The 101,274-nt window shown below is 49.9% G+C and overlaps 4 protein-coding genes across 6 annotated transcripts in view; 3 read left to right on the top strand and 1 right to left on the bottom strand.

Moving 5' to 3' along the window:
* Window positions 1-15,019: 15,019 nt before the first annotated feature.
* CDC42EP1 (CDC42 effector protein 1) lies at window positions 15,020-27,031 on the top strand. The gene is made up of 3 exons (XM_027871707.1): window positions 15,020-15,327; window positions 19,650-20,506; window positions 25,496-27,031. The coding sequence occupies exons 2-3, from the start codon at window positions 20,044-20,046 to the stop codon at window positions 26,149-26,151; spliced, it is 1,119 nt and encodes a 372-aa protein (XP_027727508.1). The 5' UTR covers window positions 15,020-15,327; window positions 19,650-20,043; the 3' UTR covers window positions 26,152-27,031.
* A 925-nt stretch (window positions 27,032-27,956) lies between these two features.
* LGALS2 (galectin 2) lies at window positions 27,957-64,327 on the bottom strand. Of its 2 annotated transcripts, none has more exons than XM_027871720.1 (4): window positions 64,087-64,327; window positions 33,894-33,976; window positions 29,296-29,455; window positions 27,957-28,183 (listed from the first exon to the last, which is right to left on the bottom strand). In XM_027871720.1, the coding sequence occupies exons 1-4, from the start codon at window positions 64,117-64,119 to the stop codon at window positions 28,037-28,039; spliced, it is 423 nt and encodes a 140-aa protein (XP_027727521.1). In that variant the 5' UTR covers window positions 64,120-64,327; the 3' UTR covers window positions 27,957-28,036. The 2 variants fall into 2 exon arrangements, with proteins under 2 accessions (XP_027727521.1, XP_027727531.1); XM_027871730.1 differs by lacking the exon at window positions 64,087-64,327 and adding an exon at window positions 37,910-38,127.
* A 144-nt stretch (window positions 64,328-64,471) lies between these two features.
* Window positions 64,472-77,439, top strand: GGA1 (golgi associated, gamma adaptin ear containing, ARF binding protein 1). Of its 2 annotated transcripts, none has more exons than XM_027873086.1 (17): window positions 64,472-64,558; window positions 67,604-67,688; window positions 67,901-67,976; window positions 68,455-68,553; window positions 69,002-69,125; window positions 69,293-69,393; window positions 69,759-69,839; window positions 70,747-70,884; window positions 70,967-71,048; window positions 71,601-71,708; window positions 71,933-72,082; window positions 74,272-74,336; window positions 74,538-74,698; window positions 74,906-75,087; window positions 75,371-75,540; window positions 75,877-75,987; window positions 76,191-77,439. In XM_027873086.1, exons 1-17 carry the CDS (start codon window positions 64,528-64,530, stop codon window positions 76,299-76,301), a joined length of 1,875 nt encoding a protein of 624 aa, XP_027728887.1. In that variant the 5' UTR covers window positions 64,472-64,527; the 3' UTR covers window positions 76,302-77,439. The 2 variants fall into 2 exon arrangements, with proteins under 2 accessions (XP_027728887.1, XP_027728878.1); XM_027873077.1 differs by having other exon boundaries at window positions 74,535-74,698.
* A 12,922-nt stretch (window positions 77,440-90,361) lies between these two features.
* Window positions 90,362-101,274, top strand: part of SH3BP1 (SH3 domain binding protein 1) — a 23,842-nt gene continuing 12,929 nt past the window's right edge. The window contains exons 1-6 of the mRNA XM_027871741.1: window positions 90,362-90,571; window positions 93,273-93,315; window positions 93,792-93,896; window positions 96,321-96,397; window positions 96,643-96,754; window positions 99,817-99,893. Coding sequence (XP_027727542.1) covers window positions 90,510-90,571; window positions 93,273-93,315; window positions 93,792-93,896; window positions 96,321-96,397; window positions 96,643-96,754; window positions 99,817-99,893 — 476 coding nt within the window. The 5' untranslated portion in view covers window positions 90,362-90,509. The remainder of the gene's footprint in view (window positions 90,572-93,272; window positions 93,316-93,791; window positions 93,897-96,320; window positions 96,398-96,642; window positions 96,755-99,816; window positions 99,894-101,274) is intronic.

The raw sequence follows: 101,274 nt of genomic DNA, 5'->3' as shown, positions 1-101,274 counted from the left end.
GATAGATAGATAGATAGATAGATAGATAGATAGATAGATAGATAGATGGATGGATGGATAAATGGATGGATAGATGGACGGATGGATAGCTGGATGGATGGATAGATGGATGGATGGATAGCTGGATGGATGGATAGACAGATAAATAAGGACAAGCAATTACCAACCACAATAATATTTATAATAGCTTACACAGGATTTTAAGTTTTACAACACATTTTCCCCTAAAAATTCTATGCTAGGTCAACAGTCAAGCTTTTATTAAATGCCTACTATGTGCCAGTCAATATGCTAAGTACAGGGAATATTGGGGGGGGGGGAGGCAGCCCAAATAGTCTCATTCCCATTTTACAGCTGAGTTGACTGTGGTCCAGAGAGAGGTTAAAGGTGCCCAAGGTCATAAAGGGAATGTCAGACTCAGAATAATCTTTCATATGCACAGCTTTGGACATGTTACTCTGCTCTGAAATCTTCAGAGATTTCCTACTGCCTCCCCAGTAAAGCTCTATTCCCTTTGCCCGGCATTCAAAGCCCACCACAGTCACTCATCTCCTATGTCTAGGGGGCAGCTAGAGGGCGCCACAGTACCTTTGGAGCTGAACTCAGCATCAGAAAAACCTGAGTTCAAATGCAGCCCCGGACTCCTCCTGACTGGTGACCCTTGGCAGGTCACTTAAGCTCTGCTGGCCTTAGCTACCTCATCTGTAAAAGGGAGACAATAGTAGCACCTACCTCCCACGGTTGTTGTGAGGACAAAACGTGACCATGTTTGTCAAGTTCCTGCCAACCTTAAAATACTATATAAATATTAGCTGCTATTATTCTGTGCTCCTGGAAGACAGGACTACCTTTGACTTTGAACAGATCTTGTTCCCTGGAATGTCTTCTTTGCCCCTCTTGGCCTATGGCACCCTTTCCCGACCCCCCCTTTCTTTTTTTAAAGACCAGACTTGTGATTTCATTTGGTGTGGGGAACTTCCCATTAGGAAACTCCCTCTCTTAATGCAGATGGAAACCTGAGCTATAGCTGTTTGAGTTTTGGAGAGCTATCTGAGGCACTAAGAGGTTGAGGTGAATTGCCCAGGTTCACATGGGTCAGAGGTGGGCCTCGAACCTTCCTGACCCCAAGGCCAGCTCACACTGTCCACTCTGCCCTCTCCCAAGTGCATGGAAGCCAGCCTGGCCTCTGGGAAGGTCTCCCTGCCTTCACTCTCCAATCCCACCCCTGCTTCACACAGTTATCATGACAACGGTTCTCAGGCATAGATCTGGACTTGTCACTCCTCTTCTCAAAACTCTTCAATGGCTCCCCATTGATTCCATGGCCATAAAGGCCATTTGGTGCCAATCTATTTTTCCAGCTTTATCTCTTCCAGGCATCCTAGTTTATCCAAATATTGTAATATTTGGGGAGATGTCATTATTAGAATTCCTTGAATGAGCCATAGGTCCTCCTGTCTCTATGGCTTTGTTCATAAGCTCACTCTATGTGGAATGCCCTCCTTTCCCCTCTTTGCCTGTTGGAATTCCTTCCTATCCTTTAACACCCAAATGAAATGCAGCCTCCTCAAGGAAGCCTGTTTAGATCCCAAATCAGTAAAGCCCTCCTCCCTCAGAGCTAACATACACTTTGTCTGCACCTTTCTAATGTACTTTGTGGAAAGAGCTAGGTGGCTAGAGCCACCTAAAGCCAGTTGATAAAGAGACAAGCCTAGAGTCAGGAAGACCCGAGTTCAAATCTAGCCTTAGATGCTCACTGGCTGTGTGACCCTAGGCAAGTCACTTAACCTCAGTTTGCCTTAATCCACTGGGTAAGGAACTGGCAAACAACTCCAGGGTCTATGCCAAGAAAACCCCAGCTGGGGTCATGAAGAGTCGGACAGGACTGAACAACAACTATGTACTCTAGACATTGGAGTGTGTAGAGAATCAGCCTTGGAATTAGGAAGACCTGGGCATTCAAGTCCCTTTACTGGCTGACACATTGACCCTGGGTAAATGGCTTCACCTCTCGGTGCCCCAGAGAACTCCTAAGACTTCCCTTTTGGAGGAAGCGCTGCCTTGCAGCCAGCAGTGAAAGGACTTTCCTCGTTCAAAGCTCCCTCCACCAATGAAACCAGAGGGCTGGTCTTCCCAGCCCCACCTCCCAACCCCCGAAATGGAATGGGTGTCAGAGTTGTGGGTGTTTGGACCTTATCTCCTTTCAGAGTGCTTACAAAAGCAGCATCTTATCTCACTAGCCTAGCTCCCAGTACCTAATCACATTCTCCGTCCAGTGTTTGGTGACTGAATAAATGAGACAGAGAGGCAATATTCAAACTCAGAGTTTCTCCTTCCAGCACCAATGTTCATTTCCCAGGGAATAGCTCAAAGAAATGGACTCTAACCCAGTCTCTGGACACTAAATTCATCACCCTTTCCATTAGGGAAAAGACTTTGTCTTATCTAAACTATGCATTCCCCCCTCCCCCCCAGGCTCCCAGCCAGCCGATAGGAATCAATGTTTGTTGGGCTAAAGACCTTCCAAGAACCACCCTAGCCCAGAGCTATTGGGGCCCTTTTCTCTAAGAAGAAATGCTCTTAACAGTCACCCTGTCCAAAGGTGGTCCAGCCTGCTCTCCAAGAGAGGGGAGCTCAATCTGGATTGTGCCAGGGTTCCAGTAGTCTGCACTTCTCCCCACCCACTGACTCCCCCAAAAAAGAAGGTGACTGAAAACTGTATGTGGAAACGCAGGGCCGGCAGGGACCTTGGACATGTCAGCTGCCAGCTAAGTAAACAAAATGACTCTGGCAAGCTCTCTAGCTTCAGTGTCAGGGACCTTGAGAGGAGCCCGCCCCCCTTAATGCCCTGTCCCAGCCTGTCCCAGCCCAGAACACACACTCACCACCGAAACTGCCCTTCCTCTAGGGAACGTCAAGCCTGCTTAACCCTTTTAGGCCAGGACTGGGAAGAATATCTAACAGTTATCAGATCCTTAGAGCTGGAAAAGACCTTAGAGGTTATAGGGTCTAACCTTCTCATTTGACAGATGAAGAAACCAGGGGCCAAAGAGGTAAACATTTCACACCAGAATAAAGTAGACAAGCCAGAATTTCAACCCAGTTTCTCTGATTCCAAAATCCAGCCTTCTTTTCAATGAGGTATTTGTCACCTTCTAATAATCCCCAAGGACCTGTAGATTACAAACTCCCTGAGGGCAGGGATTTTGTCTTACTTGATCTTTTTGTATCCTCCAACTGTTTGAAGGAGAAATGTAGCAAAGGATTCACAAAGCGAAATGTGGAATGTAAAATGTGGGGGGCGGGGCGGCTAGTCATATGCCTCCATTTACCTATTATAGTTGAGCAGTTTTCGAGTTGTCTTGATATGTCCTCTGTATCAAGGGAAGAGGAGGACAGCTTCCAGCACCTTAGGTGGAACTCCCCAAAGGTGAACTTAATGGAAGGATGTGAACAGCCTTCACAAAGGATGGGTAGATGTGGATGAGTTGAAATATCTATCCTTGGAGGGAACAATCAGCTCATTAGAGTATCTCCCTCAGCAGTGAGCACAGGGTTCTATACGTAGAATTTTGAAATTGATTACATGGGGAGACACCAGCAAAGGACCGCCCAGCATGGCGTGCCACCTCAAGAAGGTGCTGTGCTCTGCGAGTGAAGCAGAATTACAGTAGCTCAAAAAAAGTGTGAGATGTGCAAATTTATTCTTTTTTTTTGGCAAGGCAATTGGGGTTGTGACTGAGATGGGCAAATGCAGAAACATCTCCACTCCACCTGTTCACGTGGACTGTCTGTGCCCCACCTGCGGTAGAGCCTTCCGAGCTCGTACTGGTCTGGTCAGCCACGGTCGGACACACTGTGTCTTGACCCCAGCGTCATGATGTCATTGGTCCTCTTTGAAAACAAAGGACAACAACCATAACCATAGGAGCCCTAAAACGTCTCTGTTGAATCAATGAAGGAATAAGTGAGTGAATAAGAGCGTCTCTCTGGTTCTTACCAGCGTCAACATTCTATGTCTGATTTATGGGGATTAGGATGATCTGATGTCTGGGACAGTATCTGTGTCTTCTCCAGGCTACTAATATCTTATCTAGATGTTAGTAGCCTGGAGAAGACAAAGGGGAGAGATATGTCTTCAAATACCTGAAATACCGCATGGAAAGAGGGATTAAATTCATTCTGCTTGATCCTAAAGGGTACAACAGTAGGACAGAGGCAGTTACAGGAGGCAAATATCAGTTTGACGGGAGGGCATTCCACAATGGAAGTGACCAGCTTCATCAAGCAGTGAGCTCCCTGTCTTTAGAAATATGCCAGGGGCAGCCAGGTGGCGCAGTGGATAGAGCACCTGCCCTGGAGTCAGGAGGACCTGAGTTCAAATCCTGCCTCAGACACTTAACACTTACCAGCAGTGTGACTCTGGGCACAACACTTAACCCCATTGCCTAGACAATCAATCAATCAATCAATAAGAAATATGCCAGTAAAAGATGGCCTGTTTGTTGCTGGTTCAAGAAAATGAGCAGAAGTGCTCAAGGCTTGATGGCCACCTATCTAGGATGCACAAGGGTATGGGTACCAGGGACCTCTAAGTCATTCATAAATTGCTTAAGGCAGAGCCTAGCACATAGTAGGATCTTAATAAATGCATGTTACCTTTCCCTTCCTCTCTAAGGGAGTTCCACCTCAGAAATGCTATGAGTCTGATATTAAATCACCCACCCTGATAGGGCTAGCTTGGTGTCCAATTAATCAAATGCCTATTGTGTGCCTGGGGCAGCAAGGTGGCACCATAGTTCACAGAGCACCAGGCCTAGAGTTAGGAAGACCTAACTTTAAATTTGACCTCAGATACTTACTAACTGTGTGACCCTGGGCAAGTCACTTCACCCTGTTGGCCTCAATTTCCTCATCTGTAAAATGAGCTGGAGAAAAACCACTCTACTATTTCTGCCAAGAAAATTCCAAACAGGGTCAGGAAGAGTCAGACCTAACTGAAATAACACAAACACCTAGTTATTTCCTAGGACTCCCTGAGGGCAGGGACTTTTTTTCCCTCCCTTCCTCTGTATCTCCTGTGATTAGCATATAGTAAATGCTTAAAAGTTTGTTGATTGAGTGACTGAACACTCACTCATTGAAATTCAGGCCTGTCGTGTGACAAGGTCCTGGGAGCTTAATGGCAAGCTTTGCAATGGCTGTGCTTCTTGAACACATTGAAAGAGGATAAAGATATTCTCTAATCCCTTCCACTCTCACCCTGTTAAAAGTGAGAGTTAAGATCTAATTGGGAAAGCAAGTGGGTGGGCAGGAGGGTGATGCAGAGAATGCCAGAGCTGGGAGGGGGCCTTAGAACAGGAGGCAGACACCCTGAGCTGGGAGGTTGGGGTTGGCCATGACTCTGGAGTCTCTGGAGAGAAAAGATCGTAAAAGACCAGAGATAGAAAAGGAGAGAGATCACCTGGTCCAATGTCTCATTTGACAGAAGACAACATTCAGAGGTCATCTAAGCATGGATTCCCCAGACAAGAAGCCCCGCCTGGACCTCAGACTGCTTTTCCAGTGTTTTTATTGCACATCGCTCCCCTTCATATGCCACACTGTCCCACCAAAATGTCCTCACTGCCCACATTTTTCCGTCATGTGCTTTCTGTCACATTGGGGTGGGAAGTATCCACATGCCAGGGTCCACGCCGAGTAGTGGGTGCAGGCCCAAGGCAAGGTCAGAGAGGGAGTGTCTCTGTCTTCTCGTCCCAGTCCCTGGGACCCCTTAGGTCCTGGAGGTGCTCAGGGCTCTGCTGGCCCCCTGGCTCCACGCCCACCTCCCTATCACCGCCTGACAGGCCCAGACTGGACAGAGTGACCCATTGTTCCTTAGCCTCAACACTCTTCCTGTCCCCTCCGGGGACTAGCCAAGAACAAAGAGCAAGAGAGTCCAGCCCAGAGTCAAGGACCCCTCCTCACACAAAACCCTCCCCCCCACCAAGCCCCAGAATAGCTCCCTAAAAGCCAACTCAGCAAGAACTACAGCCATGGGCAGCCTCAGAGCCGCTTTGACTGAATCCTCCTGGGGTTGCTTGCCAACGGGCCAAACCAGAGCTGCTGACCCTACCTGGTGCCCTACGGTCCTGCCTGTGGGGTGCCTGACAGGCAATAAGGGGGAGAAGGAGAGCAACCAATTCGATGTCTTTCCGTATTCCCAAATCAGTCGAGAATCACAGAGCCACAGAGGGTCAGAGCTGGGAGGGCCTTAGAACAGAGAATGTCAGAGCTGGGAGGGAGCTTAGAACAGGGAACGCCAGGACTGAGAGGGGCTTAGAACAAGGAAGGTCAGGACTGGGAGGTCCCTTAGAACAGGGAAGGTCAGAGCTGGGAGGGGCCTGGGAACAGGGAATGCCAAAGCTGTGTGGAGTCTGAGGACATGGAACATCAGAATTAGGAGGACCATAGAACAGGGCACGTCAAAGCTGGAAGGAGCCTTAGACCAGAGAATGGTGAGACTGGGAGGGGCCTTAGAACATGGAATGTCAGAACAGGGAATGCCCGAGCTGTGCGGAGCCTTAGGACATGGAATGTCAGAACAGGGAATGCCCGAGCTGTGCGGAGCCTTAGGACATGGAATGTCAGAACAGGGAATGCCAGAGCTGTGCAGAGCCTTAGAACATGGAATGTCAGAACAGGGAATGCCAGAGCTGTGCGGAGCCTTAGGACATGGAATGTCAGAACTAGGAGGACCACAGAACATGGAACGTCGAAACTGAGTGGTCTTTAGAACATGGAATGTCAGGGCTGGGAGCAATCTTAGAGAGGAACTTTAGAACAGGGAATGTCAGAGCTGGGAGAGACCTTAGAACGAATCAGAGCTAGGAAAGATGTCACCTATCATCCATTCCAACCCCTCCTTTCAGGGGTGGAATGAACCTAGAAAGGAAGACTTTGCCCAGCTCACCTGTGACAGGGCCAGGACTAAACTTCAACTGGCTGGCTGGGTTAGAGATCCAGGAATTCCCTGCATCCCACCACATGACTTTCTTAGCCTTCAAGCTCGGCAGGGAGACGATAGCTAAAAGAAAGAATCCCTGCCTCCCCTACGATCACCACTTCCCTGGATCCACAAAGAGAAGTCTGAGACTGATGAAGTCAGACTTTGGAGTTGGGGTCTGAGCGCTAGCTTCCCAGCCGCCTCTTACTAAGGCCTGGAAGGCCAGGGACATTTCCGGCCTCTGACAGCTGTTCCTGCTCCAATGGGTGTCTCCTGCAGAAGCCTAGACAGGACAAGTCCCCCTCACCACCAATGTTTACTGTTGGCCGCCCACTCTGACCCTCCCTCCCCCAGCCACACACTCACACTCCATCTCACACACTCACGCACGAGCTTTTCTCCATCCTCACACACCCTCTTAAAGTCCTGGTCGTCTTTCTTCTCCTTCCCTGTGCCTCTCACTTGGTCCCAGTTGTGTATCATTCACTGTCTCTCCTTCAGGTAAGACCCTCAACTGGGACTCAGTTTCCTAGTCTGTAAGCTGTGAGTATTTATAAGAATAAAAGCCATTTCCTAGCAGATCAGTGGTAAGAGAAAATGAATAGGCAGTTTTTAAAGGAAGAAACCCAAGCTATCAACAGGCAGATGGGGGACAGAGAGGAATGCTCCAAGTCACTAATAATTAAAGAAATATAAATTAAAACAGTTCGAAGGCTGTTTTTACCTCATACCCCGTCAGACTGGCAAAGATAGCAAAAAAGAAGAATGAAGATCGTTGGTGGGACTGCAGGAAAACAGGCACATTTGATGCACTATTGGTGGAACTGTGAATCAGTCTAGACATTCTGGAACACAAATTTGCAACTACAGGCATACCTCATTTTACTGAACTTCACAGATACTGTGGGGTTGTTTTTGGTTTTGCTTTTTTTCTTTTTTTTCCAACAAACTAAAGGTTTGTGGCAACCTTCCATCCAGCAAGTCTATTGGGGCCATTTTCCCAACAGCATCTGCTCACGTTGTGTCTCAGATTTTGGTAATTCTCATTATTATTACATCTATTACAGTGATGTGTGATCTGTGATCTTTGATATTACTATTGTAATTGTTTTGGGGTTCCATGAACCAGGCCCATGTAAGATGATACACTTAATCAATAAATGAATGTGTTCTGACTGCTCCACCAGGGCCATTCTCGGTCTCTTTCCCTTTCCTTGGGTCTCCCCATTCCCAGAGACACAACAATAGTGAAATTCGGCCAGTTAATAACCCAACAATGGCCTCTAAGTATTCAAATGATATCAAGTCAATTGACGGGGCAAACTTCATTGTTGTCTTGTTTTAAGAAATTGTCATGGCCACCCAACCTTCAGCAACCACCATCCTGATCGGTCAATAGCCATCACCATCAAGGCAAGACCCTCCACCAGCAAAAAGATTACAGCTTGCTGAAGGTTCAGATGATGGTTAACATTTTTTAGCAACAAAGTATTTTTCAATTAAGGTATGTACATTGTTTTTTAAGACATAATACTATTGCACACTTCATAAACTACAGCATAATGTAAATATCATTTTTATATGCACCGGGAAACCAAAAAATTCATGTGCTTTATTGCAGTGATCTGGAACCAAACCCTCATTATTTCCAAGGTTTGCTGATATGTCCAAAAAGTCACTAACTATACATATTCTTTGACTGAATAATATCACTACTTGGCTTATACCCCCAAAGAGCTCAAATAAAGAAGAAAAAAGCCAACTCAAAATAACACTTGTGGCAGCCTATTTTAATGTACTAGAAATGAAGGGGGGGGGGCACACCAATTGGAAGATGACTGGACATATTATAGCATAAGAATATACTAAAATGTTAATGTTCTGTAAGAAATGATGAACCAGTTGGTTTCAGAGAATTCAGGGAAGACACAGGCAGGTAGGTGGTACAGTAGAGTCAGGCTTGGAGTCAGGAAGGCCTGAGTTCAAATCCAACCTCAGACACTTCCCAGTTGAATGAACCAGTTAAGTCACTTTCCCTCTGAGTGGCTCAGTTTCCTCATCTGGAAAATAGGGATTATAGTAGCTACTTCCCAAGGTTGTTGAGAGAATCTTATGAGATACTCTATCATGTAAAGCACATTACAAAACTTAGAGGATGTATAAGTGCTAGTTATTATTATTATTAGGAAAAGCTCTGCTCTTATATTTTGCTTATGTATATTATTGATTATATTAAATATATTTGATTATAATATGTGTTGCCTTCCTGCTCTCATGAGCCCACACCTGGCCTCCAGGGAGCTCTAGTCCCTAATTCATTAAAAAAGCATCTGATAAAAAGGGTGTGTTTGGCAAAATGTCTTCACTGGCTTTCAGTGGGGATTGAAAACAAATGTACCAATTACAGGCTTGTGGAGTAACTGGGGATGAGGACAGGGGGTGCAGTCTTTGTTCTCTAGAACAGGACCTTGCACATAGTATGTGATTAGTGAGACATTATTCGTAATAATGCCTGACTTTTACGCAGCATTTCAAAGTTTTCAAAGTATTTTACATACAGTATTTTACTTGAGTCTCACAATAAAACTAAAATGGAAGCCATCTAGTTGTTATAACCATTTTACAGATTTAAAAAAAATAAAAAACCTAAGGTACAGAGAATTGTAAGTGGCAGAGCTAAGATTCAAACCCAGTCAATCAAAACTCAGTCAACAAATATTTATTTAGCACCTACTATGTGCCTAGCAGGCAACGGGGTGGTACAGTGGATAGAGCACAGGGCCTGTAGACAGGAAGACTTATCTTGTTGAGTTCAAATCTGGCCCCAGACATTTCCGAGCTGTGTAACCCTGGACAAGGTATTTCACCCTGTTTGCCTCAGTTTCCTCATCTGTAAAAAGCTGGGAAAGGAAAGGGCAAACCACTCCAGTATCTCTGCCAAGAAAACCCCAAATGGGGTCACAAAGAGTTGGACACAGCTGAAATGACTGAACAACAATGTACCAGGCACTGTGCTAAGACCTTATGAGGCAACGACTAAGTATAAAGTCCTGTGCTAGGCACTAGAGATACAAAGACACAAAAGAAACTGTCTTTGCCCTCAAGGATCTTACTTGGGGGAAAACAATATGAACATAAATGGGGGGGGGCACAAAATTAGGAACAAGAAAGGAGAGAGTAAGAAAGGCTAAGAAAATAGGGATTCTAAGAGGTGAGGGTGAGAAGGGAGTGCATTCCAGGCATGGGGTACAGCCTAGGCAAAGGCAGGGAGATGGGATATATATATATAGATATAGATATATATAGATAGATATAGATATAGATAATCATATACACACACACACATACATATATATATATATATAATCATATATAACAAATAGCTAGAAGTCCAGTGTGGCTGAATCATGGAATACATGTAATAAGCCTGGAAAACTAGTCTGGACCCCAGGACTTCTGAGAACCCATCCAATCCTTTTCACCCCTTCACCACAGGAAGGGAAGGGAGTTAGGCAGGACCTTGAAGGACAGAAGGGATTTGGTTGGATACACAGAGAAACGCAGGAAGGGCATTCCAGGTTCACCCCTCCTCCACAAGGAGATATTCACTAAGCCCTTCAAAAATTTGTAGTAACTCAAGTTCAGTCAAAAGTGAGTGAGAATTACACATAGGTGGTTAGAGTGCTGGCTCTGCATTCAGAGGCCCTGGATTAAAGCATTGTTTCTGATGTTACGTCTGTGACCTTGGACAAGTCATTTCTCTGGATTTATTTCCTAGGCTGCAAAGCTTCTAATGACACTTCCTTCCCCAGCTTTTCTCAAGGGAGGCTAGAAGTCCTAGCTCCTGAACAGAGAATGTCCCAGTGTCCTCTCCTCCCAACCACACCTCCCCCTAGCCCCCCCCAAAAGGACAAATGCTCCATTGTTTCTGGGCTCTGCATCTTACCAACCAGGGCTGAGGAGCTCAGGTAAAAACTAAATCAACATAGCAAACTCCCCCAGGGGACAGCTACTCCTTCTGCCCCCACCCCACAAAATAATGATAAGAATAACAAATCTATCAGCCATTTACTGAGCCTCCCCTGGGTGTCCCACCCTGGGTTCCCAGGGGCTGTGGGCGCTATAGTAGAAGATTCCATCCTGCCCAGGAGAATAGAACAATGTGATGGCAGAGACAGGAAACAATTCCAAATTGTAGGACAATAGCAGCCCGGATAGAAAACAAAAGCGCTGAGTACAATCATCAAATGTTAGAGCTATAACTGGCCAGAGAATGGACTGTCACGCCTGGGAGGGGCCACTTTAGAACAAAGGATGTCAGTCCTGAGAAGGACCTCAGGAAACACAATGGAATAGCCAGAGGAGCAGAGAATGTCTGAGCTTTGAATGTCAGGGTTTGAAATAAATAATAAAAGAGCAAGGAGGGACTTTAGGCAATGTCAAAGATGAAAGAGTTCTTAACGCAAGTCATAACAGAGCTAGAAAAGACCTTAGAATATAGAGTATTGGAGCTAGGAAAAGCCTTAGAACAGGGAATGTCAGAAATGGAAGGGAGCTTGGAACAGGGAATGCCAGAGCCGGGAGGGGCCTTAGAATTTGGGGTGTCAGAGCTGGGAGAGGCCCTAAACCCTGGGCAATCCAACCTGTTCAGTGATGTAACTACTGAGTCTAAGGGCTGTGGCCATTGCAAAGAAATGAGACTGAGGACACAAGGCGGCATGTGGTGGTGGTGGTGGGGGGTGTTCTGTTTATCCCAGTGTCCTTCTGTGATTTTCTCAGCACCAAAGCCTTCACTGCTCTTCTCTTCCCTCTCCCTCTCCTACTTCCCTTTCCCACTGTTTCCTCTCTGCCCTTTCCAGGGTGGGGCTGGGAAGGGTCTGAGCCAGCCTAGCAGCTGACTTCACGTGGGTATGATAGGGCAAGGGCAAGGCCTCCTGCCAATGGCCTCTGGTGGCTAACACCGGCTGGAGACAAGATGCTTTTAGAGGCATACGTAGGGGGTGGACAGCTGAGCAGGGAGGCCAATGGCTGGACCAACAGGCAGACTGCTGGGAAAACCAGCTGAATGCCTAGTGCACCTGTGAGTGTGGATGGACAGAGGGACAGGCTGATGGATGGATAGACAGGTTGGTGAACAGAAAGACAGATACCCAGTTCCACAGCCCGAGCAGTATAGACGGGCGGAGAGACAGAGGCACATGCCATCAGGGGAGCTGACAGATGGATGAAAAGACCAGGACACAACACAATAGAGGGAGGGGATAGGAGTGGAAGAGATGACCACCGGTCTAGCTTTAATTGGAGGCCAGATCTGAGCTTCCTCATGGGCAGCCATCAGGGTGATGGGTGGAACGCTACCTTTGTGGGAAGGGGGATGCTGCCAGTATTGTCTCCTCTCCATCCCCTGTGTCTCTTCCCCAAGTCCCAAGTCCCTCTGCATTCCCTACTTCAACCTATCTGGTCTGAGACATGGAAGCCAGCTAGCCAGGGGAGTCTATGGCCATAGCCTGAAGGGAGGCCCTCCCCCTTCCCTGAAGAGGGAAAGAGATGGCGGAGGGGGGACAGCAAGCAGTCATTTTCCCAAAGTAGTCTCCCCCTGCCCCCATCTGGAAGGGATTCGTTCTGCATTCTGCAGCCCAGGGATGATGACTGTGCAGCCCACGTTTAACCCTTGAGTTGCACCCAGGCTGCTGGCAAGGATGTGCTGACAATCTCGCTGGTCTGTCCTCATTCTAACCCTGTTCAATTATATTGGTTGGGAGAGGATCATTAGTAAGACAGGTTGGACCTGACATGCTTCCTTCCACCTCCTCCAGAAGGACAAATTAAGACAGAAAAACCTAGAGTAAAGGGCAGCCATAAATGCCATCCCACAAGCATTTTTACATGCCTACCACGTTCTGTGCCAGGTACTGGGGATACAAAAAAAAAAGGGAAAAAAAAAGAAAGAATCCTTTCCTTGAAAGTGCTTATATTCTAATAAAGGAAGCCCGTATGTATAGGGGACCAGTGCCCAGGGAGGGTCATTTCACAGAAATGTTGAATGGGGCCATTTGGGAAGATTGACAACCCCCCCCCCCAACAAAGAAAGAGTCTATTTGATCAGAGTTTCAGAACCAGAGGTGGGGAGGTGGAGAGGGTAGAAAGGGTAGGAGAAAGAAGGGTAGACAGTTGGGGGAAAAACCAAAACATTGAAGAGTGGGGTTGGAGGAAATGGAGAATAGAGATGCTGGAAACACACACGGCCTGGGCCCACCTGAAATGGTGAGGGTGGGGTAGTCTGACCCCTGGCAGAAGTTTGAAGATAAAAGAGTTAGAACCTGAGGGCATGGTCTCTGAGCCCGATAACAAGGCAATTGGCAAGAAGACATCTGGAGTGAGGAGGGAAGCATCTGATGGATGGAAGAAGCAGTGAGTAGAGAGCCATCAATTTCATCCTGTGCCCCTTCCCCAACCGTGGCCATCCCTTATAATAAAAGGAAAAAACAAAAACCCAAACTAGCTGAAAGTCACCGGAGTCACGAGCTGTAACTCAGCGCTCCTCACCCAGAGCTGCCACAGCTCTGTGATGCATTCAGTGCTCTGCACCTACCCCACCTCTGCTAAGAAGGCTGAGAGAAGGATGTCCTCCTGTGTTTCCTCCCTCCCTCCCTCCCACTGCTCCACCTTCCCATACTTCTGTTCATAATCTTGCTTACTTCTGGCTCAGTAATATTCCACAACACCCATGCCCCCCAATTTGCTTAACCATTCCCAGTAGATAGACATCTGCTTGGCCTCCAGCTCTTGGCTTACTACAACAAGCACTTTAAAATTGACCACTGGAGCTCCTCCTAAGTGCTGGATGGAAATCATTGGGTCATTGATCGAAAACAGGAATTGTCCTTAGATAGCATTTTAAAAAGCAGGAAACTGAGACCCAGAGAGGGCACACCACTTACCTAAGGGGGCACACATCTTAGAAGCTGGCCCGGGAGTCCAGCTCAGGTCCAGATCCAGGCCCTGAGAAAGGAGGCTATTCTCATGGTAAGGGGGTGAGTGCAGAAGGGTCACTCTGAATTCTCAGGGGTCTCATAGGTAATTCCCCAGGGCGAGCCCCAGTTTTGCTTCACATGCTTTCGGCTTCACCCATGGTCCTCTTCTTGTCCACCATGTCACTGCCAGGACCAGAGACCAGGCCCTTGGGTTTTAACCCTAGAGCCATTGGGAGGGCTGGATCCCCTCCTCTAGGCCTGTCCCAGACTCTGGAGTACCTCTGCTGATTGTACATGCACGCACACACACACACACACACACACACACACACACACACACACACACATTCTGATTTCATCCCACTCTCCAATTCTCCAGGTGACAATTCACTGACCGTGGACCATGGACTTAGAGCTGGAAGATATCTTAGAGGCTATGAAGAAGTCCAGCCCCCTAATTCTACAGAGAAGACAATTGAGGCTCAGAAAAGGTCTTTCACAGGTAGAAAGTTGATGAGATGGGATTCTAACTCAGGCTCTCTGATTCCACAATCCACCCATATCACACACTGCCTTCTGTGTGACCTAGGAGGAAGGAGAATGAGGAAGAAACTTCTCCCCATGAGATCTGTCAGGGGAGTAGGGACTCCACTCCAGGGTCCTGGCACGTGGCAAAGGGGAGGTTGCCATTCCAGGCCTGCTGCTGCCGCCGGGCCACTAACCTCGGTCCCACAGGATCAGAGGACTACATTTCTCGAGTAGGAATCGACGTTACAGGCCGTCGTCCCCAACCCCCTGACCAAATGATCAGATAAGGAAACTGAGGCCCTGAAAGGGACGATCTTTGGCAGAAAAAGAAGCGTGTTTGTATGTGTGTTTGGAGAAAGGAGGGGACGGACTGAGAGTAAAGGCCTGAATTCCCCTCCCCCGGACGGACCAAGCAAATTCTTGCTGTCTTCGTTCCTCGGAGGGCATTGGCCACTAGCGGCTGAGATCCCGCCCCGCCCTCCACGCCCCCCTCCCCCTTTCCCTTGGGCTCCCTCCTTCCCTCCCTCCTCTCTGGCTTGAAAGCCAGAGCTCCGGGTGGCCGTGAGACTGACCGAGACAGACGGACAGACGGACCCGGGAGGACAGGGCACCGCCGCTGGATCCGGGTGGCCCAACCAGCCAGGGAGGAAGGAACTTTTAGTATCCCCCGCCCCACCCGTCCCACCCCACCCCCAATCCTGCCTGCATCTGCCTGGAGTGCCCGGGGGCAGGGCGGCCGAGACTCGCTGGGGAGGGAGAGAAACTGCCGCCGCTCCAAACTTTCTTTTCCTTCTCTGCCGGGGAAAACAAACCAAGAGAAAGCCAGAGAGAGGGAGAGAGGTAAAAGGGGACATTGCTGCAGGGGCAAGGAAGAGGGGCAGCCGTCTAAGTGTGGGTCAAGATGCCCACCTCGGGCAGCCTCCGCAGGGGGTGCACGGTGAGGCGGGCCAGCACTGAGATAGGCGCTCTGGGGGGAGGCACTCTGCACAGAGCAGGGTTTGTGGGAGGTGCCTGGATGAGGCAGAAAGCTTTGGGGGAGTTGCTTTGAATTGGGGGATTTGGGGGTGGAGGATTTGGGGGGGAAAGGCGAGTGAGTTAGCTAGGAGGGAGAACAGACGTAAGGGAGAAGAGAAAGGGGGAGCCACAGAGGGCTGGGCAGAGGGACGAGGCTGGAGCCTGGTCTCCACCACCCCCAGCTCCTCATTCCAGCGTCTCAGACAGGAAAGGGAGTCGCTGCGGGGGGGTTGGGGGTGGGAAGGCGGGGGAGAGGAAAGTGCTGTTCGAAGATTTTCTGCCTGGGACCAGGAGTCGGCGGCGGGCTGCACCCCCGCCCCCCCCATTAGACGCCGGCCCTGAAAGCGGGAAGGAAGGCTTGGGGGGAGGGGGGGAGCAGACCTGGAGGCTTGCCCTGACCTCCTAGTCCTCCCCTCTCCCCGCCGACGCCCGGTCCGGGCCAGCCGCCCGCGTTTTCCAAGCCCGAGAATTTGGGGAAAGCCGATGAGGTCATCTTCCATTCAGCCCCCCCCCCCCAACTTGGGGAATCTCCCTACTTCTCCAGCCTCCTGAGCCTACCCCACCCCGCAACACAAAGAGGGTCTACCCTCTTGGGGGTCCCCTGACCACTCCCCAGCCCAAAACAGCTGGATCGATGGACCCTTTTCCGAGACGGGCGACGGGGAAACGACGTGCTGGAAGAGGGGAGGAAGGGAAGGGAAGGGAGGGGGGAAGGCTTCTTTACTCAAGGTGACAGGAAAAGAGAGAGGGTGGGACAGGACGGGACGGGAAAGGAAAGTCCTTGTAGGCTGCGGAGCCTGAAGGGAAGGTAGATTGTAGATTTAATTCCAGATGTTGGTGAGACCCTCGTAACTCCACTTGTAAGGTTACATAGGTCTGTGTGCCCTGCGCTTAGGGCACAATCGATACCTGCTTCCATTCTACAGAGTGGGGGTGGGGGGAGCGGGGGTCCTGCGGCAGGACTGAAAAGAAGTCTTAAGCCTCCCAAAGGGTCATGGTGTGTGGTGGCTAGAGATCAGGACGTGGTATCAGAAGACCTGGGTTCGAGTTCTGGCTCTGACACATACTTGCTTTGTGACCCTTGGGAAAAGCACAGAATCTCTGAGCCTCAGTTTCCCCATGTTAAAATGGTGGGGGTTGAAGAATGGAGCGGAAGGAGGAATTATTTTGCACTACCTGCCTGGCTGGGTTTCAGCCGCTGGTTTACATCCAGAAATACGAAAGGGGCGGAGAAGGAAGCCTGGGTCACCCATTACCCTCTTTCACCTCCTAGACTCCCGGACTCTGGGAGAGACTCTCCAGGATCTCCCCAGACCTCCCTAAGGCTTGCCCATTAGGCCGGTGTACACGGGAGTGGGGGGGGAGTTGAGGGGGAGTGTAGGCGGGAGGGCTATGAATGAGGCCTGCCCTGTCCTAGCTGCCCTCTCCTCGCCCCTCCTCCCAGCCCGCCTTCGGAGCCCTAGCGCTCCCTGGCACCCTGGCACCGCGCTCTCGGCCTGTGCCTGGCCAGCGCTGGGGGCTGGAACTGTCTCCAGGCTATGACCTCTCTGCCCGCGGCCCAAAGGACACGTGGCGCCCGGGCGGCGGCTTGACCCACACACAGCAGAGGCAGCGCCCAGGAAAAGAAGGTGTAGATACATTGGCCCGGAGCTCTGCTGCTGTGTGACCTTGGACAAATCACTCTCCCTCTCTGAACCTCAGTTTTTTCCTCTGTAAAATGCTGGGGTTGCACCAGTGGACCCTTCTAGCTCTCAATCCGAGGAGCCCAAGAGTATTTTGGCCTAAGGCAGTCATGGAGACTAACTGGCATCCCTATGACTCTCCCCCTATAGTGGGTCCGCTACCCAAGTCTGACTAGCTTGGAGCCCCCAGCTCTGCGTAGCTGACCTCAGCACTGCACAGGCGCCCCCTGCCGGAGGTCTTGGGGGCGCCCCTGAGATGAGGGGACTCTTTCTTCTCCTCACCCCCTTCCCGTGCTTGGCCTTCTAGGAACCTAGGAACCAGGGATTTAGCTGGGTTCTCGTACTTGGTCAATCCCTGTTCTGAGGCCCCTAGCTAAATCCCCTAGCTAGGGATTTAGATCTCAATCTTGGGATTCAAATTTGGAAGGCACTTTATGCATTCCCTAGTTTAGGGTTCTAAATTAACCTAGGTCCAGTGAACTTCTTTTAAAGATATTTTCGTCTTCTTCATATCTGGTTTCCTTTGTACCCACCATCACTTTTTTTTTTTAAACAAAGGAGAAAACCAATTCAATACAATTCAACAAACATTTACTAAGGGCCTGCTGTGTACCAGGCACTGTGTTAACTAAGGTTCCAGGAGGTTGTGACTTACCCAAGGTCACACTGCTGCCACTCCTGAATTGAAGCATTTCTCCGAATAATAACCCTGTGCAAGGATTATCATGTCCATTTTGCAGATGAGGAAACTGAGGCTCAGAGATTGCCCAGAGTCACATGGCTAGTCACTGACAAATGCAGGATTTGAATCCAAGTTCAGTCCCTTTTCCCTTATACAGGGAGACAACCCTGTAGGCAAATGAGGGAGAATAATAATCCCTCTCAGGTGTATATTTAAAGTTATTTTCCAATCATATCATTTGGTCTTCCAGCAGGGCAGGGCTGATTATCCCCATTCTACAGATGAAGAAATTGGCCCCAAGATTTGAGGTGATTTTACTAGAGGTCAGTCTGCCAGGAAGTGGCAGAGAGGATTGTGGGAATTCAGAGGAGGCTGGACTGCAGCAGTTGTGAAGTGAAGAATTTTGGGGGGCTTCGTCTGAGTACGGAACCCCCGGAGACAAGACCCCTCCAATGCAGACCATTGCCTGCTTGGCAATATAAGTCTGAGAGTCGCCTGGGTCATTATGGTCTCACATTCCAACCTTGTCATTTGACAGATGAGAAACCTGAGGGTCAGAGAGAAGTGACTCAGCCTAGGCTTGAACCTGCCTCAGAAGCCCTGGGTAGGCTCCCCACTGCTGATCCTACATGTCAGAGACAGATTCTGAGACAGGCTCTCTAACCATTGGACTACAAGAACTCCTGAAGAATAGCTAGAGAGGAGGGGAGCTGACCTTTCCCTGTGGGAAACCCATACAGCTGGAGAAGGGCCTTTAGGAAGAGTCTTAGAAGGTTGCTTGGGACATTGAGAAATGACTTGCCCAAGGTCACACAGCCAATATGTGTCAGAGGCAGGTATTAATAGCTAACATTTATAAAGCACTTACTATGTGCTGTGCACAGCACTTTATCATGAGCCTAGGAGGTATAATTATCTCCATTTTACACATGGGAAAACTTGAGGTAAACAGATTGAGCGCCCAGGGTCACGCAGCTAGTCAGTATCCAAGGGCAGACTTGAACTCAGGACTTCTTGATCCCCAGGCCTATCACTCTATCCACTTCACCACCTAGCTGCCCCAGGTGTTCCAACTCCAGAGGCTGAGGGAGAGGGAATGATCAACAAACGTCTGGTTGACTTCAGGGAGATCTTCTATGAAATGGGGGATCAGAAGCAGTGCGGTAACAGTAGAAACAGCTAGCTTTGGAGTCAGGACCTGGGATCGAATCCTGCCCAGACCTCCTCTCTCCTGCCTTGGGCAGATCACTGGAGTTCTCTGGGGCTCAGTTGCCTCATCTGTAAATGAAGGAGTTAGATGATTTCCAGGCTCCCTTCCAACTCTAAATCATATCGTCCACCTGCCCTCTGCCTCGGTTGCCCCATCTATAAAATTAGAGGGGGATGGGGATTGGAGATCCGAGATCCCTTCTAACCCTAAATCTATAATCTTGGGATCTTTAAGAAGAACGTTTTCTGGTGTTCTGATTAGAAGAGCTCACCGCATCCTTAAAACAAGGTGAGGTAGGTGCTGTCAAAAATAGAAACTGAAGCTCTAAGAGATGAGTGACTTACCCAGGGCCCCTAGAGCTCTAGGCCTGGAAGGAACCTAGGAACCAGGGATTTAGCTGGGTTCTCGTACTTGGTCAGTCCCTGTTCTCACTGGCTGGGTGACCAGAGGCAAATGGCTTCCTTTTCTGAACCTGTTTCAAGGGAGGGGGCCAGCCTTCATGAGTCCTCAGCCCCCCCTTTCGAGCTCGGTGATTCTAAGCCTTGACTTTATTTTCTACTCTGTCCTCCTTCAGGTCTCCTCCACCCGCTGGAATTCGCCAGTTTGTCCCCAGCCAACCCTCACCCCGGAAGAAGGCAGCTGGCCTAATCCCTTGTCCTCCCAGACAGCGGGGCCTAGACCAGCCAGTCAGACCTGCTCTAGCGACATCCGGGAGAGCTCCATCCCAAGTCCTTCCAAGGCCATGGCTCCCCCATGAGCCACACCCTCCAGGACAGCGCTTGGCCCCTAAGAGAAGGCCAAGCACGGGAAGGGGGTGAGGAGAAGAAAGAGTCCCCTCATCTCAGAGACTGACCGACCACTGCCTTCCCACTACACTCCAGGACAGCCCCTGGCGGGGGAAAAGCTGAAGTCGGGGCAGGGCCTTCTAGGCCCTTGACCATCCATCGCCCTCCAAGAAACAGGTTAGCATGGACACAAGGAGGATCGAGCAGCCCAAGGTGACCGGGCCAGCGCTGGGCTGGATGTCTGGCTCCCATAGGAAGAGGAGACCGATGAAGGCCGAGCTCACAGCAGACATGATCAGCCCACCCCTGGGCGACTTCCGCCACACCATGCACGTAGGCCGAGGCGGGGACGTCTTTGGGGACACCTCGTTCCTCAGCAACCATGGCGGGGTGGGCCGAGGTGGTGGGCGCTCTCCCAGAAGCTTCCTGCTCCGGACCCTGCAGCAGGTTCGGCGGGGAGGGCCTCCTCCCCGGGGCTTCACCTCCTCGGCAGCCTCCTCTCCCGACCCACCTGCCATCTCCCCCATCATCAAGAATGCCGTGTCCTTGCCCCAGCTCCACCAGGCAGGCTACGACGGCCTGGTGGCAAGCAAGCTGAGCTTCTGCGACAGCCCCCGGGGGTCCCCCGATGGGCACCATGGCTACGGTGAGTGAGTTCTTCCCACCCACCCCACCCCACCCCCTCTCGCCCCCTGCTGGCTCCCTCCAATTCCCCCTGTCTCTCATTTCACATCATTTCACCTCTGTGAGGCTCAGCAGCGCCTGGCTTACCAGGTAGTCGTTCAATCTGGGGAGGGTGGATGGTGGTGCTAAAGAGCCCTGGGTTTGGAGCCCAAAGACCTGGGTTCAAATGCAGGCTTTGCTCTTTCCTGGCTGGGGACCTTGGGTGAGGCACTTCACTTTCCGGACCTGGTTTTTCCTCTCGCCAAAATGAGGTTGGACGGGGACTCAGTCTCCTCATCTGTAAAGTCAGGTTGGACTCGATGAGGAGGAGGAGGACTGGCATTTTTTATCTCATTTTAAAGTGTGCAAAGTGTGTGAGTCCCCCCACTCGCCCCCCATTCCTGGGGAGGTAGATCCTGCAGGTATTGTCATCCCCATTTTACAGAGCAGTAAGCAGAGGCTCAGGTAAACGGACTTCTGCCCAAGGTCACCCCACTGGCGCTGGAGGCGAGATCTGAACCCAGCTCTTCCTGACTGCCAGCAGCAGGACATCTCACCGGGGGACCCCCTTGGGCACCCCTTCAGACCCAGTCCTGTGCTTCTGAGACATCCCCAGACCCTTCTAGCTTTAATAATCCAAAGCTTAAGGGAACTGGTTTCCATCCTTGGGAGAGGGGGCAGGGGAATCAGGGGCTTGCCTGGCCTGGAGACAGCCATGGAGCAATGCTGCCACCTTGTGGCAAAAAAAAAATCACAAGCCCACAGAAATTAGGCCCATCCCTGCAGAACTGGAAAGTATTTTTAATCCAATCCCCTCATTTTACAGATGAGGAAACTGAGGCCTAGTGGGGTGAAGCACTTGTCCAAAGTCTCACAGGCACACAGGCAGTAAGCATGAGGGGTGGGATTTACACCCAGATTCCCTTCCTCTAGAGCCGGTGGTTTTTGCAAAGCACCAGGCAGAGAGACCTTGGGATCTAGGCCTGTTGGCCTGACCTAACCAAGGACATCGCTCCCTGCTTTCTCCACTGGTTGAGAGTCACTCACAAAGGCTCAGGTGGATTCAATTCAATTCAACAGGGGGTAGGGCATGGCTCTGGTGACCTTGAGTGACCTTCGGCCCTTTTTGTCTGCTTTCTAAATAGTCAGATGGCATAATGTGCGCTCTTTGAGGGCAGGGCCTACTTTGTCTTTCTGTATCCCTAGCTGCTCTCACACAGTAGGTGCTTAATGAGTGAATGTTGAATGCTTAGATCATCAGTCTGGTCTGTAAGCTGACAGGACCACCACACTGGCAGCCAGGTGGTCCAGTGGATAGAGCACTGGACCAGGAGTCAGTTAAGTCCTGAGTTCAAATCCAGCCTCCATTTGAAATCCATTTGAACTCAGGAAGACTTATCTTCCTGACTCCAGGCCAGCACTCTATCTATCCACTTCACCACCTAGCTGCTCCTGGAGTCAGGAAGATGTGAGTTCAAATGCAGACTTGGGCACTTAGTAGCTGTGTGACTCTGGGCAAGTCATTTCATTCATTTGCCTCAGTTTCCTCCTCTGTAAAATGAGCTGGAGAAGGAAATGGCAAACGACTCCAGTATCTTAGAAGAGATCGAGAAAACGCCAAATGAAAACAACTGAATAACAACAAAAAAAAAAATGGAGCTCATAAGAGCACCTCCCTCTCAGGGTTGTTGTAAAGATCAAATGAGTGAGTGTGTGTGTGTGTGTGTGTGTGTGTGTACAGTGCTTTACAAACCTTAAGGGGCTACATAAATGCCAGTTCATCATCATCATCACCTCTGACCTGTTCCCCACACATGTGGGAGGTGGAGGCAGCATGATGCTGGGGGTGGAGAATCAGCCTCTTGAATCAAGCAGTTTGGGGTTCAAGTCTTGATTTTGACTCTTCCTGGCTGTATGACCCTGGCCAAGTCACTTCCCTTAGTGCCCAGGACCCATCTCCAAGACTCTTAACTTGCAGAGCAGAGACACCTGACTCTTCCCTAGCACAGAAGGGATTTCCATCAGGAATCTGATGAAATCGTTGGTATGGTTTAAAAGGGGAGGTGGGTGGGAGGCAATGGGCCAGGAGTCATGGGGATCTGGGTTCAAGTCCTGACGTCTCTACTTACTAGCCATGTGGTCTCAGGCGAATTACTTAACGTTCTGAGTCTTGGTCCCTTTATTTATAAAAGGTGGCTCTAAGCGGATGTTCCATCTGCCTCACTGAGGAGGTCAGGTGAGATTAAGTGCTTCATCTCCGGACCCTGTGCCTTTTCTCTGGCTGGGCCCCACATTTGGAACGCTCTCCTTCCTCATCTTCCTCTCCTGGCTTCCTCGGCTTTCTTCCAAGCCTCAGCTAAAGGCCCACTTTTTTCTGGGGGGGAGGGTTGGGCAATGGGGGTTAAGTGACTTGCCCAGGGTCACACAGCTGGTAAGTGTTATATGTCTGAGGCTGGATTTGAACCCAGGTCCTTCTGAATCCAGGGCCAGTGCTCTATCCACTGTGCCACCTAGCTGCCCCCCAAAGGGCCCACTTTCTGCAAGAGACCAGTCCATTCCCTCTGTGATTATCTTCAGGAAATCTGATCTAGGACTAGGAGCTCCTTGAGGGCAGGAATTGTCTTTGTCTACACTGCCTGGCACACTTCTTGTTGTTCAGTCATTTTTAGTCATGTCCAACTCTTCATGACCTCACTGGAGTGGTTTGCCATTTCCTTCTCCAGATCATTTTACAGATGAGGAAACTGAGGCAAACAGGGTGACGTGACTTGGCCAGGTTCACACAGCTAGGAAGTGTCTGGGGCTGGATTTGAACTCAGGTCCTCCTGACTCCAGACCCAGAGTGCTGTGCACTATGGCGCCATCCAGCTGGCACATAGTAGGCCCTTGACATTAGTGGACTAACTTCTATAGAACTCTGAATTCATTGTTATGGGTGACCCAAATCTCTGAGCTTTTGAGGTTCACAAAAGGCTTTCTTTCCAGCTATCTTGTGAGGTAGGCAGTATCCCCATTTTAACGGATGGACAGACTGAGGCTTGGAAAGGTCCCAAGTCAAACAGCTAGAAAATAGAAGCTTGGGTTCCTGCCCACACAATGAGTCCATCCTAAATGCTTTTTTATTCATTCAGATCTGGGCCTTCATGTGACTCCTGGCTCAGCCCTGTTCCCACCCTAAGTGGGTATTTCTGCCACCCAACGCAGGTAAGGCACAAAGCCCAGACAGCCGAAAGGACCCCTGCCCTGGGGGTGCTGACCAGCCCTCTAGCCTTGCTGACATCCATCACTGGCTGGACTCCGGCTCTCCTGGCAGGACCGCTAGGACAGGGGGCTTTGCCTATCAGTGGAGGCTGAAAAGCCCAAGGGATTATGATTATTGGTAGATTCTTATTTACAGGCTCAGTGGAAGTTGGTGTCCAAGGACCTGGGTTCAGGTCCTGCCTGCCTTTGCAGCTTGCTATTCTGTGTGACCTTGGGCAAGTCACCTATAAAATGAGGGCCTGGCCTAGATGTTCTCTGAGCCTTTTGGGACCCAGATTATGTCAACATTCTTGTGTATCCGAACCACTTCTTTTTTTTTTTAGCTAGGCAATGGGGTTAAGTGACTTGCCCAGGGTCACACAGCTAGTAAGTGTCATGTGTCTGAGGCCGGATTTGAACTCAGGTCCTCCTGAATCCAGGGCCGGTGCTCTAGCCACTGCGCCACCTAGCTGCCCCTATCCAAACCAGTTCTAGCTTAGAGAAGGCCATAGTCCCCCATGCCACCCAACATGACTGCCCCAAGAAGATTTCAGGTAGCATTTACAGGAATCTTGAACAAGGCAGAGATCTTAAAATTGAGCTAAGGTTATTAACATTCCAGAATTGAGCAACTGAGTCCCCATCTCAGCCCTCCTCCCACTGGGAGTTAAACAAAGGGACCTTTGGCCCTTCGCCACAACTCAGTGGAGAAAGGTAGGTGCTAGCCCTCCCATCACTTCCGGGGGCCAGCCAAAGGACAGCTTGCCCCTAGGTGGGTCAATGACCTCTCCACCTGGGCCAGGGAGGCTAGATGATGAGTTACATTGGGTCATCACCCTTAATCCCTTTAAGGAAAGGACTTCTTTGTTGCTTTGTCCTGACCTACCTAGGGGCTTTTCCCCCTCTGGAAAGGGCGTTAGAGGAGTATTATTTCTTGATTGGACAGCTAGCTAATGAGGTGGATAGAGCTCTGGGCCTGAAGTCTGGAAGATCTGAGTTCAAATACAGCCTCAGACCCTAACTAGCTGTGTGACCCTGGGCAGGTCACTTTACTCCTATTTGCCTCAGTTCCTCGTGTATAAAATAGGTCCACACTGGAGAAGGAAATGGTAGGCTGCTCCACTATCTTTACCAAGAAAGCCCCCTGGACAAAGTCATGGAGGGCCAGACACAACTCAACAACAAACGTGACTTTTTTTTTTAGGCAATTGGGGTTCAGTGACTTGTCCAGGGTCACACAGCTAGTAAGTGTCAAGTATATGGTCTGAGGCTGGATTTGAACTCAGGTCCTCCTGACTTCAGGGCCAGTGCTCTATCCACTGCACCACCTAGCTGCCCCCAAACATGACTTTTGAAATATGCCTCCACACCTTGTTGCATAGCCTTGGACAAGTCATTTTTCATCCCTGGGCCTCGGTTTCTCGATCGCACCTCTAGGACTGAGCCCAGGTTCCAGGTTCCCTCGGCCTCTCCAGGTGGCCTCAGAATCCTTCCCGCTCGAGCATTTCTCATGCGGGTGTGGGGGTCAGGCACCGTGTCAGGCGCCTGTGATAGGAACAGAAGAATGAGCCGCTGCCTGCTCTCAAGCTGCTCAGGCTCCAGTTGGGAGAGGCCACAGACACGTGGAAGAGGGCTTGGTTCTGGGCGCCCGGCCGGCCGGAGGGTGGTGGACGGAGCGGCCAGGGCTGGCCCCTGGAGCTCACTCAGAGCCTGCCTCCTCTTGCCTTTCCAGGTGTGGATTCTGGGTTCTGCACCATCCCCCGCCTTTTACCCACTGAGAGGCCCCTGGACACGGACAGCTCCTGCCCTTCAGAGCCTGACCTGCCTCGATCGGACTCAGAGCCTGACCTGCATTGCTCTGACTCGGGGCCCAAGCTCCATCGCTCTGACTCCATGCTCTCCTTCCGCCTAGACCTGGGTCCCTCCCTTCTCAGTGAGCTCCTCAGTGCCATGAGCCTGGCGGAGGTGCCTGGGAGAGAGCCAGGCCCAGCCCAGACGGCAGAGCCCCAGCCCCCAGCCCCAGAGCCCCGACCTCAGGGACACTGTCTCAATGGGGTCTCAGTGTCAAAGAGCCCCCCCGGGGAGAAGCCGGGGAGCCTCCAGCCCGAGAAGCCGAGAGCAGCCGCCAGTCTGAACCCAGCCAGGGGACACTGGATGGGCAGCTGGGGCCCCAGGCCCCACTATAGCGAGGCCACTGCGAGGCAAGAGCTCGCTGGGGTGTTGCCTCAAAGCCGGGCCTCGTGGGAGAGCCAGGATGAGACACTAGGGGTCTCCCCTTGCTGGGCAAGGAGCAGCTCCGAGAAGGAGCCGAGGAGGGCCCCGGTCCCCAGCACGGTTCAGGCAACCGCGTTCCAATTTGCCGATGAGGATGATGAGGTGAATATGTGAGTGTGGCCCTGCCGGCCCAGCACTGGGACCTCCGGCGAAGTCCCCCCTCCCACCTCATCTCGGAGGGCAGAGGATTTGGGGTGAGGGGAGCGATCCACTTCAGCCAATAGGACAAGTGGCAAAGCCAGGAGCTGGAAGGGAGTGGAGGGCAGGGGAAGGGCCAAGAAAGGAAATCCCACCCCCTCGTCCCCCCAGGCCGAACCAGGGTCTGTGGAGTGTGGGGACAGCAGCCTCTGGGACTTGCAGAGACTAGGCAGGAATCTCCTTCCTTGGACATTCCATTCCTACCCACCCCCTACACACACGTCCTTCAAAGGGCGGTCAGGGGAGCAGGGCAGGCTTGCCCCCTCACCCTCCTCTCCTTTCCTGGTCAGATGAGATTTCTAGGGCTAGGGAGGTGGGTGCCGAAAGAGGGACAGCTGAGGGCAATTTGTTCTGGGGAACAGCCCAGAGGGCCTGACAGCCTGCTCTGAGCCCCCCCGCCCCAGCCTTGGGCACCAGATGCCCAGCGTCCCCCAATGCCACACCCACAGCCTCGCTGGGGCCATACAGTGGAGCCTTTGTGACTAGGGGAGAGGAGGTGGGGGGGACAGCACAGGAGCCCATTGTCCTCACCACCACACTTTGTTGGCCAACCCGCAGGGGGTCCATTCCAGGCTGGGGGGGGGGGCTCCTGCCTCCCATTAGGGTTCCCTGCTGGGGCCTGGTGTGAGGGACCCTCTCCTGCTCCCCACCTCACCCCACCCCCATCTCTTCCAAACTGTTCTAAAAGCCATAACCAAAGGTCACCATGACCTCAGCCAGGAGGAATGCCTGGCCTTGGCCTTCTGGCCATCCCAAGATCTCTTTGTCCAGCCTAATTAAAAGAGGAGGGGTTTTTTTTGGTTGTTGTTTGATTTTTTTTTTTTAAATACAAACTCATCCCTCCAGATGATGCAGAGAAACTGTCTGTCTTCTTGCCTGTCTCCCTCACCACCAGCTACCCTAGAACCTGGACAGCCCAGCTCCTTCCCAGAGAATGGTGGAACATCCATTCTTCACCTCTACCTGTGGGATGGATGTCACGGGCTAAGGGGCCTCCCCAACTGTGGGCGTTGAAGGCAGGGGGAACGCATTGGTAATGAATAACACGACTGGAATGTCCTGGCTGATAAAGGTGCAGGTGCGTGCCTGTGTGCAGGAGATGGGGGAATGAGCCTTATCTCCCTTTCCGGGAACATGGGGCTTAGACCCTCCCCTGCCTGCCCCCAGGTGCCTGGCACAGGGTGCTGCCAGAAACAACAGCAGACTCACATTTCTGGAGAACTTCAAGGCTTACAAAGCACAATAGCCCTGGGAGGAAGAGTCCTTTTTACAAAGGAGGAAACTGAGGCCCTGAAAGGTAAAGAAGTGATTCACTCGAGGACATCCCCCAGCTAGAAATGGATCTCACCCAATTTTCCCACTTTCTTCCTGGCCCCTTAATCAGAGCAATGGGGGCCTCAGAGGCAAGAATCCAGTTCTAGTCCTGGTCCCAGACCCGGGTACCTCATCCTTCTGGCCACTTGTGCTCTTGAAGAGAGTTCTAGATGAATTCTAAGGGTCCTACTAGACCTGCCCACCTTCTAAGATCTTTAAGCTTTGTCATTCTAGGTAGAATTCTGAGGCCCCTCCCAACTCTGACATCCCCTGTTCTAAGGCCTCCCTCGGTTTCCATTACTGGCTGTCATAGTGCAGGATGGAAGAGGCAGAAGAGAGAAACCCAAACCCTCCACCCATGGTGGGGACTGGGAAAGGCCAATTACCAGGAAATGCCAAAGCCTGGGTGGTAAGAAGCAGAAGCCTTTATTGGGGCTCATGGGGTTAAGGAAGGAGGGGAGCTGCTCAGGCTGGCCACCCTCTGCCCTCACTCCACCTTGAAGGAGGTGGGGCTGATTCCACCCTTCACGCAGCAGTAGGAGAGGTGGCTTTGCCCCCTCCGGTTGGGGAATTTGACTTCATGACCGTCAGGAAGCTTCACCTGGAATTCATCTTCCTCAAAGGTCACAGTCAGCTGTGCAGGGGGGAGAAGGGAAAGAAAGCCAGGGGTTATCCAAGAATCCCAATCAAGCAAAGACCATAGGTGGATCCTGAGTCTAGGCCATCTGTTTACAGATGAGGAAACTGAGACTAAAGAGTTGTCTCCACCATATCACTCTGCACCTGTTAGGACTGGCAGGGAAGACTCATCTCCCTGAGGTCCAATCTGGCCTCAGACACTTACTAGCTGTGTGACAAGTCACTTCACCCTGTTTGCCTCCGTTTTCCCATCTCGAGGAAATGGCAAACCACTCCAGGATTTTGCCAAGAAAAACCCCAAGTGGGGTTACAAAGACTTAGACAGGACTGAACTGATAGAGGTAGCCCAGATCTACTGGGATGAGCGTTGGATTTGGACCTGGGCATGAACCTCAGCTCTGCCCTGACTGGCTGTGTGACCTCAGGGAGGTCCCTTTCCCTCTCTGGGCTTCAGTTCTCTCCCCTGTAAAATAAGGGGAGTGGGCGATGATGTCCAAGTTCCCTTCCAGCTCTAAGGACTAGAATCCTAACAGCTCAGAACCCAATGGGGCCCTTTAGGGTTAGGAAGTGGTCTCCCCTTAATCTACAGGTACTTATTCTGTGTCAAGCACTGTGCTGGGGGGAGGGGCATCCCTGCCCTCCAAGAGCTTACCTTCTATCCAGGAAAACAAAAGGTCCATTCATCTAATCTAATTCCCTCATTTTACTGATAAGGGAATTAGCCCAGATAGGGAAGGCCTTTTACCTAAGTTCACACAGCAGGCAAGTAAGTGAGGGAGTGTTGGAGCCTGAGTTACCTAACCTTCATCTTTGACAAGCTTATCAGGATCAGGAATGGTTAGCACTTTTCTAAGTGTCTAAATAGGGGTTCACGTGATTTATTTGGCCCTCACCGGGCACCCCGTTCCACAGCTATCATGGACATCCTCCCGTTTCACAAAGGAGAAAACTGATGCCAAAGTGGAATACCCAAGGTCACCCAGTCAGTGTCTGGTGGGATTGGAACCCAGGCCTCCCTCCCCCAGGTCCACAGTTCTTAGCGTTAGCCAACCCTGCGTTTCCCACTAGACCCCGTAATGCGCCCTCACCCCCATCCCACATTCTCACCTTTATCTCTGTCCCTGGCTGGAAGCACATGTGACCATCGCGGTGCTCCTTCTCCCAGTTGCCGCCATTTTGGGAGTTGCAGACGATGACGTTCTCCTCAAATCGGGGGTTGAAATGCAGCGCCAGATCTTGGGGATCGGTGCCCAGATTAATAATGAACCTGCCAATGTGGAAGGGCCGGGAGTGAGTGGTCAGTCTGGGCCATGAGAGTAGGATGGGAGAAGAGATTTGTCCTCAAAGGATCCCAGAGGGCAGAAGCTTGAAGGCCTGGTGACGGCAATTCGTTGTACATAGTAGGCCCAGAGAGGGGAAGCAACTCACCGAAGGATTATAGATTAGAACGGAAGGAGAACTCAATTTACAGAGGAGGAAAGTGAGGCCCAGAGAGGTTAAGTAGCTTTCCTAAAGCTATACAGAGGTGGGATTTGAACTCAGGTTTTCTGACTCCAAATGTCCCTGGGAAGGCTTGGCACTGACCAGAGGCCTTCTCTGACTCAAGAGAACTAGATGGTCTTTGGCAGAGGGGGACAATCTCCTGGAGAGATTCACCTTTTACTAAAGACTGAAAATGCAAACTGTATTAGCTCCTCCTGCAGCTGATGGAAGGGACGGGGAAAAGTCAGAGTTCAGTGCGAATCTGGCTGGAGCAGGCATCAGGAGTCTCCCTACGCAGCCCATGCCAAGAGGCACAGGCACAGAGAAAGTAAGGCATAGAATGTTGGACCTGCAGAGCCTAGCTGTGTGACCTTGGGCAAGTTCCTTAACCTCTCTGAGCCTCTGTTTCCATATCTCCCAACCTGCCAGGGTTGGCATGTGGAAAGCATTTCCTAAATCTTAAAGGGACCTGTGATTTCTCTGAGAAAAGAAACAGAAGGTGAAGATACTCCCTCTACCAATGCAGGCTGGCAGGTCTACAACTTGCAGTCTCTGGGCGTCACCTGAGGCACTAAGGGAAGTGATTTACCTAAGGTCACACAGCCAGTAAATGGTGAGACTTGAACCTAGACCTTGGAGGTCAGCTCTGCCTACCACGCCACACTGCCACCTTCAGGGGCTCTAGAAATGAGACCTTCAATATCATTAATTAGCTAGAGTTTGGGTTTTTTCCTTTGGGGAGAGAAAGCAACGAGCTGTGGCAGGAGGATGGTTCACCCTGTGTGGCCGTGACGGGCAGTGAAGGACAGAGAAACCAAGGGTCAGAGGATACTGGGTTAGCCAGGCCAATCCTACGAGCCTTCAGGAAGGGCCACTGTGCCGGGAGCTGGAGCCAACAAGACTGATGCTAGTGTCTGCCCTCAAGGAGGCCACGCTCTCTTGGGGAAAAACCCATGCACACACACACGTACAAAATACCTTGGTGTCATGGCCAGCAGCACCACCACCCTGTCAGGTCCTCAGGTGCATCACTTTGGGGCAATCCTTGGCGCCTCATTGGTGCTCAGCCCACATACCCAAGGTGCTGCCAGATGTTCATGTTTCCAATTTTACAAATCTCTCCTATGATGGGGCCCTCGTTACTTCTACCCCAACTATTGCTCACCATCTTCCAGGTGGCTTCTCTGCCTCACCTTTCATCTCTCCAATCCATCCTCCACCCAATGGCCAATGTGGTTTTCCTAAAACCAGGGTCAGACCGGACCACCCACCTGCTCAGCCTTCAGTGACCCTCTATTACTTTGAGGATCAGATATAGAAGTCTCTATGTGGCATTGAAACTCCTTCCTGGCCCCATCCTGCCTTTCTGGTCTTCTTATGACTCCCCTCCAAACACCCTAAGAAGGCTCTACGTTTGCCTTCTTGCTTCTCCTCACACACAGCACTCCATCTCCCAGGCCTTCGACTAGCTGTCCCCCCAAGCTTGGCCCTTGGCCCCCTGGCTTCCCTCAAGACCCAGGTCAGATCCCAGTATGGGGAATTTGGGCCATTCCTTGTATCCCCAGCAACTAAGACACTAGCTGGCACACAGTAAGCACTTAATAATTGCTCGCTGACCTCTATATGTACACACTATTGTTCCCTCTCCCTCTCCTCTTTGAGGGTCCAGGTTTTCAGTTTTGTCTTTAGAGCCATAACCCAAGCTCACAGGCACACACCAAATGCCTGACTCACAGTGTCTATATCTGTTCATAGATCTATTACACCACTGCTTATTGGTTTGTTGATTGCTCAATTCCAAAATTCTAACATTCTTTTAAAGATTATTATTTATTCTTAATATCCTTTTTCTTTTTTATTTTGAGTTCCAAATTCTCTCCCTCCCTCCAGCCCCTTCCCCACACACTGAGTAGCAGGCAAGCAATGTGAGAAGATTCTAATGTTCTGAGATTCCAGCATGGTCACATTGCAATGATCACAGAACCTGAGAGTCGGAAGGGGCCTCAGTGGAATCACTCCAGCGTGCCAGGCCAGTGGCCATCCACCCAGCCTGTATCGGAAAACCTTCAGGAGGGAGAACCACCCACCGCCAGAATCATTCCACTTTGGAGCAGCTCGATACTCAAATTCAAGCCTAAATGTGTCACTTTGAAATCTCTACTCATGGTGCCAGGCTCTACCCTCTGCGGTCAAATGAAAGAAGTCTAATCCCTCCTTCAGATACTTGAAGAGGCAGCTCAGTGGTGCTGGGCCTGGAGTCAGGAAGACCTGAGTTCAAATTTGACCTCAAATATGTACCAGATGTGTAAACCTGGACAAGTCATGTAACTTTTATCTGTCTCAGTTTCCTCAAATGTAAAATGGGGATAATAATAGCACCTACCTCATAGGGTTACTGTGAGGGTCAAATGAAAGAACATTTACAAGATGCTTAGCATAGTGCCTAGCACATAGTAGGTGCTTTATAAATGTTAGTCACCATCACCATCTAGAGTCAGAATGACCTGAATTCAAGTCTAGTCTCAGATACTCATTAGCTGCACGACCCTGTCTCAGTTTCCTCATTTGTAGAAACTGGGGATAACAGCCCTTACCAAGCAGGGCTTTTGTGAGGATCAAACAAGAATATCTGCAGAAGGCTTTGTGAACCTGAGAGCTCTGTAGAATGTGTGCTGTCACTGAATGCAGCTATCACGTCCTCCCTGTCATCTTCTCCCGGCCTCTCTGGACACTCTGTCCATGATCAATGTCCTTTTTTGGTTTTGTTTTTTTAATTTTAAACTCTCCTTTTTAATTTAAAAATCATTCATTTGTTTTCTTACTCTCGTCTTACCTGAACCAAGCATGTTCTCATTTGCTCTGGAGAAGCAAGGCTACCTCCCTTTTATTTCGTTGTTGTGGTTTTTTCAAAAATTTAATCAATTGATTAATTAATTTTTAGTTTTCAACATCCACTTTCATAAGATTTGGAGTCCTCAACCCCTCCCCCCAAGATGGCACGCAATCTGAGATGGGCTCCACATGTACAATCACATTAAACACGGTCCCCAGAGCCAACAGGATCCTCCCGAGGAGGTGTGACGAGGCAGAGCATGATGGGGCTGTCATCTCTCCGTGCCGGGAAGCCGGCTCCACTAATGAAACGGCCCAAGGTTTCATTAGCTTCTCTTGTTGTTCAGTCATGTCTGACTCCACATGCACAGGTGTTCAGACACACCATCTGGGGGAACAGCTACACCTCTGTTACCCCCCAATCTGTTTCAAGAGTAGCTAGGTGGTGAAGTGGATAGAGTGTCGGGCCTGGAGTCGGGAAGACCTGAGTTCAAATCCAGCCTCAGACACTTACCAGCTAGCTGTGTGACCCTGGGCAAGTCACTTTACCCTTTTTGCCTCAGTTTCCTTATCTGTAAAATGAGCTAGAGAAGGAAATGGCAAACTGCTCCAGTTTTTTGCCAAGGAAATCCCAAATGGAGTCATGAAGAGTTGGACATCACTGAGATGACCAAACAACACCAACAAACAATATTCACAGCATTCCACCAGTTTAGAAAAAGAAATTTAAAGGCAATGAGCTTAGTGTGGCATGCATGACTTATTACCAGGAAACCCTAACCTTATTCCTAACTCTAATCCTGCTGGCTCTTTGTAATCACCACTTCCCTTTCTAAATGTTTGCCAACCATCTCTTTAACGATCTCTTCCAGGTCAGGTTCAACTGGTCTAGAGTTTGCAAACTCTGTTCTCTTCCTTTTTTGGAAAATCAGGACAAGCTTTGTCCTTCTCCAATCTTCCAGTCCCTTCCCTGTTTCCCATGACCTTTCCAACATCTCTGACAGTAGCCCTGAAACCCCCTTCCAGTTCTTTCAGGACCCAAAGAGGAAATTCACCTGGGCCAGGTAACGAATTCACCAAGGACAGCCGGGTGCTTCCTGACTTATCTTGGGTAGAAACATCCTGTTACTTATTGTTCTTACCACTTTCACCTCCTTTGCAGAGAAAACAGAAAACAACACTCTATTCTAAGATCTTTATCATTCTCTGATATGTGGTATTCTAAGTTGAACGTTCTGTTAATTCTGTTACTTAGAATTCTAGTGTGAGTCTAACATTCTGTGACATGCCATGATTCTGAGGACCTTCCTTGGCAGGGGCTCCGCTGTGCCCTCTGAGAATTCCTAGATAATCCCCAGCTCCCCATCCCACCCCCCAACCCCCAGATTTACCAACTCGCATCCTCATGAATTTTCCCCTTCAGTTTCAGCGTCATCCCCCGCTTCAGGTCCATGTGGTAAAGCTCCATTTTGTTCTGCCAAAAAGAGGAGAGGTTTGTAATGATCTAACATCCTTACTTCCCCCCACCGTGTCACCATCTGTCAGTCCCCCTGGTCCCCACAAGCTCAGAAGGCCAAGGAAGGCACCTGGGGGCCAATGTGGTACCAGGCTTGTTTTCAATTATCTCCTCTCCTCTCTTTGCCCTCTTCTCCATGTTCACCTCCAAAGGCTGGCTCATCTCTACCAGTGGTGAGAGAATGGATCTCCCCGCTCAGACATTTTCTAGCTGGGTAACCTGGAGCAGCCCTTAACCCTTTGAATCTTGGTTTACCTCCTCTATTAAATGCATATAGTAATACTCATACCAGCCACGCAGCATCCGTTAAGAAGCCTTTTCCCATCCTCAAGGCCACCCCTCCTCTCTGTGGGTTACTTCTGATTTCTCCTGTCTACATCTCATTTGTCAGTTGGTGGCTTCTTGTTTCCCCCATTAGACTGTGAGCTCCCTGAGGGCAGGAGCTGTCTTTTGCCTTTCAGTGTGTCCCAGGTGCTGTTCCTCACTCACTTTCAAAGAGGACCAGTGATGTCATGGGTGACGGTCTTGACTTGTTTGTGAATTAGATTTAAGTGAGGCAGAGCTGTGCAAAGTCTTCAGCCTCACTCTCTCTTCCAAAGTCATCAAAGTCCAGTGGCAAGATAAAAGTCAAGACAACCCAGGATGCAGTGGATGACCTTGGCATCTTCAATGTCTGGCCAAGCTCTAAGAGCTCCACAGTGCCTGCTTCAGCCACCCTTATGTACAAGTACCAATGTACCATTGGAACAAATTCTTCTCATCTTTCCATTCAGCCAGGGGAAGACTTTACATGCTTAGGGTAGACATCCCCCTAACTCACTGATGGGTTTGAGGCCTGTCTGTTACCCTCAACCTGGTTTGGCCTTTCTGCCAAAATGGTTCACTAGGGTGTGGCCTTGAATGCCAAAGCTTCTTGGAGCCACCGGTGAGAGTTGGGTTGGGTAAAGGTGGACACCAAAGGTAGATGAGCAGCCCTCACACCAGAGGTGCTGGTCCTGCCTGAATACACCACACACCCCGATGCACCAGTACCTGGTACATAGTAGGTGCTTAATAAATGCTTATTGATTTGAATCAAGCTGGGAGGGTACTTAGAGACCTTCTAGTCCAGTCCTCTCACTTTAGAGATGAGAAAACTGAGGCTCAGAAAAATGAAATGACTCACCCCAGGTCCCACACCCTGTAAGTAGCCACTGTGAGTAAAGCACAAGTAAACCACAGGGTGCCTAGCACTGTGCCTCGTACAACAAATACAATGTTGAATTGATTAGAGTTGCACAGAAAAGTAAATAATTCTTGTTAGAATCACCTGATAGAGCCAATTGCTCTAAGGTGCTGGGCACTCCCCCATGCTTCCTCCTCCTGGGGGCCTTGATATTTTAAAGGAGGAGGCTTGGGAGGGCAATCTCCAGAGAGGACAAAGAAATTAAGCACTAATGGTGGGATTTCAGACACTATGACAAGAGAGGGGTAAGATCGGATGGCAGAAGGGGGTTTTCTCTGTTTCCATTAAAGCACGCCATAAATATGACTGACTCTTCACCCTACACTGAAGGTACACAGACATCCCAGCCTTGGCATGTACTGTCCATTCCCTTCTCAACAGCCTGGCACAGGACAGTCAGAACAGCAATGGATGTGAAGTCAGAGGCTTCACCTCTTCCACCACCTACCTCAGGCGAGTCACCCTCTCCTGCCTCAGTTTCCTTATTTGTAAATGAGAGGGGTTTGGCCTAAATGACCTCAAAGGACCTTTCCGGTTTTACATCCATGATGTAGAGTCCTCTCTGCACACACACACACATACACATACACACACACACACACACACACACACCTCTCTATCTTTCTCTGTCTCTCACACACACACATGCACACGCACACGCACACACACACTCTCTGTCTCTCACACACACACATGCACACACGCACTCTCTGTTTCTCACACACATTCTCTGTCTCACACACACTGTCTCTCTCACACACATGTACACGCACACACACACTGTCTCTGTCTCTCTCTCACACACACACACATGCACACACACACTCTCTGTCTCTTTCTCTCTCACACATACACTCTCTGTCTCTCTCTCACACACACACATGCACACACATTGTTTCTCACACATACACTCTCTGTCTCTCTTTCACACACACACATGTACACACACACTGTCTCTTGTCTCTCTCACACACACACACACACTCTCTGTCTCTTTCTCTCTCATACACACACACACTCTGTCTCTCTATCTCTTTCTCTCTCACACACACACACTCTGTCTCTCTCACACACACACTCTGTCTCTCTATCTCTTTCTCTCTCACACACACACACTCTCTGTCTCTCACACACACACATATGTACACACACTCTGTTTCTCACACACACGCTCTCTGTCTCTCTCTCACACACACATGCACATGCACACACACACTCTGTCTCTGTCTCTCACACACATGCACACACACACTCTCTGTTTCTCACACACACACTCTCTGTCTCTCACACACACATATGCACACACACACTCTGTTTCTCACACACACACTCTCTATCTCTCTCTCACACACACACACGCACACACACAGTCTCTCTATCTTTCTCTCACACACGCACACACACACTCTGTCTCTCTCTCTGTCTCTGTCTCTCTCTCTCTCTCATATACACACACACTCTCTGTCTCTCTATCTCTTTCTCTCTTTCACACACACACATACACTCACACAGAATTTGAGATGGCCAGAGTCTACAGAACTGTGGCTATAGTGGAAATAGAGATTGGAGGGGCCTAGAGTCCCCAGGTAAGGTCTCAAAGGATTTATCCAATGGCAATTTGGGGAGCCAAAAGCAGCGAAAGTAGTAAGGACAGAATCAACTAATCAGTGAGAATTTAACACTCGGCATATGCAAAGGCATATATATGCTAAGCACTGGGGATACAAAATAAAAATTTAACAGTCCCTGTCCTTAAGGAGCTTATAGTCTAGCAAAGGAAACAACATGTACACATACAGTTGTGTACAGAATTTATACAAAGTAGCTGCAAGGTAATTACTGACATTTCCTAGCTGGGTGACCCTGGGCAAGTCACTTTACCCTGTTTGCCTCAGTGCCCTCATCTATACAATGAGCTGAAGAAGAAAGTGGCAACTTTCTTCCAGCATTTTTGACATGAAAACCCCAAAAGGGATCATGAGGAGTTGGGCATGACTGAAAATAACTAAACAACAACAATTACTGAGAGGAGACATTAGCAATTGGGGGAAGGGGATCAGGAAAGGCCTCATGTGGAAGGCAGTGTTTAAACTGGGCTTGGAAAGAAGTTGGGCATTGTAAGAAGCACGGATGAAGAAGGAGGGCATTGCAGGAAGGAAGGGGTCAGCATTTTCTGCAAAAGCATAAAGCATAAGGGTCTGATGGAAAGGACCCTGTAGCCAGAGTCAGGATCTGAGCTTGAAGAATCTTAATTGCTATTTAATCCCTTGGGTAAGTTGTTGTCCCCTTTCTGGACCTCATCTATAAAATGGGGAAGAGGGGGTTGGAATCAATGACCCCTTCCAACTTTCAATCGATGATCCTCTAGGATGAGGGCCACCTTCTCACCCCTTCCTCCATCAGACCCTTACAACCCTTTCTTAGAGACAGGCTAGGCAGGGGGGCAGCCCACAAAAGCTGTATGACTTGTCCGCTACACAGGTGACATCGGGGAAGGGCACGGACTGGCACCCAGATGTCCTGATGCCTGATCCAGGGTCCTTTCCATGATTTCATATACTAAAGGTTGGCAGGGCAGGAGGAGGATAGGGCCACCCAAAGGAAGGCAGACAGACAAGGCAGAGGAAGGATAGGAGAGAGCCCTCCCCACACTAGCTCTGAGTTACCTCTGACATCTTTCTTACAGATGAAGTAGTGACTGGCAGACGCTGTTTGCAGTAACTTGGGGAGACCTGCTCTGAGCCCCAGAAGTGGCAAGGAGCTTAGAGCTCCTAGCTGTCCAGATAGAAGGTTACACAGTAACTCTGGGAAGGCTATAAACCTGGGGACTTTGCCCAAGGAGTCTGACCTCTCCGAGAGTATCTCCACTTCCCATCTTCCTCTCCTGAAGAACAAACACATTATGTATGCCTCTTTCTTTCGTCATGACCCTGGGCCAGGAACTTTCCGCCCCCTATCTGCCTGTCAGTTCTAGAACTAAAACTTTGGGCATCTGGGGCCAATTCTGTAAATTCAATTATTTAGTTTCCTATTAATTTTTAATCTACCTTTCTATGGCCCTTGGTTACATGTAATTCTTATTGCATCATGATGTGAAAAGGATGCATTTAATATTTCTGTCTTTCTGCATTTGACTGTGAGGTTTTTATGCCCTGATACATGGTCAATTTTTGTGTAGGTGCCATATATCACTGAGAAAAAGGTGTATTCCTTTCTATCTCCATTCAATTTTCTCCAGAGGTCTAGCATATCTAACTTTTATAAAAGTCTATTCATTTCCTTAACTTTTTTCTTATTTATTTTGTAGTTAGATTTATCTAGTTCTGAGAGGGGGAGGTTGAGGTCCCCCACTAGTATAGTTTTACTGTCTATTTCTTCTTATAACTCACTTAACTTCTCCTCGAAGAATCTGGATGCTATACCACTTAGTGCATATGCTTAGTATTGATATTACTTCATTTATGGTACCTTTTAGCAAGATGGAGTTTCCTTCCTTGCCTCTTTTAACTAGATCTATTTTTGGTTTTGCTTTGTCTGAGGTCAGGATCACTACTCTTGCTTTTTATACTTCAGCTGAAGCATAATATATTCTACTTTAGCCTTTTATAGTGTGTGTCTCACTGCTTTAAAGGTGTTTCTTGTAAACAACATATTGGAGGATTCTGTTTTTTAACCCACTCTGCTATTCACTTTTATTTAATGGGAGAGTTCATCCCATTCACATTCACAGTTATGATTACTAACTGTGTATTTCCCTCCATCCCATTTTCCCCCTTTTTATACTCCTCTCTCCTTTCATCTTGTCCCTCCTCACCAGAGTCTTGCTTCTAACCACCACCTTTCCCAATCTGCCCTCCCTTCTATCAGCCCCCCCCCCCTTTTCTTCCCCTTTCCACTCTTACTTCCCTATAGGGTTAAGTTAGACTTTTCTACCCAACTGAATGTGTATGGTATTCCTTCTTTGAGCCAAATCCAATGAGAATAAGGTTCAAACAATGCTCACTCCCCTTCATGCCTCTTCATGTGATATAATTTACCCCATTCTGCCTCCCCCTTTCCTGTTCTCTCAGTACAATCCTCTTCTTTACCCCTTAATTTTCTTTTTATCATCACATCAAAGTCAACTTATACCCACACACTTTGTCTAAGTATACTCCTTCTAAATGCCCTAATAGAAATACAGTTCTTAAGAGTTATAAGTATCATCTTCCCACATGGGGATGTAAGCAGCTTTACCTTATTGAAAACCATTTTTTTCTTTCCTGTTTACCTTTTTTATGTTTCTCTTGAGTCTTATGAAAATTTGAAAATTAAATTTTCTGTTCAGCTCTGGTCTTTTCATCAGGAAGGTTTGGAAGTCCCCTATTTCATTGAATGTCCTTCTCCTCCTCTGAAAAATTATGCTCAATTTTGCTTGGTAGTTGATCCTTGGTTGTAATCCAAACTCCTTTGCCTTCCAGAATATCATATTCCAAGCCCTCCAATCTTTTAATGTAGAAGCTACTAAGTCCTGTGTAATCCTGACTGTGGCTCCTTGATATTTGAATTGTTTCTCTCTGACTGCTTGCAGTATTTTCTCCTTGATCTGATAGTTCTGGAATTTGGTTATAATATTCCTTGGAGTTTTCATTTTGGGATCTCTTTTAGGAGGTGATTGGTGGGTACTTTCAATGACTATTTTACTCTCTGGTTCGAAGATATCAGGGCAGTTTTCCTTAATAATTTCTTGAAAGATGCTTGCCAGGCTTTTATTTTTATGATGGCTTTCAAGTGGTCCAATAATTCTTAAATTATCTCTCATGGATCTTTTTTCCAGGTCAGTCATTTTTCCAATAAAGCATTTTACATTCTCTTTTATTCTTGCATTCTTTTCATTTTGTTTGACTGATTCTTGAGGTCTCATAGACATAAGTCATTAGCTTCCACTTGTCCAGTTCTAATTTTTAAGGAATTATTTTCTTCAGTTAGCTTTTCTACCTCCTTTTCCATTTGGCCAATTCTACTTTTGAAGAAGTTGTTTTCTTCAGTGGATTTTTTTTTTCCATTTTGCCAACTCTTATTTTTTAAAGAGTTGCTTTCTTCAGTCAGTCAATTTTTGTGCTTCCTTTCTTAAGCTGTTGACTCTTTTTTCATAATTCTCTTGCATAACTCATTTCTTTTCCCAATTTTTCTTCTACCTCTCTTACTTGATTTTTAAAATACTTTTGGAGTACTTCCTAGAGGACTCTTTGGGCCTGAGACCAATTCTTATTCCCCTTTGAGGCTTCACATGTAGGCATTTTGACATTGTTGTCCTCGTCTAAGTTTGTTTGTTTGTTTGTTATTTTGTTTTTGGCAGTTGGGGTTAAGTGACTTGCCCAGGGTCACACATCTAGTTAAGTGTCAAGTGTTTGGTCTGGGGCCAGATTTGAACTCAGGTCCTCCTGACTTCAGGGCCCGTGGTCTATCCACTGCACCACCTAGCTGCCCCTAAGTTTCTGTTTTGATCTTCCCTGTTGCCATAGTACCTTTCTATGGTCAAGGATCTTTTTTTTTCTCATTTGAACCCCCATCCTTTACCTCTAAAATCCAGCATTTTTTCCACTGCAGTATACCAAAAATGGGGTAGCTAGGTAGTGCAATGGATGGTGCACAGGATCTGGAGTCAGGAAGATCTGAGTTCAATTCCAGCCTCAGATACTTACTAGCAGTGTGACCCTAGGCAAATCTCTATTTGCCTCAATTCCTCATTTGTAAAATGGGGACACACTGGAGAAGGAAATGGCAAACCACTCCAGCATCTTTCCCAAGATACTCACACGGAGTCGACACGACTGAATGACAAAACAGCAATGTGGAAGGTATCTACAACTGCAGCACAGAGGAAAGGGAGGGCAGAGGAGAATAGGGACAGAGGAGGACTAGAGAAAAAGGAGGGTGGACAGAGGAAATGGGGTGGGGGGTGGTCTAGAGAAAAAGTGCTCCTGAATCACAGAACGGGAGAAGCCGGAGGAAAGAGTTTGCCAGCCATCATGCAGGGAGAGGGAGAATTTGGAGAGACTCAAAGCAGCAACAAGGATCTAACCAGGAGGGTGGGCAAGGACTTGACGAATGCTTGAGCTGAGGCGGTGCCTCCTTATCGGATTCTAACAGTGCAGGGAGAAGGGACGGATTATTCCTTTAACAGGAAACAGATCGTGGTTAATAATCATCAACAAATATTTACTTAATGAATTGTAGGGCACTGCAGCAAGGTCACCTTCAGAGACACGGCGGCCGGCGTGGCCCATCTGCCTTTACTGGTGGTATGGGGATGGTCAATGTCACTCCTGCCTCATCAGACTTCTTCTGAGTCAGAAGGTCATCCCAGGCCCACCTGGTTCACAGCACTCTTCTCCTACACCTGCCCTTCCCCCCCACCCCCCAGAAAAGGGTCAGGCACTGGTCTGTCCGTGGCTGTAACTCAGAAGCTCCAGGATCAAACTGATTTGGCTTTTAAAACCCCCTCCTACCTCCTCCCTTCTTATGCTTTACTCCCCTCCACACACTTGGGGTTCAGGAATGCTGGTTTCCCAGGTGTTCTTCAAACAAGTCACTCCCATCTCCAGACTCCGAATCTTCTCTCTGGCTGTCTCCCATGCCTCCTCTTCTCTGCCTCCTGGCTGCCACCTTCTGCAAGAATCCTTTCCCATTCCAGGGTAATGCTCATGCCTCCTCCAATTTATCATCTCTAATTGATCCTGCTATAGTTTGTTTCTACAAGTTGCTTTCATGTTTTCTCCTGCATGAGAGTGTGAGCTCCGTGAAAACAAGCTCTGTTTTCACCACTCTTTGTAGCCTCAGCCTTAGCATGGTGCCTGCCATATATACAGGAGGTGCTTAATATATGCTTCTTGACTTGACCTGATTTCCACCACCCCATTCCCATAGAGGGTAAGGCAGTGCGGTGTGGAGGAAAGAACCCTGGACTGCAAGCTGGAGGACTCAGGTTTGAAGCTGTCCTCTGCTACTTGTTACCTATATGATCTTGGGAAAGTCACCTTCTCTAGACATGCTTTAAAATTAGAGGTTTGAACTTGATCATCCCTCAGGCCCCTTCCAGATCAAAACCTGCCCTCCTAATGCTAACTGTCACGTATGAGGTGCTTTTCGGATTACAAAGAGCTTTCCTAATTACTACTCAGTGAGTTAAGGAGTCTAAGTATTATTCAGTTCAGTTCAGTTGTTTTTTCAGTTATGACCAACTCTTCATGACCCCATTTGGAGTTTTCTTGGCAAAGATACTGGAGGGGTTTGCCATTCCCTTCTCCAGCTCATTTTACAGACGAGGAAACTGAGGCAAACAGGGTGAAGTGACTTGCCCAGGGCCACAGAGCTAGGAAGTGTCTGACACTGGATTTGAACTCAGGAAGATGAGTCTTCCTGACTCCAGGCCAGGTGCTCTATCCACTATGGCACCACCTGACTGCCCTCTAACTGTTACTGCCATCCCTATTTGAAAGATGAGGACTGGGAGGGTCAGAGGAGAGGTCAGGTGGTTTGCAGAAATAGGGTCAGAGCCAGGACTTGAAAAACAGGGTCTTCTGACTGCAAGGCCAGCATCTCTCACCCAGTGCCCTCTATACAAGCTAAGCAAACTCGGAGCCCACCGGGCTCCATCAGTCCTGGGGCAGACTTGTTTTCTTTTTAACAAGCTCACAGGACCCTACCTGTGGAGCTGGAGAGGACCTCAGATGTCCCTGGGGCAGCTAGGCGGAGCAACAGATAGAGCACTGGCCCTGGGTTCAGGAGGACCTGAGTTCAAATCCGGCCTCAGACAGAAAACATTCACTAGCTGTGTGACCCTGGGCAAGTCACTTAACCCCACTGCCTAGCAAAAAAAACAAAAACAAAAAAGCCCAATATCCCTTGTTTTACAAATGAGGAAACTGAGGCCCAAGGAGGAAAGTGACTTGTCTAAGATCACACAGGTAATGAGCAGCAGAGCCAGGATTCTAAATCAAGTCCTCTGGCTTCTTCCTTCAGGTCTCAGCTACCATCCCACCTTCTCCAAGAAGCCTTTCCCAGTCCTCCTTAATCTGAGTGCCTTCCCTCAGACCACCCCCAGTTTATCTTATGCATATCTCGTTCATACAGAGTTGTTTGTATGAAATCTCCCCCTTTGGACTGTGAGCTCCTTGAGGGCAGGAACTGTTTTTTGCCTTCCTTTGTATCCCAGTGCTTGACGCAATTAAGCGGATACTTAATTAATGCTTACAGATTTGGTTCTGTTTTTCTCTCACACCAAATCCAGTGCCCCTTTCAAGGTACATCCCCATATTATTAATTCATTTCATTTTTACATCACAACTATTTCTGGAAATAGCCACCCTCCCTACTCCTCTCCAGTAATAAAGAAAATAACTAAGAAAAATTGACCATGCCTAACAATGTATACAACATTCTAATCTAGTAGCCCCCCACCTCTCCTGGACAGACTGGGCATCCTTTACAGTCAACAAGTATGCGAAGTAACATGGTGCTCTGGAAACAGCCTTGGGACCAGCATCAGGAGAACTGGGTCTTTGCCTTACCCTGCTCATTAACTTTGTGGCCTAGAAAAATGACTTTTCTGGGCCTCATCTGTAAAATGAGACTGATTCTCCATAGACTATTGTTAGGATAAAAGGAGAAGGCCTACCATCATGTTCTAAATGTAGGCTGCCCTGAATATAGGCTGTAGAATATAGCTCTGAATAGGCTGAATATAGATCTCTAAAATGAGATCTCACAAGCTCCTAATAATAACACTAGCTAACATTTATATAGCGCTTGCTATGTGCCGGGCACTGTGCTAAGAGCTTTGCAATTATTATCTCATTTGAGCATCACAATAACACTGGGAGGAAGGTGCTATTATTATCCTCATTTAACATTTGAGGAAACTGGGGCAAACAGAGGATAAGTGACTTGCCCGAGGTAACACAGCTAGGAAGCATCTGAGGTTAGATTTGAACTCAGGTCTCATAAGATGTAGAATCTTGGAGATCATCTAGGCCAATCCCATCATTTGACAGAGGAGGAAACTGAGGCTCAGAGAAATGTCAGAAAGTAATTCTTTAAAAGGAAATATCCATATATATGTATATATTATATATGTATATATATACATACACAGGTAGGTGTATGTATATGTACAGAGAGAAAGAAGGGGAAAGAGAGAGAGACAGACAGACAGAGACAGACAGAGACACAGAGAGACATCCATCACAGGCTATACTTGGATTTGGGAGCAAGTGCCGCACAATTTCAATGACTCCGTTATGTGAAAGCCTTTGCTGAGTACAAAGTCCGGTCTTATTATGAATGACTGAGGGTGTCCTGTAGCCTTGACACTGTGCTAAGCACCATGGGGGAAGTTAACAAAGACGCACGGGGCATGCCGCTAAGCAATGCTTTTGGGTAGATGACACCCTGACATTCAACAGTTGAAGAGGAAATGAGCTGCGAGCAGGGCGACGCTGACCGTGAAAGCTGGGTTTAGGGACAGATCATGCAGGGGAGTTGGGGCCTCTCCACTGCCTCGGGGATGAGCCTTGACTTTGGTCTGACAACAGTATTTTTATAGCTACCGAGTCTTATCAATTCTACCTTTTACATTCAACCCTTTGTCCCTACTCATATAGCTACCACCCTAATTCAGCCCCCTCCTCTCCCCGGGTTACTGAAAGAACCTTCCTCAAAGAAGAAGGCTTGCAGGAGAAGGTGGGACTGAGCTGGGCCTTAAAGACTAGGGAGGATTGGGAAGGGACATGCCCTTTGGAGTGGGGTAGGACACTGGGAATTGATCTCCCTGGATGATAAAATGGGGGTAGCTATTTCCCATGGAAAGGCTGCCCAAGAGTTAACCAAAGATCAGAGAGGAGAGGCAGAAGGTTCCTTTCTCTGCTGCCTGGTACCTGGAGCCTCGTCCAGCGGAAAGGAGGGTAGTGCCCGCCCGAGCTCCCCCTCTTGGACTCTGGCACCTTATAGGACCTTGGAGGTCTTCTAGATCAATGTTTTCACTTTAAGGAGGAAGCCCTAGAGAGGGGGATTAATTGGCCAAGGTCACACAGCAAATACTGAGCTGAAACTTGAACCCAAGCCTTCCGACACCTAAGCCAGTTTCTATACTAAGCCTCCCTTGGTGGAGGCAAGGATAGGGAGGGCCCTGTGCTAGGTCCTGGGAGACTCCAGTGCTCTGAAGGATGTGAGCACTCTCTCCACCCAGGGAGCCTGGAAACCTATCCATGTCCAAAACTCTCCTCTCCACAGAGGATCCACCCCAAATCCTGGGAGCCTTCCCTGACTCTCCACCAGGGCTCCCTCCTTCCTGCGACATAACTAGCCCATTTTCTCTTCTCATCCTACATTTCTCTGAGGACATTGTTCACACCTCCCTGGCCACAGGCTGCACCCAGTGCCCACCCACTGAGGGCCTCTCCATCATCCCTGGGATGAGCCTGAACTTCAGTCTCATGACAGTAGTTTTACAGTTACTGAGTCCTGTCGATTTTGCCCCTTCTCGGTAGTCACATAGCCACCCCCCTGTTTCAGCCCTCAGCCCCTCTCCCTGGGCTACTGAAAGAACCTGGTCTTCCTGCCTCAGCTGATCCTCCTTTCAGCTGCCAAAGTGATTGCATGATTGCCCTAAAGCTCAGATCTAACTAGGTCATGCCCTAGCTCAAGAAGCTTGAATGGCTCCCTATAGCCTCTGCCATTTAACATTTAAAGTCTTTCATCATCTGGCTCCAACCTGTTTTTCCAAGACTCGTTTCCCATCTCTCCCTTCCACATACTCTGCATAGTCACATATTCCAGTTATACTGACGTGCTTACCACACACCCCACCCCGTCACATATATCACTGGGGGCCTTTGTCCCCCGGGCCTGGAAGATCCTCCTTTCTCACCTCCAACTCTTGGAATTCCTACCTCCCTTCAAAGTTCCTTTGTATGTGTTTTAGGTTGGCCTGCTTGTGTGTTCCCTCCTTTCCTCCCTTCTCCCAGGAGAATGGAAGCTCTTTCAGGGCAAGGACGATTTCATTTTTATTTCTGTATCAGTAATATCTAGCCCAAAGCTAGATACCTGATAACTGCTTGGTAAACTGAACAGAAATTCTGTAGCATCCTTGGAATGATATGGGTGTTAAAGTCACATAGCTAGGTCACAGGATCACGGGTTTGGAGCTGAAGGGGGTCTTCCAGACCAGTGAGTCCACCCCCTTCATTTTTCAGATAGGGAAACTAAGGTGCAGAGAGAGTAAGTGATATGCCCGTGGTCACTTAGCCAGTAAGTAGACGTCTTCCCGACTCCAGGCCCAGCCTCTCAGGGACTCCAGGCTCCTTGGGTGAAAGAGCCAGGGGCTCTTCCTTCCCTTACTCATAATGCAGATACCCAAAAGACACTTAATGGCGCATAGCCTCAACAGGATGCCAAGGCTGAAATGAGATCGCCTCAGCCAAGGGGTCTTACTCTTGTGTCCGGGGCCCCTTGGGCAGTCTGCTGAAGCCTGTGCTCCCTTCTCACAATTATGTTTTTAAAAGGAATAAAATAAAATACATAGAATTAGAATCCTACCTCATCATCATACAAGGGAAGAAAGTGAGTCGGAGAGAGGGGCAGAGATTTGCTCAAGATCACAGAGCTGGCGAAGCTAAAGACCTTACTTCTTCCAAAGAACCAAAGGTCCTGTTCCCTAGAGAGGAGACCTCGAGAGTGGGAATGGAAGCTTCGGATGCCCCAGTCCCCAGGGTGAGGGGGAGATATGGGGAATGGAGGGAGAGGCAAGGGAACAATTCCTCTTCATCCAGGAGGCTTCTCCGACAGTTCTTGTGGGACATGGTATTTCAGAGAGAAAAGGTCCGGGCAGCTGAGATGTGCCGGCCAAAGGCCAAGGACTCTCACCTCCTCCCTCTCTCCCAGTCAACTCTCCTGTGGGCTCTGGGCACATCGGCCCATCTTCCCCTGCCTCTCCCAGGCCGAGGTGGAACTGAGAGTTTGGGGGACAGGAGGCAGGGCCAACGGGGAGACAGGGGAAGACCAGAGGCTCTTACTGGCTACCTCCCAGCTTTAGCCTTGGAGAATCAGAGAGAAAAGAGAAGGGAGGAGGAAGAGGAGAGAAGAGCAAGGATAGAGGAAGAAGGGAAGAGGAGAAAGAGGGGGACGAGGAAGAAGGAAGAGAGAGGAGAAAGAGAATTTGTCCCCTACCATTACAGGAGGCAGGATTTAATTGGCCAGGAAGAGGGAATTGAGATGTATTAAATCACAGAATCTGAGACCCAGAAGACATCTCTGAAAGGGAAGTCATTTGGGCCGACCTAGATAGGAATTCCCTCTAAGTGATTCCTGACAAGTTATCATCCAGATCATTCCCCAAGCCACTTACACTGTGATCCCTGTGAAGTAACAGGGAACTCATTACCTTAAGAAGCAGGCCTTTCCTCTTTTTGGACAGCTCTAAGGGTGAGAGAGGTACACACACACACACACACACACACACACACACACACACACACATACACACACACATACACACACATACACACACACATACACACATACACACACACACACACACACATACACACACACACACACACACACACACAGTTTTTTTTTTCCTTCTATGAGCCAAAACCCCCTCTTTACAAATCCCACCCACTGTTCTTAGTTTTCCTCTCCAGTGTCACACAGAACAATATTTGTCCCTTTTTCCACATGACAACTCTCCAAAAAGATGTCATTTATCTGTCAATTCTAGCTCTGGAATCCCAGGATCCCGAGACCAGAATTCAGCACCAGGCAGGGAGCCCACCCCCAGCTCCTGGAGCGTTTGTTTGTCCTTTGTCTGCTTTCTGGCCTTGAGGTCAGAGACTCAGGCGAGATTAAGGTCCTAGGCTTCCTAGGTCCGATGCCAGATACATTTTTACAAGTGTATCAACTTTTGCAGTGAAAAACACTTGGAAAGTTTTTCCAAGTACCAATTTCTTTCATTTTATATTTTTGAAAGTCCCAGAACATAACAGAGTCACCTAAATGATATCCACAAGAGGGGCAGCTAGGTGGTACAGTGGATGGCCCTGGATTCAGGAGGACCTGAGTTCAAATTCGGCTTCAGACACATAACACTTACTTGCGTGACCCTGGGCAAGTCATTTAACCCCAGTGCCTAACCAAAAAGAAAAAAAATGACATCCACAAGTGCTTGAAAGAGTCCCAACTATTCGAAGACAAGCCAGTACATGGGAGACAGGCGGGGATGCTGGAGATGGGATGGAGAGGATGCTGGTTGGGGTCTGAGGTTCTGGGTGTGAATCCTGACTCTGCCTCTTACTACCCATATGACCTTGGACCTTCACCTCTTTGACTCAATTTCCTGGTACGTAAAAGAAGCAATTAGACAAGATCAGCTCCAGGGTCCCTTGCAGCCTAAACCCTCTCTCAGAGATCAGATCTATGCTCTTATCCACACAGGAAAAAAAAAAAAAAGCAGATACACCAAAGAAGTGCTGAATTTGAGTGCTAGACGGCACTCAGCAACTCAGAGGAATCCCCTCTGGGCTGCACTACACTACCCGCACTCTGGTGGGACCCACGGCTCCCCGACGAAGGCACCCACAGCACTTCTCGACAGCGCTCATCATCTAAAGGAAGCTGTTCTCCTGTCGTTCAGTCTTTCCAGTCACGTCCGACTCTTCGTGACCCCATGTGGGGTATTCTTGGCAAAGATACCGGGGCAGTTTGCCATTTCTTGCTCCGGCTCATTTTACAGATGAGGAAACTGAGGCAAACTGGGTTAAGTGATTTTCTTCCTGACTCCAGGTGCGCAGTGCTCTAACCACCACACCACCTCAAGCTTAAACGCTCTCTTTACAACTTCCACCACTATTCTTGGTTCTACCCTCTGTAGTCAAGCAGAACAAAGTTGTCCCACATGATAGCTCATTTAAACCCTGCCAAGCATGTTTCCCCCGAGCCTAAACACTCCTGCTTCCATCATTAATCCTCACATGACGAGGACTCCAGGCTCTTCACCATCCTGGTTTCTCTCTTCTCTCTAGGCTATCAATGTCCCTCTTAAACTGTGACTCCCAAAAGGGAACGCTGCTCCACGTGAGGTATGATGGCACAGTCCAGTGGGACTCACTCCTGAGTCTGTTTTGTTACACTGCTGAGTCTCACCGAGCTTGACGCCATTTTTATAGGACTGTGCCAGACTCTTCTATTCGTCCTCTTTTACCTGCCCTTGCTTCCATCTTCTAGACACATTTTGATGAGATCTAAGCAGGTGATCTTTCTGTCACAAACTCTGAGAGAGACTGATCACCTCCCCTGAAGGTTCCCATCAGTTCCACCCCAGCATTCACTCTCTTTCAGCTAACAAGAACCAAACCCAATATCAAATTTTACTTTGTTAGTTCCTCCACCTTTTTAAGCATGAAATTATCATTTAGGCAAGTTAAGAAATTATTCTCTGCTTTGCTCTTGGCACAGAGAACTCCAGAACGTCTGGACAGTTCAAGTCTCTCATCATGGTTACACCATACCTCTCTGCCAGGCTTATGATCTGTTTTCGCCCTAACTCCACATCTATAGCCTCTTTCTGTCCAGGTGGTCTGTTGTCTACTCCAATGACAAAATGACTTCTGTGTCTCTTCCACCTCTCTTCACTCAAATGTTCTGTATCATGTTTTCCTGCTCATATATGGTAACTTTACATACACACCTTCTCCCTTTTTTTTTTAAGTTTTTAGGCAATTGGGGTTAAGTGACTTGCCCAGGGTCACACAGCTAGTAAGTGTCAAGTGTTTAGTCTGAGGCCTGATTTGAACTCAGGTCCTCCTGATTTCAGGGCCGGTACTCTATCCACTGCACCACCTAGCTGCCCTTCATACACACCTTCTTAACATAAAATGCTACCTAACACAGACACACACACACACACACACACACACACTCACACACACTTTTTACCAATCTTGTTTCTTCTGAATAAGGTTTACCGCCTCACAGTCACATTCCAGGCTTGAATTTCATTCTACCAAGTCTCAGTGATATCTATGAGGTACGATGTGCTTCCTTGGAGGTAAGCCTCTATTTCCTCTCCCTTAGTGCCTTTGGAAATAAGCCAAGGAAGAATGACCATTGTCCACACTAAGATGTACTATAATAATATATAATTATAACAGCTGACATTTATAGAGGATTTTTAAGGTTTGCCAAACCCTTTACATATTATCTCTCCTTTGACCCTCAAAACAACCTTTCGAGATAAACTCTATAGATAGACATCCCTAGTTCATTAGGGAAGGGAATAACCATTTATATTGGCCTACTATGTGCCAGGCTTTACAAACATCATCTCCTTTGATCCTCACGACAACCCTGGGAGGGAGGTGCTTTTATTATCCCCATTTTACAGGAGAGGAAACAGTCAGAGGAGGTTAAGTAACTTGCCCAGTTAATAAATATCTGAGGCTGGATTTGAATTTGAGTCTTCCTGACTCCAGGCTCAGGACACTACCCACTGCATCACCTAGCAACCTCGTAATATAATTATTATTGTTATAATTCCCATTCTCAGTGGGGAATGGGACAACTGAGGCTCAGAGAGGTTAAATGATTGGCTGATTATCCCAAAGGATTTGAACCCAAATCTTCCTGACCCCAAGTTTGGCACTCTCTACGATCCAATTGTTTGAGTAACCCATGGAACTGATCCATTCATACATTCTAGAACAAGGAACCTGATACATTAGGCCTCCCCTGCACTAAGGAGAATTGACGAGGGGAAAGGGTCCAGAGTCATACAGGATAACACCCACCAGCATCGCCAGCCTGGATTAATGAGATCATGGTTCTGTTGAAATAACACAGTTGTATTTATCAGACAGAATTGTCTGCTCCCAGTTCTCAATCTTAATGGATAAGAGAAAGTTTGATTTATAGGTGACACAGGCAGCCACAACCCAGCGGCTCAAAGTGACTTCCCTGGGATTCTGGTCCATTATTGTTATTTATGGTCAATTCTGGATCAGTGCTGACAGCCTCCCCCGATGCAACATCTGGAACGGAGTTGTTACTCCCTCTCCCCTCCCCTCCACTGTTACACAGGGGGTGGGCCTGCAGCTCTAGGAAAATAAAATCCCATCACGCTCCAGACCGGGGAAACACTGCTTGTGGATGGATTGGAAAGGGAAGGGGGGAATGGGAGGGGCAGAGGGAGGTTAGATGGAGGCAAATAGAAGAGGGAAGAAGGAAATATCACATAATTAATTGCCCCCTAGGGATGTAGGGTGGTCTGATGGGCCAAGAGAGACTGCCTTTGAAACCAAAACATCTTTGAGATGAGGCAGGGGGGAGCTACTACCAATAATTGTTTGTCTAAGTGTTAACAGTTAAAGGCAGAAGATAGAAGAGGATGAGGGACGCTGAAAAGCCAGGCTCTAACACAAGGAACTATGGTTTCCTCGGAGCCAGGGCAGGTTTCAAGACTGTGCCCCTCCCTGTCTGTTTTCAGTCAGGCAATGTCAGGGAGGTGTCATCCCCCACCTCCCAGGGTCACGCCAAAGTAGGAAGGAGATGAGGCTCCCATGGCAGCGGGAAGATCCTAGGTCTAAAGCTGGAAGGGAGGGATGTGACAGGCCAGCTGTCCAACCCCCTCATTTTACAGAAGAGGAAACTGAGGCCCAGGGAATGGAAGGGACTTTCTCAAGGTCACACAGGGGGTGAGAGAGGTGGGATTCAAGCCCAGGTCCTCTGACTCCAGAGCCAAGATTCCTTCCAAGGTACCATTTATCACCGCAGTCTAGGTAAGGGAGAAAAGTAGGCAGGGGTGGCTGGGTCTAGCTGGTGGTGCGCCGTTGAGCAAGACTTGTGAAGGTTAGGGGCTGCTCCCCCACCCGCAGGTGTTGGCAGCTGAAGGCTGCAGCACCACCTGGTGGCCTGTGCCGGTAATGCACCCTGATCAATTTCTCTGGCGGCCCCTCCCAGTGCCAATGCGTGTACAGGGCAGTCGCTGACATTTTCTTTACCTCTAATCATTCTCCTTCTTCTGACTTCGCTATTTCTGCCTGTGGCACCCCCACTTACCCTGGCTCCCACTTTCTTGATCCTGAGGTTGTTTTTTTACCAGCCTGCTTTGATACATCCTATCATGCCTTTCTGCTCACAATTCAAATCTCTTGCAAAATACAGTTCCCCAGACACCGTGAAACGTTTTGCTCCTCCATTTTGGAATGTAGGAGTGATGGCAAAGACTGCAGAGTAGACTAACACTCTAGTAATTTGTCTTTCCTTAAAAGGAAAGACAATTTCAGATGGGGAAACTGAGGCCCAGAAAAGAAGTGATGTCAGAGAATTATAGGATTTAATAGAATAAAGGACCTCAGTAGCCATTTAGCCTAAACCACGCCAGGAAAGGAAACCCCACTAGAATACGCTTGTCAAACAGCTGCCTCCTGAAGACCTCCAATGAGGAGGAACCTCCCCACACACACACATCTTAAGGCATCCTGTTCCATATTGGAACAGGCCTGTTTACAAGAAGGTTGGTCCTGCCTTCAAGCCTCAATTGCCCTCTTTGCAATTTCCACTTAAAGTGTCAGATTCTTGCCTCTGGGGATGAAGAGAACAAGCCATTTTCCTTTCTAATGCCTGAACACAGAGAGATCAGGTCCCTCCCCTCCTCACCCCAAGTCCTTTCTTCTCCAAGCCAAACAGCCCAGATGCTTCCACCAACCTCATATGACATGGACTCAAGGCCCTTCACCATGCTGGGAGCTTTTCCCTGGACACTCCAGCTTATCAGTTTCCTGTGGAACCCTCCTGTGGGACCCAGAATTGTATACAACCCTTCAAATGAAATCTAGCTGGGACAGAATATGAGGAGCCGTGTCACCTCCTTATTCTTGGAATCTCTGTCTGTCTTAATATAACCCAAGGTCACGTGGGTAGTAAGTGGCAGGGCTGAGATTTGAACCTATCTGACAGCAAATCCAGTGTCCTTTTCACTTTATACTTTATAAAACATAAAGGTCACATTAATAACAAACAGGAACTCTATCTGACTCCAAATCCAGAGTTCTCAGTGCGAGGATTATTATACCCATTTCATAGATAGATAAACTAAGCCTCGGACAGATGAAGTGCATTGCCCTAGGTGACACAGGATAAGGATGAAGAAAGAATGGAAGATGACCCTGAGATGGCAAACCTATGTGTTTGTGGACAGGGTGGTACTCTCAGCAGAATATGGGGGTTAGGAAGAGGCCAGAATTTGTGGGGTAAAATAAAGAATTCGATTTTGGGTACGTTGAGTTTGAAATCGAGTTGCAATTGTTCACTAGGCAGCTGATGACATGGGGACAGGGTCTAACTAGTCCTGTATATAGAGATCTGGGAGTCATCTGTCTGGAGGGGAGATTTGAACCCCTGGATGCTGCTGAGATCATTGAGAGAACAGAATGAGAAGAAAAGGCCCAGGACAGAACCTTTGGGCATACTGACCCATAGGGAGCAGGACATGGAAGATGGATCTGGCAAATTAGTTTGAAAAGACGCTATCAAAGAGGTAGGAGGAAAAGCAGGAGACAGCGCTATCACCAGAAAGGAAGGAGGGAGCACTCAGGAAAGTGAGCAGTTAAATGCTGCAGGGGGTTGAGAAAGATGAGAATTTTTAACTATTATTATTACTTACTTACTTAACAAAGATCTATTTTATCTCCCTCTTACCTCCCTCCTCCCCATTTGAGAAAGAAAAGAAAACACAAAACCCCTGGTTACAAACGTGTTTAGTCAAACAAAACACTCTCCTATTGGGCATGTCCAAAGAAAATAACAAGGTGCAATCTGCACCCTGAGCCCACCGCCTCTCTGTCTAGAGGAGGAGCGTACATTAGGAAGAAGAAAATGATGAAGAGGCCATCATATTTGGAGACTGAGAGATCAGTGGTTATCTTGGAGAGAGAGGTTTCAGCTGAGTGATGACGGCAGAAGCCAGGTTGCAAAGGGCTGAGAGGTGAAAGGAGAAATACAGGCAAAAAGTGTAGTCCACTTTTTTCTAGGGAGGGATGGGAAAGGACCAGTATTTACTTTGTGCCAAGAGTTTTATAAACATTATTTCATTTGACCCTGGGAGGCAGAGGCTATAATTAGCTCCCCATCCCCACCCCTACCGCCAGGACCATGTACTGGTCACATTTGATGCATCCTGCTCCTCACTCTGAGCCAGGAGAACATACCCACGCCTCGCCTGGCTGCCAGACGCAGTTGATCTGCTCCTTGTAACTGGTCCTTATCAAGGGGATAAGGCACGTCTAGGGTGGTCCAGGAACTTCCTTCCTCTTGCTAACTCTCCTAGCAAAGGGTGGGCAGGCTGAGCGGAGAGCAATTTCCTGAAGGAAGTGTGGATCACCTCTGTTCCTCCCAAACTCAGATGGATATCTTCCTCTCTTCCTCCCCCTATTCCTACATAACTTGAACTCAGGGTCTTAGGATCCTGCAGGGGTGAGGAAGAGAAGGTTAGAGGCTAGTGAAGGGTGGGGGGAGAGAAGTATTGCTGATGCCAAGAGAGCAGGGGGTGGCACTGGGAGGCTGGGGGTAGGCACTGGAGGACAAGGAGTGTTCAGTTTGGGGCCTGGCATATAATTTCATCACACACACACACACACACACACACACACACACACACACACACACACGGAGACAGCTAGGTGGCTCAGTGGATAGAGCACCAGACCTGGAGTCAGAAGGACCTGAGTTCAAATCCAGTCTCAGACCAGATACTTGAAACTTACTAGCTGTGTGACTCTGGGCAAGTCATTTAACCCCAATTGCCTTGCCGCCCCCCCCAAAAAATTGATTAGTGACTGTGGCACCTGGGCCATCAGCAGAAATGGTATTTCTCCTCATGGCCGGTACCTTTTGCCTCGTCTGCCAGAGCTTTCTGGTATAAACCCAATACTGCCTGATCCTGCTGATGCTACTTCCTGGTCGTCTTGATGAGGGCATTAAAATGACCGGCCAGCATCCTCCACACTTAAGCCATCCCTTCCCAGGTTGTACAACCCCTGAGTGCAGCCTGTACTTAGCTCCTTTCCTCAATGGGAGTCCTTCACCCAGGGCTCGGCTTCTACCTTCCCCTTAAAGAAACGGGCATCTGAAGAGGACGCTGTCACCTAACAGCGAGCAGAGACACAGAGGTTACATGACCTACACAAGGTCCACAGGTAGCAAGGAGCACCATCAGGCTGGGAACCTAGATCAACAGTGAACAAAGATAAGGAGGTGGGCAGGCTGATCTCCTGGAGTGAGGGCTGCTCTCAGAGCAGAAGAAAAGAAGGGACCACTGGAGGGGCCAGTCCCTTTCGGCGTCCCCTTTGGGCTCCCAAAGCTCACTACAGATTCTGTGGACCTACTAAGCAAGGGGTCCTTAACCTTCTGGGTGTCACGGGCTCCCTTTGGCAATCTGCTGAAATCTACAGACCCCTTCTGAGAATCATCCTTGTGCCTATATTCATAATGAAAAGAAATTCATACTTGCAGTTAAAAGTTGGGAAAAAGAAAGATGTCTGTCTATCTATCTATCTATCTATCTATCTATCTATCTATCTATCTATCTATCTATGTCTATTTCCCATCCAGGTTCGTGTACCCCTTACAGGACTCCAATTTAAGGCAAACCAAAATATTAAGAGGGAGCTTCTGTACATTGCAAGCAGTTAAGAAATGCTTTTCATTATTCATTCATTCATTCATTCATTCATTCATTCATTCATTCATTCATTCATAATTTTCCCTTAGTGGAAGTCTCTAGAAAAGCCAGGGTCTTGGCCCAAGCCAGGATGAGGAAGGGACAATAGGAAATAGAATGGAGGTAGCACTTTGAGGAGAGGAAGAGGGGGCTGAAGCCTGTCCTCATCGTTGGTCTATCTGTCAAAAGGGAAGGAGAAGGCAGGACAGAAATGATAGCAGATAAGGTTGGGAAGATTTCCTTTGATTTCAAAAGAGATTAGGGGAAAGGTAGTAAGGGTTGGGGTGGGGGGGAGTAGCTAGGTAGTGCAGTGGATAAAGCACTGGGCCTTGAGTCAGGGGGACCTGAGTTCAAATGTGGCCTTAGACACTTCCTAGCTGTGTGACCCTGGGCAAGTCACTTTCACCTTGTTTACCTCGGTTTCCTCATCTGTAAAATGAACTGGAGAAGGAAATGGCAAACCACCCCAGTATCCCTGCCAGGAAAACCCCAAACGGGGTCATGGACAGTTGGACACGACTGAAATGATTCACCAACAACAAGGACAAAAAAGAGAGTGAAGAACATGAGTGAGTGGGCGGGGGGGAAGCATTAATTAAGCACTTGCTTTGTGCAGATGAACTGTGCTAAGTGCTGGACATACAAGCAGAAAAGACAGCCCCTGTCCTCAGGGAGTTTGCATTCTAGTGGGGGAAGTTAACTTTCCCCCAAAAGCGAATCACCCTAACATCCCCAGCCCTGACCTCAAGTCTGGCTGCGATGCGCCCACATGAAGGCACCAGGGAATGAGGCAGATGAAGCCAAAAGGTAGAAGGATCTCACTTGGAGTCCTGCTGACGCTACAAAGGTGAGATCATGCAACCTTTGGAGCAAGTCATCAAGAGATGGCTGAGTTGTGTTGGGTCTTTTTTTTTTTTTTTGGTTAGGCAATGGGGTTAAGTGACTTGCCCAGGGTCACACAGCTAGGCTAGTAAGTGTTATGTGTCTGAGGCTGGATTTGAACTCAGGTCCTCCTGAATCCAGGGCCGGTGCTCTATCCACTTGCCACCTAGCTGCCCCATTTTTTTTTTAAGGCAATTGGGGTTAAGTGACTTGCCCAGGGTCACACAGCTAGTAGGTGTCAAGTGTTTGGTCTGAGGCCAGATTTGAACTCAGGTCCTCCTGACTTCAGGGCCAGTGCTCTAGCCACTGTACCCCCTAGCTGGCCCCGTGTTGGGTTTTTCAATGGTCATTTAGTACTTTTGTACTCCTGTGTTTAGGCAGAAAATGTCCGTCCAAAGGCTCATTTGAGAAGGATGGCAGGCATTTTTTGTCCAGTTCTTAAACTGATTTCTGGGGGGTCTGTGAAAAAATACATCTTTAGCATTTCTTTTGATTATTTAAAAACTGTTTCTGAGAAAGGGTCCAAACACTTCCCCAGACTCCAGAGGGGTCCATGATACACATAAAGGTTAAGGACCCCCAGACTAGTTTTCCAATTTTGACTTCTTTATCTGTGTTGTTTCTCAGACACTACATGGGGGCTTTTTGGCTTTTTCTTCCATAGCATTTGATTTGTTGACCAAAATGTTGCTTTGGAGTCTCCCCTCCTGGGTCACTCACAGACATCAAAATTCTCTGGAAGAACAGCCAAAAGCTTTAACCAACCCTCTAAGCATAGATGGCATCAGAAAGGGAGATAGATGCATGGGTGCCACACATGGGAGAAGATCCAACACGGAACCCCAGAGATGGGGAGGTCCTCCAAGTGCACCTGCTTATAGACACCATGGTATCGGAAGCTGCAGCTCTCAGACCACTGCAGAGCCTCCTAAGAGAGCCAAGATTGGTCCAAAGAGTTTGGACTTTCTATCCCCACGGGAAATAGCAAGGAGATGAAGAATGACTATTGGCCAGACTCTGACAGGCAATTGGCTGGGCTGCTTACCTTTAGAGCGCCTCCGGAAATATGTTTAGCTTGAGCAGAGACTGCAAATGGATAATAAGCTGGGCCCAGAATCAATCACCACTGGAAAATTATCAAGGTCTTTTAAGGGCTCTTTGTATCCCCAGCATTTAGCACATAGTAAGTGCTTAATAAAAGCTTGTCAGCTTGACTCTAGGCATCTGCCTGAAACAAAAGCCCATGTCTTTAAATGCCCAAATGCTTCTAGAGATGTACAATTGATTACAAGTCACTGGACGCTAGAATCTCTGAGGAATTGAAAATAAGCCTCACCCAAGGGGTGATGGAGTAGGTGTTGGAGTACACTAAACCAGATTACAAACAAGGGATTAGTAAAAGAGAAGCAGAGTAAAGAAGATTATCAAAGAAATGTGTAAGGGGGAAAAGCTTATTAAGTGCTGGGAATAAGGGATTAGCAGGAGATGGCCCAAAGGGATTCATGAGTAGCTCATGATACTGAGAGAAAACAAGGAAGGTTACTGGCTTATTTGGGTAGACCCCCCCAGAGGCTGGACCTACAGGAAGGTATGTACGCATGGGGGGTGATTTACACCATATGAGAGGCCTTTCTGTCAATGACGCCCTTCCAATACGTGCCCAGGAATCAAGTTGCTAGGCCAGAGGGTATGGACAGTTTAGACTTCTCCTAACTGCAAATCATTTTCCAGAAACACAGGACAGCTTCGGAGCGGCTCCAGTGTTGACCCCTTCTATCTTAACTTCTTAACTTTGCCAATTTGATGGGTATGAGGTAAAAAGTTCTTTTTTTGTTTTCCTGAATATCTCCCTCAACATCTATTTTCACAAAACTTTTAAAAATGAAAGTGTATGTGTAGGGAGGGGAACATTTCAGCAAAACCAAGACACACACAAACACACACACACACATGCACATGCACGCGCGCGCGCACACACACACACAGATAGATAACATTTGGCAATAGAAACCAAAGCCCACTCCTGTGGTTCCCGCTCCCCTCCTCCCCATTCAGGGAAGGAAAAGGTCCCCTTTTCCAACTCTCACCCAAAGCAAATCTTTAGTCATTCCACTTCCACTGTAGTCACTGGGCATACTGCTTGTGATTCTATTTCCTTCCTTCTAAATCCATTCATGGAACTCTGCACATTCCTTTCTTACAGCAGAGTCCTATGCCACGTCATTTAGGCATCACACACAATTTTGTTTAGCTCGCTCTCCCGTGGATTAGTACCAACTTGGCTTCCCATTCTTTGGTACCACAGAAAGCGATGCAATGAATATTTTGGCATCTGTGGGATCTTTCTGTTTGTCTTTGGCCTCTTCAATCTTCACATCGCAGCAATGTGAAATATTAATCAATTATGAATCAATCATTTATTTTTAATCACATTCTTTAATTACACATATAGTTTAGTTCTTATAAATCACAGTAGGTTAAGAAGTGCGTATGAGATTCTGTTCAGGCTGACAAGGCATTGGCTCCGGCAGCCCTGTCTGTCAGCTAACTGGTATTCTGGCACAGCTAAGCTCCTGCAGAGCTCAGCTCACAGGCTAGATTCCTCATTTCTCCTAAAAACAAAGCTGTAGCTTATGGGTCATAGCGGCTATCGGTCACCGAGGGCTGGACAGCCTCCATGCCCTGAATGATGCTCACTTGTCAACGTTCGCCCATCTGGCTGAAATTCCCTGTTCTTGATGCAGAAGAGCTTTCCATGAAGACAAGAGAAAGTCCCCAAATGCCCCCAACCAATCAGAAAGCATAAACTCCCGTGAGAATCAATATCGCATTCCTCAGTTTGAGATCAATCTTCCTCATTCATTGTTTCTGTGCCCCATTCTGATGGTCTTCATTTACGGCTAGAAGAATGCTCTGTAAAATTAGTCCAGGGTTCTTTGTAGCAACTGAGGTGGTCTTGGCCCCATTTTACTGGCAAACTGCTAGCCATTACTAATAAACTGATTATGCTTGAAGGTTTTGCCTCAGTTCCCCTTATTTGCAGATTTTTCAATCACCACAATATGGATCCCTACGCCAAAGAGTAAGGACACTTTAGTCACTTTCTTCACCTAATTCCATATTGTTTTTTGTTTTTTGTTTTGTTTTTAGTGAGGCAATTGGGGTTAAGTGACTTGCCCAGAGTCACACAGGTAGGAAGTATTGTGTCTGAGGCCAGATTTGAACTGAGGTCCTCCTGACTCCAGGGCCAGTGCTCTATCCACTGCACCATCTAACTGCCCATACATATTGTTTTCCAGAATGGTTCTACCATTACAGCTCTACCAACGATATATTAACGGGCTGGGTATGAGGCACAAACTTCAGTTGTATCATTTTGCATTTCTTTTCTTAGGGATTTAAAGCAATCTTTCACATAGTTCTTAATAGTGTGCAATTCTTTTTAAAAGGGCTTTTATTCACATATGACTATTTAATCATCACAGTGAGAACACAAAGTAAATGCTTAATAAAGGTTATCTCTCTCTCTCTCTCTTCTCTATTTCTGTCTCCTCTCCCTCCTCTCTCTCTCTCTGTCTCTGTCTCTCTCTCAGTCTCTCTTTCTCTCCGTCTGTCTCTCTGTCTCTCTCTCTCCCTGTCTGTCTCTCTCTCAGCCTCTCTTTCATTCTCTCTGTCTCTCTCAGCCTCTCTTTCATTCTCTCTCTCTCTCTCTCTCTTTCTCTCTCTCTCTCTGAGTCTCTTTCTCTCTCTCTCTCTTCTCTATTTCTGTCTCCTCTCCCTCCTCTCTCCCTGTCTGTCTCTCTCTCAGCCTCTCTTTCATTCTCTCTCTCTGTCTCTCTCTCTCCCTGTCTGTCTCTCTCTCAGCCTCTCTTTCATTCTCTCTCTCTCTCTCTCTCTCTTTCTCTCTCTCTCTCTGAGTCTCTTTCTCTCTCTCTCTCTTCTCTATTTCTGTCTCCTCTCCCTCCTCTCTCCCTGTCTGTCTCTCTCTCAGCCTCTCTTTCATTCTCTCTCTCTGTCTCTCTCTCTCCCTGTCTGTCTCTCTCTCAACCTCCCTTTCATTCTCTCTCTCTCTCTCTCTCTCTCTCTCTCTCTCTCTCTCTCTCTCTCTCTCTCTCTTTCTCTCTCTCTGAGTCTCTTTCTCTCTCTCTCTCTCTCCAGGTTATCCATTCAAAAGTCTGCCACTTTCATGTCATCACAACCATCTCTTATCTTTTGGAATGTCCCATCTCCCTCTTTTGGCAAAGAATCCTTGCTCCTGCTGCACATGGTAACTGGCATAAAACACTTGCTAGCTTTTGTATATTACAGTCTCATATTCAGGTAACAGCCATGGTGAATTTATCCTGGTACATAGCATAAGATGAGATCTCAACCTAATTTTTGCTCAGGTGCTTTACAGTTTTCAAAGCAGATCTTGTCAAATGAGGAATCTTCCTTACCGCTCCACCCACCCACCCTCTCGGTGTGTTCCTGGGTCACTAGACTCCTTTGTTTCTGTTACTTATTGACCTCATCTGTTCCACTAATCCACTTTCCTGTTTCTTTTTTTTTTTCATATATTTTAGATTACTGATTTAGAATATAGTTTGAGATCAGATAATTCTAGGCCCCTTCACTAATACTTGTCCCCCTTATTTCTATTGAGATTCTAGACTTTTTTATTCCTCCAAATAAACTGAGTATTGGGGAGGTGGGGTACTATATTATATATGAAGAAACCTTTTGGTGGGTGTGGTTCAGCACCAAGAATTTATGTCATTTCTCACTAGATTAGCTGAACCCAAATCGAATCCTTTGCAATCCCTTACTCCTGAGATGAACATTTCGTTTTTAGACAAGGTAGGTCAGCTCCAGACGGCTTATACATCGGATAGGTATTTTACATAGGCCTTCTTTTTAATAACTTCTTATTCTTAGGACATCTCAGAACTGCTAATGATTCCTATGGATTTATTTTGTCTCCTGCTCCTTTGCTGAAGCTGCTATAGCTCTCTGGGGGTTTCTAAGCATATCATCACTGCCACATGAAAGCAGGGTTAACTGTTCACCATCTTTGTTAATGTCAGGCAGGGCAGCTAGGTGGCACCTAGTAAATCCAAGGAGCATTTATTGAGCACCAACATATCACAAGTTACTAAAAATACAAAAATGAGTCAGTTACTCCTTGCTCTGGAGTGGGGGATACTTGTAAAGAGGGACACAGGAATGTGGGAAACCTTTACAACAGGATCTAATTAAATGACAACTCTCTAAAGCTTTCTTGGTTAAAAAAGAAAAATCCACAGTTAGAGGAAAATCCCTGAAATCCTTTACCCCTAACTCCCCCTGGCTCTTGGTGCCTGACACGTGGTATACGTTAATAAGAGCTTGTGGACTGACTGACCAACTCGGTGCCCTCCAGCTGGCTTAAGTAATCTGAGGAGAGAACAAAAACGAATAGGGAGACCGATGAACACGGCTTTACCGAGAGCTTAGGACTCCCTGACTCCCCAGTGTAGTCTGTGAGAAGTGCCCGGAGCCAGCGCCCAGGGTCTGGCTAACTTAGCCAAGCGGTAATAACTGCTCAGGTTTCCATCACACAACAGGATTTACAAAAGTCAGCAGGTGATAGAGCCATGCTAGTGACCGCTCAGGGGTCAGGCGGTCGGGCAATGTGCCCCATTCGATGCCAGAGGGCTCTCAGGGTCAAGCCCTGGGCTCTCTGACTCTCAGAGAGCTGGCTGTCTCTCCCTTTGGGGGTGGCAATGCCTGGCTGGTCAGTCTTACGTTTGGTTTGTATGACCCGGATCTCAGCTCTGCCCCCTCTCCCCTGAGGTTCTTCTCTTCAACAGGCCTTAATTTCTCTGCCCTGGAGAAATTTCTGCCCGGGAGGGCCCTGCAGTCCTGATCCCTGCCTCTCTCTCCTGGGCTACAGTGAGCTCCTCCTCTCCTCCATCTGCCTGCCAGCCTGGAGAATCTTCTACCTTGGATGCCCTTGAAGTAAAAAATGTTTGAGGATGTAGATGTAACAGCCCTTGGGCTTGAAAGGAAGATCTGGCTGCCCACAAGCCAGGCTGGAAATGCCTCCAGTGTTGCTCTCCTCCAAAGGCAGAAGCCTCCGATGGGTGCATTGGAGAAACGAGGGTGTCCTGGGTGTGAGCATGCCAGAGGAGGGAGAGGAAGAGAGAGCTGGAAAGGAGACGGAGGGGGACAGGAGGCACCTGCAAAGCTGCCCTACCAAGAGGTCGCATGGAGAGCAAAAGCCTAGCCAGGGAAAGGGAGCAGGAAAGGACTGACTGGCCCCAGACCCCGGGCCATGAGGGAGGGTGGGCTGCTGTGCCAGGCACAACCGGTGATTGATTCTTCCTGCCAAGTCTTCTCTGTTTCTTCATCCCCACCACCATCACCATCATCACAGTATTTCTACAGCACTTGAAGATTTGCAAAGCCCTTTACAAATTGTATCTCATTTGATTCTTCCAACAACTCTGGGAGGGTGTTGCTCTTATCATCTCCATTTTACAGATGAGGAAACTGAGGCAGGCAGTGGTGGAGTGACTTGCCCAGGGTCAGTATCTGAGGCCACATTTGAACTCAGGTCTTCCTGACTCCACACCTAGCGCCTGTAAAGAAAAGTAGACTAGAACCCCATCCCATTACACTGGAACTAATGCTAACTGCTTATTGCTATTTTCTTTTACTGGGCTGAAGCCGCGTTATTGTTCAAAAAGTTCCTGGAAGGGCAGCTAGGGTGCAGTGGATAGAGCACCGGCCCTGAAGTCTAGAGGCCCTGAGTTCAAATCCAGCCTCAGACCAAACACTTGACACTTACTAGCTGTGTGACACTGGGCAAGTCACTTAACCCCAATTACCTAAAAATAAAAAAATTAAAAAAGAAAAAAAGAAAAAAAAAAAGAAAAAGTCCCTGGACATGCTAAATAATGGTGTGAGACTGACATGCAGTAGGGAAGAGTGCTGGATCTGGGTTCCAATTCTGTCTTTGCCACTTAATAGCTGTGCTACTTTGCGAAGGTCACTAAGTCTCCCTGGACCTCAGTTTCCCCATCTGTATGAGGAGAAGACTGGACTGAACTGGACCAGGCCTCCAGGTCCAAATGTCCGGTCCGGATCCTTCCACGCAATGCTACACCGAAGGACCTAGGTGGTGACGTCATGGCCTCTTTACGAAGCCCCACCCCCCGCACTCTCCAACCGGAAGTTGCTACTCACCCGCAGCCGGAAATGCACGTGAAAGACCCCCATCAAACATGGCCGCCGACTGCTGTTCCGGAAGCGGCCGCCGGAGGTCTCAGGGGCACCGTCCGCTCCCGACGCTCTAGTACTTCACGGCTGCTGTCCATGGTGCCCGTGTCGGCCCCCGGAACCTCCGCTTCCCGTCAGCCCCGGGCCGCCGGGATCAAGGGGAAGCCGTTGAGAGGCGGCGGGCGCCGTTTGGGGGGGGATCGACGCTCTGGACCGCTTCCGGCACGCCTCGATGGCCGCGCGGGCGGCGCTCTAGGCGGGCGACCGCGCGCTCTCATGGGTCGCCCGGGATGCTCGATGATCTGTTAGTCCGCCGGGGGCGGGGGCGGGGCCGGGGCCGGAGCCGGAGCAGTCTCGCGAGAGCCTGGAGGGGGCGGGCGCGTTGTCCCGCGGCGGACGGAGCCCGAGATGGAGCCGGAGAGTCTGGAGTCGAGGATCAGTGAGTGACCCCCCCCCCCGGGGGGGGGGGGAGCTGGGCGCGGGCCGGGCCGGAAGCGGAACCGGGGGGCGTGCCCCTCCCCCACTCCCTGGGCGAATTGGCCCCAGGACCCCCGAACCCTCTTCTGACACCCCCAGGAAGCTCCTTCTTAAAGTGCTTCCAGGCTCCCCCAAATCCTCCGTGCCAGCCCCCCAAACCTGCCCCCAGAAAAGCGCAGCACCCTCTCCTCAGTCTGCCTCCACAACGCCCCCCAAAGGTGCCCCTCATCCGTCCCCAGAAACTCGCCTCACCCCCCCAAGCCTCCCCTAGAAACTCCCGGAGAGCCCCCCAAAACTGCCTGAGACCCCAGCTCCCCACCTTAAATCTGCCCCCAGGACCTCCAAGTGCTCCCTGAAGCCACTCTCGAAACCTGAGGTCACCCCCAAATCTGCCCCCGGGAAGGCAGGCCCCCCAAATGCGCCCCCATGATTCCTACCCCGAGACCCTCAGCCTGGCCCCCCAGGAGCCCCCAAATCTGCCCCACAACCTCCTTACACATCAGCCCACCTACCTCAGTCTGCTTCCAGAAGCTCCCCAAGTTCCCTGCCTGATCCTCTAGCCCACCCTCCGGTTCTGCCCCCCAAGTCCCGCAGGAAGCCCTGTGCACTGTCTGCAGGTCCTTCTGGAGACCCCAGCCACCCTCTCAAAGGGGCCCCAGAATTTGGCTGCCCCGAAAATCTGCCTCCAAGATGCCCTAAATGCTCCCTTGTCCTCAGAAATCCCCAGGTTGCCCCCCTAAATCTACTTCCAGCACCCCATCCCCTTCCAGATACCCCCAGCTAGTAAGTACTCTACATTGGGGGGCTGCTTCCCCCCCAAAAAAAAACCTAACCCCAGGAGCCTCTGACTTCTTCCCCCAAATTCATCACTAATCCTCCCCTTGCACGAGGCTGTCCCTATAATCCACTCCCCAAATAACATTTTCTCATCCTTTCCCCCCAAATCCTCCCCAAAATGCCCATGTGACCCTCTAAATCCTGGGTGTGACCCTCTAAATCCACCCAGGCTTCCCCTTCAGACACATCACAGATCTTCCAGGGAAGAACCCTCCTGTATCTGCCCCAGACTTTCTCTGGCTGCTCCCAAAATGTTCTCATCTGCCCCCCCCTCGCCTAAATTCCTGTCCTCACCCTCTCAGGCTGCCTTCTCTAGACCCACACCCCTCCCACACCTCTAATCCCAAAATCTGCTTCCAGGACCCGCACACCCCCCAGGCTCCCTCCCAGATTCCTCCTCCATTCCTTGGGTGCCTCTCCCAATTGCCCTTACACACATACCTGGGCTTCCTCTCACCCCCACCCCCAAATGCCCCACTGCTGCACCAGCTTCCCCCAAATTCCCCTCTAAATTATTCTATGGGCCCTAGAAAACTGTAACATCTTTATCCTCACATTTCCCACCCCTCACCCTGGAAGAGCACCCGTTCTCGACAAATCTTTGTTGGCAGTGGGGAAAAGATGGATTTGGGGAGCTCATGACCCAGAGAGATCTTGGCTTGTCTGGACGAGGAGTTTTGGGAGAGACCCTATAATTTAGGAGGGTGGACCTCAGAAGTCGAGGTGTACAGGGGATGGATTGGGGAAGACCCTAAGTATTTTTTCGGGGATAGAATTTGGGGGGAGGTGGAGGCGAGGTAGATTGACAGGCAGCCGGGGATACCAAGGAAGCTGTCCGGGAGGTGGTAGATTGGGCAGAGCTGAGGTTTGGGGAAGGGCTGGGCCTATCTGGGAGTATGGGCTTGAGGACTCAGCATATGTGACCTTGCCCCTCACTGTCCCCCAGATTAGCCCAGCCACCGTCCTCACGCCTTGATCTCCACTTAGACACATTCCCCAGTGCGTGTAGCTACCCCACGTCCTCCTGTCAGCTGCTGTCCCCATTTCTGCCCCTTCACTCCAGAGCAGGTGACGCTAATCTTTGTGTCTCCTTTTCCTGCCCCACCCCCAAAACACATGCTTACAAGCCACCCTCATCAGCCCTTCTCCACGTCCGACTGGCCAAAAGACCTCCCTCCCCCTCCCCGAGGGGGGACCAGTCAATCAGGAAATGGGATCCCCCCACGTGTCTCCTCCAGAATCCTCAGTGGTCAGGGAGCTCTGGCATTTGGGCTGGGTCTGGCCCCTCCTGGGATGGATCTCCACCCATCCCCCTCCTGGGATCTGTCCCCATAGTAGAGGAGTGGGGGCTGTAAAGAAGCTACCCCTTGATTCAGACTCGCCTGAGGTCTGCTCCTGGCAAGGTCCAGACTGGAGGCCTGTGTGTCTTCTCCCACCTCGTGCCCCCTGTACCTTGTCTGGCCAAGCAGAGCCACGCCACCCCACCTCCTGCAGAGCTGGTCCAGTGTGAATGAGCCCCCACCTCAGAGCCCAGCCAGAGTGATCTGAGGGCAACAGCTCCAGTTTTTAGAGGGGCACACACCTCACAACTACCCTCCGAGGTTTTCAGGGCTGGGTCACCGGCACCATTTTATAGATGAGGGAACTGAGGCTCAGCAAGGTGGAGGGGACGAGCTCCACCGGGGGCCAGGGGTAGCTCCTGAGGCCTTGCCCTACTTTGTCCAGTTTGTGCGGCGCCTTCTTCAGATCTGTGGAGGGGCATGGCCTCCACCTGTTTTTCTGTGCCTGTCTTCCCTGCTCATTCTTGCTGAGGCTGAGCTGGTCACTGCATGGCTGACCACCTCAAGAAAATAACTTCTTCTTCTAGGCCTCACCAGCTTTGGTTCTAGGTCCTAATAACCATCCTTGAAACTCCCAAGTGTCAATCATAGCAGCCCCATGAGTCAGGCAGAGTCAGGGCTATCATCCGCGATGAGAGGTCAGGGGACTTAGCCAAGGCTTCTGCCTCTAGTGACCATTTCCCAGCTGCTTCTGCCCCCCAGGCCCTGCCGAGTGGGAGGGGAAGTGTGCCATGCGACCTGGGGCCATCCTTTGCTGCCTCTTCTTTGCATGATGGGCCCTGAGAGACCCTCACCCCTGACCTGCCCACTGCTTCTTCCCTGTGGTGCAGACCGAGCTACCAACCCCCTCAACAAAGAACTGGACTGGGACAGCATCGAGGCCTTCTGCGAGCAGCTCAACAAGGAGCTGGAAGGGTGAGCAGGGGGTCTGGTGGCGGGGGCCGGAGGAGAGCAGGGCCCGCTGCCCACTGTGGCCCCAGCCGTGTGCGGGACTGAAAGAGCCGCCCACCTTCCTCCCCACCAACCTCCCCAGGCCCGAGGAGGCGGTGGAGTCAGACGGGCAGGTCCACCCTCTGCAGGGAGCGGGCAGCCCTGAGGGCCTCCCTCTCTGTGTCTCTCTCCTCCAGGCCTCCCCTGGCCACCCGACTGCTGGCCCACAAGATCCAGTCTCCACAAGAATGGGAAGCTACCCAGGCCCTGACGGTGAGGAGCCCGACCCCTGGCCAGAGCTGAGCCAGTGAAGGGGCAGCCCAGGGTGGTCTTCTGTCAGGCAGAGGTTAGGGGCAGCCCCCAGGACGGGGATAACGAGGACGGATAGTTTCTAAGAGCTTTGTCGACGCCTTTTCTTCTGATATTGCGGTCATTGCTACACATCCCCTCTTTCCCTCTGTACGTTCCCTCATGACAAAGATTTAAAAAGAAAGAAGAGTGGAGCCACGAGGGCCGGCCCACTGGCCGCATGAGCACATCCCACCACGTATGCCACGTGCCACGCCCCAAGCCCCCTCCTCTCCCACGTTAGGACTAGGTCCTCTTTCTCTTCTCTTCTCTGGGCCCAGCTGCCCTTGGGGCTGGGAGGTCACGGGCAGAGCAGGGGCAGGAAGGCGCTGTGGGGTCTGGGATCCCAGTCCTGCGCGGTGGGGGGAGGAGGGGGCTTCTCGTGACCCTGACCCGTCTTCAGGTCCTGGAGATGTGCATGAAGAACTGTGGCAAGCAGTTCCATGATGAGGTGGGCAAATTCCGCTTCCTCAACGAGCTCATCAAGGTGGTGTCGCCAAAGGTGGGTCCCAGGAGCCCCTTCCCTGGGGATCGCGGCTCCTCCGCTTCTCCTCCATCCCGTGGGCCGAGGCCACGGGCAGGAAGCCCTGCGTCGTCCCTGGCAGGTGGGCCAGTGACCGAGAGCCACTGCTGAAACGGCGCCTTGTTTCTCTTCCTCCCTTCCCTCCCCTCCTGCCTTTGTCACTCTGTTGCCCCGATCCCACGTACTCCCTCTCTGTGCCTCCCCCGGGTCCCCCGTGCCTTCCACAAATCAACAGAGATGACTTAAGCGCCTCCGGCTCCCTCCTTTCTCTCCTCCATCTTGGGAGAAGGAATGGCCATGAGGGATGTGCCCAATCCGAGGACCAGAGGGCTCCTGAGAGTTGTGGGGGCAGAGACCAGGTCTGGGGGCCTGGGGATGGGTAAGGGGCAGAGCTGGAGGAGTCAGGGGTCTTCTCCTCCCTGGGCAGTACCTGGGCACCCGCACCCCGGACAAGGTGAAAGATAAGATTCTGGAACTGCTGTACAGCTGGACCCTGGGGCTGCCTCAGGAGGTGAAGATTGCCGAGGCCTACCAGATGCTGAAGAAGCAAGGTGAGTGCTCCTGCCTCTCCGGTGGGTGGGTGCCAGCCTTTATAGCACTTCTCTTCCCCTTCCTAGGCAGAAGAAATCTTGAGACTGATAGGTGTGGAGGGTGGGGCCTGGGGACTGCCTGGCCTGGGCCCAGTGACAGTGGCCCTGTCTCTCTGCTGCCGCTGCAGGGATTGTAAAGACTGACCCCAAGCTCCCTGAGGACAGCCCCTTTTCAGCACCCCCCACGCGGCCCAAGAACGGGATCTTTGAAGACGAGGAGAAGTCCAAGGTGAGGAGGCTGCAGTGGGCGGCAGCCCCTGCTGTGGGATGGGTTTGCCTCGACCCTCGCACCAGGTTCCCAGGGCTTGGCAGAAAGTGAAGCTGGGGCTGGAAAGCTGGGAGGGGGCCCAGCCCCATCAGCATCCACTCCCGGCCTTTCTCTCTGGCCCCTGTCCAGGACGTTCTGGATTAGAAGGTCTCGTGGCCTCGCTGAGAGGACGTGTGCGGAGAGAGGTGCTCTCCGTCTTCCCTCTTGGAAGTGCTGCAGCCCCCTCCCCAGCCGCCATCGGCTGGGTCTCCTTTTGGTCTTAAGCTTCTCTTCCAGGTCCTGCCCCTCACAACCCCCCCCCCCCCCAAATTCTGCTGTGTCTCCAGATGCTGGCCCGGCTGCTGAAGAGCTCCCACCCAGAGGACCTGCGAGCCGCCAACAAGCTCATCAAAGAGATGGTCCAGGAGGTGCCCGCTCAGTCCATGGCAGCGCCCAGGGCGGGCCCGGGCGCCAATGGGGGCGGGCACACGCTGCCTTCAGAGTCTGTGGGAGGGGGCCAGAGTAGAACTGGGGGGTGAAAGGGCTAAGGAGAGGGACTGCCCTGGGCTCCTCCCTTCATGGCTGTGTGGCCTGGGGCATGTCTCCCCGCTCTGAGCAGGATAACACTGGCTCTGCCCTCTTACAGGGTTGGGAGAATCCCCTGAGGTCATATCCAGGAAATTACAAAAGGCTGTTGTGATGTCTAGACCAAACAGGAGTATAGAGTCTACACCACAGGCCCCTGCAACAGGAACAGCCCTCGGCCACGGGGCCCCTCAAACAAAGGATGGCTCTGGGGGGAGAGCCCTTGACGACACTCACAGCTCCCCTGCTCATACACATTCACATGTGTACTCATCCTCACACAGTCGTATACCTGCACACGTGCACGCACGCGCGCACACACACACACACACACACACACACTCAGAGTCTCCCTCTCCTTCTCTCTCTCTTTCCTTCTCCTCCCTCCCTCTCTTTCTCACTCTCTCTCTTCTTCTTTTCTCTCCCCCTCTCCCCACCAGCCAGCAGAGCCTTGCCACGCTTTTCCCATCTCTACCACACACGCCTTAGCTATTTAACCATCTGTAGGAATGGTGCTTGGCATCATCTCATTTCACCCAAATTTTAAACAACAGGGAACTGAGGCCCAGAGAACATTAAAATGTGAAAAGGCCAATAGGATTTGCACCCAGGCCCTCAGGCCCTCAGGCCCTGACCTCGGCTCTCTGAACATGCCCCACCCAGATAGTGAGCCCGAGCGCAATTAGGGGCCTTCCTCGGGGGGCTCTGGAGTCCCCATGGCCCTCCACCCCTTGTCTGGCCTGTCTGCAGGATCAGAAGCGGATGGAGAAGATCTCCAAGCGGGTCAACGCCATCGAGGAAGTGAACACCAACGTGCGGCTGCTGACCGAGATGGTGACTGGCTACAGCCAGGGAGAGACCTCGGTCAGCAACGACGAGCTCATGAAGGTGAGGCCCGGCCTCTGGCGGGGCGGCGCTGGGGTAGGGGGCCCTGCTCAGTCCCTCCTTCCTCTGCCCTCTGCCCCGTCAGGAGCTCTACCAGCGCTGTGAGCGGATGAGGCCCATGCTGTTCCGGCTGGCCAGTGACACCGAGGACAATGACGAGGCCTTGGGTGAGCCCCACGCATGCACAGCTGTCAGCCGGCAGCCCCCTCCCGCCCTCTCTGGGGCTTGCAGGTTCCAGGAGCAGCCACGAGGGGGCATCCTCTTCATAGCTGCTCTGGGCTCGTGGCACCTCTAGAGGGGAGGCCTCAAAGGGGGGCTGGGGCCGGACCCCCACTGCAGGGTCAGACAGGATCGCATTTTGAGCTGATCCTTTTTTCCAGCCATGTTTTATACACCTTTTAGGGTGGAGTTAATGCTTGGTACAGGGATATAGTTGGCAAATACACAGATAATGGAGGTGTGCCCAGGCGTTGTTGACTAATAATAACCAGAAACATTTGGAGAGCCTAAGTTGTGAAGCCCCGGCCTTGGGCCTCCTCCAGGGCCGGCGTGGCAGCCTGGCTCTCCTGGCCGGGGGCCTGGCCTCTCTATGTGCTCATTCGCCTCAGCAAATGCCCAGGCACCTACTGTGTGCAGAGAATGGCACTGGGCACGGGAGGGGAGCCAGCAGTGGTCAGCCTGGATGCCTCACTTCTCTCCTTCCTCCTGCCTAATCCCAGCGGAGATATTGCAGGCAAATGACAACCTCACCCAGGTGATCAACCTCTACCAGCAGCTGGTGAAGGGAGAAGAGGTCAATGGGGACACAGCCTCCGGCCCCCTTCCGGGTAAGCAGACTGAAGGTGCTAGCTCGGGCAGGGATGGGCCGGGCAGCGTCCATCCGTCGTCTAGGGAGCGTGGAGCATCCAGGTGGCGGGGCTCGGGAACCTGAGGTCTCAGGAGTTTTACTAGGGAACAAGCATGAGGCCGTGGGGAGAGGAAGGAGCACAGCTCTCTTCCCGCTCACACTTCCCTGTTGGGGGCCCTGCTGTGTCCTCCCTCCTCCCCACAGGTAGCACCTCTGCTCTCCTGGACCTCTCCGGACTGGACATGCCTCCAGCAGGCTCAGCCAGCCCAGCCCTCCCCAGTCTTGCAAGTGGCGTGGCCAGGCCAGAGCAGCCCACCTCGCTGTCCCTGCTCGATGATGAGCTCATGTCTCTAGGTAAGGATGGTGGGGAGTGGACTTAGGGACCAGAGAAGGGGCAGGGGTGCCCCAATGCAGTTCTGGCTCTTAGATCTAAAACAGGGAGGATGGTTTCAGTAGGAAAGTGCTGTTCTAATTCCAACAGCATGACCCAGCTTCAGGTGCTGATGGGGAGGGACCAGGCCCAGGAGGGCCTGCCAGAGAGGGCCAAGAGAGGGGGTCTTCATGGAGGACCGGCCAAGGAGTGGCCCAAGCCACAGCCCCTAAGCCTAGGCTGGCAAAAGCCCCCAGGGGGGTTGAGGAGTCCACAGGAAATCTGTGTCTACTCAAGAAAGACCTCACGGGCTTAGGGGCAGCAGCAGCCAGAAGTGACTTGTTGCCTCTGAATGCCTGGTCCCTGCCTTTCTGGGATGGGGGGCTGACTGGTGGCTTGGCTAGAATCCTGACCGCCGCACCCCCACTCCCCATCGGCGAGCATTAGGCAGCAGGGACTGTGAGCTCTGAGGCCGGCCTGGTGGGAAGGAGGTCAGAGCCTGTATCACATCACCACCCAAGCCAGAGCAGGCAGGGGCAGGCCATGGGGCCGGGGTCCTGGGGAGCTTCTGCTCATGCTTAGGAACCTCTGGACTATATGGGCAACTGCATCCTTCTGGTTTCTCTCCCTGAAGCCCCTGCAGCCAAGGGGAACTCTGGGACAGAAGCTCCCGAGTGGCAGAGCAGGGCCTCAAGCTTGCCCGGTCAGGGCTGGGTCTTTGGTCCTTCTCTCTGCCCCCTCTGTGGACGGGACCCCAGGGTCTGGCCCCCCAGCCTGAGTAGGCAGGAGAAAACTCCAGGTGGAAAGTTTGTCTGGTCCAACCCTGGCAATTTACAGCTCAGGAAACCGAGGCCCAAAGAGGGAGAACCATGCTTCCTGAATACGTCCTCCAGTTAGAGTTAAGATTCCCATCCTTAGAACTGAGCAGGGCCCAGGACCCTTGCTGGGTCTGATCTGGTCCAAAGCTCCTTTCCATACTGCCCGTGGAGCAGTGGCCTCGCTGTGTCCATCCAATGAGGAGGGAGGCTGTGAACTATATCATGGCCCTCCAGGGGCAGCTCTGCTCTGAGCCAATGAGAAACTAGCCCTTCCCCTCCCCCCGCCCCCACCTTCCCACCCCAGTGCTGCATCCTTCCTGCAGGAAAAATCTTTCCTGCAGCCCAAGGCCAAACACAGCCTAGCCCCCCGGCCCCCAGCATGCTTCCCCTTCCTCTTCTGCTCACACCCCCCCCACCAGCTTTTGCTCTGAGTTGGTGATGAGTAGAAATAAAGGAAGGGGAAGGTCTGTGGTTCAGCTGGGGTCTGCGAGGCTCAGCCTGGAGGGAGGAAGCTGTGGGCACCTGCCAGCGGCTCTGCAAGGGCAGCCTGAGCTGTGGGCCCGAGGAAGGCTAGCGACCGACCGGCTGCCTCGCAAGCTAGTGTTTATTTGGTGTTTTGAGGTTTGCAAGGCATTAGACACAAAGCATTGCAAGGGTCCTCGCTTGCAACAACCCTGTGGGCTAAATGCTGTCCTTGTGCCCATTTTACAGATGAGGAAATGAAGGCACAGGGGGGTGACTCCTGGGGATATGAGTGGCTGAGAAGGGACCTTGTCCAGCAGCCTCAGCTGGATGTTCCTAGCCCCCTAACCCCACCCCCAGCATCCCTTTATGACAAGTAGTGAGCCGGAGTTCCCAGCAGAGCTGTGGCTGTGACTGGGCCCTGGGCCCTGAGAAAGGCTCTCCCACACAAAGTAACAGTGGCAAGTGTGAAGTTGTGAGACACTGCCTCTGAGGGACATGTCCAGCGCCCGTTTCGTGAGTGGTGTGGTTCAGACCAAGACACCTCAGGCTTTGGGGAACTCTTTCCTTATCTCTAAAATGGGAGGAGTACTGTGTGCTCCAGCTGCCGCAGTGGGGCTTTGGGAGCCTCAGCTTGGGTGGACCCCTCCCCCAGCCCCCTCAGTAGGCGGCTCGTTGGGGGCGCGCCTTGCCTGACCTCAAGCTGCAGCTCTGCCGGTTGGGCCTGGGGAGCCCAGCAGAAGAAGTCTTATTCCTTGGCCAGGCCCCTCCCATAATTAAAGGTGGGGGTCTCTCCCCTCCTCTGCCACCCCACTTTTGGTCCTGCAGCCCCGTCTCTGGTGGCTTGGATCAGAAGCCTCCCACGCCAAGCCCGTTCCTCCTCTTGTCCTCAGGCCTCAATGATCCTACACCTCTCGCAGCCTCAGGTCTGGACGATGGAGGATGGAATAGCTTCCAGGTAGGAGGGGAGGAGGCCTGTCCAGCCGAGGAGGGAAGCCCAGCCCCCGAGGGGGCCTCCCCTCCTCACCCCAGGCTGGCAGGCTGCGGAGGACTCCGCTTCTCCCTGTCTTCAGGCCGCCTTCCCCCAGCGTCGGGTGGAGGGTCAGGGAGCCCAGCAGCTCTCTCTGTGTTCCACATGCGCTTTGTCTTTGCCTAGCAGTCATCAGACAGCTCCGAGCTCCCCGGGGCCACTCCCAAGACTGAGAGCCAGCCCTTGCCCCCGACGCCGCCAGCGTCCTCCAGCGGGCTCGACGACCTGGACCTCTTAGGGAAGACGCTGCTGCAGCAGTCCCTGCCCCCGGCGTCTCAGCAAGTGCGGTGGTGAGGACGAGAGGGAAGAGGAGCCCACGCCACCTGCTGTGTGCTGGGGAGGGGGGAGGTGTAAAGAAGGAGAAGGTGGGAGCCCTCCTGCAGCCGGGCCCCACGCAGGAAAAGGGGCCAGTGGCGGCACGAGTGTGTGGTGCAGAGCGTGGAAGCTGCCCAGGGCCCAAGCCTCACGAGAGCCGCCTGCCTCCTCTTCCTCTGAAGGGAGAAGCAGCAGCCAGCCCCTCGGCTCACCCTGCGTGACCTCCAGAACAAGAGCAGCCCCAGTGCCCCGACGCTGCTCCCCAGCAGCTCCTGCAATCCTCCCACGCCCCCACGGCCTGCAGAGCTGGCGCATGAGCTCTCCCTGGCTAACATCACTGTGCCGCTGGAGTCCATCCGACCCAGTAAGCGAGGGTAGGGCTGGGGAGCCACAGCCTTGGGCCGGTCCCCTCCCTTGGGAGGGCCTCACGTGTCCGCCCGGGGCTCGTAAGGCCCCCGTTGGTGCATGTGCCCCTCATCGGGGTGGAGGAAGCTTGGCCCTCCCCACAGAGAGTGAAGGTTTGGGAACTTCTGCAGCGGGGCCAGGCTGGGTCCCCTCTCTGGGATGCTGCCCCTGGAGACTGGTGGCCGCCCTCCCCAGTGCCCGCCCCTTCTCTCTTCTCCCTTGCCCTCACGCCCTGGCTGCAGGCAGCATCCTGCCCGTAACTGTCTATGACCAGCATGGCTTCCGCATCCTCTTCCACTTTGCCCGGGACCCTCTGCCCGGCCGGCCTGATGTGCTGGTTGTGGTGGTTTCTATGCTGAGCACGGCCCCAAAGCCTATCCGGAACATTGTCTTTCAGTCTGCTGTCCCCAAGGTGACCTGCTCATGGGGGGACTCAAGGGTCAGGGATGGGTATGGGAGGAGGGGACCTCGGATGGTGGAAAGCTGCCCTGTCTCTGGGCCTCAGTATCCATGTGTTTGCTGAGGGTGTTGGCCCAGAGTCTCTCCCTAAAGTCTGTAGTAAGAGACAGCTTTGCAAGTCACAGGGAGGAGAACCTTATCTTGTCTCTTGCTGTGTGAGGTGGGGAGGTTTGGAAGGGAGTCGGGGCCAAGAGGCCAGTGCAGGGTGGCCTGGCCTGGGGTGGCACATGAGCAGCCCCTTAGTGGGGCCTGTGGGGATCACATCCCTCTGTCTTGTCACCATCCCTAGGTTATGAAAGTGAAGCTGCAGCCCCCCTCGGGCACTGAGCTGCCCGCCTTCAACCCCGTCTTCCACCCTGCAGCCATCACACAAGTCCTGCTGCTTGCCAACCCCCAGAAGGTAAGAGCGAGGCTTCGGGTGTGCTGGCAGTGGTCAAGGGCAGGAGACCTAACCCTGTCCCGAGATCCTGGCCTTGCCACTCAGCTGTGGGAGGCCTCAGTTTCCTCATCTGTAGAACTGGGGGGGGCGCAGTAGGAAGGCTTGCCTTCTTCCACAGCCTCTTCCCTGTGCTGAGGCCTGCAATTCTCCCTCTGCCCCCCCAGGAGAAGGTCCGTCTCCGGTACAAGCTCACCTTCACCCTGGGGGACCAGGCCTACCACGAGATGGGGGACGTGGACCAGTTCCCCCCTCCTGAGTCTTGGGGAAGCCTCTAGAAGCAGGCCGGGGAAGGGAAGGGTGCCAGAGGCTCCAAGGAGGCAGGCGAGGACTCCCATCCCATACAGCGGCCCTCCCCCCTTCTCAGGGCCCACGCTGCGCCCACTCCTGTCCTCTCTGGTTAGGACTTCGCTGGGAACCGTGTGCTCCCCGGCGGCCAGGGATGGGGGCCAGCTTCCTCCTCGGTAGCCACGCACACTGGGGTTTGGTGCTTCTCCCTGGTGTCCCTCCGCCTTCCTCTGCCTCCCTCCCCGAGCTCCACCCAGAAGGAGAGACCGAGGCCGGGGCCCCCTCGCTCCAGGACAACAGCCTCGTCTCCTTCCAGTCCATCCCTTGGCCAGGGACGTCCTGCTTCGGTGTCGAGATGTGAGAGGATGGGGCAGGGAGGTGGATGAGCGTCTGTCCCTTCTGGGCCCTGGGGCCCTCAGCACCATTGTAGCAGTCCTGGGAAGGCGCCAGGCTGACCCTGGAACTGGGTGGGGCCAGAGCCCTGCTCTCTTATGCCTTATGGGAAGGACTAGCCATAAGCCAGGGGTGGCCTTACCGGAGTAGGGATTGTTCTGCGGGACCCAGAGCCTCCCCTTCTCCCTCCCCCCTTGGGGGACACGGGGGCTAGCACCCCCCACAGGAACTGGGTTGAATTCGGGGTCTTCGCCTCCAGGTGTTTGCACTTGTCTGGTGTGGGATGTGGTTTTCTTTCCTTTCGTTTGAGTCTGTCTCTGTCCACCCACAGTCTGGGTGGAGAGTGTGGCTGGGGAAGGGAACCCCCTAAAACCCGCCTTCCTTCCTCCACCTCCCGTTTGTCTCCCTTGCTACAAGCATGGCTGAGAGGAGGTGGGCGTGGGCAGGGGCAGTCTAGGCCCAGGTCCCTGGGTGGGATGGGGAAGGAGTGGTTGGGCCCAGGTCACGCCTTGGGTGGGAGGATGGGGACGCCCAGAGTGGGGTCTACCCTGTGGGTGGGCTTGGGTTTTCCAAGCAGCTTCTCCCTTGCTGGGCTTCTCCACGTCTCTCCTCTGTCGTGGGCCTACAGGATTGCTGCCCATGTGTGGCTCGCGTGTCCACCTGTGGTCAGAGGGATGTTGTGCTGCATTGAATGTGGTGTATTTATGGGACATAATAAAGAGTTCTTTCCTGGACCCTTTTAGAGTTGCTGAGGTTGGGGAGCTCTCTGGGGGCTCTGGCACTTCCCGGGACCACCCCCGAGCCCTCCTGAGATGGGCCATGGTGCCCCTCTGTTCCAGGTGTCCGGCCTGTGGTGCCGTGGTCTCTGTAGGGGGTGGGAAGGAGCTGCCACCGCTGCTGGTGGTGAATCACCCCGGGGAGAGTCTGGGCTGTGCTGGGCACAGGAGGCCAGAATCAAAGGTGGAGTTGCAAGTAAGAAAGATCAAATGAAGGTGGTGAAGTCAGAGAAGCAAGTGGCCCCTGGAGCCAACTTGTCATGCTTCCGTGTACTTCGCTCCTTCTCCAACCTGGGCATGCCGAGCGTCTCGGGTTTCCCTTGCGTGAGATGGTTCCCGGTGGCCCCCCTCCCCCTCTTTAAAAAAAAAAAAGGGACATCCAGCTCCGATGCGTGTGCTCCAGGGGCGACCTGACCAGACTGGGGGCACTTCCCAAGAGGCCGCACTGGCACCAAAAGCTCAAGGTTGCAGTCAGCACCCAGGAAATGCCATTGGCTCAGGTTGAGCGGTGGCATGCAAAATCCTCTAGTGAAAACCACTTCATGGTGCAGTGTTTTCAGTTGTGTCTGACTCTCCGTGACCCCATTTGGGGTTTTCTTGGCAGAGACACTGGAGTGGTCTGCCATTTCCTCCTCCAGTTCATTTTACAGATGAGGAAACTGAGGCAAAGAGGGTGAGTGACTCATCCAGGGTCACACAACTAGGAAGTGTCAGAGGCTGTTTTTGAACACAGGTCTTCCTGCCTCCCCGTCTCACAAGCTTTTACACTACCTCCAAGTAGCATAGTCAGAATGTGGAATCTGTGCCCTCACTACTGTAGGAAAGGTGAACTTGGAGAACCCTCTGTTGCCCTAGTCACCTTCACCCCCAAGAAGTGGGGCATGAGGTTCCCATGGGTGGGGAACTGTCCTTTGGGTTGAACTGACAGCACCCACTTGTGATCTCATGTATCCAAATACCCTCAGGCTGTCCCCCACACCTGCAGTGTTCTTCCTCCTCACCTGGACTTATTAGAACCCCTTGCCCCCTTCAGGAGGCCTGTCCTGGTTCCCCCGTTGTGAGTGCTCCATCACTGTGTGCTCTCTGTTACCTTCTCCATGCACCACTTCCCGCCACTACACTCCAGGGACTCCACTCACGGAGCCAATCACCTCCCCAGTGAGATAACTGGGACTCAATTCAATTAATTAATTTTTCAGTGTCCTCTATTTTATAGAGTCCCATGCTCTGGAGTGAGAAAAAGAAAAAGTTTAATAAGCCACAGTCCCTGCCCTCAAGGAGCTTCCAATCTAATAATGTTATAAGACAAAAACAATAGAATACAAATAATCCAGAGGTCCAGAGGAGGAGGAAAAAAAGTGCACTTTCCTGCCTGAGAAAGACGGTCTTTGCTAGCTAGAACAATCAAGGGAGGCTTACTGGAGAAAGAATAACGTGAGCTAAACGTTGAAGGACAAGTAGAAATTCAGTAGGGGGAGCAAGGGCACTCCAGGCATCAGGCACAGCATAAGCAAAAGCAGAGAGGAGGGAAAATGCAATCTTTGATAACCAAGAGTTGTCCTGTTTGGCTGGAGCATAGGATGTGTTGAGGAGGAGGAGAGGAACTGATGCTGGAAAGGTAAGTCTGTGGAAAGCCTTGAGTTTGAGTCCTGGGAATCTGAATTCTACCTGATGGGCAGAAGGAAGGGAGGCCCTGGAGCACAGCCCAATTCTTTTCCTTTTTAAAAATATTCCTTCTCAGACTATCAGCATAATTCATCATATCAACACCAAAACTAACAGAAACCACGTGATCATCTCAATAGATGCAGAAAAGGCTTTTGACAAAATACAACACCCATTCCTATTAAAAACACTAGAGACCATAGGTATAAATGGAGTCTTCCTTAAAAATAATAAATAGCATCTGTCTAAAACCTTCAGCAAGCATAATATGTAATGGGGACAAGCTAGAAGCATTTCCAGTAAGATTGGGAGTGAAACAAGGATGTCCATCATCACCACTGTTACTCAACGTCGTACTGGAAACGTTAGCTTTAGCAATAGGAGAAGAAAAAGACATTCAAGGTATTAGAATAGGCAAAGAAGAAACAAAGCTATCACTCTTTGCAGATGACATGTTATACTTAGAGAATCAAGTGAAAAAAACTACTTGAAATAACTTTAGCAAAGTTGCAGGCTATAAAATAAACCTACATAAATCATCGGCATTTCTATATATTACCAACAAAGCCCAACAGCAGGAGATAGAAAGAGAAATTCCATTTAAACTTACTGTAGACATAAAATATTTAGGAGTCTACCTCCCGAAACAAACCCAGGAACTCTATGAACACAATTACAAAACACTTTTCATGCAAATAAAGTCAGATCTAAATAATTTGAAAAACATCAGTTGCTCATGGGTAGGCTGAGCTAATGTAATAAAAATGACAATTCTACCTAAGCTAATTATTCAGTGCCATACCAAACTACCAAAAAATTATTTTATAGAGTTAGGAAAAATAACAAAGATTCATTTGGAAGAACAAAAGGTCCAGAATATCAAGAGAACTAATGAAAAGAAATGCAGGGGAAGGCGGCCTAGCCTTTCCAGATCTTAAATTGTATTATATCATCAAAACTGCTTGGTACTGGCTAAGAAATAGAGTGGTGGATCAGTAGAATAGGTTAAATATGCAAGACACAGTAGTCAATGACTATAGTAATCTCTTATTTGATAACCCAAAGACCCCAGCTTCTGGGTTAAGAACCCACTCTTTGAAAAAAAGCTGCTGGGAAAACTGGAAAAGAGTATGGCAGAAACTAGGCATAGACTAAAATCTCACACCATATACCAAAATAAAGTCAAAATGGGCTCATGATTTAGATACAAAGGCTGATACTATAAGCAAACTGGGAGAGCAAGGAATAGTTTTCCTGTCAGATCTATGGAGGACAGAAGAATTCGTGACCAAACAGGAGACAGAGAACATTATGAAAAGCAAAATAGATAATTTTGATTACATTGAATTGAAAAGTTTTTGCACAAACAAAGCCAATGCAACTAGGATTAGAAGGAAGGTAGAAAATTGGGAAAGAATTTTTACAACCAGTCTCTCTGATAAGGGCCTCATTTCTAAAATATATAGAGAATTAATTCAAATTTATAAGAATACAAGCCATTCCCCAATTGATAAATGGTCAAAGGATAAGAACAGATAGTTCTTATCCCCAGGCAAAAAAGGAAAGGGAAAGGGAGAAGGGATGAAAGAACATGCTTTGGTTGTCATTTCTCCCTTTGAAGGTAGGCAGCAGGTTTTAACGTGGGTCCTTTAGGAATTGTGGGTCTTCATTGCCTTGATTTTTTTCTCCAAGCTCAGGAATTAGTAGGAAAGCTAAAATTCCCCACTGTTGGTATAGAGCCAGGCCTAAGCAGAACTGTGAAGTAAAGAATGATGGAATATGACACCTGGAAGGGACCAGAGGCCCATCTAGTCCAACTGTCCTATTACAGTGCTGAGGCCCAGTGAGTTAAGTGACTTGGCCAGGGTGCCACAGATAGAGAACCAGAATCCTGCGACCCATCGCGGCAGGGAAGTAACCTTTGAAAGGCTCAGACCCAAAGGGAGGATAGTAGTAAGGGGGAAGGGGAAGCAAGGTTTGAGTTCGCTGGAGCTGGGCTGGTCCTGCCCGGATGGGAAGCCCCTATTCCGGGGCCACAGTGCTACCTGCGCAAGGCTCATATTCTAAAGCTGCCTAAGGGGGCTTTCCTCCAAATGCAGAGCCTGAGACCTATGTTCACAATGACAAACCTACCCGAGCCACACAACACCCTTTCCACATCCTGTTCCTGCAACATCTCCTTTACCCTCTCAGGAGCTCTTTACTTGGACTACATGTAATTTATATATACATACACGTACATTCATGCATCTGTGACCATTTCAAAATGATTGGCTACCTTTGTAATCCTGTGTATGTTATTTGTGCATTTAAAAACCTGATTCCAAGAAGAGATCTTTGGGTTTCACCAGACTGACTGCTGGAGAGGTCCAGGACACATGAAAGGGGAAGGCCTGCTGTAGATCAGATCTCTACTAGTAAAGAACAGAGCGCTTGGCCCTGTTCACAGATGTCATCTGCTCCAAGGTCCTTCCTCCTCTGGAGAGGTGAAAGCTGATGTCTGGGACTGGCATCCTAGTCGCGGTACCAGGCTCTCATTCTGTCTGTCACTAACTGTGACCCTCCACGCTATTCCTCTCTTGGGCCTCAGTTTCCTCCAAAATTTAAGGAATTGAAGTGTATACCCTCTAATCACCCATCTAAAACCTACCTCGAGTTCTGACATTCCCTGTTCTAAGGCCCCTCCAGGCCTTGACATCCCCAGTTCTAAGACCCCTCCTAGCCTTGACATCTCCTGTTCTAAGGCCCCTCCCAGTTCTGGCATCCCCTGTTCTAAGGGTCCTCCTTAGACAGGACTGTCTGACAGGATATGGGAGCAGCAGTCGGGTTTACCTTCACCTACCGTTGTTTATTCTAGGACAGTTTTTAAGTTAATTCATCCCCGTACCTTCCCTGGACGTTGTTACTTCTCACCATAATTATCAGTAGCGGCCATGACCACAGTTAGGAAGAATTAGCACAGGTTATTTGCTCATTGGAGAAAGCTGAGGCTGGAGGAGAGAAGTCTCTGGCCCCAGGCTCTCCAAGTGTTGTGAAGCAATGAGAGGGAGAGAGCTGAGAAGCTGGTTAATGAGGTAGATAAAGAGATGATAAGGGAGAAAGGGGAGCCTTTCAAAAACAAATTTTTATTCGGAACTTAACAAACATCAAATAAAATGAGCATTTCAATATACAAGGCAGAAAGGGGGGAGATGGGGAAGGACTATATGTGAAGCTTCAATCTCTTCCCTTCTGCTTGTTTTCCCTTTTAATTGCATAACAAATCCAGCACGTCACTTTCAAAGTTGTCCGGTCTCCTGTTTTGCACATTAAAAAAAAATGCTTTGATGACCTTTATTTTTTTTTCAATCCTATCACTATTCCTTCCTCCCTCCCATCTCCTCTCACCTTTGAAAAAATGAAAGAAAAAAAAAGCATTTTTAACAGATCTATGCGGCCAAGGGAAATAAATCCCCACATCGGCTGTGTCTGGAAACATATGTCTCATTCTGCACCTTGAGCCCATCCAATTGGTGAATTTTTCAAAGAAGACCTGGAGGAGAAGGGGGCAGAGGGGTAGGGGAGAATCTGGGTATTAGTCTCTGAGGGAGGCAGAGTGAGAACCAAGGGATTGAGTAGGTTGTGGCATTAACGCTCTGAAAGGGAGAGAGGCAGACAGGTTCCTCACCTACTTACCAGATTACAGCAGGCCCGCCATCTTTGTGAGTCATAACCAGATTCTGGTGCAGGAATCCAGAGACGAAGTAAGCTGAAGGACTAGTAAGGACCATCTCCCTATAACAGGACCCCAGATTTATAAGAGGAAGGCACTTTTGTGGGAAAGAGGGGAGGCCATGGGTATGAAACGTTGCATACACTGCCTGACGTGAATGTCTTGGTTGGTTTTAACTGTTTTTTTTTCTTTCTTTTTTTTTTTTTTTTACCATGGAAAGATTCTGGTCAGGGGAGGAGGAGAGTAGAGGAATACATCAGGAAATGAATGTGATATACAACATAAGACAGCAATACAACTTTGTATACATTATAGTTTATATAGTTTGTTTTTACAACACCTTTATCTCTGAATATATCCCTCCCCTTCCCCTTACCAGGTCTTGTAACAAACACTAAAAAAGAAAGAAGAGAAAAAGGAGCCATTTGGCAAAACTGACCATGAATCTGACAAGGTATTCGATGCTCCACATCTGTAGGCCCCCACCTCTGCAAAGAAAGGAGGGAAGTGTATTTCCTGGCTCTTCTTTCAAGACAAGTTGGCGTCAGTAAAACTTTTTAAAATTAAAAAAGAGGAAAAATAGATATATAAAGGCAAGGACCTGGCCATGCCAAGAGTGTGGCATTCACTTTAGAGCAGTACTGGCTACAAAGAAGGTTCAGATAGGGAGAAGACATTCGCTTAACAAAAAATTCTCCACTTTAGGAGAGGGACTGATTGAGGGACTTCTGATGCCTTGGCCCATTCAGAATGGGACTGTCTTTATAGCCAACTTTTCAGGGATGTGTTTACTGTGAACAGTAAAGTCTGCCCATGTAATCCTACCATGGAGATTATACCTTAGACCCTGCCCTACTCACAGCTGTTTGTGCCTTGAAAACATGTCAGTGCCTCAGTTTCTCCACATGCACATACCATCGGAACTCAGGGTTACTGCTGCCAACTCATGCCTCTGGAGTGCTTAGGCAGTCTTAAAAACAAGACACAAAAGAGGTGTTCCCAGATGCCTGGTGATTGGAAACTGAGTCATCCGTCCAGAGGCTGACACTGAGTGACTTGACCTGCCTGCCGAGGTCGGGAGCACACCCAGGTCCTTGTCATCAGGGCCTAATAATAATTCCAGCTCACATTTATCCGGGGTTTCACAGTTTACAAAACACTTCCGGCCCAGCACCACCCCTGCTCTGCTTAGGGATCGTCGGAACTCAGTAGGGTGCTCTCCCAGGAAAACTCCTGCACTGTTGACTAACCTCCTGCGGATGGAGGGAAGTCCCTGTTAGGCTGAAATCATCTGACAGCTGGGGATACTGAGCCCAGGAAAGTGAACTGACTTGTCCCAAGACCCCCAGTCGTGAGCTCTTCTCCCACCCAAAAGCCCTAATTGCTGTCCCCTTAATCAATGAACGAGCATTCCTTAAGGGTCCATTCTGTGTTCAAGGAACAGTAGATGCAAAGGAAAAGCTAAAGGAGCCCCTTTTTATTCACACCCAGGTTCTACCTCTGAGATTATCCTGGAATCGATGCCCTCCTTCACCCCTCACTTCCTGCAAAGCTTAATCTCCCCCCCTCCATGCCCCTGCACAGGCTGGCCCTGATGCTAGAATGCCCTCCCTTCTAAACTTCCAGCTCTTGCAATCCCTGGTGCCCTTCAAAGTTCAGCTGGCCACCTCAGGCCTATCTCACGGCCTAGCAGAGGTTAGGGAATATAACGGCAGCATCATGTCAATATTCACAGATTTAGACACTGAAAAGTGACCAGCGGGGGGAGAGCAGAATTTGAACCCAAGTTTCCTGATTCCAGGCCTGGTGTCCACATGACCTTTCTCTCTTCCTTTGACCTTCCAAGATTTTGGGGGGAGGGGGAAGAGGGGGAAAGCTCTGAGTGTGTCTGCTTGAACCAGAGCTGTGACTTCAAATCCCAGAGACTGGGGAGCTGAGTTGGGGGTCAGAGTGGCCCTGATTAGGAGCACAGGTTTTTTTGTCAACTTCCAGCCACTGTGGACCTCAAATCCTTCTGCCCCAGAGTGTTGTCGTCAGAGCACAGAATAATGTCAAGGATTCCTTTGTGTCAATCCTGTGAAGGGGATGGTAGAGGCAGGAGCTTTGGGGCAGAAGCCAAGGGCCAGAATTTGAATCCAGGTCCCTCAGACCTTGGGAGGGAGGTAAGCTCTGGTCTTAGCTATCATTCTCCACCAGTACCCCCAACTTCCACATAAGTGCTATCCTGGAGGCTCAGGAAAAGCCTCCCCACTCCTGAGACTTGTGAAAATCCATCTTTATGGGCTTAGAGACTTACTGGTAGTCCTGTCTGGTAGGTGGGGGCAAGGCAGGATAGAGAATGAATTCAGGATTAGAGAATTTAGTGTCTGCAGTGTTCCCCCTTCCCTCTAATGAGATGGAGCCCAACTATATAATTTTACAGCTGGGGAAACTGAGGTTCAGAGAAGAAAAGAATACCTAAGATTGAACAGGTAGTTAGGAAGGAGAGCCAGAGGCCAAATCCTCTGACTGCCACTACCCTGCACTGCTTCACCAAGGAAGCAATGCCTCATCCTGCCCTTAGTGGGATGCAAGTCTAATGGAGAGTCAAGAGGAACACCTGGGGAACAGTGCTCAGCAAAGATAATAACGGGGCCCAGACGTATCAGTACTATACAAGGTCAGGGGAGGAACCAATCAGTCTGGACTATAGCAGTCAGTCCTGGAAGGCTTCATGGAGGAGGTGGGACTGGTTTGCCCCCTGTAGCACAGAGGCATCAGTTTTCAGATAGAAACCTTGAAGAAGGCTTTCCCCATTTTCTAAAAGAGGAAACAGAGGGGCAGGTTTTGTGATGAGGCAGTATGGACAGATTGCTGGGATTTGTTGTCAAAGTGCCTGGGGTTATTAAATTCTTGCCCAACCACTTTTTCTCTGGGCAAGTCACTTCTCTCTCAGCCTCAGTTTCCTCTCATGTAAAGTGAAGGGTTTGGACTAGGTAACCAATGAGGTGCCTTCTGGTCCAGATCTAAGACCTCTTGACCTAGGGTTCAAGGCTGCTTCATCTGGAAGGGTCTCCTGAGGTTGCCTGGTCTGGCCCGCTCACTTTACAGATGAAGAAACTGAGGCTCAGAAAGGTCATAATGGAAAGAGGAAATCCGGAGTCCTGATTCTGCCACTGATGAACTGCCTGGCCTTGGGTGTGTTATAAACTCTCCAGGCTTCTGTTTTCTCATCTGTAAAATGAGGGCAATAATCCTCCCAAGGAAAGGACTCTGTAAATCTTTAAAAGCTATAGAAACGTGAGCTTTTATTATTTTGCCCAGCATTACTACCAGCTAAGCGGCAGGGCTGGGAGCCCGGCTTGGTTCCTGAATCATCCATCTCCAGGCACAGGAGATATGAAAACGAATGCTGTCCTGAATGTGCTGCTTTCCCTGGGTCATGTGACATGATTTGAAGGTGAAAGAGCAGGGTCAGAACCCAGGAATTCTGAACCCCACTCTCCAGTCTAAGCCAGTCTATACTGGACCAGGCTTTCACTGCAGAAGGTAGGGTACCTGAAGTCACTCAGGCCCTGGCACTGTGGGATTTCTTCCAGGAAGCCACATCATGGTGTGGAGATGACCCCGGGTTCATAGAGGCTATTATGTGTACTGCAGTGCCTGCTACGTGCTGAGAAATACAAGAATGGCTCAAAGAACTTCCATTCTCTTGGAAAGACTACCAGCCGCCAGTAGATGATGGATGGTGTCTGTCGGCCAAGGACTGACTGAGTGATCTGCTTCACCTTCATCTTCCCCCATCTGACTCCATCTTAAAGGGGCCTCCCAGTTCTAAATGCCATGGTCCTAAACCCATGGCCAGAGAGTGAGGAATGTTGCACCCACAGAAGCTCTCTGAAGCCACTTACAAAGTCACTGAGGACTCTGTTAATCGGGAAAAGACCCTTCCACACCCATGAAATCAGAGATGCCTGAAGTAAGCCATGAATCTTAGAGCTGGAAGAGACCACAAAGCTTATCTAGTCCAGGGCTCTTAACCTGGGGCCAGCAAATTAAAAAAAAAAAAAAGACAACTATCTCAATATAATCTGGTGTGTTTTATTTTGTGCATTTAAAAGCATGATTTTGGACAGGCTCCATAAGCTGACTGCCAGAGAGGTCCAGGCCACCAAATGGATATGAAGAACTCTTTTAATCATCTAGTCTCTGCATTTTGCTGCAGAGAAAACTAAAGCCCAGAGAGGAGAAAGAATCCCCTCTTGTCCAAGATCCCACAGTCAGTGAAGGAACAGAGTCAGAATTCAAACCCAGATCCTGGACTCCAAATCCCAGATTCTCTCCCCAACCAGGTGCTCAGAAGTATGGGTTTATAACAATTGGAGCTAAAGCTGATTTCAGCCTCCTGGGGAAGTTAATAGGGACCCGCCCTCTCTTCCTTTTTAGAAAAGCCTTCCTCTATTCTTGACTTCTACCCTCCACTTTTCACTGGGGGAGGGGAAATCCACTCAGCCTCCTGGGCTTCTTGCCTGTCCCTGGGCCTGAGCTTTTGATCATCTGCCAGGAGTTCCCTTGGCCCTGGCTCTGCTTTCACACCCCTTGGAGACCATTGGGGCTGGCAGGAAGTAGTTGGTCTGTGACAGCTCTCTAATCAGCATCTGAGGCCTCCCTACTACAAAAAGGTCTAGGGTTGGAGGGACCACAGTTCAATGCTGTGTTCTTATATTTACTGGGTGACTTTGGGCAGCACACTTAATCTCTCTGGGCTTCAGTTTCCTCATTTAAAAGTAAGTGTAGTTTGTGAAAGGGATCTCGGAGGCCAAATATTCCAACCCTCTCATTTTACAGGTGGGAAAACTGAGGCCCATAGAGGTGAAGGTGACTTACTCACTATCATAGAATCATAAGATGAGAAGCCAGAAGGGATCTCAGAGGGCATCTGGTCCAACCTCTTCATTTTACAGGGAAAGAAACTGAGGCCTAGGGAGGAGTCCCACAGCAGTAAGAGCAGGGGTTTGAAGCCAGGCTTTCTGACCTCAGGTCCAGAATGTCCTTTCTCCCTCCCTAGGGACTCCCAGATGCCTTCCAGCTCTAAATATAGGACTCCATGATCCTCTGATCTGGGAACTGAGGAGAGAGGGAGGAGAAGAGAGAAAAGAAGAACCAGAGAAGGAGAAACATAAGAATCCCGTGACCAAATATCACCGCCGAGGCCCTGAGAACCTCTGGCCACACTGGGGAGCTCAGACTAGTTCAGGGTGTAATGGCAAATGCCCTGGAGCTAGGAGACGCAGGTTGGTCTCCCACCAATTCACTCTGTGCCTTGGAGGGAGGCACTGAGGTGCTAAGTGCCCTCACTGAGTTTCTCTAGAGTCTACACCTTTGTTTCCCTATCTAGAAAATGAAGGATTGGATTGTAGTATCATTTAACTAGCTCTGGATAGGAGTTCGGGGTTTGGACCCTGGGCAAGTCTCTTCTCATCTTTGGGCTTCAGTTTCCTCATCAGTAAAATGGGGGAGTCTGACCATATGACCGGCGGGATGCCCTCCAGCTCTGACAAGTTACTTATCTTCTCCAAAGTTAATGAGGCTTTAATGAGGAGAAGCACTGGCCAGAGCTCAGTGAGCTAAAGGAATGGTGGAGTCTAGATGAGGTTGGGAGATAGGGAGAGAGGAATCTAGCTCCCACTTCCCTCCCCAAGGGGCCCTGCTGGGAAGTCCCCTGGGGTCAGTAGCATATTACATTGAGGCCCACTTCCTCTTCCTGGTACTTGGTGCACACCCCCTGCTGCTGTTGCGCCCTTCGAGGCCCCAGCGGCCCCAGCAGAAGATGGGTGGCTGTGTGAGACATGAAACATCTTGAGGAAAGGGAAGCCTCAATCCCCAAAAAGCTCAGAATCCCCGAGCTTCTGTGCAGTCCAGGGCACACCCATTTGACAGATAATGAAATTGAGGCCCAGAGAAGAAAAAGGACTTGCTAAGCATCCAGTGGCTGGCAGAGTCAGGTGTAAAAACCTGGTCTCCTGGTCCTGTCCTCTTTCTTTCCTTTTTTCCTTTTTTCCTTGTTAAGGTACTCGGCATTAGACTCTTTACAAGGCTTTCATTTCTTTGGCAGCCACTTAAGGCTCCCCAAAGCCTTGCAACAGTCTCCAGAGATAGGGAGATAGTGCAAATATAATTCTCCCCATTTTACAGGCGAAGTAACTGAGGCTCAGAGAGTCATAGAAGCCTAGATCCAGAGCTAGAAGGAAACTTACAGTTCATCAAATCCTACCCCCTTGTTTTACAGATGAGGAAACTGAGGTCACATAAGCAACAAGTGGCAGAAGCAGGACTGGAACCCAGGACTTCTGACTCCAATTGAGCCCCTTCTGTCCAGGGTCACAGATGCAGTGTCTGTATGCAGCCCAGCTGGTCAGGGCCAGAATGGGGAGTCTAGGCTGCAGGAGAACCTGAGGAGTGTAGGACAGCATCTGTGAATTTCACCTCTGATTCTTTTAGTGAGATGAAACCTGGCTCCCTCCTCTTCCATGTCTCCTTTTGTCATAGTCCATAGTATTCAGTCAATGCCTGTGGAATCTAATGGGATTGGGCTGTAGTTTCTTCTCTGCAAAAGCAAGCAGAAGGGACTCAGATCTCTATCTCCTCCCCGATTTTCTGACTCCAAGCCCAGTTGGTTCCCTGATATCCTTACACTGCCCCCCACGGTTGCTTTAAGTCTAACTGGAGATGGGGATAAGGAATAGGAAATACTGAAGAAAAAAAAAACACAGAAGGTGGAGGTTAGACCCCCGAAGCCTGAAGCCTGAGGGGCTAGGAATATGTGTGTGTGTGTTGGGGGAGAGACAGCAGGGTCCGGACCAGATCCCACCCTGAATGGGGGAATTCTGGTCATTGAATTTGAGCTGGAGAAACCTTAGAGATCGTCTGGACTGAAGCCCCTTCATTTTTGCAAATGAGGAAACTGAGGCCCAGAGAGGGGCAAAGACTTGCCCAATGTCACACAGCAAGTCGGCCTCGGTGGAGAAGGATTCAAACCTACGGCCTCCAGCTGTAACTCGAGCGCGCTCTCTACTGCCCAGGAGAGCTCCAGGTCCCAAGAGCCTCCGGAACAGGCCCTAAGCCGAGGGAGTGGATGGGGAGGGGGAGGTGGGGGTGGGGGGAGCTTAGTGCCCGGGTCAGAAGCAGGCCCGGGCCCCGTGCGGGCTTGCCCCCTCGTTTCCCCTTTTCAGGTGGGGCCCAGGAGTTCGTTATGTCCGCCGCAGGTGGGGACAGGAACAGCTAGGGGCAATCGAAGGCGCAGGCAGGAGGCCGGGCAGGGGAAGACGGCCAGACCAGAGCACGGACGGACGGACGGACGGACGGACAGACCCAGGGGTGGGGGGTGGAGACACAGTTAGCAGAGGAGGTGGTGACCTGGGCTGGGGGAGGAGAGAGGGAGAGGAGAGGCCGGGCCAGGGGGAGGGGGAAGAGGAGGAGGAGGAGGAGGAGGAGGAGAGGCTCCGCCAGGAAGAGGAGAAACACTGCCTCCCTCCTTGCCTCGGACCGGCCGTCCGCCGATCTGCCAGAGCAGAGCAGAGCAGAGCGCGCCGCTCGCAGACTCCCATGAGCAGCCCGGAGGGCAGCCCGCTCCCCCTAGCCTGCCCGCCGGCTGCCGGCCCCCGCCTTCCAAGATGATGAGGAGGCAGCTTAATCGGATGAGGCTGCAGCTGTCCCAGACTGGGGGCTCGGGACGGTGAGCGCAGCCCTGGGCTGAGCCGGGCTGGGGGCGGTGGCGGGAGACGCGCGATGTGTGTGTGTGTGTGTGTGTGTGTGTGTGTGTGTGTGTAGGGGGGGGTGCAGAATTAGGGCTGAGGACTCCAGTACCTCCGTCCCAGCCAGCACCACCCCCAAACCCCAAATCCGCGTTGAAACCTCTTCCCTTTACTTTCTCTTTCAACACCGCCCCCCCCCCCATATAAAGGGCCTCCTGGGAAGGGAAGTCTCATGAAGTGAGGCCTCACACTCGGTGCAGCCCAGAGACGCCCCCCCGCCCCACACTCCTGCCCACAGAAGAAGAGATTTGGAGTCCTCAGCCCATCCCCCCCAAGATGTTAGGGAAGGGGGTCTGGCTTGGTTGGGAAGAGGGGTAATCTCCACCCATGGAGGAGGGGACTAGAAACAGAGTGCCTTAACTAGGAGGGCCTTTAGAACATAGGTCAGATTTAGGAGGGGCCTTAGAACAGAGAATGTCAGAGCAGCACGGGGCCTCACAACTCAGACTGTAAGAACTGGGAGGGCTCTTAGAAAAAGGAACTTCAGAGCTGGGAGCCTTAGAACCTGGAAAGTCAGAGTTGAGAGGACCCTTAGTAAAGAGATGTCAAAACTGGGAGGAATCTTAGAACTTGGAATGTCAGAACCAGGAGGTCCCTTAGAACCATGCGTGTTTGAACTTGAAGGGTCCTCAGAACAGAGGAAGCTGGTGTTTAGAGCTAAGAGTTTAGATCTTCTAGCTTAATCCCCTCATTTACAGCTGAGGAAATTAGGAACTGTTCCTTGACCTTCTCTTCCCCGCCCTCCTCCAGGTTTCGGTAGTTCAGAGTTTTAGAGGCGGGGGTGGGGCTAGTCCTGAGCTGATGGAGGGGAGGGTCAGGGACCAGGACAGCTAGCTTCTCTCTCGGTCTGGGACCCTGGAGCTAGTTTCTTCCATCCACCAGCCCCCAAACCCAGACTCAATTATCCAGTCTGGACCACGTAAAGAATTAACATTTCAGGACCTTCCCTGGAGAGGAGGAAGGAGATAAGAGAACTCTGAGACCCCAGGGAGGTGGGGGCAGGGTGGGAAGAGGAGGGTCTAACCTGACCCGGGCTCCCTGGAGACAAGGACTCCTGGGGCACGTCTTAGAGGGGTAGAAGGCCTTCCATGAGCTGCTCTTCCCATAAGTCTTTGCTTTTCCTGCCCCATATCCCCCCCTCAGGATTTCAGTCCTCTGAATTCTGCTTTGCTTTTCCCAGGGTCAGGTAAAAATCCAGCCCCATTCCCAGGCCTAAGTTTCTAAACATCTGCTTTACAAAAACCAAAACCAGATGGCCTTGCCCTGACTCTCTCACCATCTCTTCCCTGTCCCCCATCCCTCCTCCCTATCCCCTTGTGGCACCTAGAGTTCTTCTCTCATGTTGTAGGGGGAAAAAATAACAGACTGGGAACCAGGATACCTGGGTTGTAATTCTGTCTCTGCTACTTACAACCTGTGAGACCTTGGACAAGTCACTTGTCTCTGGACCTCGCTTTCCTCATCCTTCAGATAAGGGGGTTGGACTCCGTGACCTCTGGAATTCTCTAATCGTGTGACTTCAATCTGCATTATAGGCTGTGTTGGAGAAGCTGGGGGTGAGGGGAGAAGTGAGGAGAAAAGAGGAAAGGAATCTGCATTTCAAGCTGAGAGGGACCCTGAGCTAAGCCCCTCTTTTTTTTTTTTTTTTTTTTTACAAAGAAGGAAACTGAGGCTTAGAGGGGAAGTGATTTAGGATCATAGTTTTAGAGCTGGAAGACTCTCCAGAGACCATCTAGCCCCATCCATGAGTTTTCCAGAGCGGGACACTGAGTCCTAAAAAGAGAAGTGCTTTAAGATTATGAAAGCATAAATGTACCCTCAGAGGCCATTTTCCAGATGAGGCAGTTGAATCTGAGGGCAGGTTGGCCAGGAGCACAGAGACAACATCCAAGCCAAGCTTCTTTTCACTATTTCTTATGACCCCAAACTGAAGCCACATGGATCTGTCACCCTCCCCCTCTTCCCCCTCTCCCCTCCCACACCCCCTACCTCTGACGCCTCCCTCCACCTCGGCACTTTACTCCAGCTGCTTCCTCTCATGGCAGCCCTCACAGGTTTAGTCTGGGGCCCCTGAGAAGCTCTTCCTGCTGCCCTGCCCCACGTTCCTAGGTGCAGGTCTGGGTGGAGAAGGAAGTGCCCAACTTTGGATTCCCAGCTACTTTGGAATGTACTCTGGCTGGAGGGGTGTGGGGAAGAATGAGTGAGAGACAAGAACCAGGAGCTGGATGTGGACAGGCAGGGATCCTTCCTGAAAGGACACATCAGCTAGGGCTTGAGTCCTCTCTACCCGCTGCTCAGTCCCCCTTCGGCTCCTAGTCGGCCACCCTGAAGTGCCCTCCGGACCAGACTGGGTACTGGTCATAGGATCACAGATTTAGAACTCTGAAGGGCCTCAGAGGACAACTAGTTTGACTGCTCATTTATAGGAAACTGAGGCACAGAGACAGCCAGCGGCTTGCCTTGGGTCCCATAGCTACTGTGAGGCAAGACCTCAATCTAGATCTTCCTTACTCTAACTTCCCTATATCATGATGTCAGTCAGGGAGTTCTGGGGAAGCAGGAAAGTAGGTTGAGTAGATGTCTCCAACCTCCCCCCTCAAGCAGTCTCTCTGTCCCCTACAGTGCCCAAGAGACTGCTGAATTTCTGAGCGAGGACCTGCTTCAGGTATGGATGTGGGCAAAGTGACGAGAGGCAGGCCTGTACAGGAGTTGGGAAGGCGGAGGGAGGAAGAAAAGAGGGAGGTAGCCAAGTGGATGCTATGAGTCACCAGAACCTCCTGGACTGGATTTCTCTTCGAAGAAAGATGTCACCCTGGGGAAAATAGGGCGCCCAGAGTAGATGGAAGGGGAGGGAAGAGGGGGCAGTATCCCTGAAGGAGGAGCTAAGACGTGGCCAAGTATTGGGTATGTGGCAAGAGACTACCTAGGGGTGAGGAGGAGAGGGGAAACCAATCAATCAATGGGCAAACATTTATTAAGCACCTCCTGAGTGCTTCTGTTCACTTATGTTAAGTGTTGGGTATGTAAAAAGAGACAAAAGACAGTCCCTGCCCTCAAGAAGCCTACGATCTAATGGCAGCTGTACACAGCACTCCATCCCATGAGCACTTCTCCCTCTCCGCCTCTTTCTGCCACCCTCAGGTAGAACAGAGGCTAGAGCCAGCCAAGCGGGCTGCTCACAATGTCCATAAGAGGCTGCAGGCCTGCTTGCAGGGCCAGAGTGGGGCAGACATGGAGAAACGTGTGGTGAGTATGCACGGGACCCAATGGAGGGGGGGGGCAGGAGGGGGGAGAGAGATGGCTTCAGAGCTGAAAGTTAGTAGGAACCAAGATTAGGGGAGGTCATAGGATGATAGAGCCCAAGCTACACGAGGCTTTGGAGTCCAACCTCTTCATTTTACAGATGAGGAAACTGAGGCCCAAGGAGTTGGTGACTTGCCAAAGGTCACACAAGTAGGAAGTATCAAACAGAATTTGAACTCAGTTCCTCAGACTTCAGATTCTATGATCTTTTCTTGGGACCCTTCCCCCTACCCTTTGGTTCCAGCAAAAGAACTCCGAGTCCCCTCTCTTTCCCTGCTCCGTCACACCCCACATAACACAAACTGGGTTTGTTTCATAATATTTACCAAACATCTGTTAAGTGCCAGGCACCATACAGAGTGTTGGGGTTACAAAGACAAAATCAAACAGCCCCTGCCCCTAAGGGGCTTCTGGTCCCTGAGGCTTCAGTTTCCTCATCTGGAAAATGAGAGGGCTGGACTCCAAGGTCCTTTTCAGCTCCAGCTGGGTGATCCTGAGATCCTCCCATTATACCAGACTGAGAGGCAAAGACCCCTCGGGTCCAAAGCTGATGTTCTGTCGTAGGAAGAAAAGTTGATACAAAGTATGCCCAGAGTAGATATAATGTAACTTATGGGGATGGAAAAGGCTTGCTTTGGAGAATTCTTAGAGGTGGAGGTAAGAAGAGAGGGCACATCAGGTGTCTGGACCAGCCTGTGCATAGGTATAGTGGGGAGAGATGGAATCTGAGGGTCAGCAAGAAAGCCAGTCTGGCTGGAAAGTAGAGCTTGTAAGGGTGAGTAGTTAAGTGTTCGGTCTGAAAGGTGGACTAAAGACAGACTGTGGAGGGCTTGAAGTGCCAAATGGAGGAGTCTGTGTTTAAGGCAAGAGGGAGTTTCTACAGGCTTTCTCTTGAGCAGGAGAGTAACATGGTCAGACCTGGGTTTTAGGAATACCCTAAAACAGCTGTGTGGACAGTGGATTGGAGAAGGGAGAAACTGGTCATATCATGTTAACAAGTATTTAGAAGCACCTACCAGGCACTGTGCTAAGTGATGGAGAGTCAAAGAAATGCAAAAAAAAAAAAAAACCCCTAACCCCAAAATGTTCACAAGAAGTTACAAAATGTTTTGGAGGTCATTACTGCTCTTGGTTAGACTAAATAAAAATGGCAGCAGCTAGGTGGCACAGTGGATAGAGCATTGGCCCTGGAGTCAGGAGGACTTGAGTTCAAATCTGGCCTCAGACACTTACTAGCTATGTGACCCTGGGCAAGTCACTTCACCCTGATTGTTTCAAAAACAAACAAAAAAAATGGCTGATGATTCCCTGTCTAACTTTGCCCAGATCCCATCATCCCAGCATGCCCCTTGCCACTTTCCCTCCACCTTTCCATGGGCTGGCCTGATAGAAAAAGCCTCGAGTGGGAAGTCAGGAGACCTGGGTATCACTCCCAGCTCTACCACTGGGTCACTGTATACTCTCAGGCAAATTACTTGGCCTCTCTGATCCTCAGTTTCTTCACCTGCAAAATGGGGATTAAGATAACAGAATCACACAGCTGGAAGGGATCTCAGGGGTCATCTAGTCTAAGATCCCCAACCTCCAGGGATGGAGAACTAACTCAAGTTCCCCCCCCCCCCCCAAGGCAGCCAACTCTACTTTGGTCAGCCCTAATTGCTTGGAATTTTTTTCCTTATATGGAGCCCAAATCTGACTGTCTCAGCAGCTGTCCCCCCTGGCCTGCCCCCTTGCTCCTAGTTCTGCCTTCTGGGGCCAAGGGGGACAAGGCTAAGCCCTCTTCCCCATGACAATCCTCAGCTACATGAAAATCGCTGTTCCATCTCGCCCTTCCCCCACCCGGAGTCTTCTCTGGCTAAACCTTCTCCTCACATGCTGACCTTCACCCTCCAGTCCCCTTTCTCCCCCTTCAGAGGGTATTGTAAGGATCTAAGGATGCAGGATTGTTCTGGAAAGTAAGAAGCACTGGAAAAATACAAGCGCGTTATTCGGTGCTGAGCAGATGCATTTCTAGCATGTGTATTTCTGGGTCTTTTTTCACGGATAGCTCATTCTCTACTTAAGAGTGAGACTTTTGGGGATGGGGGAGACAGAGGCATTATTTCGTCCCACTTCAGGAGGCAGGTACATGGAAAGAGCACCGTCCCAAGAGAACTTCTGATTCTTCCTCTTACATTTAACATCTGTGTGACCTTGTCCAAGTCAGGTCACTTCCCTGGGCCTCAGTTGTCTCACCTGTAAAATGAGGGGGGTTGGACTAGTTGACCTAGTGGATCACTAGGTCTGTGAATTCACTGTGTTCTGTGTTCAGTCTTCAGTGGAAGGTTGCAGATCTCCCTTTCTTACCTCACCCTTTTGTCTTTGCAGAAGAAATTGCCACTCATGGCCCTGTCCCACACAATGGCCGAGAGCATCAAAGAGTTGGATCCAGATTCTAGTATGGGGTGAGTGAACTGGGGAGGGAATTAGTTCATGGAATCCCAGGGGCTGGAGTTACACCCTCCCTGGATGGGCAGAGGACGGGCCAGGGTTGGGAGGGTCCTCTTTCCCTAGTGGAGAGGGGGACTAAGGCTGGAGTTGACTTGTTTCCCACCCCACCCCCCTTGGGGCAGAGGACTAGAGGTGGGTGGGGGAAGCCCAAGAGGAGAGAAGGCGTCTCGGTCTGACTGTGGTCACTTGGTCCCCACAGGAAGGCTTTAGAGATTAGCTGTTCCATCCAGAGTCAGCTAGCTCGGGTCTTGGCGGAGTTTGAGATGGCCCTGGAGAGAGACGTCCTACAGCCCCTCAACAGGCTGAGTGAGGTAATCGTTGTCATCTTAACGGTCAACAAAATGTTGTCAGTTTTACTAAAGGTTTTACGTGCATCATAGTGATAAGACCCACCAGTCACCCTCCCACGTCTCATGGAAGCCTAGAAATGACTCTGGCTCTCGAAGGCTCTGCTGACAGAGTACAACTCTGATCTAGGTCTTACTAAGCTGAAAAGGCTTTGAGAAGGGACCAGGCTGTCTTCTGAGGATGTGCATAGGCAATTACTAGAAGGTTCTTCTCTAGGGTTCTAGCCTCCAGGTGATGAATTCTTTGCTAAGTACAAGTCTGAATTAGTAATAACTATTATAATAATTGTCACTTACCTTAGTACTTTCAAATTTTTATTGATACCTTTTGTTTTTTTCATCACATACATTTTCCACTATATCTCTTCTCTATCCTAGAGAACCAACCTTAGCAAATCACTTCATTTTTCTGGGCCTCAGTTTCCTAATTTGTAAAATGAAAGGGTTGGATGTGATGACTTCTAAAGTCCTTCCAGCTCTAAATATAGGAGCTGGTTAACAAAGAAAAAAGGGGGGGGGGAAATCAATTTCAGCAAAAACTAACCAACATATCAAAAAAATGCAACATTATATATAGTGTTCCACACCTGTCGTCCCCCACCTCTACAAAGAAGGGAAGAAAGTACATTCTCATATCTCTTCTTTGGGCTTACACGTGGTCATATCCTTTGAGAGCTTTTGGTTTCAATTGTTTCATCGATCTTTCCATTTACATTGTTATAGCCATTTCTTATATTGTTTTCCTGGTTCCAATTACTGCTTTCTGTATCAGTTCGTGTAAATCTTCCTATGCCTCTCTGCATTCATCATATTTCATCCTTTCTTATGGTGCAGTAATATTCAGTTACATTTCTACACCATAATTTGTTTATTCCTTCTCTAAATGATGGAATTCTACATTGTATCTACTTCTTTGCTACTACAAAAAGTTCTGCTATAAATATTTTGATATATGTGGGGCTGTTTTTTTTTTTTAAACTTCCTCATGGTATGTAACTAAATGTAATCTCTAGGTCAGAGTAACATCTTAGTTACTTTATATAATTCTAAATGGTTTTCCAGGATGGTTAGACTAATTCACCATTCTGCCAACAATTCATTAATCTGCCAATTTTTCCACAACATTTCCAACATTGACTATTCCCATCTTTTGATCTTTAGTCATTTGTTGGTTGTGAGGGGAAACCTCAGAGTTGTTTTTGATTTGCATTTTCCAATTATTAGATCTATGTGGTTAATTGTTTATGATTCTTCTTTTGATAAATATTTGTCCATATACCTTGACTACTTATCCAATGGAGAATGGTTCATGGTCTCACATATTTCTGTTAACTCACTATATGTATATATATCTTCACTATGCAAAGATTTTTCTTCCTAATCAATTTTTTTCTCTTCTCCTGCTTGTATTAATTTTGCATCACCTTCATTTTTGAATATCTGTCCTCCTTCCCTACCCATGAGCCATTGCTTGTAACAAAGAATAAAAAAGAAAGGAAAATGAGCAGTTTAGGGGCAGCTAGGTGGCACAGTGGCCACCTAGCCTTGGAGTCAGGAGGACCGGTGTTCAAATCCAGCCTCAGGCACTTGACATTTACTAGCTGTGTGACCCTGGGCAAGTCACTTAACCCCGATTACCTCACTCAAAAGCAAAAAAAAAAAAAATTAAAAAAAAGCAATTTAGCAAAACAACAAGCACAATAAATGAGTGTGTGTGTGTGCACTTAACCTTATTAAAAGTACCACCCCTCCCCCCCAAATGGCACCATTATATAGATGTGAAAAAAGCTTTTGACAAAATTCAATATGAATTTATGCTTCGGAAAAAAAAACCCATCAAAACCCTACAGGTATGGAATTTTTTTTTTTTTTTTGGTGAGGCAATGGGGTGAAGTGACCTGCCCCCCAGAGTCACACAGCTAGTAAGTGTCAAGCGTCTGAGACCAGATTTGAACTCAGGTCTTCCTGAATTCAGGGCTGGTGCTCTATCTACTGCACCATCTAGCTGCCCCTAGAAGGGAAATTTTTAATATGATTAAAAGTGGATATCTAAAACCAAAAGTTTGCCTTATGGATGATGGGAAAACACTAGAAGCTTTGCCAATAACTACAAGCATAAAAGCAAGTATGCCCTCTTTCCCTATGGTTATTTGAGATTATGCTTCCTCCCCAACCTCTATTGAAACATGACTAAATAAACTGTGGCACTTGATTATAGACAGACCCATGGAAACACTATATCCAGTGACCAAAATGGTGTAAAATGAAAAGGGGCCCAAACTGAACACTGTGCAATCACAGTGATCCAGCTTGGTCCCAAAGAAGATAGGAGACGGAGCAGTTCCCTCATATACCATCTTAGCTGACATGTTAGTTGGTTTTGTTTGATTATTTTTCTGTCTGTCTTTTTTACTTTTTTTTACCCTTTGTTACAAAGGATGGCTCTCTGAGTAAGGGAAGGATGAGATAGTTTCATATCTCCTATATTCAGAAGTCAAAGTGATTTAAAAACAAGAGAAATTAATCATTTTTTAAGCTTTTTTTTTTCCTGGAGGCAATTGGGGTTAAGTGACTCGCTAATGACACAGCTAGTTAAGTGCCTGAGGCCAGATTTGAACTCAGGTCCTCCGAGGCCGTTGCTCCACCTAGCACAGCACCACCTAGCTGCCCCAATAATTTTTTTAAGAAAGAAATTAAAGGCATAAACATTGGCAAAGGAGAGACCAAGTTATTTGTTTGTTGATAACTCGATGGTTTACTTAGCCCCAAAGAATCAGCAAAGAAACAAACTGAGATAGAAACAATTTTGGTAAAGTTGCCCTCGCGTAAGTATCCACCTTGGAGGCAGGGAATCAGAAAGCCTATGTTCAAGTTCTGGCACCATCACTTCTCGCTGTGTGCCCTTGGGGAAATCACCTAACTTCTCTGGCCCTGTTTCCTTTTTTGTGAAAAACAACTGAAGGGTTGGCCCAAGAGTCTTTAATAAAAGCCTCCTGACAGTCTGTGCCTTTTGTGTGATCCACCAGGAGGAGCTTCCATCCATTCTCAAGCATAAAAAAACCCTTCAGAAACTGGTGTTAGACTGGAATGCCCTGAAGAGCAGGTGAGTGGGCGGTGTTGCCCTGGCCTTTGGATCCACACAAACTAGGTGACCCATGCCAGGCTGTGTGTCTGGTGGGCTCTGGGATCGGGCAGGGGCCCTCTCCTAGCTCACTTTGCTCTGTTTCCCAGCCACAGGCCACACCCTTGATACCACCCTGGTCATCTCAGCACCTCCCCCCCCCACTGGAGGGGAGCTAGGGGAGCCCACCCATCCAACACCAAGGGTCAGTTCTGCTGATGATAGTAGGGCCACCTTCCCAGACAAAGGGCAAGGCATTTTTAAAGCATGTGTGCATCCTTCCATGCACATGTGTGCTTATGTATATAGTGTGTGAATGCAGGTGTAGCCACGTGCACATGTGTATATAAGCATGCTCTTATGTGCTCATGAGTGTGTTTGGGTGTTGTGTGACTATGTACAAATCTGTCAGTGTTTTGTGCAAATATGTGTGTATACGAGTATATCATGTATGTGTTATTGATTACACATGCATCTATATGGGTACTGCGCAGATGTGGGAGCATGTACAACAGCTGTGTGGACCTGCACATGCATGGGTGTGCTCACAAGGTGAACTCATGCACACGCCTGTTTCTGTACACACGTGTGTAAGCACGTGCACACCATGACATGAACATGAATAGTCACACATAACTGCCGTCATGACAAACGGTCGGGACTCAGAGCCAGGAGAACCAAGGTGAGGTTCTGCACTCTACAGCTTCCTAACTGTGTGACCTGGAGCAAATCACTTCTGTCTCTGAGCCTGTTTTCCCCTCTTTAAAACAATGACAATTATAATGAAAGCCAAGACAGTCCCTGTCTCTGTTGCCTTTGGAGGCTGATGCAGCACTTGGGGGATCCTTCACAATACTCCTGGGAGGTGGATATAACCCAGCGAGGCTCATTCCACAGTCTTGGGGGGGCAGGACATTGCTTTGTTAACTCCCAAATGTCCATCTTGGCAGCCAACATTTGCGTAGCCTTGCAGGTCTGGCATCTGCATGGGTGGGGTGGGGGGAGTAACATGCCTTTTTTTGGGGGGGGGTTAGGCAATGGGGTTAAGTGACTTGCTCAGGGTCACACAGCTAGTAAGTGTCATGTGTCTGAGGCCGGATTTGAACTCAGATCCTCCTGACTGCAAGGCCCGAGCTCTATCCACTGCACCACCTAGCTGCCCCTGTAATGTGCCTTTTTATCCCCATTTGCAGATAAAGAAAGAGGCTCAGAGAGGTTAATTGATGGCTCAGGGTCATACAGCAGTAAATCTGGGAGAATTCCTCTCTAGACATACTATGCCTGAAATACAGGTGTTTGAGAGGATGCTGTCATCAGTGTGTGTGTGTGTGTGTGTGTGTGTGTGTGTGTGTGTGTGTGTGTG

Source organism: Vombatus ursinus, unplaced genomic scaffold (genome assembly GCF_900497805.2).
Source record: "Vombatus ursinus unplaced genomic scaffold, bare-nosed wombat genome assembly UNPS02003292.1, whole genome shotgun sequence".
NCBI lineage: Eukaryota > Metazoa > Chordata > Mammalia > Diprotodontia > Vombatidae > Vombatus > Vombatus ursinus.
This window is presented reverse-complemented; position numbering and strand designations above follow the sequence as displayed.

Coding starts and splice junctions, on each gene's coding strand:
- LGALS2 (XM_027871720.1), bottom strand. CDS start 64,119: ATGGGGGTCTTTCACGTGCATTTCCGGCTGCGG. Junction 33,977..64,086: donor ACGTGCATTTCCGGCTGCGG/GTGAGTAGCAAC, acceptor TCTTTTTGGCAG/AACAAAATGGAGCTTTACCA. Junction 29,456..33,893: donor ATTCATGAGGATGCGAGTTG/GTAAATCTGGGG, acceptor CCACATTGGCAG/GTTCATTATTAATCTGGGCA.
- GGA1 (XM_027873077.1), top strand. CDS start 64,528: ATGGAGCCGGAGAGTCTGGAGTCGAGGATCA. Junction 67,689..67,900: donor CTCAACAAGGAGCTGGAAGG/GTGAGCAGGGGG, acceptor TCTCTCCTCCAG/GCCTCCCCTGGCCACCCGAC. Junction 75,541..75,876: donor TTCAGTCTGCTGTCCCCAAG/GTGACCTGCTCA, acceptor CACCATCCCTAG/GTTATGAAAGTGAAGCTGCA.
- CDC42EP1 (XM_027871707.1), top strand. CDS start 20,044: ATGGACACAAGGAGGATCGAGCAGCCCAAGGTGACCGGGCCAGCGCTG. Junction 20,507..25,495: donor CGATGGGCACCATGGCTACG/GTGAGTGAGTTC, acceptor TTGCCTTTCCAG/GTGTGGATTCTGGGTTCTGC.